Source organism: Poecilia reticulata, linkage group LG13 (genome assembly GCF_000633615.1).
Source record: "Poecilia reticulata strain Guanapo linkage group LG13, Guppy_female_1.0+MT, whole genome shotgun sequence".
NCBI lineage: Eukaryota > Metazoa > Chordata > Actinopteri > Cyprinodontiformes > Poeciliidae > Poecilia > Poecilia reticulata.
The window spans coordinates 24835004-24966278 of NC_024343.1; the positions used below are offsets into that span (position 1 = coordinate 24835004).

Genomic DNA, 131275 nt, shown 5'->3' on the forward strand with positions numbered 1-131275 from the left:
GGATGGATGGATGGATGGATGGATGGATGGATGGATGGATGGATGGATGGATGGATGGATGGATGGATGGATGGATGGATGGATGGATGGATGGAGAACAGAAACAACATAAAAACACAACAAACTTGTGTGTATTTTCTTTTCTTTTTTTCAAAATGAAGCGCACAAAAGTTTAATCTTTTTTCAGTTAGGTTTGAGGAACTACAATACAAAAGCATTCAAGATGGAACCTGAAACTACATCAGTGATCTTACCACGCTAATATCGATCCAATAATAATTCCGGCTTAGGGTTAGGGTTAGGGTATTGTCAATGATGTTGATGTCGATATTGTCAATATTTTGGATCTATCCCTCCACCTCTACAATAAGGCACTCTGCAGGCGTTGTTTGATGTTACAACCACAAAACTCAATTTGTTTGATTGAGATGTAGTTTAAAAACACTGTAGTTCTGAACGTTTTACACTTAAACGCTTTGAACTAAATCATTGTAGCTGTATGTTTAGAGTTGAATTGTTGCTTGAAGGTTAACCTCCCAGTCTTATGTCTTCCGTTGCCACTACAGACCCACATCATAATGCTGCCACCTCTATTTTTGCATTAGAATTGGTGTTTTTTGAACTTCCTCTCAACTTTCTCCTTGACCTGTGTGAACTTCTGCACCCATCACAGAGCTGCTGTATTTATTCTGACTTTAAATCACACACAGGCGGAACCTGTTTACTAATAAGTTACCACGGAAGAATAAAAGATAAGCACTCCTCACTTTTCAGATTTTTGTTTAGCAACATTTTTGAAAACCATGTATCATTTTCTTTTCACCTTACAACTATTTGTTTCATCCCGTCGTTCTTTACAAGACCGAAAAGAGTGACGGTTTGTAGGTTGACCCATTTGCAAATAACGCAAAGTTTTCTTGGGGCTGATGGGAATCTTCCTCCTGCCTCCATTCGTATTTCCTCGCGCCCACCAGGGCTCTAAAGATAGCCTCGCAGAGCAGTTGACCGACGAGGCGCAACATCTCCTGGAGCACAGATCCGCCCAGCTCTCCCTCCGATACAGGACCGCGTAACGCTCTTTGAGTGGGTGCTTAGTGGTGCCTATTCGGATTTACAAAAGCCCAAATGCCCGAAGGTTTCAGCGCTTCCACTAGATATTATTGATATTTCACAAATCTGATGCCGTTTATAGAAAGCAGGACTTCAACCACGTATGGAGGTGCAGGAAATCCGCGCCTCTGCAAAGCTGCGTGAAGTTTTGGAGGTGGGGGATGTTACTTGTTTCAGTAACTTTAACGGGTATTCAGTATTTTATGTGGGAAGCATTTATTTCAGTTTTTCTTCTTTATGGGCTTAACTTTAGAGAAAATAGATATTCAAGTTTAAGTGGGAAAACAACAATAACAACATCAAAATCCCAGAGGATTTTGTGCGTAAATGCGCAGTGTGCAGAGATGAGGAAGTAAAGCTGGGGGGGGGGAATACTACCAGCCTTCATCGCAGTAAACACAAAAAGGGGAGATTAGATCTGAGCTGTGTTATGTGTGACTGTCAGTCAGACATGTTGCCCTTCTGATTTTACATTCTACAGGATGGGGATCTTCGGCACCCACTCTCCTGCTGCTGCGCGCACTCAGCCGTGATTTCATAACACATCCCAAGCTGCGGCAAAACGAGCCTGAGCCCACGGAGGTCCTCTAAGCTCCCCCGTTCGTGGCATTTACCCGATGCTGCAGCGCCACCGGCAGGGCAGCCACGGTACTTACCAACTGATGGAGCCCGTGGGAGTTCGGGGAGAGAAAGCATGTGGCGCTGCACAGCGTGTGGCTGCAGAGCGAAAAGCAGAACATGTGGAAGATGTGATTATCAGAAGCCTTTGCGATTAATTACAGAGCAGCTACTTATTTCCTTTCCTGCTCTTTGCTAGAGAGGGAAATGATGTCATGATCCACTTTACTGAATGTCAGGAAGCATGTTAAAGATTGATCAGCATGCTGTAAACAGTCAGTGAGCAGAAATCCTGGTTTTCCTTTTTGATGCTTTTAATCGTGTGTTATGCATTACATTAAGCCACCTACTTTTAACTGGTATTTTATGTAGTAGACCAACCAAGTAGTACACAATTGTATACTTGAAGAAAAATAAACATGGTTTCATAACATTTATTTGCAATTCAAATTTACCTCCAGTCAGAAGAAACATGTTGGTAAAGTTAAAAGATCACTTTAAACCCAATTAATTTGGGGCTTAACGGGATCGTAGAGGGCAGAGATGAAATGACACGGCTCCTGCTGGAGACCAAATAAGTAATCTGTTCCAAACCTTCAGGCTCTCATCGCTGGAGATAAGAACAAACTTCTAATTAATGTTTGGATTTTTATGAGACCAAAATTCAGAGAAGATGCTATTATAGATTTGAGAAGTAGATTAAATCTGGTGAGAGAGGCTGAAGTTTTGTCTGAGAGGAATGTTGCTCATTCAGCGTTCAACCATAAGAAAGATGATTAAGCAGGAAAATAAAGAAAAGTCGTAAATAACTGGACGAAGACTTACTGTACTGTATTTTACTTACTAACATTGAATGTGAAGTCTGGTTCATTAAGTCTGGTTCATTTCTAGAATAATTCGCTTTGTTGTTGTTTCTTAACATACATTGTTTTTCTCTCCTTTGGTGTTTACGCATCAGTGAAAACGTCTCTGATGCTTTCCTCCACCGTCTCATATCTGACTGAGCCCCGGTGTAAAAGACAAAGATCTGAAACAAACACGGTGAGGGCCTCTGGCCAGGCTAAATGAGCACAAGGTCCAAATCAGGCTTAACAAACTCCAATCCCTACCAGATGTCCAGAATAATTACCACAATCTGTCACAGATAAAAATAGACGGACTTTAAATATTTTTGCATTATTAATGGGCTGCAGTAGTGATATCATGAAAGCACGCCGCCTCAAACCTTAATTAGCACAGCGGATATTGGAGGAAGGGATCAAAGCTAAGAGGAGTGATTCTTGGTCGCCTGTTGCATCACAGGTTGGAAAATTGCACGTACTGCAACAGAAATCCTACTACTTACTGATCCTACATACATTTTTATCACATTGACAAAATATTTAGTAACACAGATGTGGTTTATATTAAATAAATGTGGATTAGAGGAAGTATTCATCCAGGCTCAAATTCATGCAAGCCTGAATTTGAGCCCACTCATGTTTGGATGACTGTCTCTTAACATTTTCACCATGTTACTCGTGTCACAGTTTCAAATTAATTACTTAATTATCTAGCAAACTGTAAATATTTAACTCTAATGCTGTTCAGCTGGATAAAAAGCGCACAGCAAAATAAGCATTTCATATCAGTGGAAATCATTATTGATTTGTTTTTGTTGTTTTAAATTTCTGAAATGCTGCCAAACTGTTGATATGACCTCACCTGTTCCTGTAACAGGTCCTCTGGAGCTGTTGTGCTGATTTTCTCCGTTAATATGCCACACTGCTGTTTTTTTTATTGTTTATTGTAGGTGGCAAAACCCGTTGCCGTGCAATTTACTAAACAAGTTGTTGCCGGGTAACCAAAAATGAGTGGGTTAGTCGATGTCACCCACCTTGCTTACCTCATTGTGAGAAGTTGAGCGGCTAACGCCTTTCCTCTGCCTACATCCCCCAGAATGCTGTGTCGTTCTGGATCAGAGTTCAGTGAAACTATTGAAACTTCTCTCAAACATATTTGTTTATTGATATTGCTCATGTGTCTATCGCAATTCTGTTATTGATATATTGCCCAGCCCTAGTGCTAACCAAAATATTTGGTGAGCAAGCTCAATATTTAGGTTACAAACTAAATTTTAAGCTCAAAATTGGATATTTAGCTCCTAGATTCATGCCATACATGCCATGTTGAAGTCTGTTGGACAGACTCCTGTTGCCTCCTCTCATGCCTCAGAGCCGCCCAGGCCGGTCAGTGGAGGCAGTAGAGGTCTAAACTCCTCGGACAGGGAGACAGAAGCTATAAGATGAAGGTTCCCTGTGTTAGCCGAGAGCTGTAATGTATTAACAAATTTTTTTTTTTACATTTCTGATGTTGGAAATCTGAACAATGTAATAGCTTTACCTGATGAAGCCAGGTAAAGCTATTAATGTGAGTAAAAAGTTGTGTTTTCATAATGGATCATTAATCATATCAACTTTGTTGTCATAAATTATTTTATTAGTGAAAAATAGAGACGCAGCAAGTTCCGAAGTAGCCAATAAATTAACAAAGAAAATTTTATCACCACCTTATTCTTTCTGATCAAAATGCTTTGCTGGCAGCAACAATTCTGCACTACGCTGGTGTAATAGCCCCCTGCCTCACCTGGGGAGGGGGTCTTACATGATCACGGTTAGGGCCAGCAGCAAACTGAGGAGGCTGCTGGACAGAGCTGATGAGGTCTGAACTGCCCCAGATCTGTTGTTGGGGTACACAGGTGGTATGGGCCCCCCATTGCAGTGCCTCAGGTCGGCCCCCACGCAGGCAGCATAGCCCATAGCGTGGGCAATGTAATTTTGCTCCTGGACTCCGCTGAAGAGGTGAGCCATGGGTCCACGGGCCAGCACCGCTACGTCCTCCCCGCTGTGGGTGGTCGAGTCTACGGGGGCGGCAGAGAGCTGGACGTAGTTTTTATCATCTGCAAAAGAAAACATTTACAGAGAATGAACATGTCCAACCTGCAGGAAAACAGCTGAATTATCTGCCTGCACACTGATCAAGTTTGACTTATCACATGGTTTTCCTTTAAAAATTCTTCTGGGTTTTTAACACCCACTGTCAGCCATTAAATATTCAGGACGGCACAGAGAAAGAGAGAGAAAAAAAAAGGCCAGAGAGGATTTTCTTGAAAAACTGCACACAATCCGTGGGCTGCACAGTGGCGCAGTTGGTAGAGCTGTTGCCTTGCAGCAAGAAGGTTCTGGGTTAGTTTGCATGTTCTCCCTGTGATTGCGTGGGTTTTCTCCGGGTACTCCGGTTTCCTCCCACAGTCCAAAAACATGACTGTCAGGTTAATTGGCCTTTCCAAATTGTCCCTAGGTGTGAGTGTGTACACATGGTTGTTTGTGTGTCTCTGTGTTGCCCTGCGACAGACTGGAGAACTGTCCAGGGTGACCCCGCCTCTCGCCCGGAACGTTAGCTGTAGATAGGCACCAGCACCCCTCCTGACCCCACTAAGGGACAAGGGTGTAAAGAAAATGGATGGATGGATGATGGATGGATGGAACTGCACACAACCATCTGGGTCAAAAACGTGATTGTAAAAGTTAACTATTTTACCAAAACCAAACCTACAGTAATAGCCAATAAATTTGAAAGTGTAGTTAGATGAGTACTGTTTGTCAGATTCAGTGTATCTTCTGAAATAACCTTTAAGCTTGTAAAAAACACACTTTTATTCATATTTCTGATTTTAAATAGTGTCATATTAGTCAGATGTAAAAATCCAACTTTTATTGGAACTTGCTGCAGACATCAAATTCAAAATGCAAAGCCACAATAAAGTTTGTCCATTTGGACATTAAATATGTTGTCTTTGTAGAGCTGAACATAAGCTGAACAAGATTTGCAATTCATGGTATCCTGACTTAACATATGTTTCTGCTGCCTTTGGTTGGATTGTTACATAAAATCTGAATACAACCTAAATAAAAATACATTATGCTGTAAAATGTGAAAAAAACATCTTGTAGGGTAAAGTTAAGTACCCTACATGATTGTACCAATACTTCCTAGAAATATTGATACAATACAGTAAATATTGGGTAAATGTTGGTACAAAAATTTACCGTACAACCTTAATTCCAACTTCACTGAAATTGAGACTGTATGTTAAGTAATGTATTATTTTCCACTTCACAATTATGCACCATTTCTTGCTGTCCTTTTGTAAAATTCTCCGTAAAACACATCAAATCTTGTTGTAATGACACAAAATAAAGATGCAGATGTTTACAAAGAACTGTAGTTTTACATAATCCTGTTTAGTGTGGCTAAATTCTGTAATTAGAATCCAACTGCTCTATAAATAGTGATTGAGTCTTACTGGTGGTGACATTTCGAATGTCAGGGCGCTTGCCGTTAATGATTTTGTGGCCCGGTCCATTGCCATACATCAGCGTAGTGTAGGGTAAAAAGTCTGTACCCCACAGAGGAGATTTACCTGGAAAACATGACAATAAACTTGAATATTCTGTGTTGTTTCCACATGCACACACAGCGGTTATGAAAACACACGAGCACAATAGAAGGAGGGGTTTGCAGATCCCCAAGGTGCTGCAGAAGGTCTCGAGCTTGTTGAGTATCTCGGTGTTTCTCTCCAGATGAGCCATTAGCCTGGCGAGTCTCCCTGCTGATGAAGAGCTTAGAGTTTCACAGTATCATTAATCACTGCTGTACTGCTGGGAGAGGAAAGAGGAGGAGGGAGAGGGAGGGAAGAGGGCAGGACAGACGTAGCTGAAAGCTGGAAACTGCATGAAACAACCACACATCAGTAGGCCAGTCAATAAAAGCAGAAGGCTGATATTGATATTATTGTGGGAAGCATCTTTTAAAAGGGAAGACTTTGCTCCAAGAAATCCTCAAAATATCAGTGCTGGGCCGAGGATTTTGTTGGAAACGTCTTGAAACTTCACTTCAGGTGCAAAAAAGTTTCTCTGTGATTCAAACAAGACTAAAAAGCAAGCGCTTACAGCTCCGTGGAGTTATATAAAAGTAAGAGGAGTACAGGTGAATAAAACAAAAAACACACAATAAGAAGCTTTGCAGAACCAGAAAGGGTGGAATAAACAGGAACCTATACCACTGGTTTTACAGCATCACATTTTCACCTCTACTCGAGCTTGAAGCGTATGTGAAATATGAAAGATATTTAAGAAAACAAAAACAAAACAAAACAAAAAAAAAACAGGTCAAGCAACAATGCAGAATATAAAAGCCACCTAAAGCTAAAGCATCATAGAAATGTCAGTAGAGCAGATGTGAGAGGAGTAGTTAGAAGACTAAGTAAACTGTCCCTCACCCAGGGATTTAAAAGTTTTCTTTGCTCAGCCCAGAGTTCACCAAGTGGTGAATGACCCCTTGCTACAAAAATTTTTTAAGTGGAAGCTAGAAGGTCTAGGGAGAGATTTCTCTTGACCAGTTTATTTATAAACATCTCAAGCATCTTTTAGGAAAGTAACTTGGTTGTAAGATGCTGTAGTGAAAGTGCTGGTTGTGATTGTCGCTGGAGTAGAGATGTCGCCGTTCTCACTACAAAACTCTATGAAAACTTGATGAAGAATTATCAAATTCAGCAGTGAGTTTCTTGGCATTCAGGCTGTTTGGATTTTTTTTATTATCAAGGGTTGTTAATTTTACAACCAGGATTTGTTTTCATGTCCCATGTTTGTCTGTTTCAATCAAACTCCACAGTGGAATTAACATATTTTTTTATAAGTTTGTGTATAAAACTATTTAAGATCCTGAAACATTACTACTGATCATTTTCTGTTTATGCTTTAAGGATCCTTAACAATTTGGCTAAACTGCCATTAAGTCATTTATTTATTGTTATGGTGAGTTTGACATCTTTTGACATGCTATTGCTTGGGGAGATTGTTTGTGTCATTGGTATGATTTTGTTTGTATGTAATTATGCAATGTCCATTTATGAATTTATTTATTTCTTCTATACATTTAAATCCAATTTATTAATTTGACTGTTCATTCACCAGATAATGAATCTGTCAATTTAAGATTTTTAGGTTTCCTAGCTCTATAACGCGATGGAATTTTCTCTTCTATTGTGTGGCATTATCTCCCTGTAAGCAGAAAAAGAGGAGAGAACACTGAATGCTGAGAGCTGATGGTAAAGATGTTAACAGCATGTGAGGAAGGTAGGAAGACTCTCCATCAGGGGAAGGTGAGAAACAGGGACGCACTGTGGTCGATGCTTGCAGACAGGTAGAGAGGAGAGATGAAGAGACGGGAAGTGACTGAAATAGAAAGGAGAGGAGGAGAGAGGCTGCCAGCCATGTGTTTACCTAGACTCCTGTAATTGCAGGAGAGAGAAAGCAGAAGAAATGTCAAGCTGCAGGTGGCTGAAGCACTCTGAAGCTGTGAGGAAGCAGGTGCTTGTGCACACAAAGACAGACACCTGGAAGGGCCAAACGAATGGGAAGAGACGCGCTTAAGTGGGAAACGAGAACCAAATGTCTCTGCAGACTCAAACTTCAAAGCAAAAGTTTAAACCTAAACCTGCAGACAAAATTCAAGCTGAAATTACCCAGAATGCTCTGCCCTCGAAAGGGGAATCCATTGAAGGTCAAGGGGTGGGAGTGGTCGGCCGTCACTACAGTGAGAGTTTCGTCCTCTTTTGTGAGTTCGAGGCCCTTGGCGATGGCGTTGTCGAAAGCAACAGCCTCGTTGAGGGCCATGTAGGCCCGGCCGGCATGGTGGGCCTGGTCGATTCTCCCCCCTGGACACACGCATGACAAAGAGGCTTACATGGGAAGCTTCATGTAGAGGGGAAAAAAAGGCAATGAAAAAGCTAATGCAGGTGCTAAATATAAAAATAAATGGCTTGTTTTTAGCTGAGCTTTCTCCTTTGCCTTTGTTTACAGTTCTGATCTTAATGCTTGACACTAAAAAACTAATCATGAAAAAGAGAAACAGTTAGTTGTACAATATCATAGTGGTCTCACCAGCATATAAAGACAAAGCATATGCCGCAGATAATTTCCTTATATCTTTATTCAAAAATTGTGAGGCAAGGTGTGGTGTTTTGAATTTGGTCACAGCATAACTTGTGTTTTTATTTCTTTTTGGAAGCTGAAGGCTGGGTTGGGTAGCGGCTGAAATGAGACAAGGTTGAGAAATGGCTTTTTAAATAACAGTAATATTCTCGTAAGAAGCCTAAGCTATCCCCAGTGACCTTTGAAAGTCTAATACAAATGTGTGCCACATGCTCAACCTTTTCTTTGTCAAAACTAAAATTGTCAATGAAAGAAATACATGACTCATTTTCATTCTGATCACACAATAAGATGCCATGCCACATAAATCCCAGCCCAAAATACAGGGAGGTTTGCGGTTGTAACATGTCAAGTGAAAAAAAAACAACAAAAAAAACTTCAAGGGTATGAATGCTTCACTTTATGTTGGAAAGAGAAGTATAGGCCAGGTGAGAAGTTGAGATCTCTGGGAGCTGTCAGTGACTGGATGCACCATATGCCTGCTTCTATTTCTACATTTGCCTGTTATTTATAAGTCATTGTGAAGACATTCGGTCGAAGCGAGGCATCCCCAGGCAGCTGCCTCAGATTAAAGGAGAGATGGATGAGGAGGCCAGCGCAGCAGCCGAGTGGAACAGAAACACATCAGCGCCTCCACGCCAACCCCCACCCCACTACAGCACACGCTGCAGCAAACTCATTGAGCTGTGGCCAGAATCAATGTCAAGCCACCAGATCTACTGCGGGTACATTGTCCTCTGAAATGATGCATTGTGGAAGTTGGAGATGAAGCTGATGGCATGAGGATTGTTCTAAACCCCCCAAGATTGATGGTAAAAAAATAAAATAAAATAAATATTGGAAAAGTTTTGTATTTACTGTAATTCCTAAAGCCTTTAAAGGGGCAGAATTATGAATTTTTCATTCACAATGTGCCATTTGATAATAACTATGTAATCTTCAGTTGATATAAAATGCTGTGTTTATAAAAGAATTTTGACTTTGCAATCAAATTAACGCTGTGAAATTGGGCCTCTGTCTCTTTAAGAAGCTCCTTTTCTTTCTAACGCTCCACTTTCAGCATGTCATCAAAACCTTTCTCCAATAGTCTTTAACAATTGCTTTTACAAATTTTAGACTGAGAAGTAATTCACATTATAAGCTCTCAGACTAGCAGTTCCATCAGGTATTTGCCAATTGCTGCTGCAGCTAGTTTGTAGGAGTGAGTGGGGGGTGATGGGAGACGGGTGCTCTGTAAGGCGGAAGCTCAGCGGAGACTGCAGATCCAAGCAGCTTTGGGTAAGACAGCGGTGCTTTGTGAGAGCAAGCATTTAGGCGCCCCGATTCAATAAGATTCAAGGATTTTTCGAAGATGGATGAAAGAATCAAAGTGGCAGTCCAGGTATGTTTTTGATGAGGGAATAACATTATAACATGATGTAAAGCTCAAAAAAGTTGTTTTTACAAAATATTGCCTCTTTAAACAATTTGTAAATATAAGAAAAAGTGTATTTGGTACAAAAATAAAAGGGATTATTTGAGCAAGATTCACCACAACTTATAAACCATTGCCTCTTACCCTCCACTAGCAGGAAGAAACCTCTTGGGTTTTTCTGCAGGATCCGGATTGCTTTTTCTGTGGTCTCAACAATAGACGGATCAGTGCTGGGATCCCTCTCCACCTCATAACGCAGATCTCCGGGTTCAAACAGAGCTGTGAAGAGACAGCATCAGAATTACACATTTCCAGTTTAGCCTGAGAGGAGGCCGAGCGGCACGGTTTTCATCCCGCTACCATTGTTTTCAAACAAATATGAAAATATTAGAAAATAACTCAATAAAGCTGTTAATGCTCTTTCTGTCGCTAATGCAGAGCTTTCCTCGTGTTTTCATGATTTTAAATCATATCATCTGATGATAAGCAGCAACTTTCCAAAATCAAACTTTAAAGAGTACAGGATGCTAAGAGGACACATCTGCGAAACATGGGCAGATGTTTCCACCAGCTGATCTAAAATCCTGTTCATCTGAAAAACTGCTGGGATAAATAAGCAGATGGTTCTCAAAAAAATCAAATCTAGCTGCTCCAGTCCGCTCCGGTCCCCATCATGAACAGCTTCCATTTGTTTTACATTACTGAAGCATCTGAAAGCCTACGCAGTTTTCCCAGCATGTGGCTCGGGGACTTTTCTGCAGCAGCCCGGAATAAAAGTAAACATCCGAAGAATAAATGTAAAAACACTGATACAAACTCAAATAGGCATATTTTAACATTTGCTGCATTGATCTATATTTGATAAACTAATGTCCCGAAGTCAGGAGTGTGACTACAAAGTAGGGCTGTAGTGATACAATAATCTCACGACACGATACACGATACACAATATTCTGCTCACGATACGATATATATTGCAATATTCAGCAAATGATACAATTCAATACACGTTTGCGATTTTCTGAAAGATTTTAGAGGGACAGAGTGATTTTGGTGACATTTTGCGACTGTTATAAAGTTGGATTGAATTAATTTAACTGAAAACTGATTAAAAGCACCAACTACACAATACCTGGCTCTGGTTGGACATGGACACAGACTTAAAGTCGACAGCTGGACAAAATGAATCAAAGAAGTGGTGAGAAAACATGTTTCTTTTAATTGAAACAGTAYAAACTGTAGCTTACATGCATTTGTAAAGTAAATAAAGTGCTCCAAGTACCCTGCTCTGAATAGTTTGATACCTTTTTAACCTTGACACTTCACATCTGAATGAATCACTCTTAGCCTGATGACCTAATCACTCTCCCGGCGAAGCAAGCAGTGAGTGAGCAAGGTGACAGTTGGATGTTATGATACATGCGGATGAATATAAATTTTTTTGTAGGAAAGAAAATATCGATATATATCGCAAAATCAATATTATTACACAGCCCTACTACAAAGGTAGATTATTCTCTTAATTTGAGTTAAAACACAATTTATAAGGAAAGAAAAACGAACAACGGGATAATGTTTTACATTATTAAAAAAATATGCATATATGTTCATGAGGAGGGTTTTTGACTGTTTTTCACAATACTAGTCTAAATGGGGGAAAAAATCTAAATACCTTTTGGCTAAAGCAATCCCTGTTCTGTATTACGCAATCAAATATTAATACTGTCTTAGCAAACTACAGAAGCAGCTGTGATCATTTTTATATTTACCCATAACTATAAACTGAAATTTAATGTAGCTTGTTATTTCTTAAAAACATCTGTAGATGAGTTGAGTTTATGAGTATTCAGGACTGGCACTAGGACATGAAAGGAGTCTATTGAAACCCAAAGACATCAGGACCAAAATGAGACGCTTTCAACATGAAAGTTGTGTCTGCACAAAGAGAGAAACGTGTAATAAGTCAAAGGTGAATGGAAAAGTGAGGAAAAAAAGAATTACCCATGAGGTAGTCGGTGGCTTCAGGGTCAACAGCATCAAAATCGCTTTTATTCCACACATAGTGGGCTACCTGGAACACACAGACTAAGAAACTTAACACTGTAAAGAAAAACAAGTTGTGTTGACAGGTGAACTTTTTGATCTTTCTGTTTTATAGACATTTGTTTAATGTAGTTTAAATTTAACACAGCTGAAAATCTTGTGTGTAGTTTTCACTGTCAGATCTCCTCTAAATAGCTTTGGGATTTGAAGTCAGTTCAAGTGAGTTTTTGCTCTTAAAAAAATACAAACAGCACTTTTAGTTCTGGTCTTCAAAAACATCACATTTCCATAATGATTCCATCCAGGAGAAAATTCGAATGTATTATTTTGAAAAAACAAAAGCTGATCAGATTGTCTCTCCCTGGTCAAATTGCATACAAGATGAAAAACACATTTGTCATTTTTGAACAAAGTTTTTCAAAGAGCCTGCAGGTCTCACTTGACTCCACATACTTTGTTGCTTTATGTTATGTTGGTTGAAGTATACAGTTTGTATATGTTGCTTGATTTTAAATACTGGACCTTTAAAATAATCGTGAAGATATATTTTAAGACTGACTTTCACATATCAGAGTATTATTTTGGAATCACTGCATGGCTGTTAATGTCACAGATACCTAGTCATTGAAAGAATTATTATATTTACCCTTTTGAATTCATTTCCAAAACTTTGATGAGTTAGATGGGTGTGTTTTGTTGATGTGAGGGTTTTATTAGTTGATCTACATGTCAGCTCTAGTTATCAAAAGGTCTACCTTTCCTGTTTTCATGCTCTGCCACTCCTGGATTAGGTTTCGTCCATCTCTTCTTGTGCCCCAGGAAGACAAATCCAAGGAGTATTCTGGGTCTTTGGTGCCCCGCGGTGTCATGTACTTTCTGCCTCCACCAATGATCACCTGAGAAAAACCACACACATTATTATTGGGAATCCTTACGTTTTTACACACTGAAACTTTTAAAGAATGAATCTGTTTAAAAAACGTCCATAGTTGTAATTTCTGGCACAAAACAACGTACATCAATGTCTATGTTTTCGATCAGCTGCGATGCGATATCGGTGCAGTTGTCCGTCTTGGCTGCATCAGGCAAGTCTGCATCGCTGTACCACGTCCTGCTGGCACTGTGGGCGTAGGAGGCTGCTGGGGTGGCGTGCTGCACCCGTGTGGTCGTTACAATACCAACAGACTTACCTGCAATATTAATGCAATTGTGTTAATGGAGTTACTGAGTAAAATGATTAAGTGAAGAATGTTACCAAAACTGCAGAAACATTTTATCCCAGTTTAGGTTAATATTAAAAACTGTTTAAATTCTTGTATCCCCAGTTAAAAAATACATGGGAGATAGAAAAAAAACATGCAGGCTTCCTAAAATGAAAAGAATTGCAACGCAATATTGACCCTCATTGTCTTGAGCTTTAAATATCAGCTGGGCATAGAGAAGCCCATAATGATCAACTTCTACTACTACCAACTATTCCTTTTACTAAAGGAGGGCATCAGATAAAATCTGCCATTTACAATTAGCGCATTTATTTTAAAAAACTAATTCCGTTGTTTATTATATAGTCACACTTTCAACAACTCAGGGATTGGGAAATAATCCACAAATAGCCAAAATTAGAGCTCTTCCTCAAGCTATTCTGACTATGTTTATATTTATATCTGACACTTTAAAATGTCTTGTTGACTTTTGTGTATTTTAGCTGACAGTTAAGTCTCACTACTCAAGAAATGTCACCTCTACATGTCTATGAAGATATTAATAGTCAAAGCTAATTTAGAAATCAGTGTTATTGGTTAAGGTAATACGACTAGAGAGACTTCCATCATTCCTGTTTCCTATTCCTCCTAGTGTATCAGAAATCGGCATAACTGTAAAAACAATATTTTCATAGCAGCATCTTGTTTTGAAATGAAAACAAGAAACAAGATAGGATATGTATGTTATTTAGTTCAATGTTTTCATATAAACCCATGTTATTGTGGAAGAATGGCATTTTTGCTGAGTGTTATTAAATCATCAGATCTAAGCCATGTAATGCCAGCTGATGCCAGGTCCACAGACCGTCATTTATTTGAGTTGCCAGTGACACCTACATTTATCTTCGGACAGCTGGGGGTGCTTCTCTGCAGAAGTTCCTTCCCAACAACTAAATGAAGTCTCACGAGGAACATGGCTTGTCTGCAGGATGTTTTAATGATGCGCTGCAGAGTCCTTTTCAGGTCAAAGACTAAGAATAACATCGGTGTAGCAACGTCCAGGTATTAAAACCACAGTATAGACCCTGGAACTCAATCAGGGTCAAAGTGCACATTAGAAACAGCTGAGCTAAGCTGTAAACCAGGCTTGCCGCATACCTGAGGGGTTTTCTGGTGCAACGGCGCAAATCCGCTTCCTCCACAAAGATTTTATTTTACTTCTGAAAGCTCTTATCTACTTTTTATGTGCATGTTTCTGTTGTTTTTAATAGACTTTGTCCTAATGTATACTCATTTCTTCATTCTTAATTATAGTGAAGCTCTGAATATCTTTAGAGCTTCTCCAATTCAAGCTATTTTAAACATTTGAAAAGATGTAGAAGGGCAGAAATACTGAGAGTCTGTCATCAGATTGTATCATAGTCGAATATTATTTTACCCCGTTCACAATAGAAATGTCAGTGTATAAGATAAAACAGATAGAGGAACTGTGATTGAAACTACTCCCTTTTTTTTAGCTTGTTTTTGCACTGGCAGAGCCATAATTTATTTAAGTTTTCTTCAAAAGCAACGATGTAGGTCACATTGAGTCATTTTTGTTGTATCAGCAAAGTTGGAATATTTGTTCTCTCAACATAAGCTTGAAATCTGGGGACAGATTGTGCTTTAAGCTGTGAAGGCTTAGAGAATAGGACGGTATTTTGTGTGAATAAAATTATTGAAGCACGAAGTGGGGTCCAGCTCCCCCTTGCGGTAGCTGGAGCACACAGCACTTTGACTGTATTGAAGTTATTAAAAAAAAGAGAGTAGCCAAGAGCTTTGTACTTTTTCATAAGTGGAGATGATAATAAGCATATTGCTCACTGTAACACTTTCATCAACCTTGTGTCTTCTGTTGCTGCAGCAGAAATGATTATATTTGGGACTTTTAGTATTATTACAAAGCAGCTCATTTTGGTAATGTGTGATGTAACTGGTTAGTGTCTTAACTTGAGTTCTTCCTTTTTTTTAATGATAATCACACATATGTAGTGATGTCCTTTCCAAGCTCTGAACATGTCTACTTGTTGCACTGTTTGCGAAGCTTAACATAAGGAAATGTTGAACCTGGACACTGGATTATTCCTGAAATCAGTAGATTGTCTTCCATCATTTTATATGTTGTTCACTTTCAGTTGTGCCAGAAAAAAAAAACATCTCTAGAGCAGCAGTCAAATAAAACCACAGAAAACAAACTAACTGTGAACAACAGTAACGCAAGTGTAGTAACTACGGTAACTGAATATTAACTGCCTCATGCAAAAATCCACTGATTAGATAAGTATAATACACAAATCATATTTCTTAGAAAAACTGCATTGGTACAGTAAACCTGCCCTTCTGTCTTAACCCTCCAAATTATAAAAATAAATCTTGATTAATTTTCTAGGAAAATTATGGGGTAATTATGTTCTCAGAAGGGTCAAGGTGACCTTACCAGCATCTTTGGCCCACTTCAGAATGGAGGTGACCTCATTCCCTTTCTGAGTTCTGCAGACGCCGTTGCGAGTCGCCGCACTGACTCCGATGGTGTTCAGGTTGGTTTTTACTCCACACAAATACGCCGTGGCCGTGGCTGCACTGTCTGGGATCTGGAAGTCTACGCTGTAGGTCTGCACAAAACACACACCGCACTGAGCTGTAGTCCTGATGAATGCTGAGGACGCATGTAAACCCCATTTAGATATTAGTCAGGGTTCATGTTTAACGTTTAAACCAAAACGTTTCGTCTAGTAACGGGGTGTCAAACTCATTTTCATTTTGGACCATATCAAAAATCTGAATGTTCTTAAAGGGCCGGTTGTGCCAGAATATATTTATAAAACCAATTAGACTGTTAAAATGTCTATAAATAGCTGCTCCTCTGGGATTGTAATTGTTTTGCAGATTTTTTTGGTGCCAATTTAGAAATATTTGTAAAGAATTTGTATAATATTTACGCTAATGTATGACGTTAAATGTGACTTTTTATTACTCGCTGTGTCATTCACGGACTATTGCTTGACATCAAGTAAGACTGAGGCAGTGGTCTTTTAAGCTCAATAGTTTTGACCAATTTTGAGATAATTCAGAAATCAGTAGAAAAAACGTGGACTTTGTGTGAATTTTGTAGATTTGTGAAAAACTGGGAGCACTTATGATTTGGGGTCTAGAGGGCCACATAAAAAGCCAAAGCAGGCCAGATTTGTTTCCCGGGTCTTGAGTTGGACACGTGGTCTAGCAATAGAGGAAAAACTGTAATTTACAGGTAGAGACCATGAGGTTTGTATTCAAAGTCTCCTGTTATATAATATGGGTATTTTTATTCTTTTAAAAATTTTCCTATGAGAAAACATTGTGGATTTTTGCTGCTGCTGGGACATTTTTGAAGTTGTGTTCAAAACAGTTCAAAACGCCATTCTATGTATTTATAGTGTCTTAAGAAAACAGGACATCTCCATATGTCACTGTGCTGTACAAACCTTAGCCAGCCCCACGTGTGGGAAGGTGTCCATGGTCATCACTGTCTCCTCTCCGGTCTGGTCCTGCAGCTGCCCCTTGAGGATTCGGGCGGCAGTGTAGGTTGTAATTCCCATTCCTGAGGCACACAGCACAAACGTCTGCATGCATTCCAGAGGAAATAAATAATTCACACAACCAATATTCCAGTGTGTTTCTAAATATCAGAGAAGTTCCGATGCAGAAGAAAACAATGGGGGAAGAAAATAAGGAAAATACTGATTCTTCATGGTGGTGGCCACATCTGTTTCAGACGGGTTAATTAGCAACTAGTCTGGAAATGTCTGGGATTCTTGAAACTCACCATCCCCAAGGAAAAGGATGACATTCTTGGCAACATTGGTGTTCAGTTTTCTGTCCAGGACTGATTGTAGAGTCTGCTTGGCCTTTGACCTCCAGAACTCAGGGTTCTCCTCCTCAACTGAAAGAAAAACATGCACACGAAACTGACTAATATTATTTATATTGTTTGACATTTAACATGGTATTTTTATGTTTTTTCACACAAAACCTTATGAGGGCTACATTATGCAGCTGTAAGTTTTAGAACGTAACCATCACAAGTACCCAAAAGATGAGAAATAATCGACATCAATCATCACAAAGATCAAGTAGGTAAATAATTCTGTGTCCTCAGGAAACCGGGAGAAAAGAACAGCCTTTTGGTTTTTTTTTAATAAACACACAGCATTCAGGGTTTTATGCACCGTTATGGAGAAACAAATAAATAGAAATAACACAACTGAGATTCAGTCTGGACTTATTTAAAGTTAATAGCAGCTTATGTTTACATATAAGCTCTGCCCTGAGGAAGGAAAACCTCTTTGAGACTGTAACGGAGTTGAGACTGGAATGTTTAGATCAAAACTTTAGAAGATTTTTATTAGAAAAGTATTCACTCACATGGGACTTATTATAAATGCATGCCAGACATTTATTATTTTTATTTGTGAAAAATAAGGCAATAAAAAGACAACAATAACTTAAAGGTTTCACTCTCCTCTGAAGGCGTTTGTACAGTTTGTGGTTTGTACAAAAACTCATCTGATCAGCATTCTGGAGTTAGGACGGCTTTTCTGATTCCTAGAGATGTGATCAAAGTTATACCACAGAAAAAAGTTGCATGAAACAACATAAAAGTAATTCATTCTCATCTAACAATTTCAAAATGAGATCAATGGCACCTAAATGTTATTATTAAAGTTTTTTTTTTTTTTTTAGTGCTGACAGGGATATTTCAGAAACATTTCAAAGTCAGTGGAAAGCTGAGATAAAAAAGGTTTGTGGCTTGAAAAGAATGCTACAATTTTCTTTCAGTGCCTCAATCTACATAAAGCACCAACAGTTTTTGTTCTGTGGTTCTCCCAAAGAGAACAAAACATTTTGACGATCAAATTTTTCTAAATGTTTGTTAGAGCAAAATATGTCCACCAGCTCCAGCCCAGGTTCTGCTTTGAAGAAACGTCAAACTTGAACGTAAGGGAGATCAGTGTGAGCAGAGAAATCCTCCGGGACCTGAACGTGCGCGTTTGTAGCAACAGCTGTCACGTCTCACTCTCACACTCTCTTATCTCCTGCCTACATCTCTGTGTGCTGTGAACAGCTTGGTACAGCCATGCACAGTGAATGCTGACAAAGCTCTTATACAGCTTTGTGTTTGCCAAGCTAAAAACATCTTCAAGCAATCTTGTGAAGGGAACAGTGAAAACTCTCAAGGATGAGGAGGAACGTGAGACCTGAAGAACTCTGAAGGGTAAGGAAATGAGTCTGTCATCTGCCTGAATCATCTGTCATTCAATATTCAAATGAAACCTTAAAACACTGTGAAGAAAAAAATTGCAAAAAAAGCTCATTACTGAACTTTCGAATGTTGCCGAAATGTTCTGCTCTGAATGAAAACATTCTCACTGGGACCAAGACATGAGTTCATGTAAGACTGGATGAGTTTTAAAGTGAAATATGATTAATAGTTTAAATGATCATTTCTGATCCAAATATAGGATGTTATTAGCAATCCAGAAACAGATCCAGAGCTTGACGCAGAGCTTGGCCCAGAATGCAAGCCAATCCAATGTCAGTATTTCACTTTTTTAATGAATTCAAATTTAAACTTGATACTTTTTGAAGATTTCGAGTAAATATTTCAAATTTATGCAAATAGTCAATATTTACAGCACTAACTCCTCCTCTCCATCATTTCAGCAGTTTACTCTGTCTGGGTGTCAGATCCTGACTTGTGGTGATCCGTTCTTAGTGCTTGAAGGTGATGAAGGATGCAGAGTTCTGCTCATCTGACTGATCTTGCCTGAGCATATTTTGCAAATCATCACCAAATTTGTCTCTGGTTTTTTGGTAGAAGTTGCTCCTGGATAAAGTTTTGATAAAATTTCTTATTCATGATCATGTTCTTGAATTATGTCAGGATGCTTTATGTATCAGGACTCAAACTAACACTTTTCTTACGCCAAATGTCCCAAACTCCTGCTGCTTCTGTCCTGGAGCTTTCAGCAGAATTTTGTACAATTGTTGATATTCTTCTTGGACAAAAAATGTTTTCCTTGCTGCACATCTTGTCATAAGGCCATTTTTCAAACATTTCTGTCTCACCGTGCATACAGATACACTCACCCCCAACTGGCTGCCACTGTGAATCAAGCACTGATCTGTCCATCCTAAAGTTGTTTGTGATCTGGAAAGCTGCTGGAAAATTGTAATCAAGGATGCCATTTTGAGGCTAACAATTAGCAACAAAAGAATGATTTGAAGCATATATACCTGTCCCTTTTGTCTGTTACGCTACTTAAGACCTACATCAAATTCTGTTGGGCTTCCTGACCATATCCATGCAGAAATCAGTTTTTAGGGGGCTTATATCTTCTGTGCCGACTACATGAAGGAGGATCATTATTAAATCACTAAAGGTATAAATAGGAATGAAACTGAGTTCCCTTTTCCATGTTTGGAACGGCAGACTGAAGAGAAGCCGAAAAGGTTGTAAACAAATTAATATTTTAATAAGTTTTCCGCACAGTTTCAAAAAGAACTGAAAGATATCTATAAAAAAAACTGTAAAGAGTGTGTGGAGTAGCCAAAATGTGAGGAAAAGAAAGTCTGGTGAGAAAACACATCCCGATGCCATAAATCAGATCAGAGACATTAGAGAGTTGAATAATAACGTATCTTCTTGGTCTTACCCTTGGCTCTTGACGATCCCAGTGTTACCAGCAGAACCAGAGCAACAAGGGCCAGTCTTGTCAACTCCATGGTCAACTTCTCAAGCTGCAGATCAACAACTGCTGCCTTCCAGAAGATCAGCCCCGTGACTGATAGATTACTTCTCCTCAGAAGTCTTTATCAGGATGCCATAAATTCATAAAATCTCTCCAGCCTGTAACCACTGACTAAGAACACCAAATTGCTGGATGAATTTTTGTTTTAGTGTTTATAAAGTCATTATTTATGATGCTGAGCTAAAGTTCAAGGACCTGCAATTAAACCCAGAACACAGCACTTGAAAACGTGTGTGTGTGTTTTCCAACCATAAATGCATTCTATCTAACAGAAAGTGCAGCGAGCCATAAAGTTATGTAAGTGAGAAGCAGAGTCCACCGGGACGAGGCTGCAAGCTGGAAGCCCTCAACCATCTATTTTCAAATGAATACATTAAGGTGAGAACAAAGCCCGTATTGACCGTCGTGTTTTTATTCGATTGGTTGTGCCAGTTCCTTCATCTCTGACACAGACAGTTAAAAGTTGCCCTGGAAACAGATGCAAACCTGTGCTTCAGTTTTAATTCAGCAGATATCGTCACGCACTGATAATGAGATATTTATATCAGCTGTTTTTGTTATCCAATGCTCCCTGTGAGGACAGTGAGAACCCTCCCAGTTGTAAATGAGCGTGACCAAAGCCTGCTGGGGTTTTGTTAATACTGGAAATGAATTAGCGGGGGAAAGGGAATCATCATGACAGATTTCAAGACTGACAACTACAGTGTTTCCCAAATGTCTACATATACATATTTTAAACTTTGACAAATCATTTCAGAACTTTTTCCACATATCCTTTGACACATCCTGCACAATTTAACAGAAAACTTGTTGACAATGTCTGATAACAGTAAAGAAGCTGCAAGAACAAAAAAAAACCAACTGTCGATCTTGTTCTTCTTGTGACGACGGTCCACTCGATTCTTCATACATCTGGACAAAGAAGTCTCGTTGCAAGAAAGACTTTTCTTTTTACACAAAACACCCTACATCCTCTGTAGGTTTGCAAAAAAAATTTCAGATGATAGATTAAACAGAGTTTTATGTCACTTTCAAAGTGTTGTAAAAAAACAGCAATTGCCCACCTTTACAGATTCACGTCTTTTCCAAAGTCATTTGCTGAAATGTGAATTTCCCTCTGGGGTTAATAAAGTATATTCATTCATTTTCAAATTATGATTTCATTCAAGCAACCATCTTCAATTTGCTGTTCATACATGGAAAACCTCCCAATGTTGCTGAATAAAAAATTTCTGCAAAGCATAATGGATTCAAAATTCCTCAGTGGTCGTGTTAAAGACTCGCTGCCGATTATCTCAAACCGTTGCCACTTAAGGCTGCACAACCAGTTTTTAAGTTTAGGGTGCAATTATTTTTTCACGTTGACACAGTCAATTAATAAATTCAAAACTACTTTTTGTATTTTATCATTATGTGACAGTGATAGTGATTGTGGGGTGTTTAACTGAAGCAGAGATTCAATGCAAAAGTTATGTTTTTTGTAAAGGTAGGATAATATATATAAAATCGGTAACATATTGATTATCAGGCATAACAGCAAAACTAATGCTGCATATTGATTTTCACATCAGTGCATCCTTAGATTTTAATTAGGTGGATTAGAGTAAATACAAATACAAAGTGCACTTTTCAGATTTTAATTTGCACAAATCCAAACTGTTTTGCTTTCCTCCCACAGTGTGGTAAAGCAGAAAGCACATGATGAGTCTTTCTCCTAGCTTCAATAAGTTCAAAGATCGATTACTGACTACCTTTTAGCCTAAGTTTCTGCTTTTGCACTGAAAATTTTAAATTTGCTTGTTTAATGTGATGTAAAAGTAGCCATTCAGTCTGTCAGCAAAACAGCCATCATTCATCTAAGAACCAAAGCTAAAACGGGACCATAACCCAACTTGCCCCCTTAACGGCCGTTTCTGTTTCCCAAAAAACGCCCACGTCACTAAAAAGTAATGAGCTCGCATGACACCGTCATGAATCATCAACTCCAGAGCAGATGGTCCGAGGTGAGCAGCAGCCTGTTGTTGTGCAGGCTGCAGAGACCCACGCCAGGGAGGAGCTCTGATGCAGCATCATTAACAACATGACTGCCACACCAACCCATTCACCTGTCACACACTGCTTCTCCTTCACAGTCTGCTGAAGTGCACAAAACGCAGATTTTACTGAATGCTCCACAGAGAGAGAAAAATGGGCCTACAGCAAAGGAACAAGGAGAACAAGGCAGATTGCGTTGAGATAGGTCACTGTTTGAAAGAAAAGAGCTTTCAGACCTGAAGGAGATTTGACGACCTGTAAAGGTTTAGCTTTAAAACCACATTAAATATGGCTCAGATGTTACTAAGACAATGAGTCTGTTGGACTTCCAGACTGTTAGAGGTCAGTGGTTTTGTGTCTGATCCTCAGTGGCGCAAAAAGTGGGTATGCAGCGTATGCAACGCATAGGGACGCAGCACCAGAGGGGACGAGGTCCTTAGGTCCTTAGCCCTGACCTGACGTACCTTCCTTCCAGGGGGGGGGAGGGCCCGCTGATTTATGTTTTCGCATCCACCTGAATAATGTGTAGTTGTGCCACTGCTGATCCTTTCTGGAATATTTTTTTTTATTATTATTATTGAGCCATAGAGTGCTGATTTATGAGATCTTTCAGCCTGTCAAAAACTATTTAGTGTATTGAAATTCATTATTTCTGCAACACATTCTTCAACTATACGTACACTGAGCGCTAAAAGAAAGGTGTGATAGTGCCCTCTAGTGGTCAGATACCACACTTACATTAAACACTGAGTTCGTGTGTTTAAAAAAAGTTTAACTGCATTTTTTTAGTCTATACCATAGTGTCTTATTTTCATTCTCCAAAAATGTAATCTTTTGTAAAGCACAAATTTCTTAAGAAGAAAAAAAAAGTTGGGTCAAGAACCAAAGGAGACAGAATTTCCCATTACTACAGTAAATTGGATATTTTAATGCAAATCCTCCATGAATAATCCTAATTCTGGATGTAGCACTTAGCACTAGAATTACCTGCTAATCCAGGCGAGCAAACCTCTGGATTTAAGACATTTGAAGATCAATTATAGTCTTTTGCCAATCTGGCCGAGGTGATTGGTCCAAAACACAAGCAGAACTTCATGGTTTAATCCAATGGCACTTCATACTCAGTAACAGCCTGCATCATTTCTCCATCATCGACATACGTTACCTTCACTGCTGATTCCAGTATACAAGCATAGACTGAAACAGTCCCAGTTTACGAAAAGGAATACAAATTGTCAAAACAAATTAAACTGTGCACATTGGTCATGTAACCAGGCTAAAACATGAGCTGATGCCTGAATTCAAAGTTTTCCTTGATCAAATGCTAGATCAGGTCTGTTTAGTGGAGAAAGAGCACAACCAGTGTTTACACTTAAAATAGAGGAGGAAGAAGTGCCAAAAGTCATACGCAGAACAACTTTGATGTCCCTGTTATAAAGCGAACTGTCAAAGAGGCCTGGCAAAGGAAAAATCTGAACCACGTTAACAAACAAACTACAATTTCGTTTGTGTCCTGCAATCCTAAACCAAAGGCTAAATAAAAGGAGGTAAATTGGGAAGATTTGAAAAAACAAGGACTGTATTCTCTGCCTGGCCCAAGAACACAGATCTTAACCTTCATTGCCTTAACCAGTTGACAAAACTACTGACAGAGTAAGAACAGGTCACAGGTCACTGGTCACCGTGTGATAAAATCTGAGACCAGCTGACAGTGAAAGCAAGTTGAAGATAAGCAGAGGTCGATTTACAGAGAACCAGAAGTTCTGCTGTGTATAAAGTCCTAATGGATAAAAACATTAGAGTTTGACTGAAAGACATGCTGTGTTGGAACACTGTGTTTACTTTTTGGGTCTTACTGATTCTTCTGGGTCGAGATGCAATCTGGAGCCGTCCAGAACTACCACACTTTCTATTTCTGCTGGAGAACTCGCTGAACCCACTCCCCTCACTGGAACTGTTCTGTTTCAGCGCAGACATACAAAACAACGCTTTCAGTTTAGGCCAGAAACATTCATACCCCTGGAAGACAATGGATTAAAGCAACCTTTTAATTCTAGCAACACTTCTGACTGGGAGTAAAGGTGATGTGGTGTAGCGGCCCAGTCAGAGTCCCGACTTCAGCCTGATTGATTTTGTGTGGAGCAAGCAAAAGATTACAATGCTTCATATTTATTGTCTGTCACTGATTATTGAGAAGGGATTAATAATTTTGGCCACACCATTTTTGAAAGTGGTATATAAAGATTTTTTTTTTTTTTCTAAATTAAGACTTCTACATTGTTTTAATATCTATGCAGAGATGTCTGACTCAGGTCCAAGCAGAAACAATCATTTTGGTTAAAAAACTAAAAAATTACTTTGAATAATCTAAATCTGCCTTGGATATAAATAATTTTAATCCAGTACACAGTGCAGGCCTAATCATAACTTATACACATTTTACAAAAAGGCAGAAAGCAGACCAAATAACTCCATAATTCATAACTCCAGTCTGGTGTAGGCCTGGACTTGGGGAGGAAAGCTGAGCTTCCTCTGGGAGTTTACATGAATCCAAGACAAATAGGTGAACCTATTAGGTGGAAACACAGGAGATCAAATCCCAAAATTCACGTCTGTCTTATGGAAAAACTGCAACTAAAAAGCACAGCTTTGTTTATGCACATCATGGGTTGTTTTAGTCAGTGGATTATGGAGCCCAATGAACACTTTTGACCACACAGACCAAACAGAAACATGTTGTTCAAAGTATTTAAACACTTATTAGGCTCACACTGTACCTTAGGGAGTTGAGGACGCACAGCCAACAAGTATTACGGCTTACAGTGCTGAAGAATTGACGTTTGTTCAGTAGCAGTTGTCTGACTGGTCTCTGCTCCAGTCCACGCTGTGTTGTTGCATCAAGTCAGTTCTGTAACATGCAAACCAAATAAAACTGCAGGTTTAGATGAAAACAAGGAAGAAAATGTTCTCCAGTTAAGGGAATGCATACTGAGGATTGTATGAGAAAGAATGGGAGCTGAAAACTCACCATTTATTTTAAGAATGTCAGAGTGTAAGCACAGAAGCACCAAATGAGTTCTCCAATAAGTGATTAAGTGCTACAAGTTTGGAATAAATGCTTCATTGTGGTGATGTAATTTGGAAAAACAATTTAATGTATTTTCCTGCCACAAACCAGCATGATTCAGATCCTGTATCTGAATGACTAAACCACATACTGGAGAGCTACAGCTCAGTGAGACGAGTGGCCAGTCTTTCCTCTGCCTACATCCCCCAGAATGCTGTGTGGTTCTGGATACTAGTTCAGTGAATATTAATTTTATTTAACCCAAAGCTTTAGTTTTAGGCCTTAGAAGTTTTGGGTATGTTGAAATATGTTTAAGTTTTTTTTTTTATTGTGTTCCTAAATTTCATTTTCCCAACGAATAGGGGGAAACACAGCAAATGTGAAAAATCCTATTTTGCAATTTGACATTGAATGTAGCACCACCATTGCAGAAGTGTAAAGCATTTTTACAAATTATACTCATATTAACATGATACAAACACCAACAGTTTCTAATGTTTAAGATTAAAAACACAGGATCAATGCAGGTTCACAGATTCTGTTGCGATGGTAGTTTTGGCTTCACATCTTCAGACAATCTAATTAAAATCTGTTAAGTTGAAAACTACTGAAGCCAAAGGATTGAAACAAAGTAGGGTTTGATGTCTACAAAATGTCACTTCAACAAATAGCTTATTTCTGTTAGAAATAAGCTATTTCTAATAAAACTAGAATTTAAGCCGCCTTTACATTAAAAGTGAAATTCCCTCGCCAGAATGACGTTAGGCCAGGGTTGACATGGGTATGAAAAATGTTTAAGGAGGAAAGAAATGGCTGCATTTAGGAAGGAAACGGCAAAACATCAGATTAACGCACAGACTAAATTTGAAATAAAATATACAACATGCCTAATTGTATGTAGAACAAACTTAGGTTTTACATCTATGAGATATTGACATTTTGTTATAAATAATAGTGGTACCATATGGCTCTTGTAATTGTAATTATGTATGTGTGTGCTGGCTACTTTCATTTTGGTCTCAAGAATAAAAAACTGCACAGCTTGAAGCCCAAAAAGTGAAACTCTACAGTCAAACTCTCTCTTTCTTGGCCGGTCTTCCCCTTCAACAACCTTTTCCTCAGCCAATTTATAAAGCCAAATGCTGAGGGAATATTTTTTGGAGTTCCCCAGGAGTTCCAGCAACAATTAGTTTAGTAAGGAACCAGTCAGCAAAAAACACAGGGGTGACGTAAAACAGATGCTTTGGCCATGTTTTTTCAGACTGGTGGTCCAAGTTAGCGGTTACACAAACTCTCCCACTGACGACAACTCTGCACCAACAAATCCAGCATCCTCTTTGCAATCCTGCAATAATTAATAGATGTTTTTTAGTTTTAGACCCAATGTGGGGCTCAAAGCCAAAGCTCATGTTTCTGTGCAACAAGGACAAAGGACATAAGCTCCAAGGTTCAAGCAGCAAAAGGAAGAGTCATCAGCTTTCAACTGCAACAAGATCCATTTTCATTTTTCTTTAATTAAATATCTTTTTAATAAAGTAAAGCAAAAAAGTATTTACACATTTTCAATTAAACTGTAATCAATGAGTTGGATAATTACAAGCACCTTCTGCCAGCTGAGGAGAGAAAAATATAAATACAGGGAAAAACTGAAGCTTCATTTCAGAGGAGAGGGGTTACATTAGCATCTTTTCTTTGAAAAAAAAAAAAACAGGAAAAACTAGCCATCTTGTATTTACAGAGCTCTCCTGAAATTCCACTCATGGAAGCAACAAAAGGCCTTAGAATTTGCAGTTAAACTTTTTTTTTTTCTCTTAAAAGTCCCATCTCAAAGTGATTTTGTTTTCTCTGTAAGCTTTATTCAAGTTTTATTTGATATTTTGAGTTTTAAAATCCGATGACAAGCTCTGGAGGGGGTTGCAGCTGCAAACCGGCTCTTTCTCAGTCCATAGTTTTGTTTCTGAAGCGAAGGAAACGAGCCAGGCGGCTGCATCGGCAGGTCGAGATGCAGGTTCAGCGGGTCTTTGCAGGAAGCATCGTCATTCTCCCGACACCAGAGGCGCAATAGAGTCCATCGAATCTTTCCTCAATGATACTGTCCCGTGTCGAGCCTAATGTTCAGAACCGTCGCTTGTGTCTGAAATGTGCCAGACGTCTCTCGCCGCTTCTCTTTGTAGTTTTGTTATTTTATTATAAAAAAAAAAAAAAAAAAGAAACACTCGATTCACTCAGCCAACACTGGAAATAACAAAAAGCTACTCATCTACATAAGCCCACCATGCAGATCGGACGCACCGAGTGGCTATGGCCGGCCTACATGATAAAAGATGAATTCATCAAAAATATAGATGGGATCAACATTTCACTTTTCTCTTTAAACGCTTATTAGGCAAATACGATTTGAATAGTGTTGCTGTGTTGAGGAAAAAGCCATTCGCAAACGAGCTCAAACATCACTGCAGCATCTTCAACAGCATGTAACAATCATCTCTTATATATCCTCTCTATTTAATCCTGTAGTTTTCTTATCAGAAAAAAAGACATTCTGTTGCTGGGGTAATTACAAGAACCCCTCCCCCCCCACACAAAAGAAAAGAACAAAATAAAATGACCGAATGTTCGATCCATAATACAATCTCTCCCATTTTGAAGAATTTTTTTCTCTTTTTTTCGGTTTATGCAGAAGGTTTTGCCCCATCAGGCGCTTCTGAATCATCCACAAAACGTTCCCCGCCCTTCCAAGGAGCCTCTCCAGGTTCCCTGAAGCGCTCTTAGCTGTTATCGGATTCGTCCTCCGCTTCCCGGAGCCACGTGAAGAAGGCAGTGACGGACTTGAGGGCCACGCCCTTCCCCTGCTGCTCGGCGGGGTCTTTGCTTGACTCCCACTTGTAGAAAGCTTCCTCTTTGATCACGTCCTCATCATAAAGGGTGTCGAAGAACATCCGAAGCAAATCTGATGGAGGGTAGACATAAAAAGTTGTCAGAACCACAAGTGTTGGAAGTTCAACTTTACATTTAGAACAACTGGGAACAAATATTGGATGCAAAAACCTTCAAATTTATGTGAAGTCAAGTCATGCATGCATAAATGACGTAGAAGTAAAGAAATACAAATCAAGAGTGACAAAACTGGTTAACTCTTGATGTGCAGAAATCAACAGCTCAGGTGATAAGGAAGATTAGGCATTTACTCCATAAATCTGGTAAACAGAAAACTGCTTATCCTCCCTCTGAAAGGTGGTATTAGTGTCTCGCTTAGAGGGCAGAGTTGATGGAAAAACCTGAATCCACTGAAGAATCTATGACAAGACTTGTTCTAAGATGAGCTTGAGCTGTTTTGCAAATGACAGGCATTCAAGTTTTGACTCAGGGTGATATAAAATACAAAGTTTCACCACCCGTTTTAGATTTTTATTTATGAAAACAAAAAAAAAAAGTCTATTTTCCATTCCACTCTAAAATTTAGCACCATTTTATAAATCCTTATAAAACCTACTGAGGTTTGCGGCTGTAATGACACACAATGTTGAAAAATGAAAGGGGTAGGAATGCTTTAGCAGAAATAAGTGGCAATGAAAGATCATTTGAGACGCTTACTGGCAGGCTGCTCCATCTGCACCATCAGGGCCTGCAGGCCGTAGAGAGCCTGCAGCTCCCTCTGCTCGTCCTTCAGGTACCTCTGCAGCAGCTTGGCCCTCAGCTTGATTACTTCACTGTCCACTTTGTATGGATTCTCACCTGGAGGGGAAACAAGCTCGAGGGTTGGCTTAGTGGGAATTTTAACTCATTGGCCTGTTTAGAATAGTTCAGTACTCACAGATAATGGCCGACTGACAGACGCAGGTCATCAGTGTCCGGACAAACATGCTAGATGACATTTGTTGCTCATCTAGGTTGGCCTACAAAGAGAAATAAATATTCATCCACAGATGAACCAAAGTGGCGTAAATTTCGGCATATTTTGATAGAATAACTCTGCTGACTTAAAATAAATAAACATTTTCAAAAAACTAAAGTGGAAAATGAATATTTTGGTGGCCCTTCAGGATCAGGGCTCTTTTCTCTACAGCATATTAAAACGTGGCAGCATTTCCACTACCGTCTTTAAAAATAAACCAGAAAACACTAGAACTGAAATCAAGCTGATGCTGGACACGGACCTCGATCCAGTCAAAGATCCTCTCATTGTCCGCCTTGTCCTGAAGCAGTCTGTCCAACTGCTTGGTCAGCTCTGCTGAGCTCATCTCCTTCCTGCTCTTCTCCGACTCTTCGCCCAGAGTGAACTCAACGTTCTGCAGAAAGAGGAACGTTATGGTCAGCATGCGCCGTCAGGGTTACAGAGTTCGCTTCATGACTCCAGTAGATCGCAGTGGAAACACAAACATTAGTCACATAAAATGGTGACTCAATGTTTACTTATACTACCATGAAGGTAAGAGCCAAGACTTATACAGAAAAAAACAATTATCTATTCATATAACCTGATAAGATTATCAGATCTGATAAATTATTCAGTTACTTTATTATTGAAGCAGTAAACAACAAAGCTTTTCAGGAAAAAAAAATCAAATCTCAAAAGACCATACAAACAGTTTGTGGCTACATGCTAACAAGAATTGCACCATTTAGGTTTTTATCAGTTGATGCTGATTTTCTCTGAAGTCTGATGATGATGCACTGATCAGACTAACCTTCTCTGTCACAAACTTGTTGACGTCCACGTCTTCAGGCAGGAAGTCTGTCCACCGAAGGCCAGCTTCTCTCCACATGGTGCCAGCCTTTTTATGGCTCTGGTGAAATCAAGATGCACGTGTTTTTTGAAGTGTAATTAAAGATTTCACCAGGACTATCCTTCATAGCTACCACACTGACGCCAGTTTATGGTGCTCAATCACCCGTTGTAGTTTAGTTTGACCACTGTGTGTTTTTATAGCTCAAACTTCAGAAGGTGAATATGTAGCTCTTACCATTTCTTTGCAAAGTAAAGTGAGGATGTGGACCAGCAGGACTCCAGCTTTGGCCATTGGGATCAAAGGCTTAGAGATCTCCCTGCAGGGGGGTCAGCAGAACATTAAAAACTTAGTAAAATACAACAAAAAAGTCCCAAAGGTTATCAAAAATAAATAAATAAGAGTGGTTCTTACCTGAATAGTTCTCCCATGGGAATGCCTCCCTCATGCAGCATGGGAGTGATCAGTTCTGCCAGGTAGAGAAAGATGTGGGGGATGTCTATTGCCATGTCTTCAGCGATCTCCAGAATCTCCTGAAACCTGGAGGCATGAAACACATCACATTGTAATATGAGTTTATTTAAGAGGAAAAGAAAAATGTTAAACATTCTAGAACAAGGATGAACTAAGTAAAAGTGAAATTTAAGAATCTTCTCTAAACAACTTTAAATTCTGAGAAAATAGTCCAGCTAATGATTTAGTCGGATCACCTGCAGGAACCAGCCAGTGGGAGACCTAAGACAATAATGTCTTGGGTCTTTCAGTTTTGTGGACATCTGTTTTTCAATTTTAGGCTTTCAGTAAAACTGTCACTGTGTTGGCTTCAAATGTCAGTGCATCTCTAATCGACAGAATAAAGCACCATGTTGTGGACCTCAGGTGATCCTTTGCATCCGTTTTATCTGCCAATTTTAAAAATCAAACCGAAATAACTTTTACTGCCAAGCATCTTCATACGGACCCTTTATAGTACTGCTGTGTTGGGAGGATGCCGGTCTTAATTAGCTGGTGCAGCAGCTCGCCCATGTGCTCCCTGGCAATGGTGCTGCGCTCCAGGGTGGACTCCAGTCCGTGCCGCACAAACACAAACAGCAGCTCAGCGCTGTTCATCTCCCTCACACACTGCAGGGCTTCCTGTTGGGACACCCATGCAAAGAGCAGATAAGGACGTGTTTATTTTTTTTACAGCATTTCTAAAATGCTGTAAAACTTCTGTTAAATTTCCAATTTAACAAAAGTTAAATTGGAAATATTAAAAGATACAAATGAAGGAATCCAGGTTATCAAACAAAGATGTGCTGTGTTGCAGTACCTTCATGTCGTTGATGTGGAGGTACTCCTCTATGATGGCTGCCGACTTCTTTTCTATCTCGGGAACGGTCAGTGCAGGCTTCGCAGGGGTCTGCTGAGGTGGCGGAGTGGCAGCTGCCTGCCGCTTCACTGTTTATGTACAGAACAGATGCATAAATAACCAAAATACTGAATACCGACTTCACTGGCAGAATATCACAGCTTTCTCTCTCACTCTCCACCACATCGTCACCTTGCTCTTTGCTCGTGGCTCGCTCGCCACTGCTTCGGTCTCGCTCTTCGGTCACACTCGCCACTCGGCGGACCGGATCAGTTGAGCTGCGCTGCTCTCTTTCCCGGCTTCGCTCCTCCTTCTCCCGGCTGAAGCTCCGTTTGGTGACCTGTATCCGGTTTCGGTCATCTCTTCGCTCATCCCTTCTGTCGAAGCGATCGCCACCTCGATCGGAGCGATCAGAGCGGTCGAAGCGGTCGCTGCGCTCTCGACTCGAGCTGTTTCTGTCCGGATTACAGTTAGAGAAAAATGATACAAACCGCTCAGTTCTACACTGCTCTTGTTATTGAAGTATGAACTAAAGACTTGGGTAGCAGGAACTGTTGCTCACCTCTGAGGAACTCTTCTGTCCAACTCTTGTGATGAGGATGAAGGCTGCTGCAATGCAGAAAACCTATTCAGAGTGCTGGTGGCTGGACGGTTTCCAGACTCTGAACCTGGAGATAAAGTGGACATGAGACAAGAATTCACTTTAAACTTGAACGTACCTCGGATCATTAAATGCTGATGTCCCTTTTATAATAAACTTACCAGAATCTGAAGGTTTGGCACTGGTGCCACCACTGCTGCCCTTCCCCCAGCTGCCCCAGGTGCCCTTACCACCAGGGGCAAGCAGCTGATTGTTGAAGTCAAGAACAGGAGTCTGAAAATAAGGGAGCTGATTGTTAAATAAACTGTACTTGTGGAGCTGCATAAACTTTACAGAGCTTAAACTTACCTTAGTGATTTTACTAAGGCGAGAGGTGTCGATCGGTCGGTTCTTGGTGGAGATGGGGACTGTGTTCCAGCCCTCATCCTGAGGCGGAGCTCCCCGGCCCGGGGTGTGAGGACCACCTCGGCCTCCTGAACCTCTTTCCCCCATTCTGCCTCCTGGGCCTCCTCCACCAGACTCCTTCTTGGAGATGAGAGCCTGCTGCACCTTCATCTGCTCCCGGTGTTCCTCCATCTCAGCCTCTTTGTGGATCTGGTCGATGGTCTTAGGGCCCTGGTCGCCTCTCCGGGGTACCCAGTTGTTCTGAAAGTTCAATACAAAGTATTCATAATTTCATGACCAAGCTTAAACAACAGAAAAGAAGGCATTGATGCACCCAAATCAGCTTCTACGTAATTTATTAAATTTGGCTAAAGAAATATAGCGAGTGTTTTTAGAGAAAATTACCCAAATCTTGTTCTTATAATAAAATTGTTCAATCAAGCCCAAAAGTATTTAAAATTAAAGGCCTTTTATTTAATCCAGACATGCAAAATATTTTTTTAAGTTTTGGGTCCACAATGGATAACATCCCTCTTCAAAAATCAACAAAATCTGACTAGTTTACTTGCTTAATTTTTATTTGGTCTGTGAGAACTTTTGATTCGTCGATTTTGGCCAACATGAAAGTTTGGACACTCCTACTTTTCATGCTTCAATTACTACGTTTTCTGACAATCTTTACTAAAAAACCAACCCATATCCTATCTTAACACTGCAGTTTGAATGTTTTTACATTTTTGTTGGCCATTCCTATTGTCTCCAAAGACTAGATCATTATGACAACTGTAGACTCCACATGCCAGACAATTTCAAACCCACAATGTGCCCTCCGTCATATTCTAACCACTGATAATAGTGTCTAATGAGTCTACAGGCATTCCATGTCTGGTACACTTTATTCACTGTTTTGACTGCCTGTCAGGCGGTCAGAAGACAATACTTCACTCATGGTGCCGACACTACTAAAACCCTCTGGCGAACCAAATCACATACACACTGAACCGTTCCTTCTTTTTTTTTTTTGTCAGCGAGTGTATTTTTTAATGTCAGAATGATAATTGACAAGAAACAAGAGCTCAGCCACCTAACCCACCAAGGAGATGAAAAATCCCAGTATTTATATTACAAAGTAAAATGTGCCAGTTTGACTTTGAGCTGCTCACTGCGGTTCCTGCAGAAAACCTGCAGGAACTGTGAATTCAATACGCTCAACATGACTGTAATAAAGTGGCTTCACAAAGTCCCTTTCAAATAAACTGGACATCAAAACAAGATTTAAACAACAATCTATAGTGAGTCCATATAAATGTGTCAGTACTAATGGGAGGATTAGTTGATTAATCCCATATGAAATTAATAAAAAAATGCAAACAGAAAAGATCAGTATGTTGTCTCAACCTATGGCACAGAGTAGCTCTGAGTTCGGGAGCTGCCCTGCATTAAAGAGCTGAGAAAAATATTTCTCTCTAAGCCCTCGTATGAGACTTGCACAGATCAGGGCTAAAAGACCAGTGCATATGTCTGCAGGGCTACATTTAACACCACACACACACAACACCAAACAATAATTGCATGTGTGACTTTTCTTCCAGAAATCCCCTGCTTTCCATTAATCTAACATCATCCTTCCTGTTTAAACAGAGACATTCAGCATGCTCCAAAGTAAATGGTCCATATAGATGCAGATTGGATGAACGATCACTTTCAGGATGCACTGATAGTTTTCTGGCCAATCACTGAAAAGCCTGACTTTCAAATTACAATTTTGGCTGATACTGATGTTTTTGTCTGAAAAGTAGCTAAATATAGCAAGAAAGTCGCTAAGTTGGCAACATTGGGTTGAGCAAAAGGGGACCTTTGCAGTGAAATGGGGTCCGATTTCTCAGTGCAGCCCTAATCACAATCCGTCAAATTCTGAATCCAGCAGAGTGATTGTATTATGATTTCCAGTACTGGACCAGAATGACACGTTTAACCAAAGCAACAATAGATCGGCACTAACATCGTTATCCGTTGACCAGAACAAGAGTGTTTATAATCTCACTTAAGACACCAAAATTATGGCGGTTTGGTTTGGTGAATGAACAACTCATCCAAAAACTACCACACAATGCAGAGATGAGCACATCAAGAGATGACTAAACATGCAGATAAAAAAAATCAATAAGGAAAAGAGGAACATCCATTATATGTTCACAATACATTTTGAAGTGAACCAACAACAAATGATAACACCCCCAAAAACGAACGTTTTTAGCTACAAATACAAGTCAGACTGGAGGAATCAAATATCAGGTTATTAATCTGTTAATTGAAGGTCCAAAGTGGCCCAAAAACCCTAAGACTAACTTTGCAGAAATGGCAAGTTACAGTTTTATTTCTCCTGAAAACATCAACCTGCTGAAAGATTTGCTTATCTATACCCTAATAGAAATGACTGGAGCTTGTCACAATGTATTTTGCTAAAGCTCTGTATTCCTACTTAGTTTCACCTTCAAAAAGAATTAGCAATGTGGGCTCTAGCCAGGGTTTGATTTACTGTAGGTAAACCTTTAAATTGCATGAGGCCTAACTGTGATATTCATGCTTCTGCATCGATATTCAGAACCACGTCTGTGTGATGATTTACCCGTCGGAGGTCCAGCACATCTTGTAACATGAACCGGATCCTGGAGGTGGTCTTCCTCTCCTTTATTATTTTCTCCATCTGATTGAAGTACTGGTCCATTCGAGGCTGAAGAGAGGCAGAGAGGCTTAGTAAGCTAACCATTTTGTATTCCCCATCAGTATGTAGGCTGAGTGAAGAGGTTTGTCAATGTAAATCTTTACTTTGTGTGTTTTCTGTTACCTTGGCTTTCTCAAAGTCCAGATCCTTGCCAATGGTGGACAACAGTCTGCAGAGGCACTCCAGTGACTCCTCGTCGTGGTTTTTGAGCAGCTTCACAATGCAGTCGTGCATGATAACCTCTGTGAGCATTTTGAGCTTGAAAAGTTCACCGATGAACTTTATGTTCCCGAGCGAGCGCCGCCTGGCCTTGTCTTTAGCCTCTTCCAGCTCCTCGATTAGTCGCTGCTTCACCTCGTCCTGTTGGAAAAACATCAACAGAAAAAAAGAGACAGAATAAGAGGGGAAGTTCCACAAGAAAAGCTAGCTGCAACTATATAAGCCTTTAAAATGTTCCTGAGAAACATCACAGCATGTATAAAAGCAAATAAAACACTTTTAAATAAAACTCTGACGTCTATTTGTATCTCTTTAAGTACCTAACGCTTTAAATCATGATGTAGTAACTTTACCCCTGAGGCAGCTTCCAGCTCCTTCTGCTTCTTCTCAAAGATCTCATCATCATCTTTATCCTTCTCAAACTCCTTCTGGCACCGGTTTAGTAGCAGCTTGCGGAAATTCACAGTGGCACCAGGCTTATCTGGGGTTATGACTTTCAGCTGAAAAGAGCAGCAACAATAAAGGTTAGAAAAGCAAGAAAAAACAAACCCTTGTTCTGACACTGCTATAGAGGCTCCTCAGTTCCTCAGTCCCATCACTTGGATCAGTGGCCCAGACACATGGCACAAAACAGAGGTCATCACTGATGGAGCCTGGAGCCGAAAATAATGATATGTGTAGTAATGATATGTAACGAGTATTTAGGTGTTTGAATGTTGTGACAATTAATCGATAAATTGGATAAAATGTTGGCACCTTCTGCAGATTTTCCATTAAACCATTTAAAACTTTACACAATATTAGAAGTACATTCAGAGATTCAAACTAACAAATAATTCAACTCCTTTTTCCAACCTTTTTTTTTATTTTTATAAAAAGCAACATAGGATTCCCGTAGTGTACACTTCATAATTTGTAGCAAAGGATGCATCAGCAGCTAAAAAATACTTCTAATACTGCAATATGAAAAACGTTCCACACTTCCTGTTTCACTTAATGTTAGTACAGTGGAGGGTTGATCTATCGATTTGTTGGTTTAACCCGTTAATAACTGGAATATAAATATCAGCAAATATCTTTTTTGTTGCGTCTGTGTATTCCAATTTACGATTAATCATCTACTAAATTATTTGAGTAATTGATTCATCACAATTAATTGTTTCAGTCCTAGATGTGTGAGACAGGATGTTTTTACTTTAGTGAACTTTGTCCCCAGTGTTGGACTTAATGAAGTAGTTATTACCCCATCACTGAGACTAAACATAGCTTCTTTCACTACTGAGGTGAAACTACATACTTGATTTAGTGAACAGGTGATGTCTTAAGGCAAACTTTGCCCTGTATTTGTTAAGAGGAATCAAAGTAAAGGGGTTGAAAATAGACACAACAAACACAAAAATATGAGAAATGCATTTTCTTTTTTCTTCCACTGCAGGTAAATGTGGCTCTACTTACCCCTGAAAGACAGCGGCACATGTTTGCATAGGCCACTGAAAAGTCTGGCTCGGAGATGGCCTTCTCAAAGGTAAGGTCTATCACTCCTTTTAACCGCTCCTCGGTGTCGACAGTCAGTTCCTGCACCTGCTTCATTAGCTGCTGGAACTTTTGTGGGGTGAGTTTGTTGAGGATACTTCGGACGCGCTTGAACAGCTCCTGCGTTTTCATCTCTTCGGGCTCGTTCTCCTGCTGCTGCTGCGCCTCCTCCGGCTCCCGGCTCCGGGTGGGTTTCTTTAATGAAGGTTTCCAGGCCTTTTCTGCCTTGTTGAGCTGAATGTCATCGTTGAGCGACATGCTGGTGATGATCTTCCTCGGCTCTTTCCTCTGGACCTGCTGAGAACGTCGGGGCCCGCCCACTCCAATGCCCATACCAGGGGGCTGGAGAGGGAGAGAGTTGAACCAACAGAGACACCATTAGACTAAGAGTCTAATAAAATCATGAATGCTTTGATGGGTCACACAGAGAAACTGGTAACTCACAGGTCCTCTGCTTCCTCCTCCCATTCCAGGCCTGCCAAGGTTGGCGAAGGAGGGTGTGAAATCAGGACCACAGTTCATACCTGGAAGACGACTCGGGTCAAGTTGGCGAAGAGGAGTCTTGTTTGCCTGAACAAAAAGTAAACAATACTGGTTTATGGAGAGCTTTTGGATAGATATTTTTGAGAAATCTCTCAAATGTAACTTTTATGAAGCTACACGATGTGAAAACATGCGAAGGCTTGGAGTTAAGGTAAATAGTATGCACCTTGTCTAAGACGACATCGCTGATGGCTGGTAAACCCTCAGGCTTGTTCATACTGGCAGAGATGAACTGGAACCCAAGAAGGAACTCTCTGTCGTATTTCTTCTTCTCTTCTTTGTTAATTGGCTTCCATTGTTCTGAAGCAGAAGAAATAAATCATCAGCTGATTCACCCCCAAGAATTGCTAAACGGGGATCCTCAGAGGCATCAGTGTCCAGAGACCCACCCTCTTTGTACTGGTACTTCATGTCGGTGGCGGCCGGCTCGATGTTCTCGGCATCCAGCTTGTCCTCTTTATCCTCCCAGGTCAGGTCTGCCTCTTCTTGTGCAGGAGGGGCTGCAGCTGGGGGCATTGGCTCTGGTGGTGGGGCAGGGGTCGGCTCAGGCTCAGGCTGGGCAACTACCTGCTCCTTGATCAAACAAAATCCAGGTCCAGTATTAAAATTACTCAAATTTATATCCAGAATAATCCAACAAATTGGATTATGCTGTCACATTGAGCCAAAGTGACCATTTTCACATTACAGGCATCTATTACTTTGTAGAAAGAGTTTTTTTCTTTGCTGCAACAAGTGGAATTATTCAAGCAAAAATGTACATAAATGGCTTGTTTTCTAATATTGAAGGTGTTTGAAACTGTAAAGTGGAAGAATATTGAGCCAACGATGTCAAAGCGTCCTATAATCACATTGCAATCAAATCGTAAAGTGACTAAAGAGCACCACTTCTTTTACTGATGTATGATGCATTCAGGCTTGCTATAACTGTAGTGCCTGGTGAAACTAACTGCAGAATAAATGTGTCAGAAGGTAAAATGGAAATGTCAAACAAAACTGGGAGTAAATGCTGCAAGTCAGTGACTCAATCGACTGAGTTTTTTGAAAATGCTTACACCCCCTATTTGAATCATGAAGTGAACTTGACTGGGTTGTAAGGGTTGTCACAATACTAACATTCATGCAGCAAGTCTTGATTTTTTTTTTTTTTTTTGCTGAAATCCGATTTATTTTCTTAATTAGGTCAAAACCAGTAAAGAAGAGAATTTGGATATCATTTATAAATACATAACTTAAAAGTGATCCTTCTCTGTAAACTAGAAAAGACCAAAATCTATAACAGGCTTACTCAGGACAGCAAAGCTGGTAAACAAAGGCAATATGGACAAGCTGCTTTTTCCAGAACTCAATGATCCACCTCAAAAAAAATATTTTCCACCAATTTAACAACTGCAGTTGCAATAAACACACCTCCTTAAAGGCATCTAAGAGGTCTCCAACTGCCTCCTTCTTGTTCAGATCTTTCATCTTCCGCTTCTTCTTTGGCACAGACACAGCAGCTGCAGAGAGGAGAAAAATCAGGACATACACATGTTTAGAAGGGCTTTGAGAAGAAGCAAAACAGCTCCAATTTCAGAAACGGACTGACCTTGCATAGTAGTTTCCACATGGGATGGGGTGACAGTCGGTGGACTGGGAGCCCCCTCCTTCTCCTCTGCTGTGGGAGGAGGAGGAGGAGTTGAGATCGTCTCAGATGTGTTATCAGCTGAGGGAACAGTCTCCGTAGGCAACTGCGTTTCTTCCTTGGTGTCCGTCTGGAGCTGTGGAGCATCTTCCTCAACCTCAGAGACAACCTCGGTAACTGCATCCTGTACCTCTGACTCAGAGGGTTTGGTCAGGACAACCGGTTCGGTTGGAACTTCTTCGACAGCGGGAGCAGATGCTAATTGGTCGACAGCAGCGAGTGTGGCCGTAACAGTTTGTTCGTCAGCTTCCTCAACGGCACAGCTCTGTGCGACAGGCTGCTGACTTACATCGGGCTCAGCTATAGGGCTGTCGTCGCACTCAGACGTGTCGACTGCAGATCCATCGGGGATCTGAGCGTCTGGTAACGGGAGGCCATTAGGTAAATGCAGGTTGAGCTCCTCAGGCTGAGCAATGGGAGATTCTAAAGTGTCCTCCGAGTGAGTGGGGGGTACAGTAACCGATGACTTCTCAAGCTCCATATCTGCCACACCGTTAGAACTGGGGGCCTGAGCACTCGATGAGTCTAAACAGGCTTGTATCTCTTCGACTTTAGTCTCTTCCTCTCCAGAGTCCTCCTGTTCTACAACATGGTCTGTGTTTTCTGTTTTGCTCTGTGCAGAACAGGTGGGGGAAGGGTCAGGAAGGGGTGCAGGGTAGGCAGGGACCTCAGGTGCTGATGGGGGGCTGGGTGTGGGTCCTCTTTGAGGTGAGGGAGCCTCTATCACATCAGCAGCAGGAGCAGAGGGTGAAGGCTTGCTGAGGGAAGGTTGTGTGGATTCGGAGAGTGGAGGGGGGGCAGACACCTTGACAGCAGAGGACGGGGTCTCAGTGAGGATGGGGTCAACCTTGGGAAGCTCAGGGGTCTGTGACAAAGACGGTGGCGTACGTTTCCCTCCGTCATCTAAAATAAGTAATAAAAAATAGGAAAAAGGTTGTTAAAAAGTAGAGAAATTATTTTACACATCAAGCATCGACAATTTAATAAACAATTATCTGAAGCAGCCCCCAGCCCAAACAAGATTTATGTAGCACCTACCTGGTCTAACCAGCGCTGTTGTAGCAGCAGCAGAGATACTGTCACCGTTGGCCTGAGGCAACGCTGTATTATCCGATCCAGATATGGCCGTCTGTGGGGAAAATGTAATAAAGGATAGGCGTGATCTCACTGCTGAGCGTGACACACTTTTCCACTTTAACAGGAGAAAAAATTATTTAGGTTTTTCCCTTAGTTAGAAATTTGCAGTCTCTGTCTAAAAGATTTTAAAAAACAACAACGGTCAACATGAAATTGAAGTATATTTGATAAAAACTCATGATGGCCCAAATCAAAGTAGAACTTATCTGAAGTACAACCAAAGCAAGTACTAAATATGGTTCATTTTTAATAAACAAAAGTCTAAAAAAATGTGACTTACATTGTAATTCAATCTCCGTTTACACCAATACTTCTAAATAAATTCCAGTGCAACCCACTGCTTTCAGATGGTAAAAAGTGTCCATCTGTGTGGACCCTAATCATAACAATAATGCAGCTGTTTCACATTTGGCAGAGGACCTTTTGTTGTATCCAAGTTGACACGTAGGAGACAAATTAAATTTGTGGAAGGTGCTCTGGTCAGATAACGCCACAACTGAAATGTTGGTGGAAAACTCTCAAAACACAAAAAACTGAACAAACCGTCTTCATTGTAAAACATGGTGGGGATATCATCATGCTGTGAGGATGTTTTTTTCCCCCAACAGTTAGGGAAGCTGGACAGTTAATGAAATGATGAATGGAGCTGAGAAAACCTGTTTGAGGCTGAAAAAGACTGGAGCGATCCTAAACCTGCAGCCGCAGCAGTGTGGTTAAGATCAATAAACTCGATTTGATTTAGTCTGGAACTAAATCAAATACAAAATCGGTGTCTCTCGAGTGTCTGTAACTGATGTTCACAGACACTCGTCATGCAATGTAACCGATGGTAAAAATTTCAGCTCCTTTATGTGCAAAGGTAGGAGCTTTACACCTGAAAAGTCACCATCAAAGTATTGACACAGGGCAAGAAATTAATGAGTTTGTTTTGGTGACTTAACTGAGGTAATTGAAGGGTCTTCAAAGTACTATTATACTCATTCATCTTTTAAGTGTTTCAGGAAGCCCTGACCATTCATGTAACTCATGTGAAAACCATCTGTGCTTGCTGCAACATGTTTAGCATTGAAATAGCTTTTTAGGCTTGAATAGTTTTGGTGATGAGATTACTCTTTTGTTGCACAACTTGAATACAACAATAGTCTTTTATTATTAACCCCCAGTGGGTCAGGAAAAGTGGCTTTGTCATCAATCACAGTCGTTTACGGATGTCACTTGTGCATCTGAATTAAGGTCGTACCGGAAGCACAAAACATATAAATGTTAAAGCTCAGGATTTTTGTAGGTAAAAAAAAAAAGCAATTATGTTAATATTTTTAACACATTAAAATCTATGTAATTAATCAATCGAAATTAAAGTGACAAAGTCCAGGCCCTAGTTTATTTGTAATGGTGAATAAAAATAAAATATTTAGAACCTTGTATTCGACACACGTTGCTCCGTCAGATAAAATCCAATGAGACACTAAAATTTTTTTGCTTGCAACATAAAAAACCTGAAGGTCACATGAATGCTTTTGCCAGGCTTGGTAGCAGTAGTCTAACCAAATGCTTTGCAGTACTTCCGGCACAGAGTAGAAGTATTAACATAATATACACAGCTGTAAACAGTATGGCAATATCAGTTTTTAGTCTGAACACAAGCTCAGCTTGTACTTCTTTATCCTTCTGCCTGGACTCATTGCGTGCTACTTCAGCTCACCTGTGGGGGCGTTGGGGTAGAGCCACTGCGGCCCCCAGACATAATCTCCTCTGTGATGTCCTGGCCTCCTCGGTTAGGATCTCTTATTCTTATCTGTGGAGCAAAAGGAGCAAATTAAGAGCAAAGCATGGCAGGAGGAACACGTGGTAGTTTAAGGGTAAGGAGCTCCCGCCCTGTAGGGTTAAGACAAGTCAGAAGAAAGTAGATGAGGAAGTGTTGAGTTTGATCAGAGTATCAAAGAGTTACGCCTACAATTGCCAGCCCTTTTCTGTGTCGTCTGTTGAGCTCACTCAACAAAATCCACATCTCTGTTCCCGTTTTGATCAGATAAAAACCAACTCTTAAGATTGCTTCACAAATTCCTGTGTGGCTCTACCGACTGTGCTTTCAGAGTCAACAGAGAAGCAGGCTGACACTATGAATCTAATCAACCAACCCGACGCCAAATTGTGAAATTCCACTGCTGGTTTAAACTGGCAGAAAAAGGCATGACTATGCCAAAGGCAAAGCATAATCAGGTGTGACAACAGCAGCCTTGCATGTGCACACACAGACAAGACATACAGAGGGAACTAAAGTGGGTGAAAATCTGCTCACTCACACAGCACAAGCCTTTCTGCTTGGCTGTGATCTGTTGATCATGTGGTATTTGTGAAATCTGACTCATAAAACGAAGCTGAATGCTACTGGACAGAAACTGATCTATAAAAGTTATAACGCGGCTTCTACAACACTTTTGCTCTCTAACCTACTTTTTAATGAAAGTGCAGCAATGTTTACCCAACACTACTGACCTTTACCTGGTCCGGTTTTGTTTGCAAGTCCTTCCCAAAAGCAGTACAAACCCCGGTGGGCCTCTCATCCCAGGGCTGGAGTAGCAGCTCCTGCTGGCTTCATGCTGGACTTTCAACTCCACAAAGCAGGGTGGGGGTTGGACACAAAGTAGTTTTGCCTTGGTTTTACTCGCATAACACACTGCCAGGCAAACAGTCCAGCAGAATAGGACCGCATTGAGCCAGGCCTGACTGTCTGTAAGCTAGCTAGCAGCGTGATCAGCCTTCTGTCGTGAGCTGAACAGAACAGGGAGGGAAAAAAGGGAGAAAGAGACTGGCCTTGTAGAGCTATGGAGCTGGAATGTGCACCCCCGCCCACAGAGACTCACACACAGATAAAAGAGGCCTGAGAGAGGAGGAGGGGCATGGTGCAAATGGGAGGGTTTCCAGTTAAAAAAAAAAGAAAAAAGTTCACATTATCAAATAGGCAGCAGCTTGCTCAAGAAACTCCCCCCTCCATTTCTTTAACACAGGAAGGCTAAAGTCACTCTTCAGATTTCGGTTTCAGCTCACGCCTTCTGGAAGCAGAGGAAACTAGAGCAGGAGGAAGAGGGGGGGATGCCACAGCGGCAGCGGAAGGCTGGGGGGGGGGAGGAGACCAGTGGCCACGTGGACCTCAGCTATGTGCTGACATGTCCCTCAGCCCCCTCCTTTCAGGACTCTCTCGGTCAGAGCACGTCCGCAGAAATTTGGAAAAAAATTTCTGCAACAACTTTTGCAATGCACATGGTAAATAGAGACGTCTAAATAGCTACTTGTGAGTTTAATGTGCCAAATATTAAAAAGGCACAAAAAGACCTGACTTCTCATGAGATCAAATTAATTCCGTCTCTTTTTGTTTTTATATATAAGTACGTTTGCCACTACACATAGCAGCACAACTTTGTCAAGTCTGTTTATACAGTCTTTTGCACAAATATTGTTCAAAGGACTACAGCACCACCTCCATGAAGCCGTTTAGAAACTGTAGGTATAGCTCAACAGATTCCAGCTGCAGCCATCTCTCCAACAATCGAGTTTGCTCACACGCCTTTGTACTTTCCTTTTATTTATCGAGACTAACGGCTGATTGGATTAACTGATAAGGATTAAATCAAGTTAAATAGAGAAGAGTTCTCCAGAGCAGTATCACTCAATTCATAGTCGAGACCCTTTGTTATGGAGTATCTATTAGGGTTGTTGCGATGCTAAAATTTCAAACTCAATGCTAAGAAAAATACTCGGCATCACAACATTTTCTCAAGGGTTCTTTCAATATAAGAGAGTAAAATATGATTGATTACAATATGACAATGTTTCTATTTTAGAAAGTTATCGATAAATTTCCCTCTTTAGGGAGAAAATGAGGACTGAACTGTTACCTGTTTGACAAAACGGGAGACAAGTTCACAGTATTTTTTATAACTGCTTATCTTTAATGAGCCACAGTTTATCTGTTAATTTGATGTCGATATAAATAAATGTTGCAACTGGGGGAGGCAAAAAAAAAAAAAAAAGAATCATTTTATAATAAAATTCTGTTTCTAAAAAAACATGGATCTGGCACATAGCAAACCTATTTTTGCAGTGTAAACAGCAATGTGGTCCAAGCAGATGTATTAAGATGCCGCCCTGTGCACTTTCTGTATTCCTGGTAACCTTATTGTTTATAAATCAACTACTGCAGTAAGGAAGATTCCTACAGGTTCCTACAGGTTTCTGTTTTTTTTAAGTCGTCAGCTTACTAGCAATTTCCTGTGCTAATTCTGACCTGAATAGAACGAAGTGTTCTGTCGTTTGCAACTTCGCATATATGAATTGCAGCTCAATGGGGGAGCATAGATCAGCAGAGCCCCATTTCTGGGTCGTCCGTGTCTGTGAAGCCAGTGTTTAAACAGACACTTCAGCTCGTCTCATCTGGGAGGTTTACCACTAAACTTTTCCAGATACAAGAACTTTACTGACATTTTTAAGTTAATTCAAACATGAGTGTCGTAGCATTAGCATAGCTGGTATGTAGCAGTTTGGATTTTTGATTCATCTCACAGTAATCATATTTACACCAGCAACAAAATAGACAACTATAAATGCATATGATTTTCCACCTCTGATATAACAGCTACTTGCTGAAATAAAATTAATAAATGAATGTACAACAGCTTGCATCTTGTTTTATTGGCTTGACCAATAGATTATACACTTAGAAATCCACTTTTTTCAAGTTAAGTGAACCCATCATGGCAGTAGCACTTCTCAGGAGCCCATTTATGTCATAAGTTATGTCCATCTAAAAACCCTGAAAGAACTGAACAAATCAGAAACTGGCTCTCTATCAGTTTTCAGCGGAAAAAAAGTAATTAATATTTTTTTTCCCAGCACAAGAGAATTACCATTGCAATGTATGGTGATAAGAGTGACTGACTGAGTGCATGTAAATATTTATGTAGGGTGCCGGTTTGTAAAGTCTCCAAGCTACTCCATTTGGACGGCACATCTTCTCAATTCCTCTTCCTCGAGCGACAAATCACCGATGAAACTTAAAAGATCATGCAATCATTGCTTTCATATTGGGTGGACATTGGGTCATGTATTAAATTTTAATTTTAGTTTTCAACATAAAATTTCATTCCTACTGGTCAACTTTCAGCTGCATCTTTGGCATCTGTCTTTTACATACTCTTATACATCTCTTGACTTCAAACACGTAAATGAATAAAATAGTCATATCATCAAGGCTGCACTAACAATTATTTTAATAATCGAGTATACTGAAGATTAACAGGATAAAAAAAATTGCACATTCTGTAGATTTTTTTAATATAACCATGCAAACAGTTTTGAGGAGTTTTTGAAAAACATTAAAAGATAGCAACAATTGAAATCTTTTTTTTTTAAATAAACATTTTCTTGCCTAAAATGCAACAAAAATATTCCTTTAGTGTACTCTTGATAATTTGTATCAAAGAATGCATCTGCAGCTAAGAAAATAATTCTAACGTGAAAAGCCTCATCTGCTTGAATAATAATAATAAAAAAAAAGCAAAAAGTGCTTAGTAAGAGGTTGTTTTTTTTTACTGAATTTGAACCAGGTGAAGAAATCTATGTCACTCGAGGAGTTCTGAGTAAAACATATTTAAACAATGCAAAATGTATATATTTTTCCACAGTTATGGCTTAATTACACTCTGTTCTTTCAGAAAATGGCCTCTTCGAGTCTGCATATTCCCATCAAAAATTCATCAATTAAATTAACGGATAATTTCAATCATCAATTCATCACTTCAGCCCTAATTGTCATTAAAAGCAAAACTAGTAAAATGATAATACATATAAGGTTTAACAACATGTTTGTGCAGTTGCAGCTACCACACAAAATATACTGAGTGATTCCATTACTTTTTTTTTTGTGCCAAAAATCATATATCTTAACATAAGTGCATCAATTGCAGCAATTAATGCAACATTTGCATTAATACATATTGTTAATACGCATTATTTTTTTCACCTGTTCTGTTTTAGTTCAATAACCACTGCAATTTATTCAGACATGATGATAGTGATACGAGTGTAAAGCATATCACTATTATAATTCTGGAAGTTTCTTATGAGTAGGAAAGACACATCATGCTCAAATAATTGCCCTAAAGGAGTTACTGAAGCTTCAGAGCTGGACGGAAAAAGCTGACCATTCCAAGGAAACTGAAGAAAAACTTTCCAATTTAATGATCAAGCCTGAAATATAAGGATTATTATTAACCAAAGGGGAATTCTGTAAAGATATAACTTGATTTTCTAGGAAATGAGTATCAGGAAGAAGTTAATCAGGTACCGCAGAGACTAAAAGTCACAATGCTGCAGTTTACAATGAGGTATGTTTTGTGTTACAGACCACCGACTCTACCTGTTTGCGTTCCCGTTTGGTGGGGATGTGTTGAGAAGGCTGAGGCGGTGCTTGTTGTTGTTGCGGGGCCGGGTTCATAATGACAGGCGCCGCCTGCACAGAGGGAGGGAACGGGGGCTGTGCAGGGTAGTAAGTCCCTGTTGTGGATAAAACAGAAAGAAGAATGTAAACCAACACACACACTGACCTAATGTTACAAGAGTAAAACAAGGGTTTGATCCACACAGTATGTGCAGAAACAGCTCCTCTCTCTGTGTTTATAAGCTGTTAGAGAAGTTCAAACCTTTCTTGTTTTTTATATCTTTAAGGAACTGTGAGACGGTTCATGTAAAACACTTAAATTCAGTTTTTAACAACAAAAAAACAAACAAAAAAACTGTCAATTTAAATTAACATTGAGGACGCTTTGGACTTAAAAGATATAAGATATTCTTATGGCAAGGCTTTAAATATAAAAGCTGCAACAAACAAGAATAGAAACAAAGGATAGGAAAGTTTGAGTGAATTAAAAAAATGGATGAATCTTTCAATGAAAACATGCAGGAAAGGGGGAAGAACAGATGGATGGAGTGAAAGGAAAAAATTGAAAATACCAAAAAAAAAAAAAAAAAGGATGGAAGGGGAAAAAAAGCAAATAAACAATCAAAACATACTTTAAAGAACAGAATATGGAAAAAAAGAAGGAAAAGAAGGAAAGTGAAAAGGAAGTAAAGAAAGAATAATTAAGATAGGAAAGACTAGAAAATACAAAAGCTTTATGCATATTTTTCCATAGATATATAGACCAGGAAAGTAAATAAATTCAATGCCACACTCCTCCAGATTTTGGGCCCATATGTAATAACCTGGACAGAGCACACAGTGGGCAAACAGACAATGACCCAGCAGTCCCTCACTGCTCTACACAGCTGACCCTCAGTGCTTAAGGCGAGCTGTAAGTATCACATTCAGAAAACCTATTTAGAAAACTCCTGCCTGTGAAGCACATTTACCTCCAACCCTCCCCAAAGGTTCGCACAAGTTGAAAAATCCTCAACAAACCCCACAACACAAGGCAAATTGCTCAATAACAAACACAGCCATGCAGCCATTACCTGGCCTTTTCACTGGCTTCCGACAGTCCAGCCTCAGAGGGAGAAAAGCAAACTTTAAATCAAAGAGGCCATTATTCAGGCACAGCAACAGCTAGCTGCCACTCAGTCTCCCTCCCCTCCTGCGTGCATTTCAGTCTAACTAACATTACTGAGTCTGCATTGTTGACCAGGAGCAGCACAGCCTAAATATAGTCAAAACCCACACAGGCTCACGGACGAGTCTGCGCAGGAGAAGGAAAGAAAGTGCGAGCGAGACGTGGCCCATTTACCAGAGAGCGCCAAAAGGTAGAATGACACGATTCTTGGACAGCGTCCCTAACTATAAAAAAAGAAGAGACTGGAGCCCTGACTCTTGTTCTACTGAAGCTTGGATCAGTGGTTCTGTGGGGGAGCGTGATGGGGGGTAAGACCTACCCTGAGAGACCTCAGAGTCCTGCTGCTGCTGCGAACCACGGTTCCCCATGTGGAACTTCGACTGAATGCGAAACAGTGTACAGAGAGGGCAAAAGGAGGAGGGTTCTCCTCAAACCCCCTCTCTAAACTTCCTCCAGTTCACTCTACAGGTTCCTCTCAGACTGACTTCTTCTACTGTTCAGTCCATCCTCCTACAGACAGAGTTGGTTTCCGATTAGCTCCTCCCACTGACCTTCCTAATTCCTCCCTCCCCTCTTTCTCCCCCTCTAGGTCCAAAGACTCCCGTACCTCTACACCATGAACGTGTCATCTGATCAGCTGTAGTGACGACATGGGAGCCAACTACATGGGGTGGGACTGGGGGGAGGAGGGAACCTGCTTATCAAACCACTCTTGGCAGGTGGGAGAGTTAAAAATAGCTAAAGCTACGTAAGATCAGTCCACTTTTTTTTTTTTTTTTTTACAAAGGTTTTTCTCCATTTAAACTTTGGGTATTTAGGTTGGTGTACTCTTGACTGGTGGGGTGAACACCATGGTAAGATAGGAAAAAAAACAGTCTAAGGCCTTCAGACTAAAGATTGAACCTCTGCTAAACTGGCTTCTAGACAATTTGAAATTTTATAAATGTCATATCAGGCTTCCAAAAGAGTTCAACAAGAAGCAAGTTCAAATTAGTTTTGAAGGTAGTAAAAAGTGACTTTTGTACATCACAAGTAAACCAAAATGTAACTTAATAACATAACTGCAACGTAACCAGAATCAGACATCAATAACAGCTCAATCAAGGAACTACATTACCTTCAGGTGTTATGAAAATGCTGTATATAACATAAACTTCAAATAAAATTGACTTTGCATCATAATATTATTGGATGCCTTGAAATTCATCTCTGCTTTCCAATCCTTTCCCACACATTCTCCTTTCAGAATGTCATTACAACACTGCCATTCCATGATGATGCTTAGGGACATTGTAGTTTGTATGATAAGCTCAACAGACTCGCAGTTCCACCAGGTGTTTGCTAATAGCTGCTGGCACTAGTCTGGAGGAGCCGAGGAGAGGATTTGTGGGGGAGGGATGCTCTATTAGAGGGAATGCTGCAGCTTCAAGGAGGAGCTTTGGGTAACTAGGCGGCACTTTGCGAGAACAAGAATTTGTGCAACTCTGATTGGTTGTCATGGGAGATTAAGGGAGTCCTCAAACATGAAAAAATGAAAGCGACATTCCAGGTATGTTTTTTTTATGAGGGAATAACATTATTACTTACAAAGCTCAAAAAAGTCAATTTTACACAATGGCCTTTTTAATACCTCAGACTAAAGTGCTAGGCAAGGAAGAATGGCCCCAAAGTCCAGTAGATGTAAACAACTAATAAACCGTTGCAGTTTCCCTTTCAGGTGCCTTTATTGCTGCTCCTGAAAGTTTCTATTCAGGCAGAATAGAAACTGATGGAACACAATTTAATTTTCTAATAAAATCAATCCTCAAATCTGTTCAGATTTGTGAACAATATGAAGCTATTCATAATCATATTCATAAAGCAATTGAAGTACTATTGGAAAGTTTAAGGCTTTTTAATTGCACACATACAAAGTTTGACTTTGTAATTGTTTATCTTAAGCTGATCATAAATATATACAATATCTCAGTAATGTTGCATTCCACAAACATTCTATAGTCATTTCATTATTAGAGCAGCTCTGTGGCTTGTGAGCAGTCAGATTCAGTGACTGCAGCTTCAAAGGTTATGCCACGACTGGACCATGAGAAATGAAGAGCAAAGAGCAGGACAGTAAGTGGTAGGAGGGAGGCCATTTCTACAGGTCTGCATTCACCGCACTGCTGATGGACTAGCTTCACAAAGACAACACATACCTCGAATGCCTGGCAGTGAGGGGTCAGCAAGTTTGCTGCAAGGCATTATCACTTTCTGTGCTGCATTGACACCCAGTCACCTCTAGATGGTGGGATAGCACAGCAGCAAAACCTGCATATCTACAGTGCCTTGCACAAGTCCTCCTGCCCTACACTACATATAAATTTATGTAGTGTAGACATAAATTTGGCTACAAATTTGGATTTTATAAGATAGTCCAAATCAAAGAAGTGCTTCTATGAAGTAGAAAGAAAATGCCACGTGTTTATTCTACATTCTATATAAACAAAACCAAGTTATTTGTGCTGTGTATCTTTATTCAGCCCAACTTTTGATGCAGTTACAGCTGCAACTCTTTTGGAGCATTTCTTTACCACCAGTTTAAAGCAGGAGTCAATGTTTTGTTAGGTTTGCTGTTGTGCTGTACTCTTTCCATTTCCAGAAGACGGACTGAACATATCCTGCCAAAACTGGCAATAAATGCAGAAATGAATCAATGACTTGATAAAGTAATTAATACATCAAATAATGGACCAAAAACCCTTACAAAATAAGAACTTTCCCCAACTTATTTATTTATACAGTGTGTTACCTAATGTTTCCATCATTTAGCAGGATTTGACATAACTCTTATTTTCCATTTTCAAACATATTGTTTAGTTAATTTTTGTTAATGTATTTTCTGTGTTAATAAGACACAATTTATATCTAATTTACACATACTCCTAACCTGACATGTTTTAAACAAGGTACCCCAGTGACATGTTTGTACGGCAGTCGAGGCCCCGAGCAGAGCCTCTTACCATAAGTACCATATTCAGCAGGGCTGGTGCCTGGGTAGAAACCTGGGGTTCCAGTTGGGACCGAGTATTGCTGCGGTGTGGCCACATACGTTGGAGACCGGTACTGTAAAAAAACAAAACAAAACAAAACAGAAAAAACCCCCGGTAAGATCAAAGAAAAACAATTGCACAGTATCACTTTCAATGTTGTGAAAATTAAGACTGCGTCTCATTACCTGTCCTATGAAATAAGCTGGGCCTTGTGGTGAGCTGGGGAACTGCAACTGCTGTTGGGGGATCATCATCATCTGGGAGCCAGGGCCCGCCTGGTAAACATGGGTGGGTGTCACAGCACGGGGAGTAGTGCTGGCTGGGACGCCCCGAGGCCCACTGCTGGGAGGCAAGCTGCCCCTGTTGGTGTAGTAGGGCTGCAAGTGGAATAAAGGTGTGCAGGATGAGAAAGGGTACAACAGTGGAAGGAATGTGAGCAGAAAAAACCTGGGCAACAACAACAACAACAATAAAAAGTTCGTGAAGAGAAAAAAAGAAAGGAAAAACACAAAATCTTTTGTTGTCATTGAAAAACAAAAGATAACTGTGTATCATAGACAAGAGAAGCTAACATGTGCAGCTAGGCTAACAGTTTGTGTATGAATATATGGCCAGGATCCAACTGGAAACATATTGGCCCCGCCTGTCAGCAGAGATAAAGCAGCTAATACGAGTTCATTCAGAGCCTCCTCATTGACATTCTGCTGCAGGCCTGGGAGCTAACAAACTGACACCAAGCCAATCATGCAAACCCCTGCCAACTATTACACACACACACACACACACATCCTCACCATGAAAAAGGAAAAAAAGAAAAAAGAAGAAGAAAAAAAAAAGATGAAATCCAGTTACCTGTAGCGACCTGAAGCTTCCCTTCAGCAGCACAAACAGATCAAACACAGAAACACGGCAAACAGAAGGAGTCAGAAGGTGGAAGAAAGACGATTGAGAAACAGAAAGCATCAATCAGAGCAGAGGAACGGCCCTTTCTGAGGCAAGCGGTGAGCTTACAAAGAACATGCAGAGAACAGTGGACCGCAGTAAACCAAGAGCTCAAAAGAATCCAGGCACTTTAGAAGATGGACACCATTTTAAACTTTTTTTTTTAGAACTAATAACCAGTGGTTACCCTTTGACAGGATTTTTATACAGTAAAACTTCAGTGAAAGCCAGTAAAAACAAACATCTGATTTCAAACTGCCTATTTCAATAAAATGCTGAATGCTGTAATGACCACAGTACATCAGACATGCACTAAAAATGAATACAAAAAATCCTGTTCCATTTATAACTAGTTACTGTGAACTTTCTTTCAAAGAATGAATTCAAATGCTTCTGAAACAGCTTTCTCGTCTGTCAACTGGAGACGGTTTTGGTCCTTTACTTTCTCAAGTTTGCATATTTCCCCGAGTCGTCCAGAGGTGATGCGTCAACAGCACAGGTCGTGGCGTTTTAATGAATCACCTTTAGACTACCTAATGAGCAGTCAATCTCTTCGCTGCAGCAGACAGCAGTCCAAACAATGTCAGTCTGGAAAGCCTGGGAGGAATTTTAATGAGGGAATCAAACAAACAGCTTCTTATTGTGATGAAAGAATTTGTCACCATCTAACATTACATATAACACTCTACTGGAAATTACTGCCACAAGTAATTCTGTTAGATTTAGTTGTTTTTTTTTTCATTTGCCATTACTTAAAATTGTGAGGATGTATTCTCCAGCTGTGACTCATTTCATCAGTCTAATTTAAACAGGAACCCTTAAATCAGCTTGATTCCTCTCCTGTTCCATCCTATCACTTGTGAATAATACATCAAGATACCTGAACCCTTCCGCATAAGACAGACTGACACCATGGAGTGAGCAGCCTTCCTGTTATTAGATAAGAAGCATGAGCTCAGACTTGGAGGAGCTAATTATTATCCCGGCAGCTTCCCATTCAGCTGCAAACAGCTCCAGAAAAGCACGGTGAGAGACCCAGCTTTCAGCTTCAACGCACAAACAAAACCACATCATCTGCACAAAGCTCATTTGAGACCCAAAGTAAACACACTTGTTTCCGTGCCTACACCTGGAGATCCGGTCCATGAACGCCTCATACACAACGGGGGACAAAGAGCAGTTTCCCAAACTTCAACCTTAAAATGCTCACACTTTCGAGCTTTTTAGACTATGCTGAGCATCCCACAGTTGTCTCGGGTAATGTGGTTTTAAGCCTTCTTCAGTTCAACATGTGGACCAAACCAAAAGGTTTAGTTCAAAGTTAAAGTCAAAAATGAAACAACTGCGACTGAAGTTGGTGAAATATTTTCACATCTCGCGCTACTTTACATTCTGTAATATTTTATCTTTTTGAAATCAGCAGACTAAGAGTGAAAGAACACAAATAAGTACATTACCGAACTAAAGAATATCAGTAAGCATAAAAATGTTATGCCTACTGTCAAGATATTACTAAATGGATACAAATTCTGGTGGATCACCCAAATAGTGAAGCTAAATATTCGATTCAAATGTAAAATGTTTAAAAAGATTTTTAAATTCAACCATTTTGCTCTTTGTAAAGCCCCTTTGGCAGCAAAACAGCCTGATGTCAGATAACTGGCTGAGGTATTTGTGGAGCTTAATGTAGTGTTCAAAATGAGCACCACCTTAAAAAAGGTAACTTTTGGTCATTTTCAAGCTATAAGTCTTTTATGTGGCCAGAAATGCATTTAAACCAATATATTAATATTTACTTAGTTTAATGGAAGAGTTTAGCAGAACTCACTTTTGTCAGCCAGATGTTTGACAGTGGGAAGCAACAGGTGGTGCTCTGCTCTACACAAAGCAGAAGAAAACTTTGGCACTTTCTCTAGCAACTCAAAGGAAATGTAACAAAGACAGCACTTTAGTTGGTGTTCTCAAACCAATAGTATGCCTCCCCATGAAGGATGTTAATCAAGGCACTTCTCTAAAAAGGAAACAACTTTAATTTCATAAAACTTATTTACCTTGAATCCTTTCACAAGGATTTACCCTGGAAGACGGATTCAGGAAATATTCTCCTCAACTGTAACACTGTATGTGCGAGAGATCATGCATCCTTACTTTAAGGCTCAAACTTCCAAACTGAAGATTTGAGAAAATCTCCAAAGCACAACCTAATTACCAAGCCTGAAATCTGACTTTTAAAAGACGGTAAAGATGTCTGGTTCAAAATAAAAAATCTGAAGTGGAAACGTATTTAATACGGCTCGTTTCAAAGTGTTTGGATTTTCCCAGTTTGAGATATTCCGACTGATTTAATGAATTATCCTTTGATCTTTTGTTCTGTCAGGTTGACTCCTCCATTCAAACCTTCTCCAAGCATCCCTCACCACAGTGTGCTACAGCCAAGATGCCAAACCCTCGTTACAAAACACAACTTAAGAAGAAGAAATCTTTCAGTGAAGCTGATAAAGGAGCGTGACCACCGGGATCACACTACTGAATCCTTACAAAGATCTGAAGCAACTTTGTCTCTGTATATAATCTGTGGTTTGAAGTACTTAGTTGAAGTAAATAATGAATTTATGCAAACATAAAAGCACGAACTGTAGTGTTTCAGTTTTGATGTAAAAGAAGATTCTGTTCTGTTTTTTTATGTGTTTTATTCGTAAAACAAGGGAAGGGTTAATTCTCAACTCCTTTGTAACCATTTGATTCCCACCACCCGATGTTAGTCAGCTGTGCTGTTAGTACCTGTTGGTGTAAAGGTCGGGGCCCAGGGGCAAACTAGAGGAGGAGGAGAGGCAGACAAGACAGAGGTTAAAGACAAGCTCAACGTTCATGCATCACTCTCCATTTGCAGTTTTCTCTTTTACATTCGCACCTGATTTCCAAAACAACAAGAAAAGTGAAAAGTCACATTTCTACCATAAAACATGAGCAGGAAGGTCAGAAAAACCACCACTAGTGTAACTCTTAACTGTCAACTTCTTTTCAACAAATAAAAACTAGATATCAGATGTCCCCTAGGAGTGATGGATACATATTAATTATCTTAAAGCCCCAATTCAGCACCAAGTGAAAATCACTCCAATTCTACAAAGTCATGCAAGATGAAATGAGCTGTGAAAGAGCTAAACCATGCAGATCGGATCAAAATGAGCTTAGAAAATGAACACCAGAAGTGGTGAGGAAATGTGAGAAGAAGCTATGAGAACACAGACAACCTGAACCATTAAACACATCTATATGGTTTGTTCCTTTTATTTCCCATAGAGAGAGAGATATATTGATATATTCCATGCCTTATGACAATTTTTGACTGAGCAAGCCTTGCTGAAGAAGAGAGAAAAAGCTTGGCTCATTGATGTGAAAGGAAAAGCATCATTGTAGGTGAGGGGCAGGTCAGCGGTCAGTCCTACCTGTCGAGGCTGTGGCGTGGGGTTCATCTGTGGAGGTGCTGAGGTTGCAAACACAACAGAAGAAGGCTGCCCAGGGGGGAACGAGGGCTGCATCAGACAGAAATGGACATAAACATGAGAAAAACTTGAAAAGGAAGGCTGCCCTGAAGCCATGAGAGATAGGAACATCAATATGTTAGAGCTTCACACAATATGAAATAACAATTGTTATACCAAGAACTTTTCTAAAAGCCTCTTAAATGATAGATTATTATGAATTTTGTTGCTACAAATGGACAACATTCATGTGGGAGTTGAACAAACCCAATGTAGGGTGTGAATGCTGCACCTCTGTTAGTATCAGAGAAATGCCTAATAAATCTCTGTTTTTTTCTCACAGAGAACCAGCACGGCGTCAGAGCATTATCAGGCCTGAATATTATATTAAAGTGTAGATGCTCCATTATGTTATTTTATCAGATCAGAGATCAGACGCAGAGTCCACTATGACCTACCCACATCATCAAGCCAGCATGCTTTGCACAGGTGAAAACATGGCAACCTCAGTAGACGAAAAATATAACAAACATGCAAATTTGGAAGTAATTGTGGTTTCTTTTTTATAATTCATAGACAGTAACTTTTAGGTTAATATGAAAATTACAATATATTTAGGCCAACATGATCAAATGCTTGGATTTTTTTCTCCTCTGATGAAACTCAGTGAGATTAAACTTAATGAACTTCATGAGTCCCTTGAGACTTACCTGTGAAAGACCAGGGGAGGGGGCAGGGTGGGGGGCAGAGGGGGGTCCCGTTATAGGCTGTGGTGCTTTATTCATTTCATGGGGTTCTGCATGGGGAGGCAGATGTGCACCCGTGTAAAAATCTAACAAAAGAGAAAACAGAAGGCCTCAGTTGGTGTGTAAAAAGGTTAAGATGTGTTAAAAACAACAATAAAAAAAATGCTTACATTTATGATTTTCCTTTTAGGTCCAAAGAGTAGTTTCTGTGTGGAAGAATATTTTTCCTGAAAGAGAGAAAAATTCTTAATAATGACAATGTTCTGGCTTCATTTTCAACACTCAACAGCATTTATTTACTTGTTTCTCAGTTGATTAAAGAGCAAAAACACCACTGACCACAAACAAGAAGATAAAAAAAAATGCCCTGTGTTACATTTTTGTGTTTCCAAATCCAAAAGCTCAAACTCCAGCCTGGAGAGACTTGTGTTTAACTTTTAAAAAACTGCCTCACTTATTGTGCCTACGAAATGAGTAATGAGTTAAACATAAAGAGCAACAATAACTTATTTTGATGAAATACAAATATTTCACAGAAATATTTCACTGCTTGTCTTTTTAAAAACAAATAATTGAACAAAGCATGTACAGCACCTGAGAAAATAATGCTTCAAGTTTCTTTTTGTTTATTTTTTCCCATGTTTTAGCCACAGACCTCAGTGTACATTTGAATTTGATGCGACAGAAAACAATGCATGGCTTTCAAATATTTCTTACATATCTGAAAATACAAATGCAGTTGTATTCAAGTGTCCCCCAAAACAAACTAGAGTTGATTGCTTAAAAATACATTGAACTGATTTTTTTCTTGCTGTGACAAAATATGAAAAGGTTAGAAAATATTAATATTTCTTCAATCTTTCTTACAAAACAGTAAACACAAGAGAGATGCAACTTTTCTCTTGCAGCAAAGCAAGTTGGAGAAATTTTTATAACATCCATCTGAAATACAGAATTTTGATCACATCCAGCTATTAGCAGTAAATTAAAGTTGTTACCAACAGTGACCAATAATTAACAACTTACAGTAGCATCCAGTCTGTTCACCAAAAATGAAATAAATAAATCCTAACTTTTATCATAAAAGTGCAACGTAATGTAAATGAATGAAAAGCATTTGTCATTTAAAAGCTTCCCTACAGTTCTATGACTCTTTCTTGTGATGACACATTTGTTATTTATAGCTAAAGCCGCTTTTATATATGCCAATGGCACACTTCTACACCAATCTACCCACCCTCCCCCCTTACTGACACAACAAAAGGAAGCAACAGCGTAAAAGTCATGAGTCATGGTGATTTAAGGGTGTTTTTTTTTAAAGAAAATCACACTGCAGAAAGGACTATAACCCCTGATCTTTTCATAACTATACCCACACAAACAAAAAAAATGACATGACTACATTTGCTTTTAACTGAGTAATAGTTTCCATTCATTCAGCCAGATGGCATCACCGGGTTAGACAAAACGCTGGTGAAGGCATTAACATTTAAAGTTTTGCAGTTATTGATTCAGGCAAGATATGAGGACAGAATAAAACCGTTGAAATGTTGGAAGAACAGACAGCACAAGTCAAAGTCTAAATCACACTTCCCAGGCCATGTGGGGACCGGAAAGAAAATAAAATGTTAAGTAAATAAACTGAGGGCTGAATGGGATCAATAAAAGACAGAGACTGTCTTCATGGGCTTTCCTCTGGTGAGCTGGAAACCACACAAATAAAACCTATTGGATTTGGAGCACAACGCTAAGCAAACTTGTCTAATCAATTAAACATTTTACCATCAGACATTTATGTATGCAGAACTAAAAAAACAGGAAAAGTTTGAAGAGAAAGTGAAGCAAAGCTCCCACTGCACTCCACATCTCGCTGTGCTGCTTTCACACGCCGTCCTGTCATCTGAGCCGCCTCAACATGCGAGCACCACAGGGGTCCAGACAGCCCCCATTTCAGAAACATGCTCCTCCAGATATTGCATAAGCATAATGACCCAGTAATGGAGAGTGGCGGAGCACCTGTTTGCTGCAGACAAACTCGGATAAATGCCTCTTCAAATGCAAACATAAATACTACACTGGCCTCGCTGCCTGAACTGCATTCAGCCACAGTAAAAAATCTCTGCATTAAACCAACTCTGATTGCTCACATTTGACTTTATTTAACGCTTTTCATTTTCATCCTGTTTTAAGCATTTATTTTATTTTCCTGGTTGTTAAAGCAGTCGAGGAATCAAGCTAGTCTGATTCCTACTGCAGTGAAGAGCCGCTGACATCTGGCACTTTGCCAAAATCCTAATATTTATATTTTCCTGTAGCAGTATAAAAGGCTATAGAGTAGGCAGAAGGTGGTTACAAAGTGCAAGAGTGACTCAAGTTTTCCTATGACTGTAAGGAGAACATGGAGTCCCACATCATTCCTCCACTTGTTGTTGCTGCTGGCTGAAATAAGTTTGCTACAATTCTCCTAAGTTAACAGAAAAGGCAAATTCAGATTGAAAAGTTTTAAAGTAGCAAAGTGTAAATCATACATCATTCATGGTGTGCAAACTAAATCACGAAGGTAGAATTTCAGCGGATCATTTTGTATAAATGCTGTAAAAACTTGGTGTTTTTGCATTAGATTATGATTCTGCTACAACTGCATACTAGTAGAGGTTTTTTCAGCTGAATTTGAAGGTATACAAAAGAAAAGAGTAATAAATAGAAAGAAAAACCAAGGGACACGCTGAATAATAAAGAGGTCAGTTTTGAACTCAAGATTTCAGTCTCTCTGGTCAGGCAGCACACCATTCCCCAACTGTGCTGCCATCCTTTTGTATAGCAGTAATATTTTCGAAACAGCGTTATGATGGACTAAAAACCATAAAAGTAAATCTTCTGCAAAAACTGTCTAAAAGTGGTGCTTTTACTGCACCTCAAAATTTCAGTGGTACAACTGCTGTCACAGAAAAATAGAAGAGAAGGAGTGGAAGAAAAGAGAATGAAGAGAAGAAAAAAAACAATAGAAAGTCTTGCAATGGCGATATCAGGTGCGATATCCCATTTCTTCTGCTGCCATGAGATTCCATCCAACAGGCTAAATGTTACATCAGCATGAAAAATGCTAAATCATAACACTTATTATGTCAGCCAATAATTACGGCACTCCCGACACGCCTTTGTGATATGAACATTGCCATCACTGATACTGGAAAGAAAAAATATTGAACTACGTTACATCTAACAACAAGCTAATTTGGCAGAGGTGGCGGGTTGCACAAGAAGAAAAAAGAAGCAAAAGCAAAGCTTTGTGATATTATGGTGAGCTTGTGGCACACGGATATAAAACGTCTACATGTCATATTCACTTATTCACACTAGTGAGATTATTTTTTATAAAGAAAACAGCCAGAAGATAATTCCTCTCGATTCAGTAATCTTCAACATCAGTCATTTGAAACCTCATCTGCAGCGATTCCAATCAGTACATACTATGCCTGAGCAATAACAATGTTATTTTTGTATGTGTGGAAGCAAACATCCCAAATTTGTTATCAGAAGTTTTAGCTTCTGGTCTAGAACCCAAACAATGCAGATAACTCTGTCATTAAGTTTTGGTTTCGTCTCTCTGGCTTTAAAACAACTCCTGCTAGAACTGATGACACAATCACTTCTTTAATAAGTGATCCAATAGAAATCTCTGTTTTGAAATCAGTTGATAGCTAATGGCTCATAGAGCTACAAATACAAATAAATAAATAAATTTTAGTGTTATCTCAACTACTCCGATGAATATAGCCAACAATCACCAGTGAATAATCAATTTAAGTGAATGACAAGCTATTGACACAGTCCACAGTGAAAAGGATTTACATACAGTAAACATTATGCCTCAGCAACTAGGCATCACAACACCTGTCATCATCTTCCTCCTCTCCCTTCGCCATCCTCCCAAAGCGTTTTGCCAGAGCTCACTCATGCATGAACTCAGGGCATGTGGCAACAAAACTGTGACAGCCTGGTTCTGACACACCATACATTTGTGCTGTGATTAAATCTCTGCTGTGAGATTCTGGTTGAAGCATGCCCGACATCCCTGCATCACAATGACGGTTGTTTGCCAACAAAGAAATAAATATTTGGGGTAAACATGTTTATATTTTATGCAGAGTAAACATCGTCCATTTTGGACTCACATCTCCTGCTAGAGTCACATGTCTGCAGTGTTGAACATCAGGATCATCATTTCTGCAGCAATAAATAGTTCAAAAACGAGCATTTAAGCCTTCTGTTCTCACCGATCTCAGTACATTATAGTTCAAACAACCATCACCAACACGTATTTAATGTAAAGTGAGGGCATAGCTGTGTTATGGCACAGGGGCGTGTCTGTCTACGCGCAAGGCATGAGCTACGATGACATCCACTAATGTTAAATTCATTCATAAGAAGCACTTTTCCCCAAACATAAGCGCCTGTAAACACGCAACAGGAATGCCGGGCTGTTCCGAGCTCTGCTCAGCGCCCGGTTAGCCATCATGCTAACTTTCCTAGGCCCAACCTGGATTCACCACGTGGTTCCTCCCGCTGTTGGCGCGATACGCCGCCCAGCAGCCGGCTTCACGCCAACCACGCCTAGGCCCGTCTTTAGCTGTGACAACCATGCGTGTCTCATAACACGAATCCTGTCAAGCCAAGAATTAGCCAGACGTGATAATCAATAAAGGATACCACTGACTGAAGTGAAAGCTCTTGATCGATACTCGGTAGCTTCTCACTGGCGAAATATTAACATGAGCGTTTGGATCAGCGCTGCACATGATAGCAACAGAATCACAAAAGAATAGTGATTGTTTTCTTATTTCGCACCTTAACACACGCCAGCCAACGGTCTCAGCCTTTGCAGCAGCGTCTACTGTTGCAATGTTGCAGATGCGGTATCCCAGATGATGCTCAAATAAAATCCAACATTTACCGACTCCTTGTCCTGCTTTGCCCCCGCTGAGAGGGCATTGCAGTTAGCCAAACTTCAAGAATGGTACAAAAGACGATAAATACACTGAAGCTTATTTAAAATACACGTCACACTATATATTTTTTTGTGTTTTATCTTAAACTGAGCGCAAAGAACAGTTTGTCTCGTGGACAGACAACAGCGTCGGACTGTGATGTTTGGATTCTTCACCGTAGAAACCACACGTCTCAGATTGCTGGCAAAAAAAAATTGCATCGTAATCAAATGGCTCCGGCTAACAAATTATCACATGCATGTTCTGGTTTGAAACTGTTCCAGATTTTTGTCTTAAACACAAACTGTGGAATGTATGTCCCATCACTTTCTGCCACAGCTAAAACAAATACAGTACAATCAAAGTGGTTTAACAGCTAGAGATGTAGTATACGGCTGGATAGCTACAGTATAAATAACGCTAAGCACTGATGCTACTGTCACTCCATTTTTTCGTATATGTAGTGTATAGCACAGATTATCCATCAAGTCACATGAGTAAGGACTCGTACTGGTAGTAGGCTGTACTGCTAGCTTGCTAGTCAGCGTAGCCCCTAGCGAAGAAAGAACACCCACGTCGTCTTAGCACGCAATGCTAACTAGCGCTAGCTAATCCCTGAAAACAGCAGGAGCAGCAGTCCGCACTCTACAAAGTCCCACCACAGAGCAATGTGCCGGGAATAAAACTATGACACTGACACTTAACTTATCCCCAGATAGTCAAAGTCCATATCCTATGGTAGATATAAGAAAAACTAGATATTTTAAAGAAGAATTTGGCCGAGGACCGCCGTGTTACCTTTCTCTCCTTGAGTCCGCAGAGCCGGACGGACGGAAAGCTCCCCGGAAGCCGGTAGCTACTAATTCCGGCCAAAACTAGTCACGTGAAAATGTCCCAGGCAGTAATCATTCATTCGCACTATGGGTACTTTCATATCAGCAATAATCTTTCTAAAAACAAGCGTTAATGTGCTTAAAACTGAGAATGTGTCATTATATGTTTACAGTTTAAACAGGTTCAAGCTCCAAAGTTTTCATGGAAATTTAAAAGTAAACAAAGGACTTCAATAAAGTGTTCAAAAATGGTATTCCAAAGATTATTTTGAGATTCAGTCCTTACGGTTAACTCAGTAACTCTTTGTACCTGCCACCGTTTATTACAGTTTAATGCAGATTACACCAATCTGTCAAAATCCGAGTTAGCTGGGATCCCCCTCTTGTCAAAGTATGTTATAATAATAAAAGAAGGATTTCAAACATGTTTTGTCATAGCTATGAAAAATTTAATTGTTCTAGTGAGCATCAGTGACAAAGTTGATACAATTTGGGTTCCTTCTCTGGCATATTACAACTTTGTATTGTGCCAGCCTCATTACAATCAAATCTATTTTGAATGGGATGGCTTTCTACTTTTCTTCAATCAGTGCTAGTTTTTGAGATAGAAACTATGATTCCCATTATGGATCGACAAGTAGTAGGTCAATTATAAAACACTGCATCCCAAATAAGTAGATCAGGGGCATAAAAAAATAATTTTGAGATTGAAAACAGTATTCTGACTAAGAGAAAAAGCAAAAATTCAGAGAAAAAAGCTTGAATTATGAAAGTAAAGTCAGATTTTTTTTCCTTTAGTTGCCATAATCCTCTTCTGTATCCATTACTTGTCTGTATATTAAACAAGCATAATTTAGAATTTGAGCTATCTGTTCCTTGACATTTTTCATTACAAAATTACATACTTTTACAGTCAAATTTCAATATTTTCCTTTCAAATTCGATAGAAGCTGGACATTTAAGTTCAAAATACTAACTTTAAACCTGGCCGTGTCATGTCTTATATGAAGGTTCCACTGGTTCTTTTGGCATTCATAGACCAAGTTAAATTAATTTAATAAAAAACTCTCCTTTACTTTTTTTTGTAAAAACTTCCTGAATGGAGGGTTATGTTTTTTACACTTTGATCAGATTTAAGAACCATGAATCCACTGCAGCATAAATTTAAAGTTATTTAGAACCAATATTTAGTCAAACTGCCTTCTTAGATTTATTAATGCTAGTGCTAAAATAAAAAAAAAATAAAAGAGTTGTGGTGAATCAACATAAATCATTCTGACTTACATCAGTTAAAAAAAAAAAATCAATGCACTATTAAACAATATTAATACCGTTGCTGTTCTTTGAAGTCTTGTCTACCAAATAGTCAATGCCTTATTCATGTTTAGTTTTTCCTTTTATTTCTCCTCTGGGGTGAGCCGCATAAAATCTTGTTTTATCCTGAAAAAAAATACATAAAAGTTTTAGAAAATATTTTTCTCAAATATAAAGTTTGAATAACAGAATGTATCATAACTCAAAACACACCTTATCCATTTACATGAGGTACCAGTTTCAATTTTAAGCAGCGAAACTGATTAATGCACTTATGAGAATTTTGAGAATTCAGCTAAATTCAGAAATTGTTTATCCTAAAGGAAAACAAAATGTCTTAACTCATATAATCAAAGTACCTTTAAAGACTCGTGGATGGTGATGGTGTCTGTGGGCAGGAAGGATCACCAGTAGCAGCCAGTCTTACAACCAATCTGAAAAAGCCCCTTACTAAAAACCGTTGCTCTGTGACGCTCTCAAAATGCAAACAACTCCATATCCAGAAAGCAGACACAATATTTAACATGTCCTGGTCACAACATTTCGGCAAGCATGGCTAATCCACCTCATTTGTTTTTTCTTCTCGTCTTTAAATCTTACTGGTCTCGTGGGTCAAGAGATGTTTAAGTTGTGCATATGATTCTGGACGATTATGATTGATGGAAGAAATGGTTTGAAAAAAGCTTACATAAACTACAAATTCACACAATCACCACATTTCCATTGAGCTGATTTTATTGATGATTTAACCTTTACAGCACTGTAACAAAAGAAAAAAAAACAAACAAAAAGGAAAACAAAAGTGATGGAGAATACATAACTTTAAATGCTCTAGTTACAAATGGTGGCCAAGGATGTCTGCTAATGAAAATACCTGATGTTCAATCAGGATCGGGTTATTCATGACTGAAAACTTTACAGGAGAGTGACAAACAGGTTCCATCTCAATAAACTGCTCCCAGGTCAGTCAAAGAACTGGGTCAGCATGTGAGGAGAAGGTGGATCAAAATTAGAGCAATGTGAAAACCAATTAGGTTGTAAAGGATGAGGTTCTAATTTATCCTCCCTTTTATAGCGCTCCAACCAAACACACCCCATCCATCCATGTTAAAGCGTGCTGGGGCTGGGCCACAGACAACAAATGATGATAGGCTTGTTTTGAGTCCTTTCAGCAATGCAATCAACAACCAAACAACAACTGCCAAGAGCCTCGAAGGACAACCCTCAGAGACAAGGAAAGGCCAGAGAAAACGGGTGCAGTCTAGGTCTCATAGTTGGGGTTCTTGCGGAGGATAACAAATCCCTCCAGGATTGGCGTGACGGGGAGGTATTCCTCCGTGGCCAGCTCCGCCCGCTCTCCGTGAGCCAGCAGCACCGGTGTGGTGTGAGTCTGGAAACCTGTGATGGCCTTGGGTTTGCCTGCCTGGCCTACAACATCTACAGCCTGTGGGGGGAAAAAATGACAAAAGCAATTAATTTTCAATTTCTTCCATGCTCACTGTCCAAAGGTTAGAGTATATATAGTTTAGAAGCTGGTAAAGGCTTTTGAATGTGAAGTCAGACATTTTGGTGCCAAAAAAAATAAATAAATGGTTTTATTTAAATCACCAGGAGAACAAATCTGTCCATACGAGGGGTTTGTTTACACTTCCAGATTAAAATAGAAAGTGCTATGAAATAGAAAGTGATATCTAGAAGCTCATTGAAAAAAAAAGTACAACAGTCAGAGATTTACTCTTTTTTTCCCCCACTCCCAAACAGCACACATTATTCCCAAGCACCAACAACAGCACTCTTTAGTTGGATGCCATAACTGATTTAAGAAGTTAGTTACTGTTGAAATCTGAAACAATACAGCTAGAAGAAAAACGAAACAAAACAAACAGCTATATAAAAAAAATGTTTTTTTTCTTTGAAATGCTGTTCAGGAAAGATCAATATTCTTCAACAGATAACAGCAAAGCTGAAAACTCTGGAGCTTTCGACTTGTGTTGTGAAACGCTATTCTCTAAGTCTTTTGGAAATAAGGATTCTCCTGCTGTATAATACATAACCACACCAACAGCTAATGTAAAAGGCCAAAGACATTTTAAATTGCCAACTCAAAAATCCTTTAGCCTGTTAATAAAAAAACATGTTTTATATCAACCGTTTTCTAACACATCCAGTATGATCTAAATTATGTTTCTAATACAAATAATTAATGATTATTTAATGAATTATCATTCATTATTCAAAATAATGAATAAGAAAAAGGTCCATGGGAATTTTAATGGGAAATTGGAAATGGCTAAACGTGGTTGTAAGAATGTCAGAAGAGAGGTTCATTCTAATTGGTTCATCATTTTACAAATTCAAATTAGCAATTAAATCATATTCCCACACTGATTAAATCTTAACAGTTTACATCATTATCATAGTCTCAACTAAACATCAATTTAAGTAAATTTATATTACTACTTATGATTCACAGAAAAAAGACAAGATAAATATCTAAGGAATTTATGCATGGAAAAACTAGTTCACGATATTATAGAGGAGGAAACCTGCAGCTACATATTTCATAATGTACTGTGCCTGGCTTGTTTTCCTAATTTAGTGAAAACAAAATTAGGAAAACAGCTGCAAACATTACAAGTCCGTTGGATTTTATTTAACTGGAAAAACAAAGTTGTGCATACATTTCTAGTGGAGAGAAAGCAATACTTTGCTTTAAAGGGTAACAAACTGCCTTCAGAATTAACTACACAGCTTTGCAAGATTAAATGTCAGTGAAACTGATTTATGCTGCCTGAAATTAATGAGCAGGTCAATAAGAAATTGTTTGATTTCCTCTGAACTTGAACTAGCACCCTCCCTAAAATCAATTGCATCACTTTCAAAAACATACAATTTGAAAACATTTTATTAGTTGTTTAATGGGAGGCTAATTATTCTCATCTTTACCTGTCCAACTCTAACAGACACAGGCAGCGGTCGCAGCTCCTCATCGAATGTAACCAGCATACGGGGCTGCATGGCAGCAACCAGGCCATACAGGATGTAGTGAGACTTGCCCAGGATTACTGAAATGCACACAATGAACAACATGGGTTCATTAACACAGACGACTGACAAAAATATTGAATTTTCCACTGCCAACACAATAACAAATGTGTGTAGAGAACCAAGAGGGAAAAAAAACAAAAAAACTTACTGTTCTTGACGTCAAGGAAGGAAACGAGCACGGTGAGTAGTCCGGCCACGGCAACCTGACTCATCAACTGCCTGTCACTATGGTAGGGACAGAGTGTGAGTGTGCCTTTGCCCAGGTGAGTCAGACCCTGTGGACGCATCAACAACAAAGGCTCAATAGATATTCACACATACAGTTTCCTTGAAGTCCACTAATGTCTGATGAAGGCTTCACGTTGTTGTGCCACACACCTGTGCCAGTCGGACCATGAAGAGATTGTTGGGATCTTTAGCATGATACTGGGCCAGCTGTCGCAACATGGCTGCCAAGCGGGCATTGTTTGTGCCTAAAGACAAGGAATTAAATTCAGACTACGCTACATTTTGAAGGGACTATATGTAAGAAAATGAAAGAAGCAACTTGTAGCTGCATTAAGAGGTATTTTCTGTAAGAAACATCAAGGATTAAAAGAAAGTCTAAGAAATGAATTCACAGATAATATTCCATGCTAAAAGCAGATTCTAATATTTTTTAAACATTAAATCATGCTGATGCGTACCACTGCCCACCATGCCCATGGCAAAGATGGAGTTGTGGGAAACCTCTGGGTCGGCATCGTGAGAGAACTTGCTGAGAGTGTCCAGGATGTTCAGACGAGGGTTGGACACGGAGATGAGAGCGAGGGCCAGGGGTACCGCTCGCCTCAGGGTGGGCTCTCCATAGCGCAGCTGCAGCAGTGAAACATGAAAATATAAGCATCAACGAGAACAAAAAGTCACAATATTATTTGTCTGGTTTAAACTGATAAAAACAGCAACCCTTAGATTTATCCCAAAATAAAGATATGGTAAAGATTAACAGGCGATAATAGAAATGAGAGCGACATAATAGAACAGACAATAACGTAAAATGAAGAAGTTATGAAAAAAATAAAGAAAACTGACCAAGTGTCCAAATGTTCGCAGAGCCATTTCAGAACCAATTTCCTCTCCCATGGCAATCAGGGCGATGCCGAGAACAGCAACCCCCTGAAAGGAGAGAAACACGTCAAGATAAACTTTCTTATTTAAACTCCCGACTTACAGTTCCAACGACCAAAGATGATGTCAAAAAAATATGAAGCAGTGTTGATATTTTTCATTTGATTGCTTGTGTGACTAAAGTGTGACTCGTTCACGCAGCCACGAGCACTTCTGCAGCTGTTTCTCCTTTTTTCCCCCCTCTTTTTCCCATCCAACCCCAGTAATAATCACACTAATATCCACCATTTGCGGTGAATTAATACATTTCAGTTGGATCTTTCTAATGCGAATGTGATGCAGTAACCAGTCATGTGAATTTTTTAAATCTTAATGTGTGCCACATAAAACCTCTATGTATAGAATAAGTAAATCTAAACGCAAATTTTAGACTTACAAGAGGTGGTATAATACTTGTAGCTGGGTGTAAGTACTTTTTAGAGGCCAAAGCAGCAGCCAGAGGCTTTATGTGAGACAGTACTTTGAAGCAGACTGATAGGCGAAGGCGCTCGCTTCAACAGTCCCCCTCAAGGCCGCTGCAGGCTGTGAGAAGCACCAACAATCGGTCTGGTAACACACATACACACACGCGCGCACACACACACAAAGGGGAACCTTGTTCTAGGCTTTGAATCATACTGTAAATAGGGATGATTCAAAAACTCAAGCATGTAACCGTCTTATTTTGTCGCTCAAGTGTGAAAATGTCTGATAAAGAGCTGCTTAGATTTGTTGCCTGAAGTCAAACATTCCTTCTGAGATAAGAAATATAGTCAGCTTCATGTCTATCACTTCTTATCATGGAGCCTTTGTGTACCTATAAAGTGAGAAGTAACTTTTGCATTTGTTAATATTTTATTCTATCAGCAAGAAATAACACAATTTGGAAGATAAAAATGTTGCATGAGTTCCTAATGAGAAAATCTTGACATACTCTTTGATGCTTCTTTATCAATGGAAGAATGGAGCAATCATACACAAATGGGAGGGAAATATGAATGGAACATTAGACACAACATACAAGAAATTTTTAGAGATGTGTGGAAGTAACTACTAACATTTTGAAATCAAGCAACAGTGATCCCTACCATCTACTGAGATGTTCTGCGATGACTGGAATCACCAGATCATTGATAGATCAACAAGTTAGACTCTGCTGTCATCAGAAAATCTTCATATTTGTAGGATACAATGCCATATTACAGAGAACATATTAAGAAAAAAAAAACCTTTTGGCAAGTTTCTGTACTTCTATTTATGCCTATACTGTCCTAACACTACGTCAAGAAACACTCACCTGTTTTCTGCTCATAAGTTAATGTTTCTTGGTGCAGGGAAAATGAGCCATTTCAGCACTTCCCCGTTACCTAGTAAACATGCAAAAAAAAAGATGCCTTTCCTGCAGTCATCCAATAAGTGGAGACAAAAAATCCTGACTTAGTTAAACACATGCAGACAGCAGTAAGGGAGCACAGAGCGTACAAACTTTGGAAGAAAATTGTCAGAACTTTCGTTAAAAAAAAAAATAACTGAATCGTAAAACGATGTTGCTTGAAAACACAGAAGCTGTCAGATTTGGTGTTCAACATCACAGATGACGCAGACAAATCCTCACCTGGTGAGAGCCCATATCAGCAGCTGTCTCCTTCTTGTCTTTGTCTTTTTTATCTTTCTTGTCTTTGTCCTCATCCTTGTCTTTGTCCTTGGCTTCATAGTGCTCACTGCAGATATGGAGAAGCTGCTGCACTTTCAGCACATTCCCAGACCCTAGGGGGACAGAATCAGAGTGTTTTAGGGTTAATCAGTTGCTATACCGTATATGTATCCACATATTAACACACAATAAAGAAAAAAGAAAAAAAATTTAAAAAAGAAAGCTTACCTGCATACGCACAGATGTCCACTAATGTGTTAGCAAAGCTACGGAACGGTTCGGGAACAACCTGCAGAGCTGCCAGGGTCGTCTCAATTGCTTCCCCTTTACCTGAGGACAATAAAAAAGACCCCCTTTAATCAGAAACATACTTTAAAAAAGTGATTCAGTCAGCATGTCTTACACAGTTTGCACTGAATCATTTTATTCTCCTCACACTGTGAGCATACCCAGGTGGTTGAGTCCCAAACCCAGAGGCAGCCAACGAGCGTAAGTGTCCTTCAGCTCCTGTTCGTTCTTCTCCATGATGGTCTGGACGATGGTGGAGGTCACGTCACCATTACACGACCCCACCGCTATCATGCCGCACGCCAGCGCCGTCACACCAACCACCTTCACATTTTACACAAGCACTTCAACGGTACTAAACTGATATCCAGTAAAATAAAAGGCAGTCTTAATTGACGTTTAGTTGTACCTCCATGCTTGATTTGGAGTCTCCCATGACAGGAAGAAGCAGGGAGAGGACGTCTTCTCTGTTGGAGCCTGCATAAGCAAGGCCCAGTCTGCAAGCAGAGAGTAAAAAAAGAAAAAAATGACGTTAATCTGTACATCTACTTTATGCTAGCGCTGGGCGATAAACCGATATTATCGATTCATTTTTTTTTAAAGATCTTGTTTTTGGAAAATCTGGATTCTTTTTCACCAATGCATTCCTGGAGTTTCCATACTTTAGAGTGATGTCAGCACACCAAAGGCCTACCATCTTGTTAGCTTTGCAGCTTTTATTTATTTGAGTTCAGTTGAATTCACTCTGTGACGAAAGATTGGGGCAGGCTAAGATTTTTATGTTTTAATTATGAGAGGAAAGTAATAATATTACCAGAATAAAGTTGTAATATTAGGAGAATAAAGTAGCAATTTTGTGAGAATTCATTACACAAAAAAATTAAAATGAGGAATGTTGAGCATCATGTCAAGTTAGACTTTGGTATAAGTTTTACAGCCAATACTTAATCTTTTAACACATCAGCACCAAATTATTATCAGTAGTACAGCTTTGAAACGATCATGCTAGATCTTTCTGCTAGTATTATGATTTTATTCTCCATTTAAATAAAAATTCCCATAGCCTGCTCCTAATAAGGAATGATTGAAATAATAGCCACTTTTAAAAAAATATTTTCTGTCATCTGTAAATTATTTTTCAAAAAGGAAAGCAAGCAACAACAAAAAAATTAGACATGGAATGAATAAAACAATTATTTTAAAAATTGGAAAAGTTATTTTCACGCCATATCGCCCACCCATGTGTTCTGTTATGGAACTTAGTTAGAGCATAACAACATTTCTCTACAGACAGAAAGCCTTACCCAAAGATGGCACCTATCCTCATGATGTTGCTGTTGTGGAGAACGTAGTCTGAAAGCAGGGCCAGGGCTGGGTCACACTCGTTCCTCACGCCAGAGTTCACAATGCCACAGGCCAGGAGCGCACCAGACTGCAGAGCACAGGCACAGAGATGACAGTTTATCCATGACTCAGTTTCACTGCTGGTGCCAACATAAAGCCCGGCTGAGCAGGCAGTGCCAAGACCAGATGTGAGGATAATCTGATTGTTTAAGCCACATTCAGACACGCTACTGGAACTTGGTTCTGATGCCACTTGTAGGTTAAAAGGTTATAATTTTATAGACTAAATTTTTCAAAATCCTCAATCCCTTTTCAGGTCAATTTTCAAATATATAAATTCAAAACTAAGCCTGCCGCAATACGCAATTGCATACACCTCATCATACCTTAATGTAGTCCTCAGAGGAGTAGAGGTATTTGTCAATCTGAGTCAGACCACCGTCCACGTCCCAAAGCAGGATCATACCCAGAGAAGCAGCAGCACTCAGCATGCCTGAGGACATTCAGTTTTAAAAAAATTAACAATCAGCGGCTCAACGGATTTACTAAAGACAATCAGGATTACAACAACACATGTCAAAAATGTTGTATGTATGCTTGGTGGGTGTTCCTCTACCATGATCTTTGTTCTTGTACAGCCACTTGTTGCCATCATCTGTGAGCAGCTTGTCCTGTCCGAAGGCTGCGTTGACGAAGCCGTTCACAAAGGAGGAGGCCAGGTTCATACGAGCCGAGTCCACCTGGGAGCCGCTGCCGCCAAACCCTGTCACATGTCGCACAGAGGTGAGCAAACACACAGCGGGTTCAACTGAAAAATTATTCTGTTCACATGATAGAAATGCAGCTTGTTAAACCACGGCTCCAATTGTTTTCCTGCTCAAATTTCTAGAGTTCTCGGGGCTTTTCAAGCAAAGGTTTCAGAGTAGTGTTGGATGGGGAAAAATTTCTATTTTGTGCAGATTTTCAAATTGGAAAAATAAGGAAGTAAGAGCAGAAAATGGAGGGAGTAATGAGTGGATTATTTTACACACTTATCTAAACTGCATAGGAGCCCTGCCAATTTCTTTTTTTGAATGTCAAACAAGCTTCAGGTCCATTTATAATCAATTTCTCTCGTGAAATTTACACACAGCCTAAACCAAAAGGCAAACATGAAAAAAATATTAGCTCTTGTGATTGTTTTATGTAACATTTTGATGGAATGCCCATAAGATGATGATAATAATGGTACTAGACATTTTTCAGATTTTCTCATTATTTTGTCACAAACATTTCCTTTCTTGTCTTCATTTTCCAGGAATGTGGACTTTTGGAACATGCATTTTCAAAATGCATGTTCTCTGCATAGAGAAGACTAGAGAAGTCTTCTCTATGCAGTCTTTGTGTTTCTTTAATTTTTCTACAAAAGAAACACATTTTGTAGCGCTAGCTGACGAGTCAGTTTTCAGAACTGTTTTCAGAAATGTTTGCAGCTCTTAGCAAATTTTAAGCTGGACAAGCAGTAAACATGGCTCTCTGTTATAGCTGATCAAACACTGGGAGTTGAACTCACTGTTGTTTTCCAGGTGGGTTTTGTAGATGTCATCTGGGACTTTGGGTTCCATGATATCCAGCTGGAATAAACAAAACACTTTGTAGTAAATAAAAGTCAAACGTAATCAGATAAGGTGATTAGCACAGAATCTTATCTCCAACCCTGGTCTTCAAATTCTTAGTATCAAGCTGCATGTGATTTAAAATCCACAGATTTAGGGAGTAATATATCTCTTGGACGTAATGATAAACCTCTTCCCAATAAAGTACAAAGAAAAATGTCAGTAACTTTTTATAAAGCATGCTGCAGCCACCATCCCCTACCTCTCTGGCCAAGGCCAAGAAGTTGCTGTTGAGCTGAACGTTGGACATGATCTCTGTCAAGTCTTCGTAGTCTTCTACGTCTTCATTGAGTTCCAAAAAGACGCCGTGACGGCCCAACATGAAAGCCATCTGCTTCTGGATGACGCTGCATGAAAAGGACACAAACTACGCATTTAGTACAAATCCACAAAGACAGGGAGGTTTCACAACAACAAGCTAATATAACAACTGCTCATGTGATTATTAGTTTTTCGTAGTATAGTTATATTTCAGTTGGTCAACAACAAAAAGTCCAGTCTCCTTACATGTCTTTGCAGGATGTGAAGATGTTTTCAACCAGCTCCATGTCGTTGAGCATCAGGGCCAGCCGCAGGGCCTCTGGGTAACGGTTAAACTTTCTGAAAATGTTCAAAGCGCACCTCAGCAGGGCGGAGTTTTCTGGCTCAGGAACATAACTCACACAGCTAAAAGGAAGAAAAACAAAAAAGACATTAAGCCAAAAGTGAAGATGCATATTTCTAAACATCTACTCTGCGTTTTCTGAGCAATGGGTGCTAACCTGGTGAGGTACAGGCAGACTTTTCCGTAGGCGTTTTCATCGATGTAGTCCCCCAGCATGTCCAGCCTCTCGATCTCCATCAGTAGGTCGCACGCCTCATGCTCTGCGTTGTGAGCCATATTGTAGGGCACAATCTCCTTCACCAGTTTGAGCAGAGTGTCCTGCTGGGCTTTGTCATTCTCCTCCACTTCCTGCCATTCTTTTGCCACCTCACCAGCAAGGTGCCTAACAGAAATGGGAGAGAATTTGAGAATAAGCACTAATCTCAGATAAAGCTAAATAACATTTTAATGACAAGTCATAACACCATTTTACGTAACTTTTAAAAAGCTCCTTGTCTTGTACTCAATACTGCATAGAGAAGACTAGAGAAGTGCAAATAATCCAAGTTTTAAATTCTTGTTTCTCAGTGTTTAACTGAAGGCTTTCTTGCCATATATACAATGTCAAATATCTGATTAAAAATACATAAATATGTTGACATTAATATATGCAAGTAGAAACAACATAAAATTTACTAAAGAACCACTGCATATAGAAAAAAATTAAACAGATGTGTTCCAACTCTTATTTTCTTCTTCAAAACAAAAAAAACACAGCTTTATTATTGACCCAAACAAATGCAATTGTGATTTCCAACATAATGAAGCCGTTCTAACGACTACCTGGTCATCCACAGATGGATAGAAAAAAAGAAAAGCAAAACAAACATGTCAAAATCTCTACATTTCGTTTATCTGAAGGTTTTTACATATGGAGTAACTCATATCCGAGGGAACATTATTTATTTATTTACCTGACATATTCATGACCCCAGGAGGCCAGCTCCTCCTGAGAGCCCACCAGACGGTACTTCAGACATTCCCGCTCCCCGCTCATGGTCATGGCCAATACAGACACCACATCTGCACAGAAACGCTACAACAAAAACAGAAATAAATCATTTAGTCAAGTATGAAGATATCAATATCTGCAGCATCACGATGAAGAGCTAATATCATTGCCCTGTTTTTTTTGTTTGTTTGGTTTTACCCACATTAATACTACTATTTAACTATACGCATAAGAGTTTAAATTAACTATATACTAGAATTGCTGTCACGGGTTCTCTCCATCTCCTTTCACTGTTGTCAGTTTATCAGATGTTGAGCTTTACATGCAAAGTTTAATAGCAATAACAACCCCATTAAACAATCAGCTTCTATAATGCACACATGATCTGTCGGAAATAAGATCAGATTCCTATGAAGATGCAAAGGAAGCAATAAGACTCATGTTTTACATGCAGCTCTTATCTCAAACCAACACTGAACACAACTGTGCTCAACATCCCTTGTTGGTGGTGAAAAAACAATTTTAATCACAAAAAGAGAATGATTGGCATCATTTTGATGTTAGAATAAACTATAACCTTACAGAAAGTAAAACCGAGGCTCACCTTGTTCTCTCCGGTGGTCATGCCCTCGTAGATTTCCTTTAGTTTGCCATAGTGTGGGCGCAGAAATTTCAGGGGCTTTGGCACGGAGGTCATGGAGGTGGTTGAGGAGCGGATTTGTCGCCTTAGCTCTTCTAGCGCTTGATGATGCAATGATGCGTTCTTCTCCTGTTGAAAAAAACAAGGAAAAAAATATTCTCAGCTGAAGATCGGACATCCTAACACACACACACGCAGAAGAAAGGAAGTTTGCAACACTCACACTCAGCCTCTCCACCATCATCTCCAGGTCCTCTTGTAATTGCTTGTCTTCTTCTGACTGAGAAATTGTGACAAAATGAAAATTATTATTATCAAACATTAAAGATCATTTTACAAAAGAAAAGAGGCAATGATAGAAAAAAGCGTCAATGGTGTATTCGTGGTGCTTAATGCAGGAGAGTGACAATGGTCAGAAAAAAGAAAATGGATCCAGTCAGTTATAGTTGTACTTAATGATAAGATAAAGTAATTGAGTCTTCATCATTTTCTTAAGTTATCAGTCTAAAAGCACAAATAGACATAACAAATTCCATCAATAACCAAAGCTGTGTTTTTAATCTTTATAGTTTTGAGAAGAAGCTAGTACTACTTTTTAATTTTTTACTTTTCTTTAAAATAAAAAGTACTCCTGAATCAATGTTTCTGTTTCTTTTTGTGTGTGCATGGTTTGTATCTCAAAATGACATTTTCCTGTGGAAGAGTTTTCCTCTGTATTGTTGCTACATGCATGCATGATACTACATAAATAAACTGAATTTGGTTGAATTAAATTCACTCAAATAATTGCTCATCAGCAGCTGTAAACCACTTCTACAAAAACACGTTTTTGCAGTGTGCCATCCGTACCATACAGGTGTGTGTCAATAACATGCCTAGAAGGTTGAGCGCTGCGATGCATGTTAATATTGCATCGCAGTGCAATGTTAACATGCGCTGCGACAAAATCACAGAATTTGTGATTTTGTCCACAAAATCACAAATTCTGTGGACCAAAGCCACAGAATTTGTGGCAAAGTCTTGTTTTTGTAGAAGTGGTTTACAGCTGCTGTTGAGCAATTATTTGAGTGAATTTAATTCAATCAGAATAAAGTCAGTAGAATATAAAAGTTTAAGAAAGTGAACTAACAACAAAGTCTCTTCTCTATACAACACAAAAAAGGCAGGATGACTCAGGTTTGCAAAGCTGCTTTTGAATCTACAACAATAATTTCAGAAAAATGCTATTTGAACAAGTGAGATAAAATCAGAGATGTTTGATAATCATGCACTGAAATATTAATGAAAAAGTCTTAGAGGGCGCCTCTACGCCTGCTGGATTATTCTAGTTAATAAAATAGTTATGTGACATTTCTGATGAACATATCCGAGTTGACAGTAAGTGTACGTGGTCTATAAAACAGTAACCACCCAATGGACTGAATATTTGTGGGTGACTTATCGGCGACTTTCATAAGCCGTGGAGTTACAAGTCACACGTATGGAAACATATAAACAAAGCAGACTAAGGTCAATGTGCTCAATAAATTTAAAATCATTTGACACACAGTTCATTTAATTTAACTCATGACAAGCTTAATCACAGATGCAGTTCTGTCAATACGAAGCACATTTTGCTGTGGGGTTATTGTTTAGACCCAAGCTGCTGTGTCATACAGTAAAGTTTAGCTAGTAGCACAGCTAACACAGTAGGACGGATAATGCTAGGCTAACAGTAGCTAAAGGGCTTGAACTTCAGTCATTTGTCCTGTTACGTCTGTAAGTACATACCAGTGTTAACATTTTAAGGGGTATGTTTACAATTCGGAAAACCAAGGGGTTTTAGATGGTATAATTAAATACCAGAGACTATGGCCCGCTATGTCGGTGTTGTCAAAGTGACGGTGACTAAGGCAAATATCTGCTCCAGACCCTGCGCTTATAGTTAGCACATTTTCAATGAATCACCACGCTCCCCAAACTTACCAGTTCTTGTTCCTCCTTCTTTTCTTTTTCTTTCCCAGAGGACTGCTGTCCCTTTTCCTTATCCTTGTCCTTCTCTCCCCCCTTTTCTGTAGGCTTATTATCTTTCTTTTTTGCTTCTTCCATGGTGGTAGCTATCGGTTAGCTAGGGAACTGTGCCGACTGGTAATTGACTTCTTCTGATAAGACAGTACAGCGTGTTTACCCTTGAGCGCCCCTGGTGTGCAGTGGAGAGCTGTCTTTGCTGCTTGTGCTACTTCACGTACCATAAAAATAGGAATTCACAGTGAATGTAATGTTTACATTCTTGTTATTGAGTCTTCAATTTCATGAATAATTATTGCATCGATAGTGAAATATTTGCTCAACATTTGACTCAAAGACTGAAACTGAAAACCACTCATCACCTCTAAACGTTTAATACACAACACACGTTTATAAGATAAAACAAGTACTTTTGACAAGTACACGCAACTTGTTATTAGCTCAGGTGCCAGGTGTGTTCGAAAGTTGTGTGTTACTGACGTGATTTGTATGTAAAGTAAGAAACTGAAAATTCCTACGTCTTTTGTCAGTACATAAAGCAGCTGTAGTGTTTGTCATATGACTTCATTTTTATGGGTCACATGTTTCAGTCTGTTTCCTTTATTGTGTTTGTGCCGTCATGGCTTTTGAAACGCACTGCTTTTCTCTTTGTAAAGTATTAGCACTCAGTTTTGCACTGTTCGGCCTTGTTTCTGTGGGAGAAGGTCGGTTCAAGGGCTTCAGGAAGTTTGATGTGGTGCAGGATTCCAGCCATGGAGCTGTGTCTGAGGAGCTGTGGTTCACCCAGAAACTGGATCACTTCAATGGTGGAGACAGCAGAGCTTGGAAGCAAGTAAGCCACCTGCTGTCTATTCAAAAATATTTCGCATATTTTATTTATAAAATGAGCTCATGTCTTGTTTTGAGTGCAAGAGCTAACAAATGTTTTGTTCCAAATAGGTTTACATCTTGAGCTTTTACCCTTAGCCCAAATTAGTACGTAAACCATCAATGGAAGGAAAATGATCTTTACAAGGCGAGGGTTCAACTTCCAGTGGGACAACACTGTACTGTCAGAGCTGCAGCAGACTAATTTAGGGGTGCACCGATTGCAGGTTTTTGGTCGATCACTGGTCTTTAAAAAGCCTGACGATTTCCGATTTTGACTGATATGTGTATCATACTTTCAAAAAAATCACAAGATTTGAGGTCAGTTGAGGACAATCAAACAAAACCTAAGCTGCCAACAAATACCCCTAGTTTAAATGTTCCTTATAGTTTAAAAAAATGTATGCCCAAATGATATTTGCAAGATTCATGCATAAGATTGGCTTCACATGCAAGTGAAGCCGATCTTCACTTGCGTGTGAAAAAAATAAAGCACCTCACGCTTTTTGTTCTCTTTTTGGTCTTTGTAACTATGACATGACAAAGTGAGAAAATGTCCTACTTTTGCAAGGCAATGGATTGCAAAAGTATGCCCATATGTCGAGGTTCTCACTCTCCACCTTTCCCCTTGCAGAGATACTTTGTAAATGAGGCCTTCTACAAGCCTGGAGGTCCAGTGTTTCTGATGATTGGTGGAGAGGGCCCTGCAAACCCAGCGTGGATGAAGGAAGGCACCTGGCTCACCTACGCTCAGAAACTCGGAGCCATCTGCTTCATGCTGGAACACCGATTCTATGGGAAAAGTCACCCAACAACGTATGTTTGCTACCGATTTATTTGCATGATGTTGAGTTGGCGCGAGGTCCCCAGCTACAACATGAATCAGTTTAGGCTTCAATAAGACAAACACAGAAGTGAAATACAATCCACTTTGCTGAATGTAGCCGTACCAAAGAGAGCAAGCAAAATATGAGGAAGGAGGCTGATTATATTGAGATTATACAGTTTCCTGTTCAGTCATATGTTCATAACATCTGTTTATTGACCTCACAATTATTACCACCCCTGTAAAAGAATTGTAAAGAGAAACATATTTGCCAATATGACATAGCTTTTTCTACTCCACATTTAACCTAAATTAAAGGTAGGATTTTTAATACATTTTCAGTGTTAGATTATGTTATTGCAGTTAATGTTGGTGAATTTTAAGAGATTTTAAACAGCTATACCAAACGCTGCCAACAGATTTCTCCTTGTCTGTTTTGGGAGTGTTGACAAAACTTTCCACGTAAAGGTGAACCTGCACAATCTACTTGATCATGAATAAAGTTCATGCAAAATCTGCTCCAGTCTTTTGTTTAACCGAGTGGTTCAGGATCTGTACAGTGCTTAATGCCAATTAATACGAGGTATTATTTTGCAGAAAAAATGTTAATTTTGACAACATTGTAACTATTTTCCCAATGTTAAAAAGAATTATAGATTAGGTAATTATTACAAAAATCTAAAAATAAGTCATAAATATAACTTTCTGTTATATTTTAACAGAAATATAACTTTCTGTTATATTTTAAGTGTATATACAGCATTTGTTCTGATTTAGCAGGTTGTACAGTTATAGAGACTAGCTTGATCAGATTCATTTTCTTACAAAATTAAACAACCAAACTGGAGAAAAGATGGCTGTAGAAACCAATATTTTATCAACAACACCACTAGGTGGTAGTCCTGCATTTAGATGTCCATGATGCATGCTTGTAGACTGAAGTTCAGGAAACTATAATGTAAATGCACACACTGATGACTTTAAGATAATTTAGTGTTTAACTTCAAAATAAATTTTAGCAGAAATAATCAAGGCTATTGGGAGCACATGCTGTTCCAAATTCTAATATTTGTCCCCTAATAAAATTTAGAAAACCACTTGTTATTTTAACTCATGCTATTATTTTTCTGATATTGAAATTTGTTTGCTTTTCTAAAACGGTAAGTGTAGCAAAAACAGTATATACATTTTCATTGCAGATATCTGTTTTGAGTGTGCCATGATATGTAAAGTTGTGTCAAACAGAATTTCTGATTTCCCCATTTGTCACAATAAAGGCAATGAAGTCTCTGTCTTGTTTGTGCATCTTTTTTTATTTTTATTTATTTGTATTGAGTTAGTTGAAGCAGCTGCGAGTGTCTGACAGATCTCCCATGGAGAATTGTCTGTTTTTCAGTGCAGCAGCAGCTCTCCTGAAAAGGGCTTGAAGATCACAGGCATCCGTGCTTCCTTTTACATCTGCTGCCTGCATCCAGAGATATTGTTGGGTTCATTTAGTTCTCTGATAATCATACATTATTTTTTAAAAAAAAAAAATGCTTTTGTTGCTCTTTCAAAGTGAGTCTGAATTCTTATGAGAAATTTTCAACTCGTATACTTTCACTTCATGCTTGTGATTTTGTTCTTTAATTTTTACACTTTTTCTTCATTTAGGGGCCTCAGCGCAGACAACTTGCGTTTCCTCAGCAGTCGCCAGGCTCTGGCTGACCTTGCACACTTCCGCACTGTGATGGGGGAAAACCGAGGGCTGACCAACAGAAAGTGGGTGGTTTTCGGCGGGTCGTATCCAGGTTCTCTCGCTGCGTGGTTCAGGGTCAAGTACCCTCACCTGGTGCATGCCTCTGTGGCCACGAGTGCGCCCGTGTTCGCCACTGTCAATTTTCCAGGTAAGAGGAGACGCCACATGGTAAGGAAACTTGTAAATACAGGTGCTAAATGCCAGCCTTATTGCAGATGTTGACAAATCTATTGGCACCTCTGTGCCTCACTGAAATGATTCTTCGTTTCTCCTGGAATGTGGTTCAGATTAATTAATCTATGGGAGGTAGTGAAGTAAAATTATGAGAAATTAGGATTTAGAGTTTATTTTAAAAATAAATATGCACTTAAACACTACAGTATGTTTTAAAAACCTATTTGCCCCCCTTACAGAATTGATCTGTTTTTTTTCCATTTTTCCCCACTTTAAATATATCAGTTTACCAAACAAAGTTCAGTGTTGGATAAAGAGAACTCTAGTAAAAGGAAGAAGAGTTTTCAGATGATGACTGAAGCCAAGTGTATTGCTCTGTGTAAGCCTCAGTTGCAGTCATGGGTACTCCAAGAGGGAAAAAATACCAAAACATCCTAATGTCTTAAATACCCCTTCATCAATACAGATAATAACCTTATAAATTAAAATACTTATTCTATTCTATTTTATTCTGTATTTTATTCTGTATTTTATTGTGATGCAGAGAGATCACTTGCCATAAAATCCCAAATATTGCTATGACAACAAACTTGTGATATACTGTGCTTCTCTAAAAAAAAAAAAAAGAAAAAGCTTTTTCTGCTCAACTCAACATCAGTGCAGTGTAGGGTTGATCTGTTGATAATTTTAATCAGTTAATCCAAGAAAAGTGCTTAATTGGAGATATCTTTTTGTACTACAGAATTTTATCCAATTGAAGCTAGAACAATGCCACTTGAAGAGTTTTGGGTACAACATATTAAAGTTTTTTTTTCTAATCTTAAATGTAAAATGTCTATTTTATTTACATATTTTTGTACAGTTTGGGGTTTATTACTGCCCTGATTGTGTTCTTCTTTTAGCAAATTGCCTTTTTTGAGTCTGTATACTTCAGTTAACAATTGATCAATTTCTAAATTAGTTGACAAATATTTCACTATTTTCAGTAATCAGTTCATGATTAATCCAATGCATTGTTTCAACACTAATCTTTATTATCTGTTAGAAATTAAGACACAGTGACGCAAATAACTATCCAACTAAATTAATAATTAAAAGCAAAGTCTGATTTGTGTTAGTGAATACAACTCCAGTTTGGAGTTGTATTCTTATTTATTTGTAAGTGTCTCTATTTGTAAAATTTGTGTTTTTATTCAGGCATCAAGCAGGCCAGTTTGTTTTTGACTTCTGTGCAAGTTTCAGCTGGAGCTGCACAACAACCAAGCCTTCTAGACAAACCATGCACCTCTCTTTATCTGTGTGCGCCTTGTGTTTGGCTAAGCTTGTTGTTTTTCCTTTGAGACTGCAGATCAGAACGGCCCCACTTCCAGGCACTTCCACCTACACACTCTTGCTATCTTTAAGACACTATTGCACACATTTGACTCAGTCCCTATGACCTGAAGGAAACGCTGAGATGAAACGCACCAAGAGCAGTGAACATCATGTTCTGAGGTTTAATTTTAGTCCCAAAAACGGCACCAACAGAGGTGCTCAGCAACCCAGCAAGAATAACTTGTAGGGAATTTATTCATAAATCTCGAGTTCCACCTCTGAGCTCTTTGACTTTCATAAATTGTAGAATTCACCCATCATTTCACTTTTGACCTCACTGAAACCTGATACACTCTAATGCTTAAAAAAGGGGTTTGGCTCACACACTGGTTTCAGAATGACTTGAGGCTTTTGCTTTGCCTCAGAAATAGCTCTCTGTTTTTAACTACAGCCGGCGCTCCGTATTATTGTGGTCATGCTGGTTTAAAGTGCTCTGCCTTCTCTCTGCCTTTACGCTTTTCCAGAGTACTTGGAGGTTGTGTGGCGTTCGCTGGCCTCAGAAAATGCAGATTGCCCTGTGCTTGTGAGAAAGGCTTCAGATACCCTCGCAGAACGCCTGAAAGACCCGAAAACCTTTGAAAACATCACCAAAGATTTCAAGTACAGTGCATTTGTCATCTTAAACTCTATGCTCATCTGTCTGTAGTTCATGAAAAATAAACGGAAATATTTCTAGTTCAACTTCATCTACTTTCAAGGCCTTGTGCCAAAACAGATTTGTCTTTTAATCAAGTTTGTTTTCAATATGTGAACTGTTGCTGATGTCATCACCTACTGAATTGAAAACTGAACAATAAAGCAAGTAGAGATTCTGTAATATTTTATATAAAAGTAAAAAAAACTCATAAAAAGAAAATATCAGACATGTTCTTTTGCTCGTGATCGCGGCACTTAGCAAAAAGAAACGATTTCGCAAATTTTAACTGACCTGAAACAAAAGTTTGTTCTGATTTTTAACATTAGGCATTGAGAAAAGAAGGTAATGTTTTTTTATTTCATGTATACAAACCTCTGATTTCAAATGTGACTGTTTAATTCAAATTTAAACTGCATCTTACATTGTATCTCTTCAGGGTAACCTAAAATAAAAATATGTACAGTTAAGCCCAAATTATTCATGACCTGACATATATAGGCTAAAAATATAAATTGTATACCAATAAAATACACTAATTATGAACAAATTTTATAAAACAAATTTCTTCTGACTCCTACTTCTATGTTTTTTTTATTTTAACTCAAAGACTCACGATGTATTGAAAAGACTTTGTAATTTACATGTCAGAATATTTTCTGTTAGCTTGAGAGGTTAGCATACTTAGCAAAAAGTCCGTTCACGAAGAGTTTAATCAATTTTTCTCTAGGATTAATGTAGAGTTAGGGTGATTTTAGTGGCATATTAGCCAATCGATTCTTCACAGACTACAAATTATTCTAGCATCTATTGTCTCTTTCCTGTTTTAATTACAGTGTCCTGTGCTATTTTAAAACCATTTTAGTTTGTGTTAGTGACTGTGAGGTCAGACCAAACAAGCAGAGCTCAATGTCTTCTGTAATGGTGCGGTGTGCCGTCCTAAACTGATATGGTCATGGAAACGGAAGAAAACCGGTCAGACCACACGAAAAATCTCTTCTTTAAGCTTCTTGCAGACATGCTCTCATGCCGACAGTAACACACAAAGGTCACAGCAGTGGTCAGGAAGCCTGTCCAGCTCCCAGTCCGCAGTTACTTGCAGAACACAGCACTTGCGTCAAGACATAATTTTGCACCCATAAACACTCAAAAAATTGTTAGGATAAAGGATTTTGGTTTTTTTTGTCATACCACTTAGCTAGCTTGTGGTATGAAATTTAGATTCAGGTCCCAGATCAGGACAAATAAAAAGATTGATCTTAAATGTAACAGCATAAAGTTGTAATTTTGCCACCTACAGCTGTCTTCACAGACGCCTTTGGCAGATAACCCTATGCAGTAAACGATAACAAAACGTTAATATCCAGACCTTAGTTTTGTTCTCATTGGGAAAGTTGGACAGAGGTTCCCAAAGTGTGGTTCAGGGGCCATTTGAACCCATCACTTTGTCTTAGAGTGGACTGTAATTCAAGAATGCTGAATGTCTTGACCGCAACCACAGGGTGTTAATAAGAAGAGCACTTTTCCAGGGTGAGATATTTAAAATGGAAAATGTTAGTTATAACAACAAGCATTTGCTTTTATTAGTCATATTTATTTTTCCTTGCATTTTCATTTCTTAGTAATTAGGGACACAATTGCTAATAAGACTAATAAAGCAGACTGGCCGGCACCCATTCATTAAACTTCCCTAACTGCAGACTTTTACAGAAAAAGAAATCTGTGTGCCTTTATTTGTCATAGTTGGACACTTTTGCAGACCAACAAAATGGAAAACTAACTTTTGATTAAAAATAATTGGAAACTATATGCTTCTCTTCTAAGGGTCAACATGCGAAACCCTTTTTATAATTTAGGTCTCCAATTTTCACAGACCAATTTTCGACACAAATCAGACTACTCTGCTTTATTCAAATATTGTAGGTTTTGTTTATTGCTGAGGTGATTTTTAAAACAAATCTATTTTTAATTAGGAATGACTGTGGTACTTCAAACTTTGTGACTTTGGCCAATTGGCCACACTGCAGTAGGATATGTATCCAAACGTGTCTGTGGCTAAACTCAGAATAGATTTTAGCAGTAAAACTAGAAAAATGAGGAGTCCTTCAAGATGCTTATTGTCATTTTTTGTTCTTCTTTCTGATTTCACCCACATTTTCTTCACTCTTTAATTTCCATTTTTCTCTGATTAACTTCTATTGTTTTTGTCTTCTTCTTTTTCCCTCTGCTCCTTCTCTCTCCTTTTCCCACTCCAGTTTATGTTCCACACTGCAGATCCAGTCAGAGATGGACTCTGCTTACTTCCTGGAATCGGTGGCTGGCAACTTCATGGATGTGGTCCAGTACAACGAAGACAACAGAGGATTTGAGGTGAGGGGGCGTCAGTACAGGTGTAGTTTAGGTGTCTTTGCTTCAATTCCAGCTTCCTCTTTCACCACATATTCATTCACACTTAACCCTAAGCTCTCTGTCAGTCATTATGAATGTGTGCCAAAATGCTCCAAGTGCTCGATATGACCAGAAAAATGAGTTTGGTCCAGTTATCATTTAAATGACCTGGCTGCTAAGTTTACTTGGAGTATTTTGAACGAGCTTTTTTGCCAAAAGCAGTCAGTCACCACTGTGGAAATTAAAAAAGAGCCAGCTTGCTTCATAGTTGCAATCTGTCTGCAATCTGTGCTCCTACCCTTACTTTCTCACTGGACAAATCCCCACATAAAACCTCGCTTTGTGAACTGACTTTCAACCTGGAGACTTTGCTTTAACTGCTTTTTTTGGGGTTGGAACTTGGGTGGCATCGATACCAGAGTTTGGCGCTCCAAATGAAACATCTTCTCACTTTGATACACGGCTGGAAGGAGTCAGTCTATATTTTGTTTCGGTCTCTTGTACATATTGAGCTCAGGCAGAAATGAATATCATCATTGTGAGCTTCATGCCTGAATAAACTGAAAAGGAAACATTGTGCAGAGCTTTGCACAGTTTTAAGGCATTAATTTAATGAATCATTTTTTAAATTTAGAATATCTTAATATAAATCTCCATTGTATTCATTTGTTGAATTGCAGCTCTTTCGCCCTCAGTAACATAAACAGCTGATTGTTGTGGAAAAGTTGAAAAGGTTAAGACTGTTTGTGAGGGTGTGACATTGGAAGGAGGGGGACTTGTCTACAGAGAAGACTTAGCCATAACAAAGTAACCTTGGTAAAATGTGAAATAGTCAGCTCACTATGTTTCTTTTCACTATTCACACGATGTGCTCAAACCTATCCAACATTTTCATGTCATGTAAAAATGAACATTCAGGATGAGTTTTCTTCTCTTGGTGTCTTTTTGTCCTCCTGGTTACTTCTTTCATCCCTTCCCCCCCATTTTCTCCCCATTCCATCGCCTCTCTGTCCCCCTGCTGCTTTGACGGGACGTGAGTCCGGTTACCAATAAGCCGATGTGAAAAAGTAACAAAAGCCTCTTTGGTCTCTCTGGTTTCCTGTCGCCCCAAGCCAAAGAGACGCTTGTAAAAGAACTGAGAGGAGCAGTGGGCCGCAGAGTGCACATCGCTAGCTAACAAGCACAGCCCAGCGTCAACTCTCCACCACAAAGGGCCGGGTGCAGAGCGAGCTACCGGGTTTTAGGTACCGCTGAGGAATGTGTGGAAGAGAGAGGCGTAACTTAATCATCAGAATCGGCCTGCCGGCTCCCAAACCGCGGGGTTATCAATGGTGTGCTTTATGAACTGTAGCTTTGAGAATAACCTCCCAACACTTCCTGTTTTTCCTCAGATAATGATGATGACGGGTGAATCACTGGTCATTTTTAGTTTGCAGTGTTTTCAGTTTTGCACACATGCATTACTGTAATCACTGCCAACTGTTTACTTTCCCAGGTGCCTTGGAGTAAATGACACTCATTGCTTCAGGCCAGTGTATACCTGGCTGGCCCCTGCCACAGTACTGGACGGAGAGCCTCTCTGAGGAGCATTACGGCCACTGTGACAGCTGATCGCCATAGTTACCCAGAATCTGCCAACAGCTGACTTTTCCCATTGTTTACTTTGTTTTAGTTTTTTCTTGCCAATATGAGTTTTTCAACACTCTTAACACAGTAGCTGGCTTGTAAATGTTTTGCAACAGAACTCTGACGCAGAAAATATGTCGTAATCAACAGGAAGTGCTTTTCTGTGTAACTTTTAACCTGCAGTTTCAGGAAGATAGTAAATTTCTATTTCCTTATTAAAATATCAATGAATCTGTATGTTATATCTGTCTTTCCACAGGGCCCAACCTTTAAATACATTTCCTAAGTTTTGCAATAGCCATAGTTGTGTGAAGTATTTTGGTTCAGACTGACAAATCCAACAACTTTTGGATTTTTTTTTTCATCTAACAGGCATAATAAACATTTATCAGTTTTTAGTTGTCTTTGCTTCTCCTCAAGAATCACAATAAGATTAGTATTTGGCCAGAACCTGAATGTAAACCATCTCTATTGACCAGGTTTGTGTGCACATGCAGGACATTTTACTCTGGTTCCACTTTGCTTTCGTCACAGAGGTGTTTAAATACTAATGTGTATTCATGTTACAAAAAGAACTTGTGAAGTGCTCTGCTGACCATCTGCGGTTCCTCCTCGAGTCTCATTTCACCGATTAACGGCATTAATACTCTTATTACTACCATTAGTAAAGACATTACAAAAGGCTTAAAAGAAAGTAATCCTATAGCATGTTCTCCCTGATTGATTATTGTGTATATATATATATATATATATATATATATATATATTTTGTTGATCTTTATTGTGAGGTTTTTTTTTGTCATTTAAAAAAAAAATTCAACCAACTCCATGTTAGGAAATAATATTTTTAACAAATATCAACACTACCAAAATTGCTTGCACTTTAGTATAAATGCAACAATTTTATTTATTTATTTATTTGCTCATTTATTCACTTATTTCTTTATTTTTTTCGACACTGCCACACTTGGATTTAACGTTTTCACAATTTGACAAGTGTCGAAGAACTTTTATCGAATAAAATATGGCTTTGGAAAGTAACCTGTTGCCCTTAGCCGCTGCTCAAAATGGGAAAAGCAAGAGAACATACCAGTCATGTCAGGCAGATGATCATCATAAATTATAGAACTGCAGCGACGATCGTAATGATCCCATCTACATGTCATCCAGTTGGTTACAGCTCAGCCAGGCAGGAAAAAAACCTGTTAAGTCCACCTTCCTGTAGCTGTGGCTCATCAGCTACAATCATTACAGATCACTGCGTATTCAGACACAAGATTATTTTTGCCTCACCATGTCCTTTTATAACATGTACAGCCTCTGCTCCAAATAAATAATGTACTTTTTCTGTCTGCAGGGGGTTTTGGGCACCAACATAACCATCAAGGTCCTGTGTGACGTGATGGGTGACGCCTCACTGGGAGATCCATACACCCGCTACGTTGCTGTGGCCCGCCTCATGATGGACACGTTCTCTGTGAAATGCCTGGATGTCAGCTTCAGTAACTACGTCAGAGACATGACGAATACGTCCTGGGATGGGCCGGCCGCAGGAGGAGGTGGGTGCATCCACTCTGCGTCATGTAGATTTGTTGCCTTTCACAAGTGTTCATACTTATTAAACTTGTCTACATTGTTTCACATTAAAACAACCGACTTTGATGTGTTTTATTTGAATTTTATGCTAAACACAAAATAGGACATTATGACGTGGAAAGGGAATTCACGTTTTTTTCTTTCTGTATTAATCTGTATTTTATTTTTCATTATTGTCCATCTTCCTTGTAGTATAGCTTCCCCACAGCATGATGCTACCACCGCCATGTGCTACGGTATAGATGGCGTTAGTTTTCCTTCACACATCATATGAAGGCAAAAAAACTCAGCTTTGCTCTCAATATGTGTGCTATGGGTGTCAAAATGTAAACAGAGGGGTATGAACACTTGTAAAAAAAAAATTTTATATAACAAATGCTCAGAATAAACACTATTTTATACAGGATGTGTGTGTTTTGTACACAACTGCAATATCATGGTAAAACTTTCCATAAACAGCCAAAAGGACTTGTAAGAGCCTTTCTGGAGACATGACTGTTAGGATGTGGTTTAAGTCATTTAGTGAACCAAGATTTGGGTGTAGCTGAAAGTCTTTTTTTAGGAAATGTCTAAATAAGACAACAAGGTCTTATTTAGCAGGAAACCTAAAATGGGATTTCTTTACCATGGAAAAACCTCTAAATAAATCCATGGACAACATTTAGGTCAGCATCTTTGTCTTAAAACATGAATCTGTCTAGAAAAGGAAATTTTAGAAATGTGGAATGCTATACGTCCATGTTTGTGGACAGCCTTAATCTGGAATATTTTTCAGCATTTCACTGGATGTTATTGGCCTCCACTCTGCTTTGTAACTTGGACGGATTGTTAGAAAAATAAACCGTCCTCACAGAAGGCCATTGTGATCCAGCCGCATAAACTTCCTTAGCCACCCTTTCAACTTCATCTGAGCTCCTTCCTCTCTTCATTAAGGCTGGATGACTAAAAGGACATAGTTGTTTTTTTTTTGTTTGTTTTCTAATAGCCATTAAAGCTAAGCTTCAGTCCGCCCGCTCTCTGTTGTTTCTGCCTCTGTTTCGCAGAACTAAGTTAATATGCAGCAGTGATTAAATTTTTTATGCATATGTGTTGTCAGGGAGACAGTGGGTCTATCAGACCTGCAGTGAATTTGGATTCTACCAGAGCACAGATTCACCGAACCAGCCATTCACCGGCTTCCCTCTGGAGTGAGTGCAGCACACATTGTCTCTGTGCCTAATAGGTTCATAATTATGATTCAGTACAGTGCACCTGCTCACCCAATCACCTTTTATTAGTTATACATCATGCACTGTTTAATGTATTCCTTTCTGGTTTTGAAAAGACGCTGCATTGTTTACAGTGCTTGGCAAAAGCATTCATGTCACTTGCGCACATTGGATCTGCAAATGTTGAAGCACAATAATAATATTTTATATGACAGAGGGAAAAAAACACAAAGTGGAGCATCTGTGTGAAATAGAAGGGAAATGATGCACAGTTTTCTTAATGTTTTTCACAAGACTAAATATGCAGAATGCAGCCACCTTTAATGGAGACAGAAATATTAAATAATTTTTTGAGCTCAAGCTCAGAAAGATTGAATGAAGAGTGTATGACGTGGTTTTATATTCTCTAATATACTTTTACACTTTTATTGTGGATTGCATGTAGTGTTGTTTTTAGTTTTTGTAGGTACGGACTTGGACTGTGTTAAAGAGTTAATGTGTGAACTTGAATTTTCAAGTTGCCTGGACTTTAACTAAGGCATTCTAATACATAAGATTTTGTTTTAAATCATTAGATTGTTGTCTTTCTAAATGGAGAACCTTTGTCTGAGTCTCAAGTCTTTTGCTTAAATAATTGAAATCTGAAAACTCCAACCTTTCAACTGTGGCTTTTTTTTTGGCTTACTGATTGAGGTCCGATTTATGTAGTGTGCAACTAATAGTTGTTGCATCTACAGGTTCTTTGGATCTCTGCAGCTCCTCCAGAGTTTCCATGGATTTATTGGCTTCTTCACTGTTTAATTGAAAGAAGTGCCACCCTGTCATTTTTATGTAGAAGTTTATTTCTTGGTAGCTTTTAAGTTGTGCCATGCTTTTTTTTTCTTAGAATAAGAATAAGAGTCTGTAGTCGTGTTTTTCTTCTTAGAAAAAAAAAGCGCATCCTTTTCCTTCCACCTCACAATTATGAACTACGGAACTATGGTTTCCCAGATGCAGAATCTGTTTCTCTCATTTGAATCCAGTTATCAGGTGAAACAGTGTGCAAGCTTCTACAACATCAGTGCTGAGGAGGTGGCAGAGGCTGTCGCCCAGACCAACGAGTATTACGGTGGCTACGACATCCAGTCCAGCAGAATCGTTTTCCCCAACGGGTCCATCGACCCGTGGCATGCTTTGGGAATCACTGCAGACATCACAGCTGAGCTCCCTGCTGTCTTCATTAAAGGTGAGGAAATGCACCTGAATCTGCTACCATGTTGGTATAATGACTGATCAATCTGATTTATTAAGTTAAAATTTAATGAGCTTAAGGAAAAAATAAGCGTTTGAGGTCTGTAGTCATGTTAGTCTGTGGGTCTATTTAGTATTTTCTGTTTAAGAAGAAGCGTCAGTGATTCCGTTAATATCCAATGTAGAATAAAAGTATGAAACTCTCCCTAACTAAGGTCTGAGACATGGTTTAAGTCCCTGTGTGCTTTGCATTTTTTATGTGTGTGTAAAGCAACACTTGTACAGTTCATGTGTGATTCGTGTTCCACAATATAAAGAGGAAGGAATCTGGAATATGAGCTATAATTTTCTCTGTGAAAATATACCCTTAAGATGATATAAAACTTGGATTTCATTTTTTTTCTTCAGCTCTTTGCTGCTTTTTAAAATTATACTCTCACTTTAGAATTACTGCATTGTGTTAGTCTGTCTCGCCAACTCTAAAAGAAAAACGTATGCAAAATGTGAAATATTCCTAGGGGATTAACACTTTTCCAAGCAAAAGTACATACTTTGCTTTAAAGAAGACAAACGCTGCTTTTTTTCTTTTCTTATTTTAAGTCTTTTGTTCAGTATCCTCCCCAAGCTCTTTGAAAGTCCCTTAAAGTTACGGCGCTTTCTGCTTCCCCATTCATTTTCGGTTTCAGCTCCTTCTTAATGTTTAAAGAAATGTTCTGTGTTTACCCGTCCCAGAACTGATCTGTGAATCATTAAAGTCGGCAAAAGCCAATAACTCAGCAGACGAATAAATATTGTCTACTTGTTTTTGGCAACTGTCTTTTAATTTTACAGCTGACGTTTTCCTCTGCACTGCCATTAATGGTCATGTTTTTTCCCCTCATGCAGGAACTGCTCACTGTGCTAACATGTACCCAGCAAGGAGCCAAGATCTTCCCCAGCTATCTGAGGCTCGGGATCACGTCTTTCTGCTCCTCCAGCAGTGGTTGAAGTAGTGATTGAAGGCTCCTTCGGCTTTACAAAGCAAACGCATCACTTCTGATTTCTGAAATTCAAACTTGATTTCTTACTGTACTGCCAAATTTTCAGCTCCTTGAAGTCTTGTAATGCACCTTTGCACAAGTTTGATTTGGGAAAGTTTTTGTTTTTAATGTGTTAAAATTTTAAATCATTTTTAAAAATTATTATTGACATTAAATTTGAATTATTTTTACCTCTCAGTCCAGTGTATTGTGTGACACTGTAGAAGAAATACATGCTGTTTAGCAGTCTGATAACCCCCTGGAAAGGGACAAAAAAAACAAAAAAGGTTTGGTAAATTGATTTTACCACTAAGACATATATGAAAAGATGTTTACGAGTACAAAAAACATATTTTTTTATAATATAGTTTGCTTTTTAAATAAAATATGTGGTATCTCACTTTGTATCGGTCATACCAGTATAACTGATCACGCTGTTTCATCTCAATATAATTCAAACTACTGAACATCATTTTGAAGTAGGAAATTTCAGTAGATTTCAAAATGTGGGTTATCATAAAGTTGATCAACAATAACCAGTGCACACTCATCCTTTGTTTTCTCATGTTGCAACAAGAAGAATGAAGACAGGCAGCATTTTAGAGCTGGGACCTGACTCAGTTTTTGTGTTTGACGGGGAAACGTGCCCAACCACCATGCACCAGTACATGTCAAAAAATTTGAATATTGTGTAAAGGTGCAATATTTCTTGCTAGTCATCTCAGAAAGTGAAACAGTAACTTTATAGATTCATTCAAATAACACTAAATAAAATATGTCAAGCCTTTACTTTTTGCAATTTTAATGATTGTAGCTTACAGGTAAAGAAATCCCCAGAATTAGCGTCCAAGTACAAAATATCGCATTAGACCAACAAATGTCTAACTTATTGGCTCTTCTGGAGTGGATTTCACTTGACAGTTATTTCAAGGCTGTGCTTCTGCCCTTTACTGGTGCATCTTTTCTTACCACTCTTTTTTTTTTCTTCCACTCAATTTTCTGTTAATATTTTTGTTTGCAGAACTCTGTGAACAACCAGCTTCTTCAGCAATGACCTTGTGTGGTTTACTGTCCCTGTGAAGGGTGCCCTATCAGCAGTCTTCACCCATGAATGTCTAACCGATTGACCCAGAGTCAGAGACTGTTTAAAGGGTCATGAAATCTTTGCAGGTGTTTTGAGTTAATTTGCTGATTAGGGTGAGACGTAATGAGTTTCCATTGGTGACGTTTGTCACAGTATGCAAATTTTCAGATATGCTGAATTTTGGGTTTTCATTTTCTGTAAGCCATAACCATCAAAACAAGAAAAAGATGGTCTTTTCTGATTATTAAGAGTGTTCCTTTTCTTTTCTGCTTATTGGAAGTGTTCTATCGCCAGCAGGACCATGAACTGTTGCAAAGACCGGATCGGTATGCACTGTTCCCTACTTTTGCCTTTGCCTCATTGTTTCAAATAGGATATTGCGAAAGCTTAGCAAGACATGATTATCATACAGGGCATGTTTATTGTTTGTTCTGGCCATCTCCTGAGATTTATCCAAAACACAGACATGCTGACCCAACTCTGCTCTGCATTGTTTGTTTTTAATTCATCCCAGCCAGACACAACGTTTAGTCCAACATTTCTGGCTCGGACTAAGCCCCTGTATTGGTGCCTCATGCTGTAAAACTGGATTCTTAGGTTTTTTTTACATACAGTTGCTGCAAAAGTGATGTTTTGAAGCACATTCCTTCTCGACCAAGAAAAGTTACTTTGTCTTCTTAAAATGTTTTATGCTCACTGACAGAAAAAGTTTAAAAGTGAATACAAGATAACACAAATGCTGGAACTGAATCACTATTCCAATCAGGTGAATAACAGAGTTGGCAGATACTTATGGTTTGGGTGTGGAATTTACTCAGGCTTGCTTGCAAATAGATTGTCGGATGATCAAGGTATTCATGAAATTGAAAGATGTAATAAAGTACCTTCTGGATTTTTTGAGGTTCACCTTTAGCTATATTAAAGAATGGATCAGCTGGAGTAAGGAAGTCTCTGTCAGATGTTCAGCTTTATGTATTGTTTTGTAATCTGTTAATTCTCCACAAATGTATACAGCCCTGAATTGACTGGTTTAATTCGTAGTCTTCATCATACTGTTTATTCTTCTTACACGATTATGGGAGTAACTTTTCCTACTTGGAACCTGAACATTTAACTTCCATGAAACGCAGTATGAACGTGCTTTTATTTTGGAGGTCTAGAGGAAGTAGTTGTAATATAACTCAGCATTTGATGCAATCAGAGCGAGCGCCGCTCCCACTCCGAGCTCGGTTGTTTGACCAGAAGGCGGAGCTCAGTCCAATAAATTCCTCTTACAAAGCAACGGTGAGCTCAGTTGTAGTGCTCCGGTTAGCGGGAATAAACACACGTTGTTTCTTACGTTATATTACGGTCGAACCGTCGTTTCTCGATTGGACTTAAGTTAGTAACGGACCGATATAAGGTTGCAGTATCACCTGGGGGGATAAGTCGAAGAAGGAAAACGTCACACGAAAGGTAAGGAGAACCGTTTAACTTTGTCCTCTTGAAATTGTAAAGGATATAGAATATATCATATGTGCTGCGTAAAGGGACGGAGTGTTGCTTTAAGCTTAAGTGGGCGTACAAAGTTAACTTCTCACTTTTTTTTCTTGACTTTTGATATGCTAATTTTCTATGATTTCAGTCTGCATTTTACATCGATCAGCTATTTGTTTTAACACCAACCCACAAAGGTCTTTTTTTTATTTTTTTGTTAAAGCAAACAGTTGCCTATAGACGTGACTTGAATTGTTATTGTTCAAAGAGAAAGTGTGCTCCCTCTTGAGTAGCTTCTTCGACCCCCCCCCCCCYSCTGTTCTCACGCATTGTTTTAATTAATGCCTTGCAGGATGGTCAGGGTAAGCCGTTAGCCATTGTAATAAAATAGGTGATTTTTACTGGAGCAAACCCAATTTTTCTGAGAAATTAGCAGGGTCGGTCCCAGCTTTTATAGGGCCCTAAGCAGGAATTCATTTGGGTTCCCACTTCTTCCAGATAACTTCCCTGCCAGAGCAAATTCTCTGTGATTGATCATATACATGTTTAGTATTTTCTAAATTAGCGCTGATCTGGTGTTTTTTCCCAATCTATAAAGATCTGACATGTTGATATAAAGTTGAACTAAATGTCATTTCTCTTTAAGAACTTTGACGTTCCTAATTGTCTAATGATTATGAAATATGAATGTCTTAAAAATAAAAGGGTTCTTGTAAATATTTTTTTTCAAAAAATTTACAATCTCTTGAATAAGAACAATCAGTACATGTCAAGAAATGCGCTTACATTAAAGTTCACCATCTTACAAAGTTAACTTTTCTACATGATTAATTAAATAACTGTAGTCTGAGATAATATTTGAGTGGGAAATGATCTGTTATGTGCGACTTAGATTAATGCTTTCAATAATGTACTGTAGCTGTGTATGAGTCTTATAAAAAGTCTTTCTGCAGTTGATCATTATTTATATTGGGAGCCGACGTCACACTGTGAGAGTAGGTGTTAAATGACTGGATGGAAACAGAATTTCCTTATTCTGAAATGAGAAAATGACAGATGGTGTTTTTAAAGCGCCTTTAGCCTTTTATATTGATTATTGCGTTCAGCATTGTTGGCAAATCTGATTGTAAACATCAGTCCTGTGTGGTTTCCCCTTAGAGCCGGGGTGGGCAATCCTGGTCCTCGAGGGCCGGTGTCCTGCAACTCTTAGATGTCTTCCTGGTTCAACACACTTGAATCCAATAGCTGAATCACCTCCTAAGTGCAGTCAAGTTCTCCAGAGTCCTGCTAACGACCTCATTATTTGACTCAGGTGTGCTGAAGTTGAGACGCATCTAAAAGTTGCAGGAGACCGGCGAGGCCTAGAGTTGCCCACCCCTGTTTTAGAGTAAGTAGACTCTTGCGTGATTCTGATATTTCTAGAAGATTGATATCAATTCTAAATCCTGCATATTTCATGAGACACAATTGGACTCTTCAAAAGGGTTGAATAAAACAACTTTAGGTGTAAATCCGTCCGCTTTATTGTTTTAATTTCATGTGTTGTAACAGCCTAATTAGCAAGCTGGCATATCTTAATTTGCTTCACTTTCCCATTCAGATTCACTAAATGGGAAATGATCAGATTTTTAGTGTCCAACAGGTTGGAGAGAGTGTGAAAATGACATGGGACGTCATAGTACTAAGTAGACTACACTGGCTACCTCAAACTGACTGACGCAATAGGTTTTTCATGACGAAGCGGTGTAGTCACCATATTTCCTGGTAAATATCACTTGAAAACGTCATGTCTGAGTCTCTTAGAGGAACTATTGGAAAACAAACTGCTTCATTTGGGAGGTCTTGGCATGTTTTACACACAGCCATGACGTGATTACAGATCAGACACAACCAGCAGACATTATGAGATTATTTTAAGTTGTCCTTTTGCAGCGTTTCCATCGAACCAATAGATTTTCTTTTTTTTTTTTTTTTTATCTCAATCAATATTATGCTCTAAAATATGCATTTGTCAATCTGTTTTGAGTGAAACTTCAAGCACTCTTGGAAACACTGAACTGGTTTAGGGGCTCAAAGCAGCAGCAGCAGCAGTTTATTTTTATTACTTTTGGGGCTGACCCTGATCTTGAGTTTCCCATTAAAGGTGTCCACTTAAGGGGGCATCGTTTTGTTTTTTCCTAGAGGAAAGATAAATTGTCATCTAAAAGGCAAACAAGCCAATCATGTTGTTACATGTGGGTGTTACACAAGACGAGCAGCAATATTTGCAGTAAAGCTGAGCGTCCTTTCATTGCTCATCACCGGCAGGCATTAAGTCTGGCTCTTGTGACCATATTTACTTTACTTTGCTTTGATCAGTGGAGCAGGCTGAAACAGATTTCCTAAGATGGCCCTAAAGATTTGGTGTAGCCTAGTAAAATGGAAAACCTTTTAATGTGGGTCTGTTCTCATCACTCTGATTCAGCTGTGCTAAATAAAAGGTTTTGCTCCTCAAAGGATGACGAGGAGCGTGTGTGATAATTAACTATTACCAAGAAAACCGGAGTGAGTTGTGTGAAAGGAATGAGTGGCCATGGAGACTTTGAGGAATGCAAGTTGTGGTACATTCATGTTTGATAACAGGTTTGTTCTATGAGGAGCAGCACAATCAAATAACTTCATTCATTGCTTTTCTTTCTCTCTTTCAAGGTGCTTCTGAGATCAAAATGAAGCACGTCTCCTTCCTCTGCCTGTATGCGCTGGTAACCCTTTGCGCCCATAAGGGTGTGCTGTCCGCGGCCCCCTCGTATGGCGAACGCGGCTCCGATCTGGGCATACAGGTGTTCCAGCAAGTAGTCCGCTCAAAGCCTCTAGAGAACGTGGTGCTTTCACCCCATGGAGTGGCTTCAATCCTCGGCATGCTGCTGCCCGGAGCCCATGGGGAAACGAGGAAGCAAATCATCAGTGCACTGCGTTACAAGAAAAACGGTATGGAGGGTTTTAGACAGAGGAATTTGGTATTGAGTCCTTTATGATTTGAAATCACTATTTAACATCAATCCAAAGGTTAAATACACTTGTTGTGCACAGGTCCTTATAAGATGTTGAAGAAGCTGCACAAAAACCTGACTTCGAAGTCAAACCAGGACCTTGTGCAGATTACCAACGCCATGTTCAGCCAGAACGGTTTCCCAATGGAGGAGACCTTTATGGCCACCAATAAAGCAAACTTCCAGTGTGAGAGCCGGAGCCTGGACTTCAGCAACCCCACTGCAGCAGCTGATTATATCAATCAATGGGTCAGGAATAAGACCAAAGGTAGGGGTCATGCTTGGTTGGTACAGTTCTCTATACACATTTTTTTGAAGACTCAGTTGTGTATGTTAAAAAGATTTGTTGCTTTTTGTTGCAGATCTAATTTGAATTTGCAGTTTCAATGCATTACAATATTTCCTATTAGAATAAAGTTTGTCTTTAGGGCAGCAACTAATTGTTTTAGTAATCTATGGATTATTCCGAGGATTAATTGACAAATCTTATAAAAATGATTGCCGTTCTAATAATTTTTTTTTTGTAAACCCTTAACGTTTTTTTATAATATTAGAAATGCATTAAGAGATGCAAATAAACAAAATGGGTGAAGCTAAAGCTATGCTACTTGAGTAGTTCTGGGTAGAACATTATTGCACAGATATTTTTTTTTAATTTCTGAAATGCAAAATTTTTATATAGATTTTTACAGTTTGGGCTTATTTACTGCTGTGAATGTGTTCTTTTTTTAGTTTTTAATTATTAAATTACTGAATGAGTTGCAGATTATTCCAGTAATCGATTCATCACGATTAATAATCATCATTTCAGCCTTGGTTTCCTGTAGGCGTGGCACCCTTTTCTGTTTAAGACTCTTATTTTGAAATGAGAAAGGAAGTAGTTCACTAGTTGCTCTGTTGTGTTGACATGGTCCACTAATATTACCAAGCGGTCTACTAATATTGGATTATAAAATAATCCAAGAAGCCACCACTGATGTAAAATCATACTGGCAACATGTTGTATGTGGTTTAAAGAATGTCCAATAACAGATCAGATTTAATTGATGTTTCAACACTTTGATAAGCGTTACCATTTCCTTCATAGCTTTTTCTTCTGCTAATGTTAAATGATATCCAACAGCTGTTTAAAAAGATAACTCTAAAACTGAAGTAGATGATTTCCGTTTCTAGATCTAAAATCTTTAGACCAATCACACCTGAACTGGATGAGTCCATGTTAATTGGAGACCTGGGCTGCAGTTTAGTTGCAGTTTACTTTTTCTGTCTCAAACAGAAAATGCACCATCAAGTCCATCATATTCACAAAAACAGAGATTCTCAAACACAATTTGGGATTTGCATTCTTTAAAACACAGAGTGCGATTTAGGAAACCTTTATTTGTGAAAAGAAAAAAAACGAGACAAAACAGAATGTTTAGCAAAAATATTGCTGAAGTTTAATTCCTTTGAATCCAATAAGTTTTTTTTCCTGCCTAGAAAGGCTGGTAGTTACAACACTAGTTTTTAACAGTACTGATCTAACATTTCAGCAATGAGAGTCTTTCAAGTATAACTCATGCTTCTTATTGTTCTGCCTTAATTTATCATCCCTGGACTATAATTCACAAACCACTCTGCAAACCTTTTGTCCTATGAGTCTGCAGTATCACTTCTTCTTCCAACATGATTTGAATATAAAACAGTGGGGGTTTTTTTCTTCTTTTTTTTTAATCAAACTTTGTTCTTTTACCATTGTGTATTTGGGCAGGCCACATCACCAACCTGATCAAAGCGGACATGCTGGATTCGACTCTGACCCGTCTGGTCGCTCTCAACTCCATCTACTTCAAAGGCTCATGGAAGTCGGGTTTCCAGCCCATCGACACGAAGATGAGGGAGTTCACTGGCGGTGATGGAAATGCATACAAAGTGTCAATGATGTCCCAGCTGTCCATCTTTAACTTAGGTGAGTGAGCATGCTCAGAAGCAGCTGGAGTTCATTATGAAAGGATGACATGCAAACACACTGCAAATGTGCCTAATAGTTTTTTTTTTTTTTTTTTTTTTAAATGATGTGAACCAGACATAAATGTCCATTTTAGGAGTTCTGGGGAGACTGAATTTCAAGGCAAAGAAGGTTTTTGTTTTAAAAAATATCTTTAATGCAAAATTCGTACAATTTTGGCGTAATTAAGCTAAACAAGTAGTTTTTTTAGAAATTTTTTTTTTTTTATTCTCTATATCCCTGTTAACAATTAATCAGTTCCTAGATTAGTTGATGATTGATGATTGATTGATGAAATGTATTAATCATGATTCATCCGATTATTTGTATCAGCCCTAGTCCTGAAACGGTAAATTATTTTCATGTCGACTTGGAGTGGGGAAAAAGTGGCCATTTATTTTTGAAGCCCGATCAGATACCTTGCAAGTACGACTGTACACTTCAGATTTGTTAATTTAATTATTTTCTACTATATTAATTTTATTCTTCTGGTGGAATAACGGTCAGGATGTGATTCATGGTCCAGATTGTGGCAAGTTGTAAAGAATTACAGGCTAAGACGTGTCACATCCACATGATGTTTTTAGTTATGTGTGAAATGCAATAATGCACGAGTCAGTCAACTAAATTTAGACATGTCAGAGCTGTGGTGGTGCAGTGAGTGCGGGGGATAGATTCTCATCCAGCGACTGTAATAAACTGAGGCCATGTTCAGCTGTAAAGCATAAGATTCCCTCATTTCTACTGTAGATGCAACATTCAGCACCTTTACAGAGGTTTTCAGGGGCTCTGAAAACCTCTGTAAGCCTTTACAACACCAAACTTCAATGTTTTATCAGCGTTTGTTTTGATGGCTCGTCAATGGTGAATAACTGAAGTAGAAGGAGAGTGTAATTTATACAATTAAAAGGAGAGGGCACAAAAGAAGATGCATGTCTGTGACAGTTTGTCACTTCCTAGCTGTTTATTTGTTTTTATAATTTTAGAACCTCATTCAAAGAGTTTGCAGTTTTGAGTTCGCTTTGAGCTTGTGACATTAACAAGCTTTTAATTCCCTTTTGAGCCCAAATTAATATATTTTAATTTTTGTTGCTTGAGAAGCTGACATTTATAAAAAAAAGACAAACTAAAAATCTCTCAACATTGTCACATGTTGGATGCATTTCCCAGCCCTTGATGGTTTTCTAAGTCAAGAAGATTAAACATTTAAAATGTAAATTGTTGTTCTCATCATAAATCATTGGAAGCTCTTATTAGCTCAGTTTACAGTAGAAATATACTTCCTTTTCTATAATCGTGAGTGTGTGTATATAAAAAGGGAAAAGGACAAGAGTTTAACAGAAATCAGAAAATCGGTCTGAGCAAAACTGGAAGTTTAACTTCAATGGCTTTAACACCTGGGTTAATGTGTTGACCCGCTATAGTTTGTCAAATGAACACAATAAGTCAGATGCTGATTTATTTTCAATTTCTGAACTTTTAAGCTGAACCTGGAAGTGAAAAAACTCCCTACTTGCATATTTTAGGTGACCTGGTGGTGTTTGTTGAAGCGAAGGTTTTAAAGTTATAAAAGTCAATTTTTATAAGAACCCTGCAAGATGGATGTAATTCTCTGCTGGACAGTCAGAGCTCCCATTTTTATAGCAGCTAGGATGATGATATATCTAGGATGTGTTATCGTGTCATAGGAGTCAGCTGGCCGGAACAGGAGTCGGAACCAAAATTAATTGAAACGGATGAAGCTTCCTGACATTGGGAAATTTTGCGAGTTCAGTATATTAAATTAATTCACACTTTTTCCTCACTTGTTTTGGTTCCCTTTATATTTTTTATGACGACTTTATCTCTAACAATAAACATCTTTGATGCTTCTTAGATTTCTGCCTTTTTATGACCATTTGTCCTCCACAAGTAAAACTATAACACCTTTCAAGATAAAAATTACAAGTGCTTCAACAAACGGAAGAGAAAATACACAAGACAAAATTAGACGGCAGATTTGAAGAGAAAACCCAAAAACTGAGCAATGTTTTGGGACACGAGGATCAATTTATGAAATATAAGAGGAATTACATGAAAAACTTGATTTAGAAATAAGTTAAGGCGTGTTTTTTTTTTTTGTTTTGTTTTTTAAGTGATTCTATGCTAGGACTCTCTAAATAGTTTAAAGACCAATCAATCTGTACTGTGGTAAAAGCCAGACAGTCTTCGGTCTTCTACTGGCCACCAGTGAGTTATTTTTCATTGACAAATGAATGCCCGTTTGAGCATTAAAAATATGCAAAAATGAGGCTAAAGGTTCAAAATTTCCCTCAATGTCTTGGTGACGTCCTTGCTGATTCACACCCTGATTACTTCTTAGAGGTATTTTAAAGTTGGCCTCTTGTGAAAAGAGTCTCTGTTCTTCCACGTTGTTCCCTCTCTTTAGTCCCCCAGTGTGACTTTGCTGGGTCTGTGCCGCCAAGTTAATTTTGGATCTTTTTCCAGGTTCCTACATCTCATTTACAGTCTTTCTTATCTCTGGATTCCACAGATTTTTTCCCTCAACCCCATCTAATCGTACTTGCGAGAATTTTTCCAGGGCTTTAAATAAATGTAGACGTAAAGAGGGAGATGATTGCTATTGACAATTTAATTCCCTTCCTTTTAATCGATAGTATTCGATTGGAGAAAGCTTTATATGAAGCATGATAAACCAGTATTCTGTGTTTGTTTTTTTTGTAATCTCTTTTCAAGCTAACTTCTAAAGCTTCTTATGTTCTTAGGCATGGCCACCACTCCCCAGGGGGTCAAATACCGGGTGATTGAACTGCCTTACCATGGCAACACCATCAGCATGCTGATCGCTGTCCCCGCTGAGGACACGCCTCTGTCCAGTGTCATTCCACACATCAGCACAGCCACTGTGCAGAGCTGGGCCAACCTCATGCGCAAGAGCAAAGTCCGCCTGCTCATTCCAAAGTAAGTCCTAAACACACACACGTAACTGTGGCTTTTGGTGAAATGAACAACAACCGCACGGTTCTGTTTGTTTGTAGGTTTTCTGCAGATGCAGAAGTAGACTTGAAAGCTCCTCTCTCTGCGTTGGGAATAGCAGACATGTTCAGTCAGGATGCGGCCGACTTCACACACCTCAGTGAGTGAAAGCCCTGTTAGTGTGACGCATACACACTAGTAGGATGAATGTGTTTGAAGCAGGTTGATTTTAGGTTTGAGTAAGTGTGAAAACCTGAGGAGAAATGTTGCCTAATCACTGCTGAGAGCCAGTAAGAAGTTGAAATAGTCTCACTCCTCAGTGTGAAAACTGAATCAGGGTGGGCCTTGGGAAATGCAGCTTTGAATAAAAGGTTGTAGTGCCACCATGTGGTGCTATAGTCAGATCTGTTTTTTAAGATTTTTTTTTTTTTTTTTCAAAAAGAATTGGATTTAAACTTTTGCGTTACTGCCATCTTGTGGCTTGAAGTAAAAACTAATGTACAGGAAGTCATTATTTTGAGGTAAGATGAACTGCTGCCGTTCTCCCAGGTACCGAGCCGGTGTACGTCTCCAAGGCTCTGCAGAAATCCAAAATCATTGTAAATGAAGAAGGGACGAAGGCAGTAGCTACCACCAGTAAGTATACCCGATTGTTTTTTTTTTTTTGTTTTTGATCAGACATAAATCTGCATGCTTTACCCCCAGTATTTGTTTATACGCCCCACTAATCTGAGTTGTTGTGGTGTGTGTTTAGCTGCCATCTTGATGGCTCGCTCCTCTCCCCTTTGGGTGACTGTGGACAGACCTTTTCTGTTCCTCATCAGACATAACCCAACAGGTCTGCAGTTTTATTCGCAAAACATAGATGAGTGTATTTTAGATTTGCATTAGCAGTATCTGATATTTGTGAACTGTCTTTATTTCTGTTTGCAGGGACCATCCTGTTTATGGGTCAGATCAACCAACCATGAAGCCCACCTTCAGTTCCTGTTGGCTCATCTAGCAGCACCTGATATGCTTACACACTGTCATGCATGAACACACAAGCACACAGATGTGCTGTGGTTGTTGACTTATGAACAATGTGGACATATATTTGTCTTAAATATTGCTTTTTATGTTGATTTTTCTGCAACGCATAACATGTCTTCCAACATGTTTTTGCAGACTAAGTTTTCCTGCTGTTTTAATTTTTTGGTGTACTTTTTTGGCTTTATCACTTTTTAAAAAGACTTTAAATGTCACATGTGTAATTTCTTAACTCTGGAGTATGATGATCTTTTTATTTATGGTGTCTCTGTTTCAGTTTAAACTTTTCTATCTTGAGTCATGTAACTCCGGTTTGCCTGTTTCCCTCTTTCGTTATGGTGATGCCATCAAGACTTGAAGTGCATTATTGCCTACATTAAAAGTTGTTTTCTCCTTACTGAGAAGATCTGTTCCTTCACATGTGGAAACAAAAATTAAACTACAGAAATTTATAACGTCAGTAATTTGTGCCTTGCTGTTATTGTGGTAAAACATTTTTGTTGGAAAAGAGCATCATGATTATTTCTCTTGACTGTTTCTTGAGCAATCGTGTTAATTTATGCAAAAATGGTTGGAGGATCAAATTGGGAATCGATCACATCTGTACCGAACCAAAAGCACATTGACCAAGAGAAACTTTTGTTAAAGAAGCATAAAAGAAAACTGCTTTTCAAACGGAGAAGCATAGCATCTCTGATTCACTGAGAAAGTATTCACACTGTAAACTCTTACTGACTCTCAGTATGATACTTCACTTGTTGAAGTAGTACAATCTGATGTAAAAGGTTGTAAAATTGATGGTTTCAAGCAATTTTTACAAGTAAAAATCTGAAGTTTACCATTTGTATTCGGTCCCCTTTAACACCTGGAAATTAAGTGCAGTCAACTTTCTTCAGATGTCTCAGAATTAGTAAAGAAAATTTGGTGTTGATCTCAATATAAATGTGTGCAAAACGTATGAAGTGGAAAACTAGAAAATTATCCTGAATTAACTGTTTTGAGGATGAAACTTGGAGGCAGCAGCAGAGGAGCTGATGGGAAGAAGGATAGAGCTAAATACACATCAGTCCTGGTGGGAGGAACCTTCTCCAGGTTTCAAAAGATTGCTGACCTATAGGTAAGACGACCTGAAACGTATAGCCTGAATACCAACAAATTGGTGTGAACATACAAATGCACCACACTTTTGAGATTATTGGCTAAACAAAAAGTTTAAAAACCTGCTAACATTGATTCTTTCCATTATGCATTTATGTTCTGCTTTGTGTTTCTCACAAAAAACTTAAACATTGAAGGTTGAGCTTGTAATATATGAGAATAGATTAAAGGAATGAGTTTTTCTGCAAAACACTGAACATTGAAATTATTCTAGTAAAGTCTGACAACAACCAAAGTGGTAGTTCTAGCAAGAACTACCACTCACCAGTGGTCAAATGTACCATATTTTGTTGCACATGCTCAGTTTCTGGTGAAGAGTGTGCTCAAATATAGATCCATTTAGCATTAATCTACTGACACAGACGTTTGATCATAAGTTTTCTTTTTTTTTTTTTGTATTTGCAATAATGTAATCAGAGAAAAAGTATAGTCTGCAAATTCTGGTATTTTCAAAGGATACATTAATAACATTAACTGACTTCATTATATTATCTCACAAAATTAACAATGAGTATGTGAACATACATAGACAACAAATGAAACCTGCCCTAAAAAGGAGGTTAGAAAGGGGAAGTCTGTGCAATACCCTTGTCAGGGTAATACTTCAGTATGTGACAATTTACAACAAAATAGCAAATAAAACAACTGACCACAACATATTATGTTGGTAAGTAAGACAGTGAGTCAGAGTGCTTTTACTGGAAAGTCTGGCAACTATGGTTAAAAACTATCTGATTTAATCTACTCTCTATATATCTTTTTTGGCTACAATTTGTCTGAATTTGTAATTTCTCGGGATAATTACGGTAATCCCTATTGCGCCCTCTAGCAGTCTTTACGGTAATCCTGACAGGGGCTCTGGGTGTCAGCTGATCCTCCTGCTGGCGAGCGAGGAGGAAAAATCCTCTGAAGGAAAATAGTGCTTGCTAGGTAGGTGAAACCATGGCTGCAGAAATTCATTCGAGGCCCCAGACCGCTAGACCAGTCCTCCTGAACAAGATAGAGGGACACTCGGACACGGTTAATGCGGCCGTTTTAATCCCGAAGGAGGATGGAGTGATCACGGTCAGCGAGGACAGGTGAGTCCGAGGAGTCGAGCTAACAAGAGCTAGCGGGCTAGGTCTATTTACTGGTTATTAAATTGATATGTTGGTGAAAGGAGGGGTCTGAAACAGAGAAGGCAGCATTATTGACCCTCACTGAAACGGCTTTTGTTTGGGAATTCGATAAAGAGCTAACGCTTATCCTCAGTTTAGCTTTAGCGCTAAATAGCAACCTGTTTGTGTTCGTCGCTTTTAAAACAGTTTGGACAAAGATAGTGACATTTGGGAAGCTGGGTGTAAAAATAAACCCTCCAAACTATCTTCTGGATCTAGTTTTTGTGATTTAAAGAGCTTTGGGGACCAACTGTTTTGCATAAAAATGTGCAGTAAAATTGTGTTGTGGTAAACAAACTGATAGACACCACATTGCATATTCGCAATGCCAGTCGATAGTCACAACATTATTGAGAGTGGACTCTGCCTCCTGAACGTCACACTCTCCTGATCAGCACCTGAATGCATCACGGTACCAAAACGCACCCCTTGGTCTCAGTTTGACCCGACCTAAATAATCTTTGCAGGGTAGGTCCGTCATTTTTCAGTGGATTATTCTGAGAAGCTGTCACACTTTATTACAAACAGTAAAGGAAGCAAATACCCCCTCCTTTCAGGGTCGGTGGAACAAAACTGAAACCATTTCCGTCACACATGAAACCCACTTGATGTAAGAAAAAAAAAAAAAAAGGAGAAGTCGTGGCTCGGCCGTGTGACAGGTTACTTGATGAAATTGGTTTTGACTGCTGCTGCTTTAGATAAGACAACAACTTTACTGACTTTAGTTGTTTATGTTCTCTTGGAGGAAGCTTGACGTTTTCAAAGAAAATGCATATGGATTCTGATTTTAATTGGCTCACCAGTCTATAATTGCAGTGGCACATATTTTTTTAAATCGGAACAAAACTGGCTTTAAGTCTCCATGGTTTAATTTTTAAGAAAAAATTTCATAGCAAACTTCACTATATGGCTGTCCCTTTATTTGGAGAATTAATCAGAGGAGCAGTAGTAGGTAACTCTGGAGGAGCTGCAGAGATCTACAGCTCACGTGGGAGATTCTGTTGACAAGACGGCACTATGACAGAGTAGTGGCATCATCATGCTGTGGGAATACTTCAGCAGTGGCAGAGAAACTTGTGAGGATGGACCTAACTACAGTATAATCCTAAAAAAAAAAAAAAAAAATCCAGTTGCAGGAGACTTGAAACTGGGGTAGAAATTCACTGACCTAAAAATGCAACCAGAAGTCCAATTGAACGGTTCAGATCAATGTGCACTCATCTGTTAGAATGGCCCAGCCAAAGTCCAGACATGACGCCAACAGCAAATCTGTGAGAAGAATGCCTCAGCAAACTGATGTACCCAGATATCCTTCAGATAAAGGATCAACTATTTTTAGCTGTAGATTAACAAAGCTAAGCATTCTCAGAAAGACTCATTGCTGTAATTGCAGTAAAACGTATTGACTCTGGGGGTTTCAGTCTTAAGTTTTTCTACTCTTGCTGTTGATGTTTGTCTTAGGTGTCTGCAGATTGGTTTAGACTGATCTCTTTCTGCACATTTTACCTTCAGGACCATCCGAGTGTGGCTGAAAAGGGACAGTGGTCAGTACTGGCCAAGCATCTACCACACTGTCTCCTGTAAGTACGGCCTTCATTTTATTGAGAGAAACAACGTATTAGGCTTACGAATGCATGTGGAAGCAAAACACCGCTGCAGCTACTTCCCTCCTTGATGCTCTTGTCTGCTTCTTTATCCCTGCAGCTCCTTGCTCTTGCATGTCATACCACCATGACAGCAGACGCATCTTCATTGGTCAGGACAATGGAGCAGTTGTGGTGAGTGAGCTCAAACTCTACTTGGGACATTGGAGGTCAATGCTCTTTAAATTTAAATCTGTGTTTCGGTGTTTATTTGATGTGATAGTTTTTATTCCTTTGTGCTTGTTCTTGTAGGAATTTCTCATCTCTGAAGATTTCAACAAAATGAACCACGTTAAAACATACCCAGGTGAGGACAGAAAAAGGAAAGTTAGGCTCATTGTTATTGAAGAAAAAAAAAAGATGTCAATGAACCTAATTGAGAAGTTAAACAAAATGAAGCCAGGGTATTTAAATTGGTGGTTGTGTGATTATTCTACATATCAGATTAATTTCACCACTTATGGTGGCAGCATGTTGGAGTTTCAGTACCGTAAAATATCAGAAATTCCTCCTTTAATTTGAAAACATTTATCCAGTAAATCTAAGAGTTTTAAGTTGCGTAAGTTTTAAGACTCTCACTGACACAAGAGTGGTGGACAATTCTCATTTAGTTTCCACATAATTACTGTTTTTTTTTTTTTTTTAAGATTGGAAATAGATAAAACTAATTAAATTAGTTTTTCTCAGAGGTCTGGAAAACGCGTAGAAGGGATATTCAGGGATGGCTTTGTTGTGTGAAGCGGTTTAATCTTCTGCCCCAAAATGTGTCATTTGAAGTCGTTTTAAAGTTCTCCAGATTAAACATATTTTCTCTGCCTGACAGAAGTGGCTCTTTCCACGCTGAAGGGTAAATGGGTTAACGTTACTGACATGTTTTTACTTATTGAAATCTCCAAGTAAAATTCCAATAATACAACATAATTTAATGTAAAGTGCTGCTTTCTGTTGACATTTGGGGAATAACCATTACCCTAATTTGTGAAGAAATTATAAACCAAACACTTTTTCACCGTTAATTCCAGTTTCTTTTCAAGATCATTGCTCCTGTGAGCTGATTTATTTAGAAATCCCAGTTTGAAGGTCAGACTGTTCTTTGGAGAGTAAATGTCTCTCCACTTGTCACTACTACCGACAAGTGCAAGCAGCAAAATCCGCATGAGTCACAGTGAGATTAGATAAAATGCGGGATGTGACTGTGCCTACTGATATTTCAACACATATCTGGTGGCTTTGTATTGACAAGCTGTCATTTTAATTCAGTGGAGAAAAAAAAGAGGCTCTTTTAGATCCACCAACAGATTTTAGACTAGAATCAGACAAGTTTGGAGATTAAATCTCCTGTCTGAGTGTCTTTGCTGAATATCTGGACAACCACTTTGAAAAAATAACTCATGTAGGTAATAGAAGCAACTCACAGCCTCTAGATGTAGGAGCTAATTATTAATCTAGGACACTTTGAGGAAGTAGAGACAACTCCCTTCTTTGCTTTGCTGATGAAGTGTAATTGTGTGTTTAAAAGATCAACAGCATGTTACACTTTATGTTCCTTGTGGTAATTACAGTTTAAAAATTTGACATTAGCTCCCACTTGCTCACAAAAAGTGCACATTTGCAGAGTTTGGGCTTGAAAACAAGGCTTTCAATATTTAACTGAAAACTGTTCTGAAGTTTTCACCACTGGATAAATCCAATTTCCAAGCACTGGGCAACGACTGATGGTTTCATGAAACCTCAACTTAAGTTGGCACATCTGGTTTTAATTTTCTTGATTATAGTGCTGAATCATAATTTCTAAGATGATACATTTAGACTCTACTGGGTTCACTTGCTTGTTTATTAGAATTTACGTATATAGGTCTTAATTTTAAATATCCATTTTCTTGAACATTAATTTTATTCCTATAAAACATTGAAAAGCTCCTCGTATAATAGAAATAATATGAAATGGTTGAAATGAGGGTTATTTAATCGGTTTGTAAAATTTTACTTTTTCTACAATAAACTAAGCGTGCAGTTTATAATGAAAATAAACTTTTGCAGTAACAGCATCTGTAAATCTCTTGGTTTTAAAAAGGTGTAAGGCAAAAATGTTGTTGTTTCCTTTCCATTCTCTTGGATTAGAAAACAAACAATATAGCCTACTATCAGCAACGAGAACAGAATATGGGCCACTCCTTCTTAACCGTTTTTGAAGAATTGGCACAGCAAAGTTTCCTGTATAGCAAAAACATCCGTTTTATTTGGTGAATGTAAGTCCTGTCCAATTAATCTTTATCTTTTTGCAAAGGCCAGAGCTAATGTTGGCGTCGTAGTAGAGAGCCATCTTAGTTAAATTTAGATGGAAGAGTCTGTTTGCACAATATACAGCTTGGTGTGTTCTAACAAATGTTCTACATTACTACCTGACTTTGGCAAGAATATAGCAATGACTCCCCTGGCTAGTCCAGGGAAGTGAAGAAAAGATGAAGGTACATCGCTTTTATTATCCACCAGCCCTCTTAGAGAGATGGGAGAAAAAGGGAGGATCCCACCAGTTTCAGTTTACTTCACAACTCTGGTATTTGCACTTGGTTCAAACCCTGGTTCAGAAATACCTTTTATTATGCCTTTCAAGTGAGCTACCTCCATCATGAAGGGAGCTTTAAAACTAAAATTGATTGATTGAAATCAAATAAAGTTTTGACATAACACTGCTACAGGAGATTTTTCTGCACATAACCGTTAGCATCTACAACAACTCTTTGAAGAAAATCATTTAATACCAGTTACAACATTTATTTTCCTTCTGGGATTTAAAAAGTATTTTTTAGAATTGAATTGAACTCTAATGCCATTTGCCTGTTTAGTACTTATGTGTTGGTGTTTGTTCTTATCCTGTAGCCCACCAGAACCGTGTGTCGAGTATGGTCTTCTCTCTGGAGAGCGAGTGGGTGGTGAGCACAGGCCATGACAAAAGCGTCAGCTGGATGTGCACCCAGAGCGGCAGCATGCTGGGGAGACACTACTTCACCTCCTGGGCCTCCTGCCTACAGTATCCTTCCGTCGCACGCTCTCTGTGCGATGCGTAAGCCGTAATAAAACGTGGAGCTCGTTCAGACCCTGACTCCCTCGCTCAGATACGATCACGAGACGCAGCACGCCTTCATCGGTGATTACTCTGGACAGATCACTTTGCTGAAATTGGAGAAGCAGACGTACTCCACCATCACGACTCTGAAGGGCCACGAAGGTAGATTGAAAGACATGTTCATAGCCTAGATGTTATAGCTCTGATGAGAAAATGTTTATTTCAATGTTTAAAAACTTCAGTTAACTTAGATTTGGAAAAAATGACTTGTGAACATCTCTCGGTACTGCTACCTTGCACAGAGGTATGCAGGGAGTGGGAGGACTAATAAAAAGCAAAAAAAAAAAAAAAAATTAACTGCTTCAACTTTGTAGTTTGAAGGTCAAAAACTGGAAAACCTGTCTGAGTTTCACAGTGGACAGAGCAGACAAAGCAGCGAAATGGTCTGACCTCAGCTCCATTTCAAAGCTTTGTAGCTGGTAATGGTCCAGTTCAATTGAACTCTTCTGACTGGGCGAATATCCAGCCACTGTTTTCTCAGAACCTTTGTTGAAACTGAAAAAAATCAGTGATTTAAAACTGCAGAACATGTGAAATCATTCCAGAGTTCAAAAAAATTACTTATCATCTGAAATTATTTACATGTAGACATCATATTGTTATTTACAACTTTATAATACTCTATTATTTTTTGTGTTTGTAATGCATCACAGTAAAGGTGCAGTTTATTCTAATCTTAAATCCTTTTTTAATATTTAAAAAAAACATGTTTCACAAGCTTTGTCCCAGTATTATTTTAATGCATAAAAAAATGTGTTTCTAAAAAAACAAAAGGGGCTGAAATACTGTTATAGTCAGTAGTTTTTGAAACCTCAAGGGCAACTTTGGAAAACTCGCATCAGCTCATAAAGTTTGGCTTCTGTAGAAACATTGAATTGTAATTAAATGCTTGTATTTAAAAATTACAAGAATTTTTCAAAAAGTGGAAGCTAGAAAGTCTCGTATTTAGAAATTAACTGTGTAGCAAACCCTGAATTATTTATTGTAAGTTACTCATGACTTGTGGTCCAGAGCATAGAGCTTTTGTTGTTTTTTTGCCTCTCGTTGTGACTTGAATCACGGAAAATGCTGAACAATGGGCCGTTCCTAATGAGGTTATTTAAAGACTAAACTGAGCTGTTTGGAAAGATTAAGGAAGTGAGACACAGATTCAGTAATCCAACTAATGCAGTTGGATTTATGAATTTAGTTGATTTATTAAATATAAAAAAGGAAAATGTAATAATCCAGCTGTAGTGTGTATCCATGATCAGGAACAAAAAGCAACAAGCCGGTGGGGATGGCGTGTAAAAGCTGGAAAAGCCGCAGCAAGAGGAAAGAAAGACAAATCTATTCCACTCACTCAACTTTGGCAAAACTTTTGCAGTCTTCCATTAGGAAAGGGGTCTGCATATATTATGTCGGACATTAAACCGAGCTGCCAAATCTTAATGGAGAACAAGAAGCACCACCACCCACTCAAGTACAGATTCCTTTTTGGACGAGAATGATGGAAAATACCATCAGCCGTGCTGCTCGGCAAACTCCCACAGCAGCTTGTTTTCAGTTCCGATCTGGCAACCGTGCAGTTCTCATGCTCATCAAGGCGCTCAGTGACCATTCCAGCTCTTCAGATGGGGACTGTTGTCACTGTGGAAAATTGTCCCTCATCCAGATAAACGGGCATAATAAAGAACAAATGCATGACTCAGATGCGATTTTGTTCTGGGTTCTAGTGACAAATGGGGGGAAAAAAACAAAAATGGCGACCAGGATGCTTCGCTGTGTGAAACCGACACTTCCAAGGGTTCTGCGCCAGGCTTGGACCGAACATGAGCTTGTTAAAAAGCAAGCGGAGGCCTGACTCATGTGACCAGATGAAAGTCTAATATTGTCAGATTCTTACCACAGCCATATTGCCCACTCTTCAGTCAGATGGACTCTCGTGTTGCCATGTGCTTCGATGACACAGAACTATCCCAGCGTTAAACCTCCGTCCCTCCTTCTGATCCAGACATGTGCTTTGATGTCTCTGATAATTTGGAGAGCTGCTGATTTATTTTAATGGGCCGAGATCAGAGCTCAAACTATACAGACACTCTGCAACAAATATTTTGTAGGAATTATGAGGCTGGCAAAAATATATGGAACGGTTAAACCTGATGTCTGTTGTCTCACTGAAACTTTTTAAATTCTTATTTTTTTTGTTTTTACGGTGGTCCATTTCTGTAGAAGTTAAAATTAGTCATGTTGACCCATTAAATGTTAAATGACGATTATGCAGTCCCTCCAGGAAGTTGTGATCACAGCTATTAATGCAAATTCAGTCATCATTTGCTAACTTTGCGAAGACTTGCAATCCTCAGAAGTCATCACAACTTTACATCAAATCTGGCCAACCACCTTAATGTTTTCTATATTTTCTGCTTTTCTGGCCAATCAAAATGCTTTTGTTTTGTAAGGACTTGCTTATACTGTGTACACAATCATGGGCGTAGCTGACACAGTTTCTGTATCTGTGGCCTCTTTCAGCCGGATAATGTTACCCAAATAATGATTAGTTAATCTATGTCAGCGTATCATATTAAACTTGTTGACAAGAATATTATTGTTGTTACCTACTTTACATTCCTTGCTATTCAGCTAACGCCAGGGTTAAACCCAATCCTCTTTCATTTCTGTAGAGAAGTTGTACCCACTGCTGCGTTCCTCATATTTAAAATAAATCTTTATTGTCACAATAGAAAGAGCAGAGAGTCGGGGAGGAGACATTAGACTAGAGGCCAGCAGCAGGATGATGATGCAGGGTCTTCTCAGGTAAGGAGGGATTAGAACTTGATGAGAAAAAGAGAAGGAAAAGTGCAGCAATTTCAACTGTTATGCAAGACCAGGTTTTGGCAAAATAAAGCTTAAAAAGTTTGCAACTTTGACCGCAACTTTTTTAAAAAAAAAAAAGAAAGGTTCTGCAAAATGCATAATTTTAGGTTGCAGCAATCACAATAAAAACATCGCAACATCCTGGAGGGACTGATTATGGACTAAAAATATGAAACAACCGGTAAGACTGTCAAAAAAACTCCACCTCGAAGACATTTGTACTGCTTTCTTGTTTAATTGTGTACAGCTGACAATTTACTTCAACTCCCCTCATATTAAGCAATTCCCCCAGCTTCCTCTAACACCGAAACATTACCCAAGGCACTATGCAGTGATGCTTTGAAAAGGAGCTGGATCACAGGATCCTTCCTGCCATGCAAATCAGACAACCAGCCACAGCCACAGGCTGCTTCTCATCATATGACTGCTGCAAGAGTTCAAGAGTCTTGATCATCTCTGATGAACTATTTATGAATGGCCAGATTTTGGCTTGCAGCAGTGATCATTTTCTGCAATTATTAATTTCCAACATGTAGCTCCAGAACCACAAAGTGGTTCTTTGGACCTTCCACAATTGCTTTGACTAAAAATAATTAAGAACCAACTGATGTTGTTAATTATAGGGGCAAAAGCAAATTAATATTTTAACAGTTTTTCCATCTTTTTTTACAAAATAATTGCAAAGTGCCAGTAATATATAGTTAGATCAGTTTTTAAATCTTGTCATAATGTTGGGATCTATTGTGCTTTTATCACATTATTTCCCACAAATACCAACAAATGTTTCTATTCCCTGGTTTGAAAAGTTTTATGCTTTTTTTCATTTTTAAACCTGATAATATAAATGAAATAATGGTTCTTTAAAAATAACAAATATGCTACAGTAGATCCATCCATTCATTGTCTGCTGGCAATGAATATAATAAAAATTAATCTGAAATGATAAGCTTCCTGTTTTCATGTAATATTTGTGGTGCTAAACTTTAATTTAATTTTATTATTTCTTGACTGGACTGCCAGCAAAAATGCTCCGACTTGTAAAGTTTGCGGTCCTTTGCTTTGATAGGAGCTGCTTGCAGTTCTCCCAGTGGGCACTGGGTGGTGCCAGCGGGGTCACGTCATATAAGTCTTTTCCTGAATAAGCTTCTGGAAATCAATTGAAACCATCTAACATGAGATGTTAACGTTTTGCAGGTAGTATAGGAACCTTGTGGTGGGACCCTGTCCAGCGGCTGCTTTTTTCAGGGGCCTCAGACCACAGCATCATCATGTGGGACATCGGGGGCCGCAAGGGGCGGACACTTCTCCTGCAGGGACATCAGTAAGTTCCTCTGAGGTTGGCACAAGTTCATTAGGACTTAATTTTCTTTGGATCTGCAAGCAGTGGCCATAGAAATGCTGGTCTGTGATCAAGACTGTAACAAAAAAAAAATCACCTTCTCTGATTTCATCATTTCTTTGATCAGGTTTTATGATTACAGAGTCTGTAACACTAATATCCGTATCGTCTTCTTCAAAGGCAAATCCCCTTGGAGTCGGTAACTGTTGTCTCCAGGCACTGACTTATTTTTGTTTTTACATCTCAGTCCTCATAAATATTTCATCACCTCCCTGCCTGCCTGTCTGTTACAGACATTATCAAACAAAGCCTGTCAGCACTGATGAACACCGAGGAAAAGGCCATGCTGAATCCTGACATTCTGTGGCAGGATTTGCAGATAGTTTGGTCAAAGATAAAAGTTAGATGAGTAATTTCTGCAGAAATACGTTTTTATCAGCAAATGAATTTAATTGGTTTGATGTTTGTCCTTTTTCTGTCGTTTCGTTCGTGACCTTGCATTCTGAAATGTTGCCACTAGATGTCAGTAAATTCTTCACATGATAAACAAGGCTATTTTTAACCGTTGAGTTGATTTGCATAATGTGTCATTTTAAGGTTTCAAATAGCATGTGTGTTTCAGGTTTTTGTGTGAAACGAGCAGTTATCCATTAATCACACTGATTGCCAACAATCAAATAGTAGGGATATTGGATGTGTCTATGCTTTTACAAGCGCATAATTTAAGATGACTCATCCATCAAGGTGGGGGATATGAAAATGTTTGTTTCTTTGGAAACCCACAAACAACAATTTTCTTGGGATTTTATGAAATTGACTAACACAAAGTAGTTGAATACAGAAATAGAAGCAGAATGACATTGCTTTCCGTGATTTTCAGTCCTTGAAAGTGAGTAAATACTTTATAAAGCCACCTTTTTATCATTGAAGAGCAATTATGTGTAAATCTCTGATTTATTTTTATTTTTTTATTTTGTAGCTACATATGCTTTACCTTCCACTACTTTGTTTAGGCCTCTCACATAACATCCCATCAAAACACATATGAAGTTTGTGTTTGTATTAAGACAAAATCTGACTCTATATTTTTGCGAGCCGCTGTACGTCCTACTTTAAAACCTTGAAATGATGTGAATTAGCAGTAGAAAATAATCCAAGCCTCCGTCTCCCTCAGTGAGCGTGTGCAGGCGCTGCGTTATCTCCAGTTCACAAGGCAGCTGCTGTCGTGCTCAGCCGATGGAGGCATTGCAGTGTGGAACATGGACACACAGAGAGAGGAGGTTTGCATCACCATTGCAGCACTGACAATGATCTTTTTCATGGTTTGAGGAAATGTTTTTTTTTTCTTTCCTTTTATGTTCTTATGGTTAGTTTTTTGTGTTTAATGCTTAGACTTATTGTGCACGTGTCTGCGCAGGCGCCTCAGTGGTTAGACAGTGACTCCTGTCAGAAGTGTGAGCAGCCTTTCTTCTGGAACATCAAGCAGATGTGGGACACAAAGACCTTGGGACTCAGACAGGTACCAACCACAGTGTCTCACAGGGGACTGGAAGCTCCAGTCACAGTCGTAAATCCTGCTGATGCCTGTGTTTGTTGTGTGTGTGTCTGTGTGTGTGTGTTTGTTGTGTGCAGCACCACTGCAGGAAGTGTGGAAAGGCTGTGTGTGGGAAATGCAGCTCTAAACGCTCCACCTTCCCGATCATGGGCTTTGAGTTCCCGGTGCGAGTGTGCGACGCCTGCTTCGACACCATCAAAGAAGAAGAGTAAGCGTAGGCCTTCTCTAAATGTGTTTGTGTTTTCATTCTGTGCGGCTGCAATTAAAAACGCTGTCATCGTGTGTGTGTGCGCGTGTGTGTGTGTGTGTGTGCGTGCAGCCGAACACCGTTGGCCACGTTCCACGAGGGGAAACACAACATCGCCCACATGGACATGGACCCATCCAGAGGCCTGATGGTCACTTGTGGAAGCGACCGCATTGTTAAGGTCAACAACAGAGCTTTGATACCAGATGATTCATGCGTGTGCTGGTTCTGTTTGGAACAGAGGGCCTTTGAGCTGAAACTAAAACTAAAACTCATCCCAAGCTTTAGAAAGTTAGATTTAGAAATGAGAATTCAAGAATTTACACAGGTTAGAATTAAGTAATCTCTGGACCAAGATGGAAATTATACTAAATTATGAACTCGCCTTCTTAAAGGTGCAGTACGTAACGTTTTATAAAGAAATATTTTTTTTAATATATTTGTTAAAATGGTCACTATGTCGTCACAGTTTAATAACAGACAGATCATCTGTGAAAAGACTGAGCTCCTCCATCTCCTCCCAGAGCTACTTGCACAGCTTCAGCTTAAAAACAACCAATCAGAGCCAGGCGGGGTATCTTAGCGCTGTCAATCATCCTCATATATGCGCTGCTCAATGTGCTAATGGAGGAGAAATAACTTACCTTTAAAATGTATCAAAAAAGTTCTATTTGGATCACTTTTACATCTTAAATTTTATTACTGCAGAAAATTGTCCTTCTATATCTAAGTCTGTGCATTTAGGCACCCATTATTAAACTTGTAATGAAAATATTTAGGTTAACTGAGCTTCAGTTTACCTACAAACACTCCCAAGAAATAAAACTAGACTCAATAATTACTCTTCCACTTCCAGACGAATGTGGACTGGATCTATAAAATGATAATAAATCTGCACATCTTGATACAAGTTGAGGCCACACCCTCCCTCATTGCGCAGAAACACATCACCTGCTGCACTTAAATCCATCAACTATTCAAGTTTATATGCATATGAAAAATATGCCAAACAATGATAATCAGGCCAAAATGCTCAGCTGCTGAATAGTTTTGTTATCTCTCATAGTTTTTCTGTTTAATTGGGATTATTACCCAAGTAATGAATTTAATCAATGATCATGTCTCGCTTTATGCTTTCCTGACGCTAATGATGTCCATCTCCACAGATCTGGGACATGACACAGGTGGTTGGCAGTAGCTTAGCAACAGGTTTTTCCCCTCGCTGATTGGCCCAGCCCTCTACATGGTACCCTCGCCTGGCTCCAGCCCTCCCCCACTCTCTCAGTGTCATGGAAACCCTTCTGTACAGCCCACCTCGCCTTCGCGCCTGGGGTCCGCCGCTCCAGCCAGGCCTGCTCTGGGTGAACGCGTGTGAGCCCCTCCACATCTCTTCGTCTTCTTGTAACATATTTTGCTACCTGTCAGTCTGACTAATTTAGACTGTTGCTCTGATCTCAAACTGAACCCTAAGCACAATGAAAGATGTGTGTGTGTTTGTGTGTGTGCATGTGTGTTCTGTTTTCTTCTGGGGGAGGAATGGTATTGCTATTAGTGTTTACACTGAATATGTCCGATGCTTTTTTTTTTTTTTTTGATAAAAGTCCTTTTTTTTATATTATTCTTATGATTGCACCGTAACGCTAGTGTTCACCATTGCCGACCTGCCATAGCTGTAAATATGAGCTCCCGTTACCTGCTCAATCCCAGGCTACTTTAAAGAAATATTCACCTGTAAATTCTTCTCCTTTCTGCGTGTAGTGGATGCTTAAAACGTTTTCTGATTTCTTTTTCACTAGCTGGCCTTAAGTCACTATCTCAGGAGCTTTTCCCATCAGTAAGTCGTCACCGGTTGGGCTTGGATGATGTCAGTCGTAACGGTTCCTACACTTTAATCTGAAGAAAGTTACTAAAATGGCCTCCTGATGGGGTAAGGATAGTCTGTGATGTAGTTGTCGGCAGCAGCTAACCCACAATCTACCTTTTGGGAAGTTGATGATTGGTTTCTGTAGTAACCAGCAAAGTCAGCAGCAGCATCGGGTTGCAGGTCTGCGCTCAAGCTTGTGGGATTACCTTCAGAGATCATGATTTTTCAGTTTAGGATGTAAATTTTTCTCACAGGCGGAGGTGAATTAGACAAACGGCACACTGAGGTTCTGGATGAGTAGTCCAGACTAAATGTAGCCCCAGCTGCTGAGATGTTGACTTGTTCCTGGTCACATCTGGATTCCTGCAAAGGCCTTAAAAATAAAGAAGACCCACTAAAAGCCTTCTGAGCAGTTCTTGAGCTCGTACGACTGTTCATTTTCACCATCCCTCCTCAGTTGTTCCCTCCTCACACACATTTGTGCATCAGAGATGTCTCTTTGCACTGAATTGCACAAGTCAATCTTAGTTTTTTGTTTTTTTTTGTTTTTCCCCCATTTGTACATTTGGATGCAGGAGTGCAGCTTTCCTGTGAATAGCAGCTGGAGTCATCTAATCTTAGACTAAAGCTTGCCTTATTTGTAAGTGGAAGACGATGAGAAACATTCTGCTGGAGTTGATTCGTATTCCAGTTTTTGGGATCATTAGTGTATATTTACATTTGCAGTAAAATAGAATATGTGTAACCTCTATAGGTTCTGTTTTCTGTGCCCATATGACATCTTGATTCCCGTGTTAAAACCGGTTCCTCCTTCACTTCCGAAGCGCATCATGCAGACTCGGTGTAAAGATGAGCCACGTTATCAAATCCTGTCAGCTGTTTCATGTGAACATGGATGGGATGGTTTTGTTAATAAAGTGACAGCAGAAACTTGATCAGTGAATGCTTAGGTGTTTCGTGTTATTATGATTTGGTTATCCTGACACTCCAGTGTTTTTTTGTTTTGTTTGTTTGATTTGTTCTTTTACTTTTATTTTTAAAATGTTAAACTAGCAGATCATATGTATGCTTTTCATCCCATTGGTGGATATTGGGAGTTCAAGGTTGAGATCTTAAAACTAATTTGCATGATGTATTTATTATTGTATCCACTATTTGTAGTAAGGTGGCAGGTACCAATTTTAATACGGTCTAAAATTGAGAATTCTTTTCTTCTTCTTCTTTAAGTATGCTAATGGACAAGTTTTTCCTCAAAGCTACAGTAGGTAGTATCTTATCTCCTGGTTTCTTCGTTTAACATAAATCCAAATCAGATCGTCCCAGTTAAAGCTAATAGTTTGTTTAAGAGTTCATGACATGAAACATCTTGAAATACTCAGATCTGAAAAACACCAGTTTTGTTTTTGCAAAGGCTGCAAGCCAAACCTTTTTAAACGTTCATAATGTTTGCTTTGGGAGTTATTCATACAGAAACCGATGATCGGATCATCATTAAAAGGTTCATGGAGGTAGAAACCTCAATGATGTTCCTGTTTGAAACGTATTCAGACAAGTAGTTGCAGTGCATCTGACCAGAGTCCGTGACAGATTAAATAAAATTCTGTAGCTATACGTTATATATTCTTATACAGAAGTGAATTTTTGTAAACCTAACATTCAGGAAATTGGAGATATTTAGAGATGGTAGAAGTCTGGTCTTTGTTCCTCTCTGACTAGCCTTTAGCTTCAGCCTCTGAGAGCAACTCATCTGGATTAAGATTAAATGAGTGTGGCAAGAGAGTTGCACACTGCAGGTAAGATATTATTTATTAATAACCTCTCAACAAGATCTCACTTCAAAGTCCTTCAGCTCCCCTTTAAAGGAAACTGAAGACTTTCACCTGTTGAACCCTTTTATCCGTCTGTCACATGCTGAAGGGGAATTGCATTAGGTTCATCAGAGCTTTTCATAAAGACATCATTGTGCTACTCAAAAAAAAAAAAAAAAAATATATATATATATATATATATAAAGACACAGACATCCACAGAACAGTCAGTGGAGTTTATAAATGGTGAACCTGTGGCTGTGAAGTTAAAAGAAAGAACTCTTAAGTGATCCATCTTCAAGAAGAAACCAAGATCTACAGTTTAATCTCTGCCTCATATTAGTCATTTCATCCATTATTAATCATTGCATCGACTGAGGTAGATTTAAAATGCTCCTCCACAACTTAAAACTCTTGGTGTGTCTAAGCTCTTTTCACGCACGCAGAGAATCTGTATTCAGAACTCGTGAAAGGATCTTTTAGCTCATTTCACGAAGCATCAGAAGAGGCTCCTCATAGAGCACAATGGAGGATCATTAGCAAAGCTACGGTACAATCTGGAGCCTGAAAAGCCTCTTTCAGTCATTACTTATCGGGTCCTTGGCAGATGTGTGGAATGCTGAAGGAATGATCGATGCCGAGATTTGCTGTTTGCGGAAATGGCTCAAGGAATAGATCTCGAGATTGCTCGTGCGTCTCAGGAAGGAAGCAGTGGATTTAGTCTCGTTATCAGTTTATGTCCTCTGTCACGTAACGGAACAGTCACCTCTCTTATCATCTTTAGTTTGGCGCAAGAATCGTGTTATCCTTTCTCTTTTTTTCCCCTCCACAATTCATAAAATGTTACATAATTCTCTCCTGAAGCTACTTGTAAGTAATACTTGCCATTCCAACAAAGTTGTTGTTGTACATCTGCAAATAACTGTATTTTTAAATGCTTTTGTTGATATTTCAGAACTGACTTGGGTCTCCATGTGCCCTCAAAGCAGAGCACTGAAGAGTATAAACCACACTTAATAAAGATATTTGATATGTTTGACTGCTGTTTTGTTTTGGGGTTTTTTATTAGGAAAAATACAAACAGCAACACACAAAACGTTTTGTAAGTTTGTTTTATTGACTCATGAGTTAAAAGGAAAGTTACAGGAAGGGCAAAAAGGTTTTTCAAAGGTGCCGACATCAAGTCACAGATGTGTAAATATGCTGCACATGTCGAGCGATGCTGCTGCGCTGTTCTAGAGAACGCTTCGCCTCCAGCCTGGGTTCACCGTGCACTGTACAGTAGCTCCACAACACAACACGGCACACACACGGGTTACTTACAGGGGTGTTAAGATGCACATCACTGGACACGTGCGTGAGTCAGAAACACCAGCGTGACGCTGAACCCATGGCTGGTGAGCGAACACATAAACGTGACCTTGGCCACATCAGATTCCCATCTGGTTGACGTTAATAAAGTCACAGTTAGAGTCGTGCGTTTGGGCTTTAATCAATGCTCTCAGCTGCAGATGTGAAAGCAGCATCACCGTCAAACATTCCTGCACTATAAAATATAAAGTCCTGGGGAAAAAAAAGCTAAGCTTACAAATAGTTATAAAGCGTTACCAATCTGCAATCCCTCGGTTATTTCTAAATTCAGTCTGCTACTGTTAGGCTGGGTTTCCAAAACGCTCCTTAGCACTTTAAGCATCTCTTATTTTCATATCCCACATCAAATGATGCCAACAGAGGTGTTTTGGATAAAGTAGATGTACTTCCTGTCCAGCCTCGACCAATAGGAGCTGATGGTGTTAGTGCTGCTGTTTCTCTCTGGGCTGGTTCTGGCTCAGTGGGGCTGAAATGTCTTGGCCAGATCCTCCAGGAGCGCCACGAGCTTCTGCTCCTCCAGGGGGGAGCTGTGGGTCCAGGCCAGGGGCAAGTGGGTGGGCACCACCTTTCGGTCTGGGCACACACACAAACAGCATTGACTCTGGGCGATCCAGGTGTTTGTTTTGCTTGTTCTTTTAGGCTTTTACAGGCCTTTGTATATATTTATGTATATATAATCACATTTAATTTAGTGTTTTTTTTTTTTCAAATACCACGATGTTTATTCAGATACCTGAAACAGACGCAGGCAGAAAAAAAACATATTTTATCCTACCCCCTTTTTTTATGTCTTACTTTGCACATTATTCTTTTATTTAAAGAAAATAAATATATTGGCTACAATAAATTACAATATGTTTTCTTATGTTTGATTAAAAGTACATTTTGAAAATATCCATCCATTTTCTGACACCCTTGCCCCTCAGTGGGGTCGGGAGGGGTGCTGGTGCCTATCTCCAGCTAACGTTCCGGGCGAGAGGCGGGGTCACCCTGGACAGGTCGCCAGTCTGTCGCACATTTTGAAAATAACTTTCTTTATAATGTTTTATTAATATTAAATGCCATATTTTTGATTAGACGTAAGTGGAAAGACATCATAATACGAATGAAGGCTTAGACCAATCTGTGTAGAATTGGTCTAACTTTCCCAGTAACTTGGGAAAGTTACTGAAACAAACGTTTCAATAATATTCTAATTTATTGAATTAAGACTATGTCAATTATGACCACATTCTTCTACTGAGTAATTTTAACGTTTCTGAATATAGAAGGAAAAAAGCTCTGGTGTTCTTGATAATGTTGAACTTTTGAAGCGTACAGAACAAACATCATGACAAAAAACAGTCTGGATCTGTCTGACCCTTACTGATGTGGTTCTGACTGATTTCTCTTGATCCGATCATCACTGTGTCCAGTTGTAAAACTGTCGTAATTGCTACGACTAACTAAACCGGACAAGGAAAAATGAGAAGAAGCTGAATTAATGATAACATCTCTACCTTTCCACTCAGGTTTTTACACAAGTGCCTTAAAACCACAGGGTTAGCAAAGCAACCTAGCTGTTCTCAGACTGAGACCATGAAACAAAATCTAGAAATATTATCTTAAGAAGCACTGCCTACATAAAGAGTTTCTTAAAAAATGAGAGCATAGAAAACTTTTTTTTCAGCAGGGAGGTTTGATCATTTTAATGGTGTCGGCTCATCTAAACTGCTGCTGCCAGCATCTTGGAAAATGGATCCAAATACACCAATCCTCAAATCACTGCATTGGCACCTTGTTTGTCAAAAGATGGAGTGTAAAATCTTGTTGGATGGTCTATAAGAAGCTAAATGGCTTCTTATAAAGACCTTGATACATTCAGGTCTTCATAGACCATCCACCAAGGTTGTACCTGGTGCCATGATGAGACCAAAAAAGCAGGTAATTGGTTGGAAAAACAGTACTTGGAGCCAGTGGAAAAAGGTTATTTGTATCACTTTGTGCCATACAACTAAATCCAAATAGTCCTGTCCCCTTCAGTTAAGTGTTGCTGTTATTTGGTATGATAATGAAAATCTTTCAACTCAAACTCAACTACCACTAGAAATAATGACCTCATTATAGATCTTATAGAAACACGAGTGCGACATGTTTTTGTCAGAGCTGAAGTGTGTTTCCTGTTAGGCCAGAAGCTCTCAGAGAACCATTGTGAAGGTGCGTTTGTTCACGATCATAGAGGCACTGTACTCTCTGGCAGTATCTGGCACCAAAACCAGCCCACTCCAGCTGCAGTGGACTCATGCCAAACCTGCACACAACTACACACATTATACACACCATCGCACCCACAAGCGACAAACACTTTTCCCAGACTGATCTACTCTTTTCATCCTTTCAAACAGCTTTTTGTTTGTCCTCGGAAATTAATTTAGTGCTTCTGAAGGCTTTTGTAAAGACCTTTAAAAAAAAAAGAAGGCCTGCATACATGTAACTATGGCAACATACCCTGATAGAAGCGTCCGCTCGGGTTTGTGGTGGCAGCCTCGGAGATGGCGAGCCACACTACTGTGTCGGCCCCCTGATCCGGGGTCCGGAGGCTATCCTTCATGGAGCGATGGAAGTCCGGCATAGCATTGGCCACCGCTGCAACAGACGGATACAAATACAGAACACACACAGATAGCAATGGTGATTGGTTGTCAATGCACACGTGGAACATGGATGATCAAGGTTCTCAGTGGGCGAGTTAACCTGGAGTGTTCACCCAGCCAGGATGCATGACGGAGAAGTGGATGTTAGCGTGAGTCTTTGCCAGCTGCTCTGTCATCACCACCTGCTGCCTCTGGAAGACAATCACATTTGCATGTTTGTTAAAGTAACGAACAATGCTGGTTACCACAACCCAGATCAATTTACTGCGCTGATCACAGACTTGTCAGGAGTTTCCAAAGCTCAAGAATGACAGAGAATGAAAGGCTAGCTCTACATCAGAGGAAGCATTTAGAGAAGCTAATCAGGAAGGTGCAGGTGGTTGGAGACAGAAGGACTCTGGCTGAAGTAACATCACTGAAGGAGGGTGCCTCCCAGTCTGCATGAAGCTGCTGCTGAAACGGAGAGCTCCTACAGTGACAGACTGCTGCATCCTGGGTGAACAAAGGAGCTTTATCGTAGATCCTTCCTTCCAGTTGCTGTTAGGCTTTATAACCAACAAACTCCCAACTAACTCAATAACTATTCTATTCCATAAACTTCAGATCCTTCTTTACTGAAGGCCAAGCAGTGAAATTAGTTACTTCATCTTTTTATTATACTGATTTGATACGTTTTGAAGCAGTTTAAATCCGTTTTTTTATTCTTGTCAAAATAGTATACTCAGTACATACCCAGTTACAGTATGTATACAGTATACAGTGGATGACAAGAGTAGAAACCCCTGTTAAAGTGCCAGCTTTTTTATTAATAATAATAATAATAATAATACATTTTATTTCAAAGGCGCCTTTCTGGCACTCAAGGACACCGTACAATAGTAAAAACTGTGACAGAAACAAATAAAATGTAACAATTAAAAATAGATAAAAATAAATAAAACAAAACAATGTATCTATATAAAAACTATGTAAAATCATGGTCTCATTACAAAAGAATGAGACCATGATAAATCAATAACATGTTTTCATCTCAACTGAAATGACAATTTGCTACAGGAAAAATACACCACCTTTTTAAAATAACACATTCAAATTCATTATTAGCTGCAAGAGTTCAATGCAGAATCAGATCTGAATCTGGTTCTACGACTTACAAAGACATTTAGTTTCCCTCTGGGATTACTGAAGTAATTTTAATTGAATTTGAACAGAGTCTGGATTCTGGAGAAGGGTTGTAGGAAAGTAGCACTGTGCATCGCCAACAGTGAAACATGGTGGTGGTAGCATCATGCTTTGGCCTGCTTTTATTTAGACTTTAGATTTTATTGTCCCAAAGGGGAAATTATTCTCCACAAACCAGTCCCGGCACTCCCACTTTTATTTTTCTTTAAAAAAAAGTTCAGTAGCATTCTGAACTGTTAGAATGCTAAAGTGAATGCATTTCCTTTTATGTTTAGCATCAGAGCTAGCCTAGCTGCTTATCTAAATAAACACAAAGTGTGTGAGGTCCCCTGAAGGACAAGAATCACTCTTCCAATCTGACAGATTTGCAGAAAATTTGCAAAAAAAAAAAAAAAATTAAACACAAAGTTAGAGATCAACAAGGCAATTAGTATATATTTTGGCAATTAACATCTCTTACTAGAAAACTGAAAAAAACCTCCCATGTATGAATTATCAATGCTGCAATCATTTTCTTTAGCTTGATAAATGATAATGATAGTGAACAGCTGCGATATCATCAGTGGCTGTGGCTTAAGGTTCGAAAAGAATAAATGAATATTCGTGCTGGGTGTTACAGTGGTTGTGTTGAGAACACCTACAGAACCTCAAACCTGTCAGATGACGCTGATCTGCAGGTTTTAGCGCTGAGCTCTTACTTTGTGCTGGGCGTAGACCATGGTTCCGTCAAAGCGGCCTCTCTCAGACTGCAGGTTTCCTATCCTGAGCTTCTGCACCAGCATCCCACCCGACGACACTGTGATCTGCACACACAGGATCAGAGAGAAAGGCTAAAAGCTCATGTTCAAGTGAGCTGAGCCGCAATCTTTAATATTCGGATTTTTGATTAGTCACTTTGTGGTGTGTCAAGTATTGAACATTTTTTTCTAGCAAAAAAATAAATAAATAAACAGATGTGGCTGCATTCTTTTATTTATTTTTTTATTTATTTATTTTTTTTACAAATAATATCTGCATCATTCAAATTCTGGTCAAACTCACCACTCTGGGATCTGTGCTCTTCTCCAGGAGGGGAATCAGACTCTTGGTCAAAATGTACACCGCTGGAAGTTAACAGAATGCTCCATAACTATCCCCAACTCAACATTTTCCCCGCGCCTCATACTCGGCCCTTGACTTACCGAGGACGTTGACAGCGAAGCTCTTCTCCAGTCCTTCGGCGTTCACATCCCGCTGACTCATGATGGAACCTGCGTTATTGATCTGAGTAGATTAAAATGAATAAGGTCGTCATTTGCTGGGGATAAAAGGAGAGATCTGACATTGTGAAGTTGTATTACCAGCACATTGAGAGCCTTGAACTTCCTCTTGAAGCCCTCGGCAAACTCCCACACCTTCTTAGTCTCAGACAAGTCCAGAATGTGGACATAGATCTCCTGCAACAGAGTCAGCCGTTTGGGAAAATATCATTCTAGCCATTGATCTGTGGCATTGTTTTGATGGATAGAGAGGCGAGTAACACTTTACTTTGTTTCCCGTCTCCTTGACGATGTCCGCCCTGGCCTCCTCAGCCTTATCCTTGTTCCTGCACACCATGTGGATCGTCCCTCCTGTGACAAAGATCACATTCCTGAGTCTATATGCATCCAAAATTAACAATGAAAGGAAAGAAATGCTAACAAGCTAACAGTACAAATGCCACAAGAACAACGAAATAGCGATACCTAATATTGTATACCCATGAAAATAAACTAAGCACATAAAAATTTACACAAAAGTGAAAAAATGTGGTATTAAGTAAGCTACTGACACTAAAAAGACAGTAGCAAACAAGCAAACCAAGTCCGTCTTCGAGTCAGCCTGACCACAAATCATTTGAGTATTTTGATCTTCGAGTTGGAGCGTATTTCCCTTTCTGCTTTATGATTTCACATGGAGCGAAAAAGAAGAAGAAATTGAACAGAACTTTGGCTGACTCAGCAATTTCTTGTAAACACGCTACATAAATAAACTTGAACCTGAACTGACTCAACAGAAATCAATTTCTGGACCAGCTGAGACAGCGCACACAATAAAATCTCAGAACTTATGGGTAACGCACAAGAACACGTTCTTACTTGATGCCTTCCTGCAGATGTTAATTTTACTGAAGCCCAACAGTCTCGAGATTTAAACATTCGAAGCTTCCAGCATGAGTGTCTCTTTGACTATTTTGTCAGGTTTTCATGAATGCAACGCCTTCATTCGACGTCACACCGATTATCAAAGTTGTTCAAAAACAAAAAGTAATGAGAACTTGCTGTATTATTTGGTTGACGATACAGAGACTCACCTGCAACACGTAATTGGTCCCAACAAGAGTTTCAGCAACACAACCTGATGTTTTTTTAAAAATAAATATCTAACTCAACACACTTCAGTAAACTCATGTTTTACTCCTACTGGCGATGTTTTCATGTGGAGTAGTTTGCTGAAGTGTTAAGCTAACGTACGTAGCATGTTTCCAGGCTCATTGAGAATGTGGCTCGTAATATATTTCAGTGAACTTTAACTTAATTTATGTGTGACGTTTAGAGAAAAACAAATTTGTCCTCCTTCATAAATGTAGCGCTTTGTTTGGAACGTTGTATGTTGCTTATTTTACTACCTGGTGTTTCAGCTATGGAGAGCCATCTGGGCAAAATCCACAGAGCAGACCTTTACACTGGCATACAAACAGGAACCCACAGGAGTCAACAGTCTTTCTTTAATTGATAACAGCATCAATGTAAATGCTAAAAAGACGTGTTTTGATCAGTCCGATCGAAAAAAATAACATATTATGCGAAACACATGCATATTAGTATAGGTATTTAAAAAACATCAAATTCCAGCGCAAGAGCTAGTATCGCTGGTTTGAAGAGTTTTACTAAAGCACTTTTATGCTGATGTGTTGGGTTACACTTTCTTTAATGCTAGTTTTTAAGAAGGTTTACTGAGCTGCAATTACACTGAAATTAAATATTATTTATACTCGAGATAGAATTGTATCTGTTGACTCCTGAATGGTGGTTTATCACATCTACATGATAAGCCTTTTATTAAAGAAACCCCACCATAACACACAATTTAGTATATTTAAGCTAATATCGCATCAATAGGTGTACATTCATTTTATTTTTCGTCTTCTGTTTTTCCCTCTGTGGGTTCTTTTTTTTTATTTAGCTCATAAAATATATTGTTCAGACTGGTGAAAGTAAGACAAATACATGACTCAAACTACCCAGGAGAACAACTGATACTTGCTCACCATCCACTGTGATCTAGAGTATCGCTCCTCTTAAAACCAGATCAGCATTTTCTGTGTCGCTGTGCTCGTCGTGTCTAAGTTGATTTGCTGCGACGCCGGGGAGCAACAAGTACAATACCTCTTTTGGCAATAGCCATGGCAGTAGCTTTTCCGACGCCACTGTTGGCTCCTGTTATCATGAAGGAGCGTCCAGCCACGGACACCTCCAGGTCCTTCTCCACAAATCGCTTGGAAGCTGACAGGTGGCCATTCCTGCAATAGATCACAAATCACTGTGTGGAATTTCTGTAAGACAGAATTGCCTTAAGGATCTATATTATATCTCTGACTAACGCCCCAGTAGACATGTATGTGTCTGTGCTTTCAGGTCAGTGTAGGCCAGGCCGCTTACTGTAGGCCCTTCATAGTGTTACTGTACAGACACAATGAAGGAGAGTGTGCCTGGGGCTTTGGGGTGAGACTCCCCTGTGGTGACAACAGCACTGGTTCAAGAGCGTGTTCAAAAGCATGTGTGGCACCAAGAACCTCAATTAGCCCCATTGTCCCTGAAGCCATTGTTAATGGCGCCTGAAGGGGGACACGCGGGGGCCGAGGGCGCTAAGGTTAAATGCCCCCTCTGTTCGATGGTGTCATGCAGAGAGCTATTAGCGCAGGGTCAGAGCGGGTTGCCGGGCAGGAAAGATAACACAGAACAAAGGGAAGTAGGGAAACAATCACAAAAGAATCACTTCAGACAACTTGGCATGCTTTATACCGACGTGGAAAGACGCCCCGGGGCTGGGATAGATCAAATAGCACTAATAAAGCTCCCAGAGGACCTGTTAGTGGTTGAATAGATGATTCCTGCAGCTCCATAGCTCCTGCTAAGTCACCGTTATTTTTGGTTTGATTCAAGCAAGCATGACATTTAAACATCTGCTTCTGTTGTCGCAGTTCAGTGATGCTGTGGCATTCAAAGGCTGAAAACTGAATCAAAAAACAAGCAAAGGTCGAGTTCTCACGTGAGTTTGAATAAAAGCAACCCTCACCCGTTTCAATGTTACCAGAACAGTTTGGTGATGATAGCATGAGTGGCTACATAGCAGGAAGCAAAAGTTTTTCCCAGTTTATTTTAAAACAAATTAGGTATCATTCACAAATGAATGTCTTAACTAAGCATTCCAACATTCCAGATATCAGAATAAAGAACAAATAGAAACATTGAATTCATAAATCTGAATTAGTGTTTGACAGTTCTATTTTAAAAATATCTATGTATGTATTTTTCAAACCAACTCTGGATCTTCAGCTCTGACCTCTCATTATTTTATAAAATAAAAGTCAAATAAATGAATAAACAGAAGAAAAGTAATAGTAAACACAGCAAGTACATACATCAATAATAATAATACCATTATAATAATAACTTACTGACAGTCAAAGAGAAATCTCTGTAAATCACATATCTTCGATCGATTATATACAATATGATTCTTAGTACAATATATAGACGTAAAAATAGACTATTTGAAATCTTAAATGGCAAAAGTTATACATTTTTGGACCTCAAGGGGACCCTTTCTTTTTGTTAAAGCCAACATCTGAATGCTTCATCATATAATTTGCAGCTAAAAGTCCAGCATGATCAGCAGCCTAAATGGACTTCCACCTGTCGAGATGCACAGCTGACCACCAGCAGCAGCAGCAGCAGCAGCAGCAGCAGCTCACACTTCCAACACCTAAAACGCAGATAGACTTGGTATTGATGAACAAAGCTGAGTCAGTAACTTACTTAGTGAACTCGGTCAGTCCTTTGAGGAACCAGGCGGAGTTGCGGTACAGAGACATGCTGCTGCTCTGGAAGCTTCTCAGTCTGACGGCTTCTCTCCTCTTCTTTTACTCTGGACCAGACCCACGTGTAGCTCCGCTGAATAAACATCTCTAAAGCACAACTCCAGCGGCCCCCCAGCGGCAGCACGAAGACATGCATTCATTCAGCTGGAAGAAGAGCGTCACAAAGTCTAACACCTTCAGTAATATTTTTCTTTCGTTTTTTAAATTGCAATATGCTTACAGTGTCTCTCAATATGGGGGATGGGGTAAATAAAATTCAAATAATTAGTTTGTATTTATTTTAGATAGATAGATAGACAGGCAGACAGACGGATATATATAGAGATAAACTCCTTCCACTCCACTCCTGGTTGCCGTCGTCGACAAAGTTGGTAAAATTACACTTTAAAACAGTTGCAACATGAACGAAATGTGTGGAGATTTTAATTACATTCAGAAAATTAACATAGTTTATCCGTTAGATTTAATCTCCTGCACTGTGATTTGCACACTCCGTCCACTCGGTGTGCCGGTGTGTAAATGGTGCGGACCCTCTGAGGCTCCACGGCAGCCAATCAGCCGCTGGGGCGCAGCTGGGTGCGGCTGTGACTGGACAAGGTGTGCACGCTTTGATTTATGAAAAGACAAACAGTTCCTCAACGCACTGTGTGCGCATGTTCAGAAGCGCTAACACATCCCGACAAGGTGCATCGTCAGTCTGGCCGGTTCGTAGCTTTATAGCTATTTTATCAAATGGTGAGTATCAGGAAACTTTGTTTCTATTTCTACGTTTGTATAAGTATGTAATATAGCTTGAATTCGTGTTGATTGCTGTTTGAGAAGTAAAAACTATACGTCGGGTGGAGGTTACTTTACTTTGTGATTTAGGAATTGAAGTGATGTCATAGGAAAACCTTACTAAATGTGACTTTAAACAAACTAACAAACGCACAAACAAAAAAAACAACAACATTTATTTCCTTCGAAGTGCGATATTTCCTCCTGGCAAATAAATATTAAATGGTTGTCAGTCCTGAGATATTTGCGTAACCAGTAGCTTACAAACGTCAGCGTCATTTTAAAATCAAGAGTTTGCTGTAAAGATATTGCTACTGTCCACATGTTGAGGTTTATTGTGTTGCACTGAGCCTGCAGCTGCACCCTGGGGCAAAGCTCTCATTAATTACCCTTGCACAACCCAAGCCTTGTATTTACTGTGCCATAGCACTCAGAGGTGATTTATACGCGCTGTTTCCCAGGTGATCCTCCCTTTATCTACCTGGTTGTGCAAACGCTGTCTGATGGTGGTTTCCGTGTCTAGAGAGAGTATTGCTGAATGAAGCATGTTGATGGCAGCTGAACAGCCATCAACATGCTCAACACCAACCAGCCCTGATATATA

The 131275-nt window shown here is 39.2% G+C and overlaps 8 protein-coding genes across 10 annotated transcripts in view; 4 read left to right on the forward strand and 4 right to left on the reverse strand.

Annotated features, from left to right (window-relative positions):
* Positions 1-4190: 4190 nt before the first annotated feature.
* Positions 4191-20585, reverse strand: alp3 (alkaline phosphatase 3). The gene is made up of 11 exons (XM_008426192.1): positions 20153-20585; positions 17263-17379; positions 16922-17037; positions 15898-16072; positions 13237-13409; positions 12975-13115; positions 12178-12247; positions 10321-10455; positions 8294-8485; positions 6074-6190; positions 4191-4666 (listed from the first exon to the last, which is right to left on the reverse strand). The coding sequence occupies exons 1-11, from the start codon at positions 20220-20222 to the stop codon at positions 4368-4370; spliced, it is 1605 nt and encodes a 534-aa protein (XP_008424414.1). The 5' UTR covers positions 20223-20585; the 3' UTR covers positions 4191-4367.
* A 6258-nt stretch (positions 20586-26843) lies between these two features.
* On the reverse strand, positions 26844-62011 carry LOC103474916 (eukaryotic translation initiation factor 4 gamma 1). The gene is made up of 33 exons (XM_008426193.2): positions 61846-62011; positions 56230-56286; positions 56024-56145; positions 55278-55364; positions 54610-54642; positions 51739-51759; positions 51072-51263; positions 50857-50959; positions 46669-46805; positions 41956-42048; positions 40155-40245; positions 39021-40019; positions 38843-38931; positions 37822-38005; positions 37599-37732; positions 37334-37459; positions 36812-37231; positions 35710-35856; positions 35261-35497; positions 35042-35146; positions 32377-32673; positions 32190-32301; positions 31990-32095; positions 31620-31882; positions 31389-31516; positions 31038-31210; positions 30491-30616; positions 30314-30395; positions 30038-30136; positions 29507-29638; positions 29164-29245; positions 28944-29084; positions 26844-28299 (listed from the first exon to the last, which is right to left on the reverse strand). The coding sequence occupies exons 3-33, from the start codon at positions 56096-56098 to the stop codon at positions 28118-28120; spliced, it is 5196 nt and encodes a 1731-aa protein (XP_008424415.1). The 5' UTR covers positions 56099-56145; positions 56230-56286; positions 61846-62011; the 3' UTR covers positions 26844-28117.
* A 1897-nt stretch (positions 62012-63908) lies between these two features.
* psmd2 (proteasome 26S subunit ubiquitin receptor, non-ATPase 2) lies at positions 63909-76727 on the reverse strand. The gene is made up of 21 exons (XM_008426196.2): positions 76530-76727; positions 74788-74844; positions 74529-74693; positions 73887-74008; positions 73091-73315; positions 72837-72995; positions 72532-72676; positions 72227-72287; positions 71291-71437; positions 71061-71167; positions 70635-70762; positions 69740-69827; positions 69492-69654; positions 69271-69372; positions 69004-69155; positions 67314-67397; positions 66929-67097; positions 66621-66715; positions 66391-66517; positions 66141-66259; positions 63909-64638 (listed from the first exon to the last, which is right to left on the reverse strand). The coding sequence occupies exons 1-21, from the start codon at positions 76650-76652 to the stop codon at positions 64456-64458; spliced, it is 2721 nt and encodes a 906-aa protein (XP_008424418.1). The 5' UTR covers positions 76653-76727; the 3' UTR covers positions 63909-64455.
* Positions 76728-77130: 403 nt separating this feature from the next.
* prss59 (serine protease 59, putative) lies at positions 77131-92040 on the forward strand. The gene is made up of 9 exons (XM_008426197.2): positions 77131-77403; positions 78073-78254; positions 79918-80150; positions 82015-82150; positions 84440-84554; positions 87556-87757; positions 88891-88981; positions 90025-90227; positions 91118-92040. Exons 1-9 carry the CDS (start codon positions 77191-77193, stop codon positions 91222-91224), a joined length of 1482 nt encoding a protein of 493 aa, XP_008424419.1. The 5' UTR covers positions 77131-77190; the 3' UTR covers positions 91225-92040.
* Positions 92041-92567: 527 nt separating this feature from the next.
* On the forward strand, positions 92568-103670 carry serpine2 (serpin peptidase inhibitor, clade E (nexin, plasminogen activator inhibitor type 1), member 2). Of its 2 annotated transcripts, none has more exons than XM_008426198.2 (9): positions 92568-92661; positions 96500-96778; positions 96881-97108; positions 98591-98788; positions 101593-101788; positions 101866-101963; positions 102353-102439; positions 102558-102641; positions 102737-103670. In XM_008426198.2, the coding sequence occupies exons 1-9, from the start codon at positions 92637-92639 to the stop codon at positions 102772-102774; spliced, it is 1233 nt and encodes a 410-aa protein (XP_008424420.1). In that variant the 5' UTR covers positions 92568-92636; the 3' UTR covers positions 102775-103670. The 2 variants fall into 2 exon arrangements, with proteins under 2 accessions (XP_008424420.1, XP_008424421.1); XM_008426199.2 differs by lacking the exon at positions 92568-92661 and adding an exon at positions 93491-93790.
* A 1161-nt stretch (positions 103671-104831) lies between these two features.
* Positions 104832-120625, forward strand: wdfy1 (WD repeat and FYVE domain containing 1). Its single transcript, XM_008426200.2, has 12 exons — positions 104832-105069; positions 106660-106727; positions 106852-106925; positions 107043-107097; positions 109671-109821; positions 109907-110019; positions 113968-114094; positions 115287-115392; positions 115530-115631; positions 115745-115875; positions 115987-116095; positions 117081-120625. The coding sequence occupies exons 1-12, from the start codon at positions 104933-104935 to the stop codon at positions 117138-117140; spliced, it is 1233 nt and encodes a 410-aa protein (XP_008424422.1). The 5' UTR covers positions 104832-104932; the 3' UTR covers positions 117141-120625.
* Positions 120626-120681: 56 nt separating this feature from the next.
* On the reverse strand, positions 120682-129954 carry dhrs12la (dehydrogenase/reductase 12-like a). Its single transcript, XM_008426201.2, has 10 exons — positions 129833-129954; positions 128180-128313; positions 126300-126382; positions 126113-126208; positions 125954-126035; positions 125814-125875; positions 125471-125575; positions 123691-123781; positions 123445-123582; positions 120682-121530 (listed from the first exon to the last, which is right to left on the reverse strand). The coding sequence occupies exons 1-10, from the start codon at positions 129886-129888 to the stop codon at positions 121415-121417; spliced, it is 963 nt and encodes a 320-aa protein (XP_008424423.1). The 5' UTR covers positions 129889-129954; the 3' UTR covers positions 120682-121414.
* A 547-nt stretch (positions 129955-130501) lies between these two features.
* The window catches only part of ap1s3a (adaptor related protein complex 1 subunit sigma 3a), a 3371-nt gene continuing 2597 nt past the window's right edge, over positions 130502-131275 (forward strand). Inside the window, exon 1 of one of the 2 annotated variants that reach the window (XM_017308403.1) lies at positions 130502-130629. In XM_017308403.1, the coding sequence (XP_017163892.1) occupies positions 130627-130629 (3 nt within the window). In that variant the 5' untranslated portion in view covers positions 130502-130626. The remainder of the gene's footprint in view (positions 130630-131275) is intronic. The other variant, XM_008426204.2, reaches the window with a different exon arrangement.

What these genes read in the sequence shown, in the direction of transcription:
- alp3 (XM_008426192.1), bottom strand. Translation starts at nt 20,222, where the DNA reads ATGGAGTTGACAAGACTGGCCCTTGTTGCTCTGGTTCTGCTGGTAACA. An exon ending in CATCCTTTTCCTTGGGGATG is followed by an intron (nt 17,038 to 17,262) that starts GTGAGTTTCAAG and finishes TGTGTGCCTCAG; the next exon opens with GAATGGGAATTACAACCTAC. An exon ending in CACACGTGGGGCTGGCTAAG is followed by an intron (nt 16,073 to 16,921) that starts GTTTGTACAGCA and finishes TGTTTTGTGCAG; the next exon opens with ACCTACAGCGTAGACTTCCA.
- psmd2 (XM_008426196.2), bottom strand. Translation starts at nt 76,652, where the DNA reads ATGGAAGAAGCAAAAAAGAAAGATAATAAGCCTACAGAAAAGGGGGGA. An exon ending in TTTGGGACTCAACCACCTGG is followed by an intron (nt 69,373 to 69,491) that starts GTATGCTCACAG and finishes TATTGTCCTCAG; the next exon opens with GTAAAGGGGAAGCAATTGAG. An exon ending in TGTCTGTTAGAGTTGGACAG is followed by an intron (nt 64,639 to 66,140) that starts GTAAAGATGAGA and finishes TTCCCCCCACAG; the next exon opens with GCTGTAGATGTTGTAGGCCA.
- dhrs12la (XM_008426201.2), bottom strand. Translation starts at nt 129,888, where the DNA reads ATGTCTCTGTACCGCAACTCCGCCTGGTTCCTCAAAGGACTGACCGAG. An exon ending in GGACTGACCGAGTTCACTAA is followed by an intron (nt 128,314 to 129,832) that starts GTAAGTTACTGA and finishes GATCTATTGCAG; the next exon opens with GAATGGCCACCTGTCAGCTT. An exon ending in CTTCGCTGTCAACGTCCTCG is followed by an intron (nt 125,876 to 125,953) that starts GTAAGTCAAGGG and finishes GTTAACTTCCAG; the next exon opens with CGGTGTACATTTTGACCAAG.
- wdfy1 (XM_008426200.2), top strand. Translation starts at nt 104,933, where the DNA reads ATGGCTGCAGAAATTCATTCGAGGCCCCAGACCGCTAGACCAGTCCTC. An exon ending in CCACGTTAAAACATACCCAG is followed by an intron (nt 107,098 to 109,670) that starts GTGAGGACAGAA and finishes CTTATCCTGTAG; the next exon opens with CCCACCAGAACCGTGTGTCG. An exon ending in CTTCTCCTGCAGGGACATCA is followed by an intron (nt 114,095 to 115,286) that starts GTAAGTTCCTCT and finishes CGTCTCCCTCAG; the next exon opens with TGAGCGTGTGCAGGCGCTGC.
- prss59 (XM_008426197.2), top strand. Translation starts at nt 77,191, where the DNA reads ATGGCTTTTGAAACGCACTGCTTTTCTCTTTGTAAAGTATTAGCACTC. An exon ending in CGCCACTGTCAATTTTCCAG is followed by an intron (nt 80,151 to 82,014) that starts GTAAGAGGAGAC and finishes ACGCTTTTCCAG; the next exon opens with AGTACTTGGAGGTTGTGTGG. An exon ending in CCCTGCTGTCTTCATTAAAG is followed by an intron (nt 90,228 to 91,117) that starts GTGAGGAAATGC and finishes CCCCTCATGCAG; the next exon opens with GAACTGCTCACTGTGCTAAC.
- serpine2 (XM_008426198.2), top strand. Translation starts at nt 92,637, where the DNA reads ATGAACTGTTGCAAAGACCGGATCG. An exon ending in ACTGCGTTACAAGAAAAACG is followed by an intron (nt 96,779 to 96,880) that starts GTATGGAGGGTT and finishes TGTTGTGCACAG; the next exon opens with GTCCTTATAAGATGTTGAAG. An exon ending in GGTCAGGAATAAGACCAAAG is followed by an intron (nt 97,109 to 98,590) that starts GTAGGGGTCATG and finishes GTATTTGGGCAG; the next exon opens with GCCACATCACCAACCTGATC.
- LOC103474916 (XM_008426193.2), bottom strand. Translation starts at nt 56,098, where the DNA reads ATGAATAAAGCACCACAGCCTATAACGGGACCCCCCTCTGCCCCCCAC. An exon ending in GCGATGTCGTCTTAGACAAG is followed by an intron (nt 37,460 to 37,598) that starts GTGCATACTATT and finishes CTTTTTGTTCAG; the next exon opens with GCAAACAAGACTCCTCTTCG. An exon ending in AGCCACGAGCAAAGAGCAAG is followed by an intron (nt 31,517 to 31,619) that starts GTGACGATGTGG and finishes GTACATAAACAG; the next exon opens with TGAAGCGGCAGGCAGCTGCC.